General features: G+C 28.1%; 5 protein-coding genes across 7 annotated transcripts; 1 reads left to right on the top strand and 4 right to left on the bottom strand.

Annotated features, from left to right (window-relative positions):
• Nucleotides 1-501: 501 nt before the first annotated feature.
• On the bottom strand, nucleotides 502-3773 carry LOC132928182 (odorant receptor 43b-like). Its single transcript, XM_060992659.1, has 5 exons — nucleotides 3106-3773; nucleotides 2619-2727; nucleotides 1971-2075; nucleotides 1451-1609; nucleotides 502-579 (listed from the first exon to the last, which is right to left on the bottom strand). The coding sequence occupies exons 1-5, from the start codon at nucleotides 3771-3773 to the stop codon at nucleotides 502-504; spliced, it is 1119 nt and encodes a 372-aa protein (XP_060848642.1).
• Nucleotides 3774-5580: 1807 nt separating this feature from the next.
• LOC132930994 (odorant receptor 43b-like) lies at nucleotides 5581-9885 on the bottom strand. The gene is made up of 5 exons (XM_060997152.1): nucleotides 9218-9885; nucleotides 8800-8908; nucleotides 7719-7823; nucleotides 7194-7352; nucleotides 5581-5658 (listed from the first exon to the last, which is right to left on the bottom strand). The coding sequence occupies exons 1-5, from the start codon at nucleotides 9883-9885 to the stop codon at nucleotides 5581-5583; spliced, it is 1119 nt and encodes a 372-aa protein (XP_060853135.1).
• Nucleotides 9886-11895: 2010 nt separating this feature from the next.
• LOC132930932 (odorant receptor 43b-like) lies at nucleotides 11896-15490 on the bottom strand. The gene is made up of 5 exons (XM_060997051.1): nucleotides 14823-15490; nucleotides 14396-14504; nucleotides 13304-13408; nucleotides 12961-13119; nucleotides 11896-11973 (listed from the first exon to the last, which is right to left on the bottom strand). Exons 1-5 carry the CDS (start codon nucleotides 15488-15490, stop codon nucleotides 11896-11898), a joined length of 1119 nt encoding a protein of 372 aa, XP_060853034.1.
• A 30511-nt stretch (nucleotides 15491-46001) lies between these two features.
• Nucleotides 46002-94694, top strand: LOC132928470 (mucin-2). 2 transcript variants are annotated; one of them, XM_060993161.1, is made up of 7 exons: nucleotides 46002-46439; nucleotides 66486-66557; nucleotides 78427-78476; nucleotides 88033-88222; nucleotides 88357-88475; nucleotides 88970-91941; nucleotides 92846-94694. In XM_060993161.1, the coding sequence occupies exons 2-7, from the start codon at nucleotides 66509-66511 to the stop codon at nucleotides 93249-93251; spliced, it is 3786 nt and encodes a 1261-aa protein (XP_060849144.1). In that variant the 5' UTR covers nucleotides 46002-46439; nucleotides 66486-66508; the 3' UTR covers nucleotides 93252-94694. The 2 variants fall into 2 exon arrangements, with proteins under 2 accessions (XP_060849144.1, XP_060849145.1); XM_060993162.1 differs by lacking the exon at nucleotides 46002-46439 and adding an exon at nucleotides 66232-66250.
• A 4704-nt stretch (nucleotides 94695-99398) lies between these two features.
• On the bottom strand, nucleotides 99399-109308 carry LOC132928671 (spidroin-2-like). Of its 2 annotated transcripts, none has more exons than XM_060993495.1 (5): nucleotides 108987-109308; nucleotides 104882-104929; nucleotides 102629-102660; nucleotides 101673-102558; nucleotides 99399-101610 (listed from the first exon to the last, which is right to left on the bottom strand). In XM_060993495.1, exons 2-5 carry the CDS (start codon nucleotides 104907-104909, stop codon nucleotides 99671-99673), a joined length of 2886 nt encoding a protein of 961 aa, XP_060849478.1. In that variant the 5' UTR covers nucleotides 104910-104929; nucleotides 108987-109308; the 3' UTR covers nucleotides 99399-99670. The 2 variants fall into 2 exon arrangements, with proteins under 2 accessions (XP_060849478.1, XP_060849479.1); XM_060993496.1 differs by having other exon boundaries at nucleotides 101685-102558.
• Nucleotides 109309-144179: the final 34871 nt, after the last annotated feature.

Below are 144179 nucleotides of genomic sequence, written 5' to 3'. Positions count from 1 at the left end.
AATGGCATGAACTTTCTTTCTTGTAGAACGAAAAAAAAACCCGTTGCACAAACTATATATTTGATTAGTACAAAATGATGAGGGATTATAGTTATTCAAAATCTTTGGTAACCACTGACCACATATATAATTTAACTTATAAAAAAAATATTTATACCTACAGCATTTGCAATACTGTGACGTTTTATTAAAGGATGATGGTAGTACCACACAAAATGTGATACGTTTTAAAAATTTAAAAATTTAATTATTATTTATAAAAATATTAATTTTATAGACGAATATAAAAAATTAAGCTAGACGAATAAAAACTTTGAAAAAAATTGATTAAAAAAACATTTTAGAATTATAAAATTTTTTTTTTAATAATCACTTATCACTATTTTTTAAATTTATTTAATAAAGTTCTTTACAAGTTACAAATACATAATGCAAATATATATAGAGATAAAGAATATATCTACTCCTTTAGGCCTCAACTTTATATTATTTAATTTGTTTTTATACTGTAGTTTTTATAAGTTGGTGATTGATTGAAGTTAGTAAAACATTTAACACCGTGTATGCAAATCTTAGGATCTGAAATAAATACATAAGTAAGCTTATTATAATACATAATAATTTCTGTTTTCAGCAAAAAACAACAAGCAAACATTTTTCAGTATTATAAGTTTATAAACCATCTTTGGAACAATACCTATACATTTATTTAATTAACATTAATTATAATATTTATAAAATGCATACTAGATGTTTAATAGCTAATAGTGTTGGTTTTGATTTAGAAATTCGAAAATGCAAGGTAATGTCATTCAATAAAACTAACAAAACACTTATAGACGTTTATCATATTGGAACTGATATCTAATAAGAATGCATTAATCAGGTTATAGACTTGGGATTCATATAATATTATACATCTAACACTATGCATTAGGTCTCACATGAAATTTGTATCAGACAAGGATTGGTTATGTCTGGTAAAAGTCTTTTTAACTTTATACAACCTCGTTAGTTTGGTTTGTAAGGAATATGGATCAATAGTGTGGACCTCAGAAAGAGCTCAGAATAAATTACAAATCGAACGAGTACAGAATCGATTTTTTAGTATAATTGCTGAATATATGAATTTAAAAGATGCAGCTTATATTAAGTTTTTAAATAATATAATCTCTGGATCAATTGATGCACCAATACAATTCTCTAGAGTTGGATTTCGAATAAAAATAGGTAGTGGGTAAAAAAACTCGGGAAAGATACTATAAACCTGTAAACTTTCTATGGGCTAATCCTCTATGAAATCCATGTCTCAGGCAAAACACCATACATTTTGTAAAATCGTATTTTAATATTAATGCAATATATTTGTGTATGAATGTTCTAATAGTGACTAAAAAAAAAAAAAAAAATTTGGCATTTATTAATTTAAATAAATAAAATATACACTTACTCTGATAAGTAGATTTAAGTTTACGGTGAAAATGGAACCGGCTTTAATTACTAATGGAATCGATGCTCTGTTCATTATTATTAATATAAGATGGTTAAATGATTTGTTTCGAGAATAAAGTAATCGATGTTCAAAAAGTCCATTCAAGATACTATCATGCTAAATAGTTTAAATAAATATAAATAAGCATGTTAAGTACTTATTGTGATTCAGTAATTAGTTACTGTATCAAAAAAGTATGGATGTTTTATGCATATATTATAAACATTCATGGAAATAATCGTTTTACAATTTGAAGTCATAACAATTAAATATTTATACTTTTTCTTATTGTTTTTAATAAAAACTTTTTATATTGGTAAAAAATAGTAACGAAATATTGAATAAAATATTTATCAAAATGTATGTTTTGTTCGTTGACTTTTTCTAAAAAAAATGTTTTCAGAAACGTGTGTAGAATGAAAAATACTATGGTATAAATAATACAATAATTATACACATATAAACAGTAAACACTTACTAAATTGTACAAATCACTCGCATAAACGCAATAAATTATAATTGTTAGAAGACCTTCCAAACTACTGAGTACGCATAATCCCAATATTATTCGATGAATAAAGCCCTAAAAATAATATTGATATAATTAATAACTTATAACTGCGTATAATAAATAGTAATAATTACAAGCGATTAACAATGTTCATACAAAATTATTGTAGAAAGATTAAAAAGTAAAAAATAAATTGAGTGTTAATCCATAAAAAATGTTCATTGCTATTAGAAGTTATAACATTTTGCCAAGTTTATGATATATTCAATGTTTTTGCATTAAATTATGTTAATAATAAAATAAAAATTAGTTTAATAGCAATTAGCAATACTCAAAAACAGACATTATTTTTATTATTGTATTTGATAATATTGTATAATATACTGATATACTGTGTCCGTTCACAGCTGGCCAGTACTAATTTGCCTACCTTTTTTTTTATTATAGTATTATATACATTTTTTCGTTACAAAAACCGAGTAAAAATATATTTAAACTATATATAAAGTTATTGAAAATGTTTAATTATTAAATATATTGCTATATATAAGATAACTATTATAAAAATAAAAAACTATAGGATTAATCAAATAAATTAAATTACGGAGTACACACCTGTATGACTTGAATTATTAAACAACTAGTCAAACCAATAAATAAACCACAAGATACAATAAAAAGAAATATTGGTTTCTCAAATACTGTCTTCATCGCTTTGAAAAATCTATAAATCACATTTATAAACTGTATAATAATGCATTAATTGTAGCTGTTAAGAGGTTTTTTTAAAATTAATCTGGTACTATTTTATGTTTTAGTGTAAGTATCATGCGTGCAATGTTATTTAGATGCTATACTATAAAACTTAAGTTAATAATTATGTACAGATTAATTCATAACTCATTGGTAAATAATGAATACTAATATATGCTGATACGTTGAGTTATTTGGAGGTCAAATTGGGATGGATGAATATAAGTATAAACCAATTTTGAATATATTTTTTGTATATCATTTTTAAACTAAATATCATCAATGTATAAAGTATTAAGTATAATTTATTTGATGGCATAAACTATACAGGGCGTTGAACACAACTTACTTCAACATCTCTTGATGGTGTTTGATCGCGGTCTTTAATTTATGTTCATCCATATTTATCATTGATTCTTTGACCTGTTCGTGGAGAATCTGAAAATGAGTCTGCAAAATGCCCGTAGAATACATGTACGTCACATTTAAGAAATTGACTTCGAAGTATGCAAAGTATACGGGCAAAGCGTATAAAATATATTTGCATACGTAAATAGCCACATTTGTCGTTTTTATCGGCAACACGTCCACTAAGAGGAACGTGTACTGATCACCAATCTGTACCGCATCCGACGAAATCGTGTACAACACGGAAAGTACCGCGAACAAGTTCGGCATGATTAAGTGGTGTTTGATCAAAATTGCGATTTTGTGTCTTAAGTTTTCTGGTATTCCCACTCCATGCGAACGCTGATAAATATCACGGAATTGCGACTGACTGTAGTACCTAATGATCATGAAAGAAAAAACATAGAATTCAATTGTAAAGCATAGGACACCGTAGGTGCGAACGGATAGGTCTTCTGTCGAGTCGGCAATCAATAGGCACGTCGACACTATGAGGAACAGTGTGACGACGAACTCACAACAGGTGAAATACACCATACACATTGTGTCATAACCATGGTCGTCGTTGCATCCAGTTTTTTTAAAATAGATGTCGACTATGTGTGCCATGTTCCGTCACTATTGGCGAACTGAGTGTGATTACTTTTCAGGTATTAGTTCAACACCAACGTGGTGTTGTCATGTGTATGAACTATTGTTTATGTGATAAAATATGTACAACAATATTATATAATTATACGATATGGCCATTTTAAATGGTCGCTTCTTATAAAAAATTTAAAATCAAATTAATATATTATATTATTATGCACCAATAAAATCCGTAATAATATGCATTAACCACTAACCTATATATTATTTACTTTACAGGCGTTACAGCTGCTGTTTTTTTTTTAATATTAGAATATTATATATAATGACGTCCTATAAGTAAAGTAGTGTTGATGATGTTATGGTTTTTTTTTTTTAATTTATTAATTTTTATTGACATGCTAAAGTTTTAAACATAATCAACATAGAATAAACTTTCCCTTTGTGACTGTGTTTGTGTTCTGTCCTATACATGACGTAAACCTTTGAATTAATAATAATTTTTAGAATAAAACATAGACAGTGTATAATGTATATAATAATGTCGTAGGTACCCGAATTCACGTCATTATAACATAAATATATACCTGTATGTGACTATGACCGTGTGAATCATTAACACTACACGTGTATACAAATATAATATCATACAATTAAATAATAATATTAATGAAATTAATTTTAATTTATAAAATAATATTAGTAAATTTGGATACATCAAGTAAATCGATACATTTATAAAAACTAAAGCCTAATTCCAAATTTTAAGAGATTAAAATCTTAAATATTTTGAAATGTTCAGCAAATATTTAATAATAATAATAATGTCAATTATTTTTAATAAAAATTAAATTAATTTTGCAATAGAAAATAATACATCATATGTGTATATATATTATATTATATTTGTAATAATTAATATAAGGCTAGGTAACAGGTTGAGACGGGTTTATTACCCATCAATATTATAACTATAACCAAAGAAATCAAAAGAAAACACTTTTAAAACCCTTAAATTAGGTATAATTAGAATTTAAATTAGTAAATTATATGAATTCCAGTTATGGAATAATTTTCAAAATATTATTTACTTATATAAGTTTTTTTATTATTATAGTATATTCAGTGTTTAAAGTAAAAAATTTTAAATTTTACTAATTACAAGCTTACTTATTAATCGCTTATACAGCATTGAAAAATAATAAATATAAAAATATATTATTAAATAATAGTATGTATAATAATACTATTATATAGTAGGTATATTATGCTATTTGTTATTTACACAAATTTATTCAATCTACCATATTTCAAATAGAAAAATAAATTACTAATAGCTATAAAATCATATAAATATATAATAAATTAATAACTATAGACTGATGACTGATGGTCAGTTCAGGATAATTTTTTCTATACAATTATTTATCATTGAATTTATGTTTAAAGTATCAATAATAGACACTTAGTTATCAAAGACTAGGTAGGTATGTAGAGTTGTGAGGGCTTACAGTCATCCTGCAGAATAATTGGAAACAGCTAACCACACGTTAATACACATAGAATTTATACTATGACGTTTTATTAAAGGATGATGGTAGTATGGCACAAAATGAGGATCATTTTAACGATCTTGAATATATAAAATTACTAATAAAAATATTTATTTAATAATCAAACCTGAAAAATAATACTAGACAAATAAAAGTCTTTGAAAAAAATTTGACTAAAAAAGAACATTTAAAAAAAAATTAAAAATAAAAGATATTTCTAAATAATCATAAATTATTCATCACTTGCAAATATAATATAATATAATTTGTTTTTAAACTGCAGTTTTTATAACTTGGATATTGATTGAAGTTAGTAAAACATTTAACACCGTATATGCAAATTTTAGGATCTGAAATAAATACAAAAGTATGTCAATTATAATTCATAATTAATTCAGTTTCCAGAGAAAAAAACAACAAACAAACATTTTTCATTATTATAAATTGATAATCTAACTTTAAAAAAAAATATACATTTATTTATTAAACGTGGATAATAATATTTATAACATCCATAATAGATGTTTAATAGTCATAGATGTAATGCTATTTATCTTGATTTAGCTATTAAAAGCAACGTATATACAGTTTGATTACGATTTAAGGTACCACTAAATATCTCAGCTAAATTACCTTATATCGAAGTAAATATCTTAGAGGGCCTATGGGGAACTTAAATACGCATTTATTTATGATTTTCAATTTTTCTACATTTTTTGTGTGAGCATGTGCAGTACAACTCACATTTTTTTAATGGAAACACGATTTTTTTTTATATATTTGGATAGATTATTTTTTTTAAACGTTTTTTGTATAAAAAGTTTTTTCTATTTACAAAATTTGCCATGTTAGAGAAGTCACTATTATGATTGTTTTATAGTAGTCAGCTAAACAAAAATTAACACATACTAAAGATATCCATGCATATGACGTACGATATTATTAAATAATTACTTGTACACAGAAAAGTTAAATTAAACATTTATTTGGCATTTATTTTATTATTTTCGGTGGTTATAATTGAAAATTTCGATAAACATGAACTAAGAATTAACTCGAATAGTGACTTCTCTAATTTGGTCAATTTTGTAAATAGAAAAAATAATCAATCCAAATATGCGAAAAACAATAGTGTTTCCATTTAAAAAAATATGAGTTGTATTGCGCATGTGCATATAAAGTGTAAAAATTTGAAAATCATAAATCAATTTGAATTTAAGCATCCCCTAGGACCTCTAAAATATTCACTTCAATACAGAATCATTCAGCTGTGATATTTAGTGGTACCATAAATCGTGATCACACTGTTTATATATTATGGTTTAACGGCGGATATCTAAGAATGCATTAATCGAATTATAGACTAAGGATTTATATAATATTATACCTTTAACACTATTCATTAGGGCCCAAATTAAATTTATATCAGGTCAATTCCTGTGAATACTTGATTTTGCGAAGCAGTATGCATGATCGGTTATGTCTGGTAAAGTCTTCTAACCTTATATAACTTGTTAGTTCGATTTGTAAGTTATATCGATTAATACCTATTTATTTGCAATCAGTATCCCCTTACTGATGTTAGGTTTTTAAATAATATGATTCCTGGATCCAATGATGAACCAATTATAGATTCTAGAGTTGGATTTTGAATAACATTATATAGTGGGTAAAATAACTCGGGAAAGATATAATAAACCCATACATTTTCTAGAGGTTAATCCTCAAAGTAAAGCTATGTCTTGAAAAAATTGTAATGTAATTATTTTGTAAAATCGTATTTTAATATTGAAAATGTATTTTGTATATGTATAAATGTCCTAATATTAACAAACAAAAAAGTTCATGGCATTTATTAATTTAAATAAATAAAATATACACTTACTCCGACAAGAAGATTTATGTTTACGGTGAATATGGAACCAGCTTTAAATTCTAATGGAATCGATGCTCTAGTTATCATTATTAATAAAAGATGATTAAATGATTTATTTCGAGAATAAAATAAACGATGTTCAAAAAGTCCGTTCAATATACCATCATGCTAAAACGTTAAACAAATATTAAGTAGTTTTTGTGATTCAGTACAGTTATTGTATCAAAAAGTATGAATGTATAATATATATTATAAATAAATATATAAACGTTCATGAAAATAATTGTTTTGTTGAAGTCATCAAAATACAATATTTTTACTATTTCCTATTGTTTTTAATAAAAACTTTTTATATTGGTAAAAAATTGTTATGTTGAAATATTGAATAAAACATTTATCAAAATGTCTGTTTTGTTTATTGACATTTTTAAAAAAATAATATATTCAAAAACGTTAGTAGTTTTTAATAAAATTAGTGTATAATGTAAAATACCATAGTAAAAATAATACAATTTTATACAAATAACTACTTACTAAATTTTCCAAGTTACTTGTATAAACACAATAAATGATAATTGTTAGGATACCTTCCAAACTACTAACTATGCATAGTCCCAATATTATTTGATGAATAAAGCCCTAAAAATAATATTGATAATATAAATAAGTTGAACTACGTAAAATAAATAGTAATAATCACGAGGTATTAATAAAGTTCATAGCAAACAGTTATTGAAAGATAGAAGTAAAATAAAAGTAGAGTGTAAATCTTCAAAAGATTGTTTATAAGCGTTTGAAGTTTTAGAATTTTGATAAATTTTGTCAAAATTGTGAAAATTAGCAAAGCATTTTTAATATATTTTATACTCAAGGTTTAAAAATATAATATAACATTTGTTTATGAGTCTTTCAATTTATATCAAAAATATTAAATTAAAGATACAGTAGAACCTCGATTATCTAGATTAGATTAATCATGGTTTTCATTTACTCGTGTGACCCCTTACACCATTATCCTGGATAATCGAAAATCTAATATATACCTATTACACTATTTTATAATATTGTAGTATAAAATATGATAATATTTATTATTATAATTATTAATATACTGCGATAAATGCAATGTTTTTGCATAAATTATACTTATAATAAAATAAAGACTACTTTAATACTAATTAGAAATATTCAACATAATATCATGAAATATATATGATAATATTATATATGAAGATACACTGTTTCCGCTCATAGTTGCTTTTGGTATGCTTATGATGAAACAGTATTATTAAATTTAATTTTAATACATCCGTTGTAGTATCTCACTATTATAGACACCTACTGTACAGCCGGGTGGTACTGTCTTGCTTACTTTTTTGTTTTAATCAAATTATAGGTAGTATTTATATTATTGATTTTTGTTATAATTATTGAAAAGGAAGTAAAATATATTTACACTACATATTCTACAATACAGGGATATTAATAATATTTATCTATAAAAATATAAAATAATTTAAAATATTTAATTGTTAACTATCCGTCTATATTGATATAAAAATTTTTGTAAACAAAATAAGCTGTACGATTGATAAAACATATTACTACCACACACCTGTATGACTTGAATTATTAAAAAACTAGTCAAACCAATATATAATCCATAAGATACTATTGTCAAAAACATTGGTTTCTCAAATACTGTCTTCATTTCTTTGAAAAACCTATAAATGATATTTATAAAATGTAATAATATGTATTCATTGTAGGTGTTTATATAGATTTTTGTGGATTGCTCTTTCACTATTTCATACTTTACCATAAGTGGTACATGGATAATATATTACTATACAATTCGTTAGGTTTAGTTATTAAGTGGCTAAATTAGGATGAATGGGTAAGTATGAACTAATTTTGAATATATTCATTGTATAGAAGTTTTTAAATTAAATGTCATAAATATAAATGCATTAAAGTATTAAGTATAATATACTTGATGACATAAACAATACAATGCGGTTAACACAACTCACTTCAACATCTCTTGATGGTGTTCGATCGCGATCTTTAATTTGTGTTCATCCGTGTTTACCATTGATTCTTTGACCTGTTCGTCGAGAATCTGAAAATGACTCTGCAGAATGCCCGTGGAATACATGTACATGACGTGCAAGAAACTGACTTCAATGTGTGCAATGTATACGGGCAAAGCGTATAAAATATATTTGAATACGTAAACAGCCTCAGTTGTCGTTTTTATCGGCAACACGTCAACAAAAGGGAACGTGAACGGATCACCAATCTTCACTGACTCTGACGAAATCGTGTACAACACAGAAACTACTGCGAACAAGTTCGGCATGATTAAGTGATGTTTGATCATAGTTGCAATTTGGTTTCTAAAGTTTTCTGGTATTCCCACTTCACGCGAACGCTGATACATATGACGGAAATATGACTGATAGTAGAGCCTAATAATTATGAAAGAAAAAATGAAGAATTCAATTAAAAAGCATAGGACACCGTAGGCTCGAACGGATAGGTCTTCTGTCGGGTCGGCAATCAATAGGCACGTCGACACCATGAGGAACAGTGTGACGACGAACTCACAACAGGTGAAATACACCATACACATTGTGTCATAACCATGGTCGTCGTTGCATCCAGTTTTTTTAAAATAGATGTCGACTATGTGTGCCATGTTCCGTCTCTATTGGCGAACTGAGTGTGATTACTTTTCAGGTATTAGTTCAACACCAACGCGGTGTTGTCATGTGTATGAACTATTGTTTATGTGATAAAATATGTACAACAATATTATATAATTATACGATATGGCCATTTCAAATGGTCGCTTCTTATAAAAAATTTAAAATCAAATTAATATATTATATTATTATGCACCAATAAAATCCGTAATAATATGCATTAACCACTAAGCTATATATTATTTACATTACAGGCGTTACAGCTGCTGTTTTTTTTTTAATGTTAGAATTATATTGACTCCCTAGGAATGATGTATATAGTCATGATAATATTATTGTTTTATTATATGTTTTAATTTTTATTGACATGCTAAAGTTTGAAACACGATCAACATGGTATGAAATAATAAATATCTCTTTGTGTGTGAGGTGTTAGTGTGGCGTTATCCTATATATTTACACCTTTGAAATAATAATAATTTTTAGAAAAAAATATAGACGCGCGATGTATATAATAATAATGTAGGTAGTAGGTACACAAAGTCACATCCTGTATTCCTGTATGTGGCTTTGACCGTGGAAATCATCAATACAATTTCACAATATCTATACAAATATAACACCATAATATTAAATAATAATATTAATAAAATTAATTTTAATTTATAAAATAATATTAGTAAATTTGAATTTACCAAGTAAATTGATACATTTATAAAAACTAAAGCCTAATTACAAATTTGTTGAGATTAAAATCTTCAACATTTTGAATTGTTCATAAAATATTTAATAATAATAATAATGTCTTAATCTTTAAATAAAAAATAATACATTATATATATACTATATTTATAACATAAGCTTAGGAAACCGGTTAGGATGAGTTCAATATTCAGCAATATTATAACAATAACCAAAGCAATCAAAAGAAAACTTTTTTAAAGCCCTTAAATTAGTTAATTAGTATTTAAATTCAAAAATTATATAAATTCTAGTTACTGTATAATTTTCAAAATATTATTTGAAGTTTTTTAAGTTCTTTTATTAATTATGTATGATGTTGATGTATAGTGTTTGTAAGTAAAACAATTTTAAAGTTTACTACAACGTTACTTATTCACTACGAATATATCATTTAAAAATATCAAAAATATATTAAATAATAGTATGTACCTATAATAACTAATATATAGTAAAATATGCTATTTTTTTTTCACAAAATGTATTCATTCTATCATATTTAAAATAGAAAAATAAATTACTAATAACTATAGAATTATGTACATATATAATAATATATAGACCAATGTTCGACTATCCTTTTTATACTCTATCCCAAATAAAAAGAGCGAAGACTCGGTCTGGCACATTCAGTATGATTAAGTAAATCGTGAACCAACGTAGGGACCATCAGTAGTGTCTAATCATTCTGTGATTAGTCACTGTAGATTGACTGCAGACGTTGCAGTCGGTGTACTCTGAGGGCTCTGACTACAGACTAATAGTCGTAGACTATTTTGTAGTGCGGAGATATGCACGAGTTTCGACCGGGCCTGGTGTCTTATTATTTGCGACAGTCTACTATACAGTGAAGTGGTTGAGTGAAATTTTTTTCATGTAAAACAAGAACAATTTTGTTGTACAACTTACATAATGTATTTGTATAGAGTCGTAGGGGCTTACAAGCATTCAAAATAATTGGTGACCACTGACCATACCAATTAACCTTATAAAAACATTTTAATGCCTATAGCATTTGTACTGTGACGTTTTATTAAAGGGTGATGGCAGTGCTACATAAAATGTAGAACATCTTAAAGATTTTGAATAAATAAAAAATCTTGTACAAATATTTATTTAATATTACAATTTAAAAAACAAAACTATACGAATAAAGGCTTTTGAAAAAACATTGACATTTCAAAATAATGAAAAAAAAAAGAATTTTCTAAGTAATCACTAATCTCTAATGAATTGCATAGATAATATTATATAAATTGTTTTTATACTTCAGTTTTTATAAGTTGGTGATTGATTGAAGTTAATAGAACATTAAACACCGTGTATGCAAATTTTAAGATCTGAAATAAATATAACAGTATGTCTATTATAATTCATAATTAATTATGTTTTTAGAAAAGAAAAGAAAAAAATCATTTTTTAAGTATTATAAGTTTATAAACCAACATTAGAACTACATACATTTATTTATTAAACGTTGATTATACTATTTATAATATTCATATAATAGATGTTTAATAGCAATAGCTGTTGGCTTAGTTAAGCTATTCGAAAATGCATGTTAATGTCATTCAATAAAACTAACACAAAACTTATATATATATCTAAATTATATTGGAACGGATATCTAAGAAAACATTAATCAGGTTATAGACTTGGGATTCATATACTATACCTTTAACACATCACTCCCCTTTGGAGTTTAGGGCCCACATGAAATTTATATCAGTCAAATTCCTGCAAATACTTGGTTTTGCGAAGCAGCATGCAGAATAAATTATGTCTGGTAAATGTTTTCTAACCTTATACCATTCTATAGTTTGATTTGTTAGGAATATGGATTAATAGTGTAGTTCTAGGAAACTGATCAAGACAAATTACAAATCGAACGAGAACAGAATCGTTTTTTCGTATAATTGCTTGATATTATATGAATATAAAATACGATTTAACTAACCGATCAATTCGCGCTTAGAACATCAACATAAGTGAGTGGCAGAAATGACGATGGTGTTAGGTTTTTAAATAAAATAATTTCTGGATATATTTATACACCAACGCTAATATAGTTTATAGTTAGATTACGAATACTGATAGTGAGTACAAGGACTCGGGAGAGGTGCCATTACCTATAAACTATATAGAGACTAGATCCTTTAAGCCTTAAGGAATGCTTTGTCTCAGGCAAATTGTGATGAAAAATGGTTTGTTAAATCGCAATTTAATATTAAAAATGTATTAGTTTTATGTATAAATCTCCTAATATTTACAAAAAAACAAAAAGTGTATGACATTTATTAATTTAAATAAATAAAATATACACTTACTCTGACAAGTAGGTTTATGTTTACGGTGAAAATGGAACCAGCTTTAAATTCTAATGGAATCGTTGCTCTAGTCATCATTATTAATATAAGATGATTAAATGATTTGTTTTGAGAATAAAATAAACGATGTTTAAAAAGTCCGTTAAATATACCATCATGCTAAAAAGTGAAAAAAATATATAAATAAGCATATTAAGTAGTTATTTTGATTCCATAATCATTGACTTTTTTGAAAGAAAAATATTTTCAAATACGATAGTAGTTCTTAATAAAATGAGTGTAGCATGAGAAATGCTCTGGTATAAATAATACAAATAATAATTATACACATATAAATACTTACTAAATTGTACAAATTACTTGCATAATTGCAATAAATTATAATTGTTATGATACATTGCAAACTACTAACTATACATAGTCCCAATATTATTTGATGAATATAGCCCTACAAATAATATAGATATAATTAATCACTTAAACTGTGTATAATAAATAGTAATTGTCATTATGATATTATGTATAGTTGCCTATAAATTTATAATAATATAGTACTAAATTGTGATAAAACTTTAAAAGAATCTTTAGATTCTGAGTGGAGGCATAAATATGTTGATTTTACAATGACGTGTGTGTTTTGATGTTATTTTTTTTATGTGTAATAATCTTATATTATAGTAAAAATTAAAAATGCTTTGATTTTAAACGTCGAGGGTGCTACTACTTAGGGTGTTAAAAAGTTATAAAAGTATTTCATGAATTTATCCTCATAATTGGGAAAAAAAAAAAATTAATTGAAGAAAAACAAGTCAAAGTTTTTAAAATTTACAAGCTTCATATTTAATAGTTATAAAAAGAAAAAAAAGTTAAGGGTAACCTCATAAAAAATGTTTATAAACATTTGAAAGTATAACATTTTAATAAATTTCGTCATTATTGAAAAATTAGCATTTAAATAGCATTTCTATTAAAATCAAATTATTAATAATATATGATAATTGTAAAGTTTTTGCATTGATTTATACTTATAAAAAAAATAAAAATGTCTTTAATAACAATATAAAAAAAATATAATCATGAAATATATTGAGTAATAATCATAATATAAGTAATAATATATTGAGAGATTAGCTGTCTTCACTCATAGCTGTTTTTTGTATGCCAACAATGATTATGTATTATTGAATTCATTGAATTCAATTATAATGATAACACCTCCATTGCAGTAACCCTCTAGATGCCTACCGTTCAGCTCAATTAAATATTCTACAAGATAGCAATGTTAAAAATAATTATAAATTTATTTTTATTTTTATATCTATTAAATATAAAATTATTTAAAATGTTTAATTGTTAACAATATGTGTATATTGTTATAAAAAATTGTTGAAAAAAAAATAAACTACGATTAATCAAATATATAACTACCACACACCTGTATGACTTGAATTACTAAACAACCAGTCAAACCAATATACAATCCACAACATACTATTATCAAAAATATTGGTTTCTCAAATATTGTCTTCATTTCTTTGAAAAACCTATAAATGATATTTATAAAATGTAATAATGTATTAATTGTAGGTGTTTATATAGATTTTTTTGGATTGCTCTTTTACTATTTTATACTTTACCGTAACCGGGACATAATACTATATTATGATGTATGTATTATACATTTCATTAGATTGAGTTATTATGTGGCTAAATAGGGATGAATAGTATGGGTATAAACCAATTTTGAATGTATTCATTGTATAGAATTTTTAAATTAAATGTCATCAAGGCATTAAGGTTATAGGGATAATATACAATATACTTGATGACAGAAACTAAACGGTGCGTTAAACACAACTCACTTCAACATCTCTTGATGGTGTTCGATCGCGATCTTTAATTTGTGTTCATCCGTGTTTACCATTGATTCTTTGACCTGTTCGTCGAGAATCTGAAAATGAGTCTGCAGAACGCCCGTGGAATACATGTACATCACGTGCAAGAAACTGACTTCAATGTGTGCAATGTATACGGGCAAAGCGTATAAAATATATTTGAATACGTAAACAGCCTCAGTTGTCGTTTTTATCGACAATACGTCCACGAAGGGGAACGTGAACGGATCACCAATCTTCACTGATTCCGACGAAATCGTGTACAACACGGAAACTACTGCGAACAAGTTCGGCATGATTAAGTGATGTTTGATCACAATTGCGATTTTCTGTCTAAGGTTTTCTGATATTCCTACTCTCCGCGAACGCTGATACATATCACGGTATTGTGACTGATTGTAGAACCTAATAGCTATGAATGCAGAAATGAGGATTTCAATTATGAAGCATAGGGCGCCGTAGGCGCGAACGGATAGGTCTTCTGTGGGGTCGGCAATCAATAGGTAGGTTGACGCCACGAAGAACAGTGTGACGACAATCTCACAATAAGTGAAATACACCAGACATGTAGTGTCATAACTGTGGCCGTCGCCGCATCCAGCTTTTTTAAAATAAGTGTCGACTATGTGTGCCATGTTCCGTCTCTGTCGGCATACTGAGTGTGATTATTTTACAGCTATTATTTCAGTACCGACGTAGGGTTGTCATGTTTATAAACTATTGTTTAGATTATAATATGTATAAATATATACAATATTATATAATTATAGGGTATGGCTATCCCAAATATTGGTGTCTAATAAAAAATGTAAAATCAAATTAATATATTATATTATTATGCATCAATAAGTTCTCCAATGATATGGATTAACCACCAACCTATTAATTATTTTCTTTACTGGTGTTTTCTTTTTTAAGCATTTTAGTTTTATTGACCTCTGAGGGGTGAAGTAGTCATGAGGATTTTGTTTGTTTATTTATTTTTTAATTGTTTATTAATATTTGACATTCTAAAGTTAGAAAAAAAATAAACATAAAATTAACTTTCCATGTTAACCTTTGAAAAAATAATTGTTTTTAGAATAAAATATATACAGTGTACATAATAATAATAACATACGTACACGTAGTCGCGTCATCATAACAACAACTCTTATATACCTATACATATACATAAACATGTATCTACGAGTCTGTAATCTGTATATGTATATGACCGTGCAGTGAAATCATCAACACTGTACATCTGTACAAATATAACACGATCACAATATTAAAAACATGATATAAAATTATACTTGCTATACCGTGGACGACCACGACTTCAGCATTCCCCCATGACACTGTTCGCTCACAGGATTTAGTATAATATATTATACATATATGTTTCATTACTATATTTATATATGTTTATTATTATATTATATACTCGAGCACGACGATGGGCGAACAACGTTCATATCGCCATGTGTAATTTGACTGTTTGGCTCATTGCGTGCAGTGAAAACGACCCGTTTATAATGCGATTTGAAAACAACGACAACAAATTTAGCCTCCATTTCCAAATCGTCGTTAGACAAACAGCCTTGTAATTAATTCGTGGTGTTATAATATTATAGGCATAAAGGTACACTATTATTCGTTTGTACAGAGAAACCATCTGCAGCCAATGATGTATCTATATAATATTTATTAGTTATGAGGGAGTTAGTATATTTTCTTTGTTGCTGTTACCATAATGTAGAATTACGGTAATTCTAACAAAAGGTAATTCAATTAACTACAGAATATTATAATACACACAATAATTCTTTAAATCACAACGAATATTTTAAAATGTATGTATTAAAACTTGGAAGTTGCATCTTAATATAATTATGTCAAATCAATGATTTGCCTACTTCAACATATAATACAATTTTCCAACCGGATCTGAATTAATACACTTCCAGAAGAATTTTCAAAAATCATAAGTTCATTAAAAAAAAAAAAAAACAATAAACAATTTTTTATTTTTATTTAAACAATTTAATTCTTTACTATCAGACTATTTCTACAATTATTGTTTAATAGTTTAACTTCTGTGTTTGAGAAGGTATCACCTAAAATAAGCCACCGAGTTTCATGCTACGCTATACTGAATATAACTTTTAGATATTAACTACAATATTATATTATGTTAATAAATAAGATATACCATATACACCTATACGAATTTTATTTCCACTTAAAGTAATAGTTAAAACTAAATTTTAATCTTAAATTAAAAAAGGTAGGAAAGTGGGTACCGTTTTTTTTTACATTAGGTGTCAAGTGCGTCACTGTTATAGGTAAATTCAATGATATACCAAAAAAAAAATCTGAGCAAATACGGTCTGTTAGCTTACATCACTAAATATATTTGTTTTTCATGATACATTACACTAAAGTAATTTATTTTACTTTTGTATTACGTTAGGTTGACATAATTCATTTATTATGTTATTAGTATTTAATTATTATAATAAAATACGAGTAGTATAAATATCATATCAACATATTTATATAATATAACATTTACAACAGTAAAATAGATAGTATCTTAATTTATACATTAAAAAAACATATTTTAGGCTTAATATCAGCACTGAACATACGTACTTCTTTTTCTTTATAAATGGTACATTATAATAATATTGTGAGAGTTAAACACATCCTCGGACGGTCGATTCCACAATATTATTCGTCATGGGTAGGAAAACCCGTGATAAAAGAAACGACAGTCGACTAGACGAGTTCCTGAATAATTTCGACAGAGAAGTGAGAACATCGTTTTAGTGATGCGTGATGAATACAAGGAAAAATAAAAATCAGTCGGAGACTGCAATGCCCAGGCCCCAGAGTTAAATAATATGTACGAGTTCAAATAGGTAACTATGCATTTGTATTTTTATGGACTTATCACAATTTAATTTTTTAAATTTTTTTTATTTTGAATTTTCAAATATGTTAGGGATGTACATTTAATTATAAGTAATACTTCAACATTTGTGTTTAATATTCAAACTATTATATTGTAATATATCAGTTTAACGATACACTATTGCGGTTCTCAGATCCTCGGATAAATCTCAGATACAAAATAATGCGCACGCCACTTTTCGTTTTTAACAATTTCTTTTATTTGATGACCCATTTAACATATTTATTATTATGAACAAAAAAAGGAAACAATTTATTATTATTTATTTAATTAATAACTTTTATGAATTACGCATCGATAATTATGTTTCTAATAAGCCTTAAAAAATTTGGAAGTTTAACGACCCAATAGTTTACTTACTAATTATCCATAGATCAGGGGTCACAAATTAGTATTTTTTAAGGGCCACATTAGAAATCTGAACATTTTTCGCGGACCATCAAAATTTTAAGTACATATAATTACAAATATAATGTTGTTGCAGTATTTATTGTTATTTATTCTCTGCGGGTTGGATAAAATTTGTTCACGGGCCGTATGCGGGCCGCGGGCCGCCATTTGGTGACCCTACCCGGCCTACCATAGATTATGCTTGGTATCGATATGACAAGTGACGACTTATCATATCGTAAATTATTATTTAATATGCTAGGCATAAACAAATTTAAGAATTCGAAAGTTAAAGTCAAGTTGCATTGACTTTAAAATTTTTGTTATAAACTAAATAAATTACCGGTTACTCTCGATTAGATTTAAGTTAAATTAATAATTAACAAATAATAAATAAAATAATAAAATTATTATAAATAAAAGGGAATTCAAAATTGTCTTAAATTTTATTTATTGAAAAATCAAATAATAAAATATTTTCGTTATAATGATTTAAAATAATATTCGTTTTTAAATCAGAGAAATTAAAAATATGCTCATTTCTATTTTCAGTTTATATAATTAGAAATAGCCAAGTGCTTATATCACAGCTGGACTCACGCATTTTTTTTTATTAAGTATAATAAATATCTTAGTCAATTTGTTTGATTATATAATAGAATTTTTTTATATTGCTAAGTTTATTGTTTTTCTATATGGACATTCAAATGTTAAAAAAAGTTTCGTTATTTGTAGTTTAGGTATCTATTTCGAGAAATGTTTTCCATTATCCATACTATTTAATTAGGTACGTTAAGTATGAAGAAACCGTGGTTCCATTTTGTGAAGTGGCTGTAGACATTGTCCATTTCACGAATCGAGTAATAACGTGATGTAGGTACTTATGGATAACCTATGGATACCACATGTATTACCACATTACTTCATCTTCTTCTAATTACCCGTAGTATGTTAAACAATCGTTAACATGTTTATTGTAGAATATAATATGATCAAAAACAATATGTTTACTTTCAAAGCATGACTTTTACATTTTTTTATGATATTATGTCAAATAAACATAAAGTCATAAAGCTTACAACGTATTCCAAATACCAATTATCGTATATATAGTTTCATAATATGGCAAATAATAAGTATATAAGTATTTACCCGCGGCCGTGAAATACTGAAATGCAGCTCCCTAATATAATAAAAAATATCACGCCAAATATTTATTATTTTAATTTAAACAAAACATAATATTAAAATAATAGAGATGTCTTTTTTATTTAATCATAAAATAGATGTTGAAATGTGTATACAACTACACAATAATATGAACTCTCAATAATGTTTAAAATGTATTCCAAGGTATTATATAAACTCCCTAAGTCCTAAGAATTGAGTAAACCACACACTTGTCATTAGATAATTTCACATAATTTCTCTGCAGCAGACCAAGTGTCAAACTCGGTCAACGTTTACGAATTATCCGGATTCGTGATCATCCAACACGTAGTTTTAGTATGGAATTGAAGACAGATGAATCACATAACTGAATAATGCTCTCAAATTACGGTTATACATATATTCGTTGAAAAAAAAAGAAAAAAGAATTCGCAGATGACCCGACTAAAGGGCATTTTACACAAACGTGACATGTCGTCACCATTGTAACTATAGATATCTCGCTAAGTGCAACCGTCCAATTATCGAATACTAAATAAAAAGTTATGTAAGCAATGACCAATCGAGACATTCTGCAACACAATGAATCGTAAATCGTAATAGCTACATAAACTTCAGCTATAAAATAATTAATTATCGTGGAAAAGTGTTTAAATCGATTTGAACTTCAACAATCTTCATAAAAATAACTGATATTTTTTTAGTTTTGTACGTTATTTTACTTGTGAAAGAGAAAACTGCAGTTTGATTTACTATAGCAACAATAACGGACCGTGGTCCGTGGACACGATGTTAACATAAAAATATAGTTTAAGATTGAGGTATTTAGTATGTTGTTTTAGATTTTGAGTGAAGCGATGAGTTAATTGATTTCAAACTTTCAAATATGTGCAAATTAGAAATATTACAGTATTTTTCAAAATAATTAGAAAAAACCAATAAAAAGTTAAGCTAAAATGGAAATTTTGCGCAAAATCAGTTTTTCACAAAATCGATTTTATTCTATGGGTTTGACTTAAAAACGAATAATGATTTTTGTTTGTATGTTAAGCTTTAGAACTATATGCTGTATTTGGACGAAATGCCCGTAAATATTTAAATAAATAAATAAATATTTAACACATTTATATAAATCGTATAAGTCACTTTATAAGTATCCTCAGAGGTACAATCGATACAATCGACCGTCAACGCTTACTAATAATTCCTATAATAGATACAGGAGGACGATTTTGTCGGGATTTTTTTTTTTTAAACTATTTTTTGTTCTAAATAACAAACATCGGATTTATACATATTTTCAGAGCATCTTTTAAGTGCGTTATTACGTACATAATTTGTTGTGCCTCTGACGAGCATTGAGCTTAACCGTTAGAGGGAAAGACGGCGCGTCGTGGGTCGCACACCGATTGGTCAGCGCCTCGAAGCCGGCCGCGGCCGTTCCATTACGCACGTCTGCTGCAGCGTCGGACGCAACCGTACTACAGCGAGGTCGGCATGCGCGCACTGTCCGCCACGCAGGTACTCGGTGGCCGGCAATCGAGCCAGCAGCGTTTTGAGTTTCGGCGGCTGCGGCCCGTCGTCCGACCGACAACCGGACGTCCGCGGACCGTCATCGCCACGCCGTGCATTTGTCACAATGCCGATCGATTGCATGTAACCGAACAGCGTTGGCGTTTCCTGCCCTACACGGCCACGCGTGGCCGATAGCCGACCGCCACCGGCCGCATGAACGGTGGCCAAGTGCAAGTAATAACGGCCGTACGCGTGGTACACGGACCGCTGGCCATTGATCCCGTTGTGGTACTCGGTGTCCGGAGACAAGCCGTACAGGTGTCTCACGTTCTTTGCGATATACTGAAACAAAAAAAAAAAAAATAATCGAATATACGTAAACATACATTTAGTACTGAGTGTTTTTAGTTTTTTAATATTTGTTTATCGGCGTCTAACGTGATGATATTGACCTATAAATATGTTATATGTCACTTGTCTTGTCACTATACGGGAAAGCTTACTTAAAATAGCATTTTGCATATTTTTTCACTATTGTTTATGCTAAATGTAAAATACACATTTGGGTATATTAGAAGGACGAAGAACACAACTTGCAGCAATTTTTTTGATAGTTTTTGATATATCGAAGTTAATATATAAATAAACGAGCTTAGGCAACTAGAAAAAATATTTATTTCGCCGTAATTGAGAGATCGTAACAGTTAACGGTTCGTAGTATATATACTAACCTAACCTAACCTAAACTGACCTTGTCGATTCCGGGCCGACAAAAACAATTCCACGATATTACAGCGCCGCATATTATAATACTGTATTTGATGTGCGTGTGTAGCAGGCCTGCACGCAAAGGAGGAAGGGTTCAACCCTTTAGCTTTATTAATTGTATCTAGGTCATTTAAAGCTATTGGTGTTTTCGGATTAAAAGGAAGTTAACAGACTGTTGAAGTATAATGTATAATTGAAAAACTATATTTAACTAACACTTTTCATTTACTTAAACAGTTAATATAAATATAATACATTTTTTATAATACTACTTTTTTTTTCATAACTCTTTCTATGAAAAAATGTCTACGCACGGGCTTGGTGTAAAATTAATAAACAGTGTAAGTGTCTATCATAATTATTTGTCAAAATATAATCGTATATATCCTTTAAATATTTTTTTGACATGCGTACCCATTATCAATGGCGCATAATATGTGGGCTATGGACCATTATATATTTATTTGTGTGCGTTACCTACGGTGTAAATAACAAAGAAACAAATTAATTTTTAACTTTTTCAAAAATATCATTTTTTATTTCATACACTACCTACTTATGAAACAAAATCACTTATTATATTTTTATTTCAAATAATGAAGATTGAATAAATGTTCTAAGAGCACATTTTAAGTTCATATTTCTTATTTTTCAAGTGTGTAGTCATAAGTACATAATATTTTAAATAGGTAGGTACTTGCTAAAAGTTTTTAGTTCTAATTATCAAATTATAGGTAGTGATTGTATTTTAAAACTTAAGTAGTTAAATCACGTGTTATTCGTTACACGGAAATCAATAAAATATTCTAATTTAATATTATTTAATGCGTAATTCATTATTAATTTAAAAATCAAAATTAAAAAGTACTTATAGATAGGTAGTGCGTTAAATTGTATGAGTTATAATTTAATTAAAAAAATGATTAATTTAATAGGTAGCTTGTATTTTGTTAGTTTATATAAGTTATTAGGTACATGACAGTGTATTAAATCTTAATTAGATTTTTTAATATCATATAATACCCTTTTAAATTGTTTAAATTATTAGTTAACAAGAAAAATTAAAGTAATGATCATGATATTAAATTATAATTTATAAACATAAAATACGCATTAATCAATAAATATAATTTATAATATTAGATATTAATATGCCTGTAATATAATATTAATATTTAATAATATTATACTTAGAAATCTATACATATAACACAATACCTAACAGGTCCATGATAAGGGCTGATATTGTAGGTAATTAATTTTTTTTTAGGTAAATTTGCCAAATTGAAAAAAAAAATACATTTTTAATATTTATATCACAGTCACAATTCATGATTTCACATTATGCTAATAAGTAATAAATGTAATGCCCATAAAACAAATTTTACGTAATTTTATTTAATTGTAAGATTTTATAGTCTTATTTTTTATTCCATTAAATATTACTATATATAATATTAACCTAGAAATTTGGAGGTTCTTTGTTGGTGTATATAGACGTCTGTACTCAATTTTAACATCATTAAAAATAAATTGAAGTTACGCTATGTTCATTACGTTAATATTTAATAAAACAAATTAGCTGACTAACACATCAAAATACAATAGTATCTCACATCCCCAAAACTAGCTAAAATAGTCACAATACAATAATAGACATAAAAAAATATATAAAATTATCCACTTAAAATATTTAACAAAATCTCTGGTCAAACTAAAACAAAAATTAAGATATACCTATAAAACAAAATATACCTTGGCAATAATTTGAAACATCAAAAATAATAGAAATAATAACAAACCGAGTGAGAATCGGTCACATCCTACTAACATACAGATGCCTTATGCCAAATCAACCACCAACAGAATACATTTCGTGTGGGGTAGTACTACTGGTGTCTGGTACTGACGGTAAAACACATAACAGAATGCAGATTCAATGAAAATGATAGAGTAGTACAACCTATAAAGAAATCTCTATGAAATAATCGGCCTCAATTTGCACGGAGTTTGTGCATCATTAATCCACAAGGTAAATATGACGTCCTACGATCAATATCCAACCAGAGAAAACGTTCTTGGGAACCGAATTAGAAAAATATATTTAATACAAATATAATAGGTATGTTATTGGTTTTTTTTAGCTATAAAGTTTGTTTAAAATCTATTTAATAATTATTGTTCCACGAATATTTATATAAAATAGTATAAGAAAATCTAATGATCAAAGCTTAAGATAAATTAATAATAATAAAAATACTATTATAGGCACCCAACTTATACAAACATTAACTTGGACAGACCAACATATATTTTGATGTTTTCTCAATATCAGACGTTGAAAATGTTGAAATTAGTCTGGTTAGTTTAGTAATTTTCATAGTACTAATAGTAATTTATGAACAGTTGCAGTGCAAAAAAATTCTAGCAATAATGATTGGAGTAAGATATTATTTAAAAAAACAGCACTTATCAGTTTTAAAAGTAGTGTAGCAAATATTCGATTTGACCAATACCAAAGCCCAAAGAGTAACACTATACCATTGGTGTAATGGTATTTAAGTATCTGAATAGCAACCTGCAGTAGTTGTTACCTATACTTTATAGAATCACTGTTGCTGTTATTTCATACTATAGCTAATCGATAGACTATAGGTGATAAACTGTTATTATATGTAGATAAATGTAATTAAACGTTCATACAAAACACATTTATATATTCATATTTTACAAAAATTACTTTTAAAAAGTAATTTTGTTACCACAATTTATAATAATTGGTATTATGTAATTATTCAACACGGTAGATTCATAATAATTGGCGAAATAAAATAATATTTTAAATACCTGCACCAAAGCATTACGCGGTTAAACTTTATCTGTATTGGATAAATGAAGGGATATAATAATATTGGAAGGAATACATTTGGTTGCATTCCCCCAACACATGACACTTTCGTTCGTAACATACAACATTTGAGCGTAATATTTTCTTATATATTAGCACGTTGGACACATATGTATATTTTTCTACATAATATAGTGGTTCATTGTAAAAGAATTACCTGGCATAATTCAGTATATTTCCTTAATTTTTTGTTATATTTTTTTACAAAGCTGTTTATTTTTAAATTTTTAAATTTTTGTGTCCAAATGTGTCTTTTATTATTCATCCTAATGCATTTTCATACATTTAGGTACTCAAACGTGTTCACAATTTATTTACAGGTACATGTTTATAAATGTTTCCAAAAGTGTTATACGCCCAATAATATTATATAAGTACCACTTAAAATTGTATTTACAATGTATTTCGTATCTATGTAAATTTAATTGTCACAACGCCATCAACCCCATTCACGTCATGAAGCTGTTACTTGTTTACGAACAGAGTATTATATATTTTACAATGCGAATGAAAATACGTATTGTTATTAAAGCATTGTAATAGTGTTATACAATGGCGATGAAAATGAAAATTAAACGTTAAAAGACATATATTTAGTCAATAGTCACCTTGTATTATTTTTACTTAGAATATTATTTATCTTATATTTTAATCTTCACATAAATAATCAAAGTGTGTTACGTGTATAAATCATATAATATGAATCATAGTGAGCGTATTATTGGTCAATTAATCTTACATTCTTATTATGCATTATCAACCATGACGCATTTATTATAAGTAATTCGATTGTTTATACGAAACGGATGAATCTTATACATTTAAAGGATTGATTTATATATTATTGCATATTCAACATTCTGTTCATTTTTATTCAATTATAAATAATACTACAGCCTAGAGAATTTCACAATATAAACTTACAATATTTTATAACATGTCTTTAATAGGTATTGAATTAGAACATTAGAGAATATCAATATAGTTAAATTTTCTACTAATGCGTTTTTGGTGTTAATAAAAACCATAAGTTTTTTTAGTGAATTTTATCACGAATATACTCTATAATTAGATTTATTAGCAATATAAATAGCAAATACACATAATACATATAACATAAGTCAATCTAAAATTGTAAGCTAATAACCATGTTGTTGATGCTGTAACAATAATAATAATAAAAAATTAGCAAATATTTACTTACTCTTGAGTCATGACTATTCAATACAAGAAATCAATACTACGCACACTTAAAAATGCAATAATATGTGGTCAATTTTAACCATGGAATTTTGCAATTTGTGATTTTTAGTATAATTCTATAGAGAAGGTAAGATAATTATAAATAGTAATTACGGTTTACGAGTAAGAGTATATAGAAAGGTATCGGTCGTATATACATATATAATAGTACCTACCTATATAATTATTTACTAGTATCTAATTCTCTGCTATCGATATTTAACGTGGCTTAAATTAAGTTAAATCGATAATTGCTATGTTTTAGACCATCCATCGTAATAATACACTAGTACAGTAGTATCTAAGTATATTATTATATAGATTAGTAGCTACGTATGGCTATACAATTTTAAAAATGTATGCAAAATTTGATGATCTTCCCAAGAAGAAATTAATGAAATATATTATAGAATATTTATGAGCACTGATAAAGCAAAACGTTTCATTCTGAGTTATAAAATAAACGTAGTATAGTTGCATAATTGACTATGTGTACTGTATAGGAACTGAAAGTAATATCTTCTGTGGGATTAAAATAAATTTTACAAATAATATTTGACCTGTATTTTTATTATAATTTACGTCTACCTATATAAATGTTTATGAAATACGTTTTTTTTTAAAAATTATAATAACCTTACCTTGATATGATCAAAGTCTGTAATATGCATAGAAGGTAGCGTTTGACAGTTAATAAAAATTAATTTTTTACCATCAATTTTGTTCTTCTTAAAAATTATCTGTAATTCAATATATTATCAATGATTAAAAACTAATCCTGAACGATTTTAAAATTAGGTAAGTATCATGAATGTTCATCTAATAATATATGAATGTATGTAATAACAATAATAATAAAGATAAAGACAATAGCCAAAGGCCAAAAGTAGATGCATATTAGCGACTAATAATTAATATGGATGTCTTTGCAAATAAGACTTCAATAGTAGACAGTGTCCTCCTACAGAATAATATGTACACATGAAAAAAAATCATTTAATTCTTAAATCAATAATGATAAATTGGTAAGTGATAACTATTAATTAGATGAGTTGTTGCATTACCTATTTACCTATAATTTAAAAATTATAAGATTAATGTCGCAACTATAATATTTTGACAATTTGAACATGTTAGTGGTTATTATAGTTATACACTCATACAATTTCTTTACCTAACAGCGTAAAATTTGGTCAAGGCCGTTGGGATTTTTTTTATTTGATCATTTTTTAAAGTAATTTTTCGAAACAAATAAGTTGTTGGAAAACAATCGATTAGATTTCTTTCTATATGAAAAATCTCAGAAAAGTTAATTAATAAGTTAAATTACCTGGGAATTTCAAAAACCCGACGTTGCACCTCGAATGTTTAAAATCTAAATGCATTTAATGCTATATGTTGATAAGACATATGTTATATTAATATATAATTTTTTTTAAATTTAAGTTTAGAATTTTAATTTATTTAATACGTTATCGCAGTTACTCACTACGTATTGAGGCAATTTTAACCCATACTGTACCCAATCCGTGACATTTGATACCGACCACGACCAACTAATCGGTTCTTTTAGTTTGTTAACGGCGTTTCCTGCTATTTCAAATAATGAATCAGGAAAATAAATATTCCTGTAATACATACCATGATATATAAGATTTGCTCAATTATAGTTTTTAATCGATTTTTATTTTCAGATGCTTATAATTATTATTATTATTATTTAGTAGATATTATGTATTCCTAATTATTCTTTATGGGATGTAATTAAGATACACATCACATAACAATACAATTATAAATTAAAATACAAATCTAGTGGTTTGCTAAAATTAAAAATGTAATTGTTCATAATGTTATATAAGTATAATAATATAACTTATATAGTATATTACCTATGATCACAAATAATTGCCATGATATCCAATTACATTCTCTAGTTAAGCATTTTCATTTATTATGAATAGACAATTAATAATAATATATTATTTTGAAGTAAACGTGTGTTGAACTGTTGATATCTCTAATTTCTAAAAATTTAAATTGTTAAAAGTATTAGCTGACGTTTTAAAACTAATATATTTTCTATAGCTACTAAATAAAAAAAATAATAATGATATTATCGTTTAATTAAAAGTTACCTTTAGTATGTATATTAGATATAACGTAGGTCGTAGGGCATTCATTTGAATGCATATACAAATATAAAATGGTATTTTTTCTATTTATTTTAATTGACAAATGATAAATTTAAATTTTAGAAAAAAATAAGGGAATAATCATATATATGAATAATCAATAAACATCCTAAAGTGATATATTATGGATTATAAAATTACTTTATAAGACGGGTAAAACTAATTTCAACGATTTAAAATCAAAAATTAATCATTCACAAAAAAAAAAATATTTAGTATTACGACTTGGAATAAATTAATTTAAAACACTTACATTATATTATTGTAATTTCAAAAATTATAATAAGATTTAATTGTTGTCTTTAAATTAACTATATATATATATAATATACTAAGTGTAAATATAAATATTAATTATTAAATAAATAATTATTTAAAAATGATATTGATTTAATTATATTATTTTTACCATGGTAATTTATAGTGCTAGTAAAAATTATATCTCACAGTTAACATTTGTTTAAGTTGTTTAACTAAGTTGCACTTGTAAAATTATTAAACTCATAGGAAATATTCAACATTAAATTAAACAAATACTAAACACTAGAACATTAAATATGTAGGCTTATACGAGAAAACATTCAAAAACAACAATTTGAAGGTAGTATATATTGTTTAAAGTGTTATGGGCTAAAATTTAGTAGATGTGTGTAATTGTGTGTGACTATAAACCTTATCAGGATATTGATTTAAATTGATTTGGTATTTAAAAATTAACGTAAATGTTTCATAAAAAATATCAAAATCATGTAACATGAGATACTTTTGGAACATACAAAAAGTTGACATTATTGTAAAATATAGGCTATATATTATACTTCCCGATATTGTTGAATAATAAACCAGTGAATGTTAAATAGTCCAAAAGTATAAAGATCGCTATTACACACTATCTACCCACCACTCCGGAGGTAATAGAAAATATAGTCTAATACACGATCTACTGGATTGAGTAGTTACAACTAGTGACATTTTCAAAAAGGACTTTATTTTAATTGTTTACAATAAGAACAAAAAACTGTGTTGAAACTTGAAAATAATGTATTTTTCTATTAAATCGAACCGTTGAAACAATGCTCAACATGAACACAGACGACAGTATATTAAATATTATGAATAATTGTTATTATATATAATTATATATAATGTATATATGTATATGTATAAAGATCGATTTTTAAAATGGTATAAACACGTTGGTGAGGAAAATCCTTAGATATTTATTGTTTATGCTGAACATATCTCAAAATATCTGAAACATTATTTATATATATTCTAAAATTGTATTTTATGTTAAACAGGATTTATCGTGTAGAAAACATCTCAGTTTTGTAATTTAAAAAATATGCGTGTCACGTGCTCGCGTCACATTTAACCTGTGAAGAGATTTTATGAGTGACGAGTGATGATATTTTAAGTCAATGTCAGCTCATTCGAAACAGTTGTACATAGGCTATAAACTTACAACTTAATTGTTTGACCAATAGTAATAATTGGAAGTCCATAATGCAATAAAAATTTATCAAATTTAAAATAATGGTTTGGAAAGTTTTGAAATTGGAAGTTTGTTGGTGTGTGATTCAACTTAGAAAACTATTTATCTATAAAATAAAATGGATACATGGTTTGTAAGTCAAACATAATTTTGAAGGAATAGTTTAAAGTAATTCAATGACTTATTCGTGTCAAGCAACATTTTTGTTTTTCTGACGATTAATAATAATACATATAATATTATATAATATGTTAATATTTATAATTTGCGGTCATTAGTATACCATAAATTATATTTTTTGTGCCCAACACCGAAATGGAGAGAAATTCAAATGTTAACAGTTCAATAGGTATTCTCAATTTCGCAATTATAATTTCATAAACCTTAAATCACAGTACACATACACCGATATATCAACCATTACAGGTTATACGTACGCATGCGATATACCTCATCCTAAAGGGATCGTGGGTGTATTATAGCATGATTTGTGTTGACAATTTTAAATTAAAATCATACAACATAAATATAATTTTTTTGTTCTAAAGGATTATTGGACTTTCACTGAGAATAAAATATCTCAACAACTCGGGGAAAATAGTAAAAGTGTTAAAATCCTAAACGCGACTGATTATCAGCTTGCGCGTGATCAATGGGCTTGGAAAATAAGAAACAATATAATACCTTTATATATTTGTATATATATATAAACATACCTACAACATAACACCACAAACACGAACATCAATAAACAATTGCTTTCGAAACTTGCAAAAACGCATTATTGCACCTTGCCCAATAATCAACACAGTATAATAACGATGAGATCGGTTGGTCTCAGAGTAATTTTTATTTTATTTATTCGTTTACTTATTTTTTTTTTTTTTTTACGAATAATTGACCGGCAACATCCCGACCGTTGTTTTAGTAGCTGCAGATATATAATATGTTCACAAACAAACAAACAATCCGGTTGATATGCGCCAGAGTTGCCCAACCACAGAGATCTGAAATCGTTTTACACCACACTGTTTGCGCAGGTACCATCACCAGACCGTGAATATTCGCGCAATATCCCATCGGCTTGCTTGCTGCTTCGCACTTATATTATTTTTTTCCCACCACCGCCTCCTACAGTGGTATATTGTATGCCTACTGCGATAATAATACAATAATAACATATCGGTTGTATTTAGACGAAATCGCAATTTTCGTAACACTGAACGAGAAACAATACAAGACTGTAATTCATATCATTGCTGTTGCTGCGTAATGTATAGGTGATCATAATAAGAAGTGTTAACACGTGTTAATATATTATAGGTAGTGAGTAAAATACAATCACCGTGTCTGTAAACCAGTATAAGGATTATGTACTTAATGTTAATAATATATGTACAGACGACATTGCACAGACTATTATAATAATGTAATATGATTATACCAAGACTGATTGAGTTGCCTATCTTTATAAATTTGCTAGGTCAATGTATAAAAATGTAAGTTAAACTTGAAGTTAAAAACTAATTTTCTTTTTAATCATTGTAAAAGTTAGATGCAAATTAAATAAAAAAAAAGTAACTCATGTTAGAAAAATTACTAAATTAGTTACAGTTTTTTAAACTAAATATTTAAAATGTATATGCTAAATCAAAATAGTAAATTTGTTGTGTATATAAGCATGTACACAAAATCAAAATGTGTATTAAAAAATAATTTATTCAAGAGAAATAAAAATAAAAAAGGGGAGCCATTCAATGATAAACTCTATTAAAATATAAATTATAAATGATTTAAGTTAATTTTTTAAAGGATCACAGATCCATATTGTATCTTTAAACGTTAAACCGAGTTGTCTGAGATATGCCGCAGGTACTCATGTTATTATTGAGAGATTTTAAGTCGATGTGATTATTTGTCGAGGCTGTAATTTCGCATTTTTAGATGTCTGTGTCTTATCCTCACTTCTTACACATCAATTTTGATCAGATAACGATTATTAACGACCGAAATCAATACAGTTCGCGTCATATTATTTATAGTCCAGTTGTATTTAAATGTTTTTTTTACACTTTTGATTAGATCTGATTAAATCTCTATTCCTCTTTCTGTCATATATCCATAATGTCGCTTAACAGAAAGCTGAATGATGGGTAAAATTAAAAAAAAAGAAATTGTTGTGTACACATCGCTATTTGAACTCACCGCCATCGTATTGACAGAAAATAATATAATTTAATATATTTTTTTTTTTTTAGATAACCCATTTATGTGTTGCGAATTACGGTTGACAAGCAAGTCGTGAGTGACTGATATGTTTTATTTGACTTTTATATGTTTGGTTTTTTTTGTATATCTATCTTTATCGTTTATTTTATTTATATTTAATAAATTGAATCAAAACAATCTACCCATTTTTTAAACCAGTTCCGAAATCATTACGGACAATAGCAACGATAGCATAGTAGATAAACAACAACCAAAAATATTAAACCTAAATGTTGAGAATTCAATTTCTAATGATACTTTTACTTCCTTTTATAATCCAAAAGTGGTTGTTATTATTAGTTTAAATTGTGATATATAATAAATTTGGCTTAGAATTAATTTTCTACCTCATGAGACTTAAATAAATAAAATAGTTTACTATAAGTTAATGATTAAATACGATCCTTGGTTTTCGTATTTTATATTTATGTGATAATTTTACTAATTTAAAAAATAACCGTTGCATAATATAATATAATATATATTTTTACAAAAAAATCGGCATAAATAAATACTGTCGTCGTTAGAAATATTGTTTCACAACAAAATTAATGAAAAAGCGTAGAATTTTTACTTTTTAATACATTTAATTACGTTTAATACTTTACATTTCGATAGAAAAAGTAATGCATATGCCTTTACATAAGGTTTGTAAATATAATTACATATTAATATAATTTGTATTCAATAGGTTACTGACTAGTGCACTATAGGTAATGGACTCGAGTGCTAGGCTAATAGTTTCCAAGTTATTAAAATGTATATATTAATAGGATATTAAAATTATTTTACAAAAATAAAAAATATATTATGTAATAGTTAATCTAGTACTTATTAGATTCAGTTTGTTTTAGTGTTTGCCAATTATAAATATTTACATATAAATTACTATAATATTTAAAGATTCTTCCTTGAGATTTATCTTCCGATTGGAGATGAGCAAGCTTGGTGAATAGAATAACACTGTATACTAAATATTATAGTATCTAGTGTCTATGAATAAAGTATAAAAATTAACGAATTTGTGGCGAGACGCAAAGATTTTACTTCTCAACCCGACTGTGTGATTGTTTTATGCTTTAATCGAACGTAGACAGCGATTTTTACAATACTCTCTGGCAGATCACAGTTTTACTGGCTGAGGAAAGTAAAAAAATAACCCACTGAATAATACTTAACTATAGATTACTATGTTATGTATAGTTTTTGAATAGTGTTCTTGGCTGCACTACGGGGTGGTTTAAGTTAGGTCGTTGACAGTGTTTAAAATTTATCAAGTTCCGTACTGCAAATTAATACAATTAAAATAAAATTATATTTTCGTTACATACATAATATAATTTTAAATAATGCTCTTATGAAACGCAGTATACACATTATATATATATATATATATATTTCATAGTGTCATACTTATTTATTGCATACAAATTTTAGTCCAATTGGTTGCAGCTATGACGTTTCGTTTTTCACCTATTCGTCGCCGGGCGACAGATTATGTCACCATCGACCCCGCGGCCGCCCTCACGTGTTTGAACGTCGTTTTCGGGTCACTCAGGTCGAACACGAGTACATATTATGACGATGCTGTATTGACGAGCTATTATTGCCGTTAAAATAATTATTCATCATTTGCTTGTTAAGATATTGATGGTGATTGACATAGTTTGTACACATTATACGTATATATACGTATGTATACCTATACCTAAAACCAAACTGATATTGTAAAATTACTTATACAAACGAGCAACTAGCGGTGTTTTCTTAATATCATGTATCTAGCACACGTGCGTTTTATTTTGATTTGTTTCATTATAATTATATGCCATTCAATTTTTGAAAATTAAAATTTTAAAATTTTTAGAATCAGTTATGTTAAGTGGATGTGGCTGCTGTGGAGCTGTTATCGTATTTAAAGTTACAAACTTCATCAAGACCCATCGGGCGTTCTTCGATCGGTTATGTATGTTTGAAGACAATATATAAAGTTACATATATGATATTAAATACACCTCCTTTTATGATAATTTTTGTTGTGGTAGATAGTGTTATTTCAATACTTCAAGTATTCGTTGGCCTTATCCATAACCTATCCACAAGTACAGACTTACAGTTTAAATCACCAAAATGTTTTAGGAAGTAAAAGTATTTTATTAATTGTTCGAAATAAGTTAGCTAATATTTTGTAGTTACTTATATATCATATATATATGTAATTATTACTTTGTATACGAAAACAAATGATCATTACATACTTATATAAATGTGAGAAAGATAGAAACTGAATAATTTGTTTTTGATTTCATTATGTGAAACTGTTCATAAGAATAGTATACGTATAATAAGTAATCTAGTAAATAATTTTCTCAGATCTATAAATATTAACGCCTACTTCTCATAGTTTAGGTATTTAATTCGCTAATTATTATGATAGTTTTTATGCCAAAATAATGTGCTCTTTATTTATTAATAAAACTAGTAAAATCATATTAATAATGCATTAGGTATACAATGTTTTTATATATTTTTCTTTAACAAAAATTTGAATTTATTTATAAGTAAAAACAGCAATGCATTATGTGATATATTACGTGTATATTAAAATGTGTGATTGTTTTATTGTTAAATTGATGTATGCATTATACCTTATGTCTTAGAACGCGAAGTAGTTGCGTTTACTGGTTTACTATAACCAGAATGCTCTTGTAATAATAATAAAATGTATAGAATCAAAAAAATTCAGCACTGTTAAACATTTAAAAGTACATTATTTTCAATTAACGATTAAACGAAAAATGTAGTAATTTTATTTGAGTTTATTCTTAGAAGTAAATTTTAAATAATTTAATATTCTCTACTAACGTCTGTCAAAATGATCCATCCAAAAATGGTTGCCAAATTGCAATGACTTATCGTATTATCTCTATGTTTTTATTTTTCGTTCAAATAATACTGAACTATAATATGTATTATACTTATACAATATACTCATATTATTATGATAAATTATATTATATGCTTTTGCTTTAATATTAAATATACACATATATAATATATAATATGTATTATTTTATTCAATAAGGAACAATTATATAATTTTGATTGTATCACTCCAGTTACAGATAGCTTTCGCTTATGTATATGCTATTAATATTCGAATAATAGACCGAATTTCTTACCGCAACTTATTTTTGTAAAGCTACATACATTTTTTTATGTACCGATTGAAGTTTAAATTTTGATGACCTTTAATATTAAAACATATATTAATGACTTTCGTAATTATTTACAAATATTAATTATACAAAAAATCATCTTAAATTATAATTAATGAATTTTATTTTTATTATACATAATGAAATTCTCAGGTTATGTTTACTTATTTTGTAATCATTTAAACATATTCATTTTTTTTTTTTAAAATGTTCACTATACATTATGATAAAAAAATTTTATTTTCCGTAAAAGGGGCTTGACAATTTAAAAATATAAATTAAATATGAAATATAGGTACTATAATATTATATATATGTAAGTAGTAGATTCCTACACAACAGTATACATATATATTTTTTGTTTTTTAGTAAATGATTTTTGTGAAGACCATACTAGCTATAATATTATGCACATTATTATTTAAATTTGTCTGGTCATTCTTTCAGCAAAACCGGTGTGTAAAACTATTGCGGAGATGGACCGAAGAAAGAGTTCCGTATCCGAGAATACACACTATGGAACATAACACCGGCCTTTCACTTAAATGTCTCATTCCTTACATAATTATTATCGTTGCGGATAATCTTAACCTTTTCCCCATGACATCAAACAATGAATCGTAAAATAGCATTCCGACGTTATTCACTTGTGTGTACAGGGTAATAATAATTATTTCTAATCACCAGTACTGCGCGAGCAGTGGATGAAACACCATAATTTTTCTTCCGACCATCAATCAGCTGCCAGATTTTAAACTACTTCAAACACTTAAGCACCGGCTAGCTGTACACAACATAATATCTTAGGGTGTCGGGAAATACCGTTCTTGGTGATTTGTCGAATATAATTCCACACGTCTAAATGATATAACTATATTAATACGTTGAGTGGTTGACGAAAATTAATGATGAAATATTTCTTGTTAATTATATATGTAAATATTACATGCTCCAAAAAAAACCTCAACTAAAACGATAGATAATTGTTTTTCCATTAGGTCAATTCAATGTATAGTTCAATGTATTTGAGTGTATTTTGAATTCAAACTTTTTAGAATAGTATAATATTGTAAATTTGATACATTTTGTGTATAGTGATGTATGATCTCCTTGAGAAATTTTCTGAAATAGTCCCGATATCGAGAATTTATAAATAAAATTACAACTTGTATATTATTTACTGTTCAAAGTTCAAATATAACAATAATTAACTTAAATTATAAGAGAATTGAAAACTTGTTGATAATTCTAATATAATATACAAGTCTAATTCAAGTTATACACCTAATATCAGTCGTCAGTGTAATGATTAGATTTTAAATTTATGTGAAATAAAATAAACTGTCATGTTTGTATATTATATTATATTAAATTTTTTTGAAAAAATATTCTTTAGATGTATTTCCGAAATATGTATATTTTTTTTAATTTTCGAGAATGTTCCTTGAGAAATGTTATCAGTGACACATCTTTCAACATTTGGTAAGAGAACACTTAGGTATTAGATATTGCATTTAAACATGACCATTTCGATAATATAATATGTAAAAAGTATTTACATTTTTTATGTTAAAATTATACAAAATAAATATATTTAAATCGCGAGTTTTTTTTTTATCATACGAAATACTTTAAATAATGTATAATGAGTAATATTACAAGTGATTTGATTATTTTTGCGTAATAAATAATTGCTTTTCAAACAAACCGAGTACAATATAGAAAAGATTTGTTTTTCATTTTAAAATTTTTTTATTAATAATGTAGGAAGTTTTAGTTTTACATTTTGTTTAAAATTATAACATTTTGCTAAAATGCATGTAGCATACATTGTTGCATCACATAAATAATAACGTGTTCCTTGGCTAAAAAAAAATTAAAACGATCTACCTACTTGCTATTATACAAATTATTATTTAATTCTGTATTATGTTTATTCAATAATAATGTTAATATTTTTGATTTATATAAAATACATTTAATCGATTAATTGTATGTATAATGTAGGTTTTACATTAGTGCTAAGACTTGGTAATAATGTGGTTTAAGGTCCCAGTAAAATATATACACCTATTCTGTAAAAAAATTATAAGAGTAGGTACTATACCTTAAAAAAAAAATACTTATATATATGTTGTTTATTATTCTTATTTGCAATCCATAAAATATTATACAATCACTAATCAGTAATATGATGACATATTGTATTTGTTAACAACAAATAAAACGCACATATACTCTCGTTAATGGAAAAGCACTCAACAGCACCGCCCGAATTATTATTTAATATTCATTATTCGAATTTAACTCGAATTATTTTGAGTTTTCTACAGAGTATTTTACTATTCTTTATGGAGTGAAAAGAGGTATACCTACGAGTATCTACCTACGATATTTTGCTTAAAACTAATTTGCTTAAACGGGATTTATTTGGAGGCCACGGCCTTAGATTATTATTATTAATTTTTTTTTATTTAAACAACATATTCAATTGAAACGTTTTCAAAGTCAATTTTTAAGCCCATAATTAGTATAATATTTATCTTTTAACCTTATAGAAATATACCAAAACTAAAAGTCGTGTCACTTGAAATAACCAAATAATTACATTTTTATTTGATCACGATATTTATTTATTTCACTAATTTTATCCAATGTTAGTTGGCATTGGAGTTAAATATTTATTTAGATAATAAGATGTGTAATATAATTGATAAACTTATTCAGAATATATTTTCTAACCATTGGAAAATTTAAAATGTATTTAAAGAAAAATGATACATAAACAATATATTTTTTATTACTTTTTTTTTTCAAGTTTAAATCGACGACGTCGTGGGGACCGCTTACGCATTACGTCCACGACGCAATATACGAGTATCTATACATAAAATGTGTAACTTAAGTTATTCTAATATATTGTTTATTTTTGTGGTCATAAAAAAAATGCATTTACGTAAAAGCAAGGGTCCACCCATTACTATAGATTCAAAAAACGATGGAAGGGGTGGCTAACATATATTGATATAACTAATGCATAATAATATAATACAATCAATTATTTTCAGATCAGTATTGGCTACCTATTGAGTATTATATTACGTTTACAATTAGAGGGTCCGCTGATCACTACCCACTCGCCTATTAAAGAAAAATCTCAGAGGCAATTGCCTCTGAAATTATCATTTGCCACGCCACTGCATCCGCCGCTCACCAAGAAACATAATAGTGGAGTATTGTCATTATAAATAAATAATAATAAATCATCGTACTTGAAAAACAGTTTCTTCAAATTTTCTCAACGGTTATATTAATAGATATTGTTTTAGCGTCTTAGAAAATTCCCAAAAAAAAAAAAAAAAAATTAATACATTGGTATTAACTATTGATATTACCTAATCGTTAACGAACTTAGTGCACACGAACCTTTTGGATCACCTTTTTTAAATAAAAATAGTATAATTGTATATAAATGTATATAATTATATTTTTCACATCACTTCACTGTTAGAATCTAAAATTATATACTTATACACCGAGTTACATTTAGTTATTAGTGTTATTACTTATATTTTATGTTATGGCCAAAAAATACTTCCGGAGTCCATCGTTACGCGCATTCCATCGTGACCGGAAAAAATAAATTATAAATTCATTATGAGCGGCCAATTGCGAGAATAAAGTTCGTGGTATAATTTCTATGATCTATGATTTTGATCTGTCTATTCTAATTTATAAATTATTTCTAACTATTATTATTATATCTATTATATTTGTATATATATGTATATGTATAGGTATGTTTTTTTTATTAGGTTTATAGGTATGATGAAGGTATTTAGAATATTGGTGCATATAAAATGACTGTCACATTATTATAAAACGTGTGCTTATTGCATATTATAGTACCTACGCTGAATGATAAATTGTACACATTTGGTGCCAAAAAATGAGTGAGTTTAGTGAAAATATCTTTACATACAATAAATAAATGTGGATAGGTCATGCATGTTATCAACAACATAAAATATGTGGAATTTTTGTACTGAAAGAAACGTTAAGATGGGGATTATAAGTAAAAATACAATAATTTACAATGCGTATTTTAAGTTGCACATTTTATTGCAATTTGAGATATAATAATAATATTATGACTATATCTATGCCCAATATATATTAAATTATATGCATAAAAATAAATAAAAGATATGTTAGTCGAATATGTGCAATGTATGTGAATATGCTGTATCGTCTACCTATTCTCAATTATAAATATTTCAGCGTCAGCCGTGAGATTAAAATATACCAACTACTGTCGTAGTGTATGCGTATTATCTCAGAATTATATATATTTTTTCTCATTGTTTACAAGTAAAACAACTCCCAAGTAATTACTCGCTGATGTTTGGCTAAGATTTTAATTAAGCAGGTATATCATGGTCGTAATCTGGAGGGTCCAGTTGCCCCCGACATTTTATAGCGTTTTGCCCCCCACTTTTGAATGTTACAACACATTTATTTTTATAATGTAAAACATTATGTATTAGTATTACAATTGCATATTATTTTTCTGTATTTTATGTAAATAGTAATATTATCGATTTGTCATTCATATATTAGTATATCGTAATAATAATAGGCAGATTTACTTGATATATTTTCACTAATGTTACGATTCTATAAAAACTTCAAAGACTGCTATACAATAGCACTATACCGGAATATATTTTTGGGTACAAAAAAAAAAGAAATAATCATCATATTTTGTACCGGTAAAAAATTATTTCTAATAAGTTACGTTACTGAGTTAGATGAATTCGAAAAAATAAATACGTACATGACGTTTCCAAAGTATATAAGTTTTCGACATTCGTTTACATGATGGTCAACCATCCAGACATCGAGTGCCGACCGTTCGTCCGCGGTAAAGGACGCGTAAACACTTCTCTGTAGACGGACATTGCGTAGGTATATTCTCAGTCGTATATATAGTCGTCGTTTTTACTCTACAAACCATATTATATTATTATCTAGTGCCTACTCGTAAATCATAATACGCGTATCCATTCGATAAGATCACAGATATTGCCACATTCCGCATTCCTACGACTGATGTACTTGGGCAATACATTTTGGTACCGATAATTACAATTATTGCCATGCCGTCGGAACGGTTTACTTATACAATTATTGGTCACTGCATCGCCACGGTGCTCTTCCAGATAGTTGTCGGCAAATAATGTGAAACGAGGCGAAGAAACGGCTGCGAGTAACAGCGAAATTATGAATATATAGGTACTTGACAAATAATACACTTGCAGTCGTCGGAACACTGCGCATAAATTACGAGTACTTGCCCATTTGATTATTGGTGAACTTTGCAAGTGCACCAGCCGTGGGAAACCTGGCTATAAACACACGGAGTTATAATATATTACCTAAAACGTTCGAAACAGATATTTCGATTAATATATTATACATTTGACACGCCGCAGGCGCGCAGCAAATACGAATAATAATTTGCGTTTTGACTTTTGAGGTGGACGCGTCGAAAATGATTTTTTCTTTTCGTACCCGCTATATACCTAACCACGCTTCGTCCGTGTTTAGAAAACTATTTACACGCTCTCCCGTGTAATCGGTCAGGTAAAAATAATCGTTTGACGCCCGAGGACAGACTATATTATTATAGGCAGTGCACGCGTAATGGCACTACAGCAGTATAATACTGTATAGCTTACACCGTGCCGATCTGAGATAAAAGACGATGATTTACAATTATCATTCATCACATACAAAAACGCGACACAACGATTTAACTCGGATCGCGTGATAACATTTGATCTTATGCTAATAATCTCCGATACGATATTGATGTTTAAGTGTGGTATTATATTCAGCTATGCGTAGAATGTATAGATAGATAGATAGATAGATAGATGGGTATACGTCACACGATTGTCGAAATACCGGATTATCGTTTAGCATCTAAGTACCTACCGAAAGATTTTTTAAAAACGATTATTTCTTTAATTAAAAAAAAATCATTAAGCGGTTGGTTGGAGATGCACTCAGCTACTCTCTTGCTTATCAATATATTTTAGTTTAAACAATTAATTGTAATGAAAATAAATAATAAACAAGATGTTTTTGATTTTATGTAGTCAATAACTAATATTTGATAATATTTAAATTAAATCTACGCTGTTATACCGTATAAGAGGCATTATTTATTAAAATATGTGTTAGTTGTTTTAAAGAAAATAGCTGCAATTAAAATATTTGAAAAAATAATAAATATTTATCAAAAAAATGCATTAAACATTGTAAATACTATCTTCGAATATTAATATTCATTAGTATTGTTTCATTATAATTTATTCTTTTTCTCTAGTTCTAAATATTTAACTAAAATAATTAGGTAATCAACTCTCCAACTTATATCCATAAAATCAGAAGAAATATATTTTTGAACATTTTATACCTAACTTTCCAATTGTAGGTACACAATATAAGTATATAATATATATAATAGGAAGTGAATTATTGTATATCTTGTAAACTATTATAATATAATATATTTATATAACTATTTTAGACATTAAAATACTTTTTTTTATTCGTCAAAAACTGTTTTATTAATAGTTAAACTGGTGTTATTCATTTTAATAATGTCTTTATTAAGATTTTTATAGCAATTAAAAGTATTTATTTTATTTTTAATAATTTCAGTTGAAACGTTTTTGTGTGTTGTAAAATTTGTAGTTGATGACTAATGAGTATGTTTACCGGTAAACATCAGGATGAGAACATATAACATTATAAAATTCCCAATATTAGAGAAAGTCGTAAATGTAAAGTTCATATAATTTTGACAAAATATGTATCTTCCTTCTATATGAAACATCGGAAATCATACTTGCGTAATGACTTTTAACCTTTTATATTATAAACTAGTTGAACGTTGTTTTTTATGTATTTATACTAAATTGTATTATAATATATTATATTATGTTACACGAATGCTTGAGATTTTGATTTAAAACCTGTTTTAGAAGACGATGCATTTATGTTGATGGTATTATCGAATGTGAATTACTAATAAAAACCTACGAGTATTTACTAAACATTTTTAAATATATCCTGTGTCTTTATTAATTAAAATGAATCATTTTTCGCCTAAAAAACATGGGTAACAACTAACAATTATTTACATAACCATCAAGTTTACATACACGTTGTTTTCTTTAAATTTCAATACCAGTGTGTTTACCTATTAGTTCATCATTTTAGTAATTCATATAGGCTTATTATTTCTGGTAGTATCATTAATATTATATAGTAAATAATAAAACAAAATATGTCCACGAATCAAAAGCTTACAATATTAAAGTTAATTAAATTATTAAATTATATATGTTATTTAATTAGCGCCTCTAAATGTCTATTATGCATTATTTATTGTAATATATAGTCATATAAACAATGGCAAATACACACAGACTCATATATATAAATATATATATATATATACAGTGTTGTATGTTTTTTTTTTGTTGCAATTTAATTACTTTTGGCGTAATTAAAAACCTCAAAATTGTTGTAATATCGACTCATATTGCGTGGTCGGTTTACACATTAAAATATATCGTTGTATATAAAACTGTATACAACAGTCACAATATATTATTACAGTATATATTTGTGTACATCATATTATTATTATAATAATATGTAGTCCGGTCAAGGTTTTTCGATATACGCACAGGTGCGTTCGAAAAGGGTTTCCCACATGATTAAGACACCATCCCGTTCGTCCGTTCGACTAACGTCCCGTCGCCAGCAGGCGTGTTCCTTCACACGCGCGTCCGCTGTGTCGTCCTTCGGAACGCACAATCGCGAAGTCGGTTTCCGTTTGACATAATAATAATAATATGCACATAATCTCACGAAATTCCGATGGGGCGGGTAAAATAATAGAATTATGAAATTAATATTATTATTATACCACCCCGTCGGAATTTCGTAATATTGTGCGACAATGTGTATCGAAAGTTTATGCTAAACGCAGTGTTGGGAAGCACTACTAGGGTAGCGTTTATGATACTAAAATTACCTGAAATAAACATAAAAACTGTTGAACTTGGTTATAAAATCATTTTTATCGAGGAAAACATTTCTGAGCGTGAGGAGGGCGCGGGTTATGATCATTTAACACCCCCCTCAATATACGCAATACTGATTTGACGCATATTATTATTTATCTCAATCATTCTAAAAATGTATAATATGCACGAAATGTTTTTTTTTTAAACCGACAATTTTCATTATCAAAACCGACTTTGAGGATTTAAAAAACTACATATTATCTTTAGTTTTTATACAGAACTATTCAAATACTTATATAACAGTTGGTCAGTTGGGAAGAATAACTGTTGGCTCACGTATACCTTTTATAATTTATAAAACAATTAAATAATACATCATTTCAGGCAAAAAATTGTAACTTTTAGAAATGTTTATAATTATTGTGATATAACTTTTTTAATTGGCGATGACTGACGATTGATGTAGCGAGGGTCGTATTACTATTACGCATATTTCCATTACACACTTCATTATTTTAATTTATTTCCCATTAATAATTATTATCTGCGGTAATATACCTACAGTTATAATACTATAATATTATCAATTAATTACTTCTCTAAATTATTAATTACAACGAATTGTAAAAAGCATGATTGTGTTCTAAAAATGTTACGTTATTATTCAATATTAAAAGTTTTTAGTAACTACTCGTAAGTTTTTAATTTTAAATGCATATTTATCGATATGAAGATTCTTAGTGCACTTTCGATAATTGTGGTTTTTAGCGTATATTTGACGATTAATACAATTCTTGTAGTATAGGTATAGTAATATATAGATATAATTATTAAAAATACGTAAGATTTTGATCTCGTTACAATTACATAATTATACCGTTCAACAATAGGTATTTATATTCATCAGACTTTCAGAACCTATAGAATTATATAGAGTAGAACTCCGATTATCCGGACTAATTAATGTTGAGGGTGGTCCGGATAAGCTGGAAATATCGAATGATTGACATATGATATATCAAAAATTATATAATTATATGAATATATTGTATATATGTATTTATTATTAATATGTATCTAATATAATTTGAAGTTTGTAACAATAAACAAATAATTTTATTACAATATTTAACTAAAACAGACTAAGCTATAAATACAATAACATAATTTAAAAGAAAAAAAGAAATTTTTAAGCCGTTAATCTTGTTTATCGCCCGGTGATAGGCGTTCGGATAATCGGAGTTCTACTGTACATGTATCTATTATGAATAAATTGTCGTTATTAGTTCGTACCATAATGTTTTATTTTTATAAATATAGTAAATTAAAAAAACTTGTGGTTACTGATGCCAATTGTCAAAATCATAGAAATAAATCATATGGAAAAAGAAAAAAAACCTTAATTTAAAATGAAATTATAATAATATTATAATTATAATTTTTAGTGTTGAGCAAATTCACCAATAAAGAAAAAAACAGGTATATTTAATTATTATTTATTATTTTATTTTAAAGTGCATAATTTTGTTTTTTCAGTGCGCAAAAGCACAGGCGTGGATCCAAGGGGGGGGGGGGAGCAAGCGCGATAGCACCACCCTCGTAGACTCTGACACACGGGTAAATTCTAGGATGTCTGTTTTTGGCAGACCATAAAATACGATACGCACATGGTATTGCCTCCCCCCCTCCGTAAATATATTCTGGATCCGCACCTGCAACAACATGCATTATCTTGGTGATTTTTCTAATAGTATTAAAGTTCGAGCCTATAAGTCATTATTTTAATAATATTTATGTAAGGGTCTGAGTAGTTCGGTAAAAAACGCCAAAGTAATCGAAAAAGATTAACACGTGGTAACGAAAGCGGTTCGAGTCAAACCCCCCAAAAGGGGGAATTGTTTACTCCTGCAAAATAATAATATTAATAAAAATTATGGCTTTTTTTGTCAGAAAGCAAAGCAAAAATTAATGGTATTTAATATTGATTTTTAAAATTTACGAATAGTAAATAATTGCGGAAAATATTTTGTACACTAATTAAATGTACCGTTTAATAATATATTTTCCTTAGAACAGAAAAATGATGTATTAATATAGGTACAAGAAAATACTATAATATAGGTATGATGATAATTTGATAAAACAAATTGTTGAAACGGTTTGTTTTAATATCCATTAAATTTATCGTTTCATGAACTTCGTCAATACTTTTAGACAAAGGTAGCAACATATTATATATTAATATAATATACATGTACGTATATTATATACATTTCGTCTAATATATATAATTAAGATCGGTTGTATTTAGTTACGATCCTTTTTAGCTTTTTGAGATTTTAAGATTTTCAATTCCACAATCGTATACTCAAGTAAAAATGTTGAACTGTAGAATATTACCCTAATTTTTTTCAGGTATAAAGGTTATTCGTGTAGAAGTTTACATTTGGCCGAAAGAGCACCACGATGTATTATATACCAGATACCAGGTTAGGTACCCAATTTAACCTAACCTATAACCTAATCTGTATATAAATCATAATGCGGCGTGTAAGCATCGCAGGTTGGATGCGATGTGTACCTTCTATACATGCGATATTATTTTCCGTCGCAATTTTTCTATTTTTTTCTTTCTTTCTTAGCGGACGATCGCCTTGACCCGGTTTTTTTTCGCTCCGCGCGAGAACGGCTGCACCAGTGATGTACATCGTTTAACGTACATAATAGCATTATGTATTGTATTTCTTCCCCCGAAGTTCGGCCGATTACAATAATATTAATATGATCACGGAGTCCGGCTCGCGCGCGCGTCTATGTGTGGGTGGGTGGGTGGGGGGCGCCGACGAGAGAAAGGAAGACGACACCCTCGACGTGTGTGCGTCTGGAAACATCATCATCGTAGTCGTTGTCGTCTGTACCGTCGTCCATTCACGTCCGTAATCGCGAGTTGGAAACACTACCGGTGCCCGAGCAGCGACGACGGACCCTCTCTTGCCGATATAATATCATATACTTAGCGCCGCGGCCGACGCGATTCCGCGCATACGACGACGACCATATAATATATATACACACGCTGTATTTTGTACATTATATCATTATACCTACGGCTATAATATAGTCGACGACGTGTCTTGTGCCGAATATAATCGACTCGACGGAGTCCTCAACACACGCCATACGCCGATACATACCGTGTTGTTACCTATATAAGTATATCGTGTATATATATATACATTATATATAGAGACGTACTGACCCAAGGCAATACATATATATATATACGTATATATTACATACGCCCACACACTTATCGAACCGATCCGCCGAATATTTACTAAACCGGTAAGTGCCAATTCTATAGATAATACGATTATAATATTTTAACTGTATAATATAATATGCACGTATATGTATCATATTATGCATACTCTATATATATATTAATACTCGTTACATAAACATATACTTGTTATTATAATATTAGGTAATATGTATATATTTATAAACGATATCGAACCACCAAACAATATCGTTATATGTATGTTTCTATAATATTGTATTATTGTGTACGAATAAGTTATTTTATAGGTTTTAAACCAACGTACGCTTTTCACTATTTATTTTCTTTAACATAGAAGCTTTGTTATAATTCACACTAAAAAAATAGTAAATAATTTCAATTTTACCGATTACTGTTCATGGTTATTTTACATTTTATGAAAATATTTCTGATACCCTAAAAATTTACCAATACATATATAAATTCGTTTTAATCTAAATAACAAAAACCAATGTTATTATTTCTAGATTAGACCATTTCTGTATATTATATAATTTTCATTTATTTTTAAATGTAACGACTACGTGTTAGCTATTTGGTAATTTTGTCCTATATATGAATTCTTCTTTTGGTTGAAATAAATCACTCAAATTACGGTAATTTCCAGTATGGTTGTATAGTATACCATTACGATCCGTATTTTAAATAAAAAAAAAAGTTAATAATATACCCTAAATAATTTGATATTATATAGTTCTTCAATTTTGTGATGAAACGAATGCTCAGAATATTACGATGAACTAATTATTATTGTATTTGGCCACGATTTGTAATGTGAATCACTGCACGATTATGACCACGGAATAAGGACATTACAGAACCCTGTAGTTTGGAAGCGTCATGACTGAAGTGATTCACGATAAATGTACTTTCAGTTTTTTTCTTCAACCGATATACAAAAAAACCATATCTATTATTAGATATCAAATATAATCTGTAGTAAACATAGTATAGTAAACGTGTATACCTATAGTTACTTGATATTTCGAAAACAATACTGGAGGGCTCTGTTTATAGTTGTCAATTCGTTTTGTACTATTTGCATTATGTTTTATTTTAATTTCGTAATCCTTTAATATTTGTAGTCTGCGAAAATCGTCGTTTACGTATTGTGTGTTACATAAGTTTGTTTTTGTAATCAAAAGATAATATCCTTTAAATAGATAAACATTAAAATGATTATAACAATATTGTATTTTTTTTAAAGTTTAAAATAGGTTCTTGACTACTTTAAGCATAAGTATTATGATTTAGAAAGATGCAAATCAGTGGATTTAAATACTCATTTGTACATAGTAGAATCGGAAGTTAGTGATAGACGGATAGTTTAGCGGCCTGAAAATCTAAAATGCACCTTAATAAAAAAAATATTTTTGATAACAAATTAAGATAAAACATATTTTTATTTGAATCAAATTAAAAATCCTTAACTAAAAAATGTCATTCAGGTATAGCTTTTTATAATTCGAATATATAGTCATATGTATACATGGTCATTAAACACGTTATATTCTTTGCATATAATTATTAGAGTATTAACTTTATAACAATTTTTTATTGAAAATTACAATAAATAATAAAAATGTAAATTTTTTTCGAGTATAGTGTAGTCGAGTTTCAAATAGACATTTTAATATTGTACAATAAATAAATACTTTACCCTAGTTGGATTAAATCCAAACGTATTAAATTGCCGAAACAGGAAAGAAAGATGCATAGTGTTTGTTGTTGGCATAGATGTTTATTAAAATATACTCTACGTAAACACAATAGGCGGACAATTGAGAATGAGACTACTTTTCACGCTCACCTAATGAAATATGTTTAACAATTTATTTCTCTCTGATCCGGAGGCGTATTAAGTTTAAACGAAATAATTGCTTCAATAACTTATATAATATTGTATATAGTACATGTACCTCTTTACCCATACTACTAATAACAATGGTCAATATATCAAAAACAATTTATTGGTATACATTTTAAAAAAAACGACCATACGAAGAATAATATCGCACACGTACAGAATATTATTTCCGAACGGTATTAAAAAACAAACAATAATGAAAAAAATTTCACTTAACTTAAAACGTCTCCGTAAGAAACGGATTATTTTAAATATATTTATTTGAAACTTGATTGTTTGAACTAGTTGTTTCAAAATTGTACTAAGACGTAATATTTGAACGCGATTAATCGACTAGATTATTCAGTCTAGGGTTTTATTGAAGCGTTAATACAATAGAATTATTATGAATAGGTATAATATGTTTTAATAAACTGTGAATGCTGAATTGTTAATTAGGGCATCAAAATATTACTTAATCCAAAATCGTTTTCCTATCACGGTATATGCATTATGTATTTATGATATTATAATATGTATTATGTGATTTAAAATGTACCTAAAAAAAGATAGATATCAACATGTTATTTCCATGGTATACGCTCATAATGAAATTGCGCTTCTAATATTTCATACTTAATTTAATTTACTTTGATTAGAATAAAGAATGAGGACCAAGATTTCCTGTTCAATAAGTTAAGTAACATCTAATAATTTAAATGTATTATAAAATTTTAAAACTTAAAATGTTTTTAATAATTAGTGGTCATGTAAGTTGAAGGGTTAAAATGTATATCGCGTTGTTGATGGTAGTCATAAAAAGTCATCTCATCTCAAGCACCATTTAGAAATATTAAAAGTATTAATATCATTTGGACCAACGTTAATAAAAATGCAAAGTATACATAAAAATGAAATTGTTTTTAATATTTTACTAATTTTAGCAAAAAAATGTATAATTTCATTTTAAAAATTAAAGATTCTAAGACAGTTATTATTTTTTTAGATAATTTTATCTTTTCTGTTAAATATTGCATATAATTTTTTAATACAGTATTTTTTATTTAACAGCAGGAATATTGAATATATTATGTTAAACGTTTTTAATTTTTTAGACAATCTAAAATCGATAGGTTTATATGATATTATGGGCTACTTGGTTATAAATTATTGTATATTACTAGGTAACCTAATTGCGGTATAAAGTATTATATTATGTTTATTGGAAATATCGAATAAAAGCTTTATTTAAATTGAATTTTATGATTAATTTTATCTCGATTAGATAAAAATATACTTTTAGAATTGGTATCCATCATAAAATTAAGACGATAAGAAGTTGGTAAAAAGAAAAATTAAATAGGTACCTACTTATCTAAGTTATAATTCGAATACCTACGTATTTGGGGTTTGGAAGTAACATATCATATTATTTTAGAATCATCTAAAATGGATCCTACTTAGGATTAAACTTAATATCAGGTGCTCACATTATGACCGTTTAAAGTTATTACAGTTCTACTGGCACGCGTTCGAAAATAGTAGTGAACCGGTTGTAATCGTTCGGCACTAATACAATGGCTTCAAGCGTTTCCACGGGGCGTACACTAGGGAACTAATGTGAATTTCATTTATCATTATTTTCAGTGTACTTGCGGCTTCCCCGGGGTTATACATGAAATATCCGTGACGTATACTTACGTGTTGATAAAGACCATCGTGATCATTAACCAGCTGTGGTGACCTATGCTCGAGTTTAGTTAGCCAAACACATGTGCTTAATACTAATCGATTGTTACATTGTACACCTATCAAAATTCGTATTTATTCGGTTATTTTTAAAGTTTGAATCCATTCTAAAATAAAAATTATATAACTACAATAACGACAAGATTTGATTAGATAATATGCCTACTTATGTTATAATATACACATCGAAGATTTAGCACATATACATTTAATATAATATCCTCCCCAATAAAATGTTATTCTACAATTTTCATTTTTTATTATAAATTATTGGTATATAATATTATATTTTGAAAGTATATAAGCAATACAATTTTTATATTCATCAAGTAATATTTAGACTGTTGTTAAAAGTAGGAAATTATTTGGGCGGGTAGGAAATAGGCTAAACCTAAAGAGTAACTGACCACTACATGATTGTTGGGCACTGTACTATTTTGATTGAAAGGAAAGTATACAAAAATAGTTGTGTCATGTTTTGTGAATCAAAGTAGTTGACTATAGGAAATAATTCGTAACAACAAACAGTATAATATTTATCCAAGTTGATTATGATGAGAATACAAAATATTGTAGGTATATCAAACAGTGACATAACCTTATGGCATACATATTTTAATAGCTTACACTGTGATAAAATCATAAATCGTGGTTAATATATTATTTACATAGGTATAATATGTATATTATATGATATATATACGACTAAGACAAATATTATTATAATATTATATATTATCTCGGTTTAATATTTTAATTTCCTATAATTTAATATAATATTGTATTGTCGTTTATTTGAAATGTAATATTTAGTCCATTCTTATGTTCTTTTCTCGATATAAAATATTTTTTAATTTAGAATTTATATGATTATTACTTATATTTATGTTAATTATTATGTAACTGCCATAGTTTTAACTATAATCATTGGAATTTTACATGTATAAATAGATTGATGGCATAAATATTTTTTTAATATAATTAATTAATTTCAGTTTATGTGTAGTATAGGTATAATGTCTTGTAAATAATTATTTTAAATTAAATTAGTCCTCAACACAATAATACATAATATTACCAATGTTCGGATCTTGGTTTTATTTTAGGTAGTTATTATAAAATTATATTATGACCTTAAAAATAAAAGTACTCTAATGTTGTTTTTTTTATATTATATGATACCTACCGTATATCTAGGTCCACGGTCCTTTATAATTATTGTTTAAGACCGCATTTTTTCCCTATCGGACTCCGTCATTTTGTCGTGACAAAATATAAATCCAAATTACGCTCGTTCAACTCATCAGTCTCGGAAGGATTTTGATTTGTAGCCCAACACGTCTCCAACATATAATTAGTGCAAGGATTTGCATTAGAATTATTTTATACTTTGAACTTATTGTTTGTTGTTTTATTTAATTTAATTTGTGGGGTCGAATGGTCGGCCTCCAACTGTCATGGATGGAATGCTGAAGATTCTCTCACTCCGCTCTAATGACGTTTCACAACTTCTTTCTTATCGCGATAATGTTTGCTTTTGTTTAAAAAAAAAACTGTGACACCAAATCCCCAACAACTACCTTTATATTTCATAACACAGCGAAATTCACGGATTACATTTTGATATTTAAATTATAAAAACAAGATTATTACATGACTGATGTAGTACAATCGGTAAGAAACAAAGTAAAATTATCCGTTAAAAGTTTCTCACGTTATTTTTATTCTCACCTATAAAATATACTTACTATACCGAAGAAAGACCGGATTGCGTGATCTAAACTTAACAAGTTATATTACATTAAATACAATTATACAAATAAGATAGTACACATACTAAAATTTAAAGAATAATTTAATTATTGGGCTTATTTTTTAAGTATGTTTTGTATACATTATACACATATTTTGAAAATTGTTAACAATAATATTTAAAACATTAATATATTAAGACTGGTGGTTTACGTATAATTTGGGCAATATTGAAATGTTGATATTTAAGTAGCGGTTTTTTATTCAGCAACACACGTATTGAGCATATAGATTATAGACAAACAAACTCTTCTTAGCTAATAGTTATCGGATAAAATATTATAATTAATTTAATAATATCATAAACCATTTTGATTATTTTATCTATAATTTAAAACGAATTCGCAGAAAGTGTTTAAATATTTTTAAAGCCTTGGAAACGTACCTATTTGATTAACTTTTCAATTATTCATGTCCAAAAATCATCAATACAAAATAATATAATGTTTAATCATAATCATTCAGTTAATAAAATGACCTTCATTTTCATTGATTGAAAAGATATTGCTTGAAATTGCTTTTATTATAGAAATATAGTACTTATATTGCTATAATATATCATGAATATTTTAGGACAATTATCTTATATAATAATATTCAAAATTCTATACTTTAATAGCTACTAAGGTAAAAAAAAAATAAATATATATAGTTCCATTATTATATAGTTATCTTATTATAAATAGAAATTTTCTTATAGTACTCTCTTTAGTCGTGATTGCATATTATATTATTAGATATAAATTATAAACAAAAAAAAAAAAATTTAATTTTCTATTTGTTATTAATCAAAAAATGCATTTTTCATTATTTATGTTGTTACCTATCTCATAAGCTAAATTCTGCTTTGGTTTTATAATATTTTTCTAATAATTAAATGAAATGAACGCATGTTGTTGGGTAATTACTAATTATATGGTTGGTTAAAACTAGTTGATGAGTCGATCCGTTTTAGGGTTATTTACGTACTCACTTAATGAATTTGGCAAATTAATTACACAAATTCATTATGCGCATATAACACACACGTACACGACCATAACTCACTTGTAACAGCGGCCTATTATAATTTATTTTAATAAAACAGTAATCATATTTATAACATAGGTACATGTAGCCGCCTATCGTCAGGTCACGCTTCATCGTAATTTTTCAAATCGTTAAAACGGCGCTCTGAACAGCTACCACTTCTATTAACCGTGCGTTTAGGTCACCACACGTCTCTAAATATTGAATGTTATTACTATATATATATATTATTACTGTATTATAATAATAATATGTATGACGGATTAAGTAACATACGTGCCAATCGTGATTAAAATTCGTCGTTCATGACCCATTTGATCCATTAAATAATAAAACATTCAAGTTGCCTAAGTGCGTATACCCATTAAGGTACTAACAAAAAGAATTGCTCGTGTTATGTTCTTGTGTACCGCGTGTGTGATAAGAAACATAATATCGGGTATAGTTTTCATCGGTTTTCATTTTTCAGCAAACTCGCAAGCGAACGAAAATACTGAAATCATTGACTGCAATTAATACTATATAACACATTGATTACACGATAATCATTATGGTAGAGTACTTATAGATGTGCTCACTTATTTGTGTAGATGTATTTATTATTTAGAATTATTGTGTTGTACCATACGTCCCATACCGGCCATACCTATATGGGTTATTATGGTTCAAGTTTTTAAACTTGACATTGTTTTTTTTTTAATATTTTCGAACAACAATCTTTACAGTCTCGTGAGCGTTTACAATTTTAATCATGATTACGCAATTGCAGTTAATATTTTAAATTTTAATAACAACTAAATATATGCAATCGAATATAAGTATAGTATATGGATGCAAATTAAATTAAATGTACATAAACACTTATACACACAATAGCAATTATATGTAGAATACGTTTCAGATAAATAAAATGCATAAGATCAAACGTGTATAATATATATTTAATATGTGCTTTGAAGGTCTGAAAAATTTGAGAAAAAAATTATTAAAAATTAAAAACAGGTACCTATTTGAACCAAACTTAATTATTTCCGTGTGTAGGTGTGTATGTATAGATGACGTGTAAATGTTAAAATGTATGTTTTACGCGGAAAAAAGGTACTACCTGATGTCTTCCTAACTATAATATTACTATAATATATATTTTAGTTTTATATGTATTTTAAGAAAAGACATATCAGATAAAGACTTTTATATTTTTAACATTTTTTTAAGTCTTTCTCATAAAGTCATAATCCAACTTATCTTATCATTTAATATGAATCTTATTAAGAAATTTCACTACCGCATGCTATACATTTCAATTTACTTAAATAAATAAAAAAAAATACAGTTATATTAATAAACACCCACAAGGAGACTATTTAACTGCTGGAATGACAACAAAATATTACATCAACGCGTTAGTTGACGTAAAGCGTGTGTGGTTTTATGGTAAAGAGAGCTTTCAACATTTAATCTATAGTGACATGTACAGAATAGTATAGCGGTTGTACTAAAATCCACCAATTTCTCAAATCCGGTTATAAATCGTACTGATTTTATCAAAAATAAAATAATTTACTACTGGCCAATAAAATACACGACCACAGTGAAACCATAATGCTGCAATAGGTATATATCGTCGTTGCGTCACGCCAAACTGGAAACGTAATAAAACGTAATAATTTTAGATAACCCATCAAAAGGGATACGTTGTACGGACATTGATTAGGCACCTATATTATTATTATTATCATTTTAGGATATAATACAATTAAGTATACCTTTAACCATACCTCGCTACCTACTTGGTACTGCGGTGAGTCGATTATTAACAATTGTGTCTGCTTGTTGCATAACTGACTCCGAGGTATAATCTCATCGGAAGCACGGAAAAATGTCACGGGTATAAGAAACACTGTAAGAACAAACAAAACAAAAACCTGTTATTTTATCAACACGTCTTTTTCCCCGTTCGACGTGACTACACGTTTGCCGGTTTTTTAAAAATATTTTTACTTTTCATCATAATCACAATAAAAAAAAGTTACATAAAAAAATATTATATCATAACATAATTTTTGATAATTAATTTAATGTATATATAAGTATAATAATATGCATGACATATTAAATGATATTATGGTCACCACGGCTTGTTATAATCATAGGAAATGTTATCAACTATTTATTGTTATTGAAAAATATAAGTACGAATTGAATGCTGTACACCGGTGTTATAATACAATTCTAAATTGTAATCAATGGTTATAATGTGTAATAACATATCAACAAGTACTTGAGTGTTTAGTAACACCCTATCGAAGTTACCGTCTAATTCTAATAGATATAATCATTTTAATACTTGGACAAACTTGTACGTGTTGGTCGTATTGAAATACACTTTGCTCGTGTACTATAGTGGTACTGGGAGTTGAGACATTTATTTTTGAACTATATTTCATAGACATTTGAATTTTTTTTTCGCAACACTCTAAAATGTAGTATAAAGTTTTCATGAAATTACTGGAATTAAAATCAAGTGTAGCGTAAATCAATGGTTTTTTTTTTATAAGCGTTTGATATATTCATATTTTAACAAAATCACAAATGATTTTATAATTAAAAATGTTAACATTTAACGAAATGTTAAATTTTTATAGGTAAAGCTTGAAAATGTAATGCAAGGTTCCTCTTAGTAATAATATTAAAATCCAATAATCAAATAAATTTACCAACATAATTTTTTTTAGATATTTTTTAATTTAAAAATATCCGTAGGCGTTTGAACATTATACATTTTACTTAACGAAATGATATTTTCAAAGTATTTACAATAATGATTAATAGCAATTCACAAATTTAATCACAATATAAATAAATGATAATATAGTGACATTGATTTATTATTGAATTCGAGTTTAACATATCTATTGCAATGACTTACTCAATAACGAGGTACATTATCGACTCCTACTGTACAGCAAAGCAGGTACCTACTTAACCCCTTTTTTTAATTTGACATAATATGTTTTGTTTTTTTTTTTCAATTTTCGTTTAGCGTAATCGGTCGATTTATATTATCAGTTTGATCAGTACTAAAGCGATTACCAACATTAAGCGGCGACCACTGTATTTTTATATGTATACTTTGTATTTTAATATTATAACATCTTAAACGATTACAGAATAAACCTTCGAGTTCCTGTCATCGCCATGCAATGAATTACTATGATATATATTACTATATGATTAGAGTCTAATCATTAGACCGCGCCAAATGTATACTTTATTATTATGTCATTAATCATTGTTATTTATCACTACAGCGCGAGAAGCTCTGTTTATGTACACGTTATTGCGGCAAAATATTTATGACAATATCCTATCATTATTATATACACTATTATTGTCGAGTGTGAACAGAATCGTGTATAAAGGAAAAACGCAATTTCTTCGTAGCTAACCCATTACCCATCTATATCATTTATAAAGTAATCGACAACTGTCACAGTATGGATAATGTATATGACACGATTTTGAATAATTTACTAGAATCTATAGATTTTGAATTTTTATTTAGTGTCGAAAGTTTATTATTATCAACCTATTGTAAACCCATAATTTATTTAAAATAGTTTCGATAGTTGATTTACGTATTTTTCGAATTTGTTCTATTTCAAATTATCATTGAATGACTAAAAAAAAATATTTAATATAATGCTGACACTGCTACATTTTAAAAGCATATACTAATTTGATTCGTTTTTATATTGGGAGTTATTTTTCCTGGGGATGTTTTTTTCACAATTAATTTACCTAAACATTTTCTCGTGTACAATTAAATTAAATAACTATTGATTTTATCCTTCTTTGCCCCTCGAGAAATATTGTCTAGACTTTAGACAGTATTTAGACTAACATTAGACGCGCCAAATTCCTGCAATGGATTGTTTTATAATCGTATTGTCAATCTGGGTGAATCTATCTATACATAATGTGTCTATACTGTCTATAATAATAATATGTGATGTTATCTATAGCGAATAATAATATAATTTAATAAGTACTATTAGATATATAATATCTACAATATACCATAGGTACCTTGTTATTATGCACTCATTATTCATAATATTAATATGACATTAAAATGTCCATATAATGAAAATCCTTGAGAAATGAGAACTATTTATAAAAAAAATCAAGTTTACTGTAATATAAGTTTTGCATATATTTTGTTTAAAAAATACAAAGAAACTACCTAATGAGCTTATGTTAAAAAGTTATGTTTATTAAATTTATTATATTTTTTAATATTATTATATTTCTATCTGTTCGTAAGCTACTTTCCAAAACGAATAACTTCTTTGAATTTATGTTTCAAGTTTTTCTAATATAATTAATTCCTATATGTATATGTTTTTCATCTCAAGTTCATTATTATAAATAATTTAAAACACTGCATAAAAAGCTTAACGCAATGAAAATCTTCGAGTATCCTTGAAAAATCAAGTTTATTATACACTATAAAAAATTTTACATTCACCGAAAAAAATTCATTTTAACGAACTAAAACTTAAAATAGACTTTTACGTTTATTTATTAACACTCTACATGTAAATATCATTGTTTTTAATAGAATCATATTAATTTAATTCACTTATAAATAATATAATTTTGAAATCATGGTCAAAAAACATACTTAGTTAAATAATGAATACAATGTTAAATAGTACCTATATTATAATATTATACATTATCAATAATATATTATTAATGTCTTTCTTACATGTCATTATCATGGTGTTCCTATCATTATCGATTCAACACACAGTCTTAATAAACCTATAGACTATTAGTTCATAAATTAGTATTCCTATTCCTGTAATACATATACTAAGCCGGCTATTAGCTCTTAGAAAAAAAATACCGTTTAATTATTGAAAATTTTACCCAAAAAATTGATGAATACATTACGTGTTCTTTTTAAAATATTTTTGAAAAAAATCGTGAAATTATTCAACAGTTTTGCTGGAAAAATGATAAACAACCGAAATACAATTCGTGCACTCCCTCATCACTGAAAAGGGTATAATATATGATATTATCACGTACAGTGTTTAAAATAAATTAACAAAAATAAAAAATCGTAAAATAATTCAATATTGTTATTGGAAACTTGATAGGCTCATAAACAGGCCGTTGTTATTTGAGATAAATATTTATATATAAGGATAACGATAAAAAGATTATCGGTTAACCATACCTGCGTTTCTCGTAACGTAAGAATATTATTACGAATCCACGGTATATGCGTGAAGATATCTGTCATGACTATTTTAGGTACTTCCTATTTAAGTTTACCCGATATACAACACTACTATTACGTTAGACTGAATATTTTATTATATATTACTGTGGGTAAAATAATACCCACAGTATAACATTGATGTGAGACGGTCTCCCTGTACTATATATAGGTACTAATAACTCGTATATGATTCACGTGTACTCGTACTGGAATATGACCGTAAAGTTTTGCAACCATATGTTTATTGTTTTCGCCCATAGCCCAAAATGTTAATAATATTATACAAACCACAATGGACATTGAATTCACCGTCCGGCGCCGATCACGGTCTTCTCTCCTACGACTTACGCGAGTTTACTTCGCTCGGCTCGTCCCACGAGCGCATCTCTCGCTTCCTACGAACGATTGTTATTACTTATTACTCATATTATTATATGCGTTTGTAACGCATTCCAATTCATTGGCCGTTTCGTCATAATAAATATACACACACATACATATAAATATGTACTCGTGAATCATCGTCGGATCATGGTCCATAAAATCCATATATTGATTCACATCATCGTATATTTGTATATAATATTATTATGTATAAGTATTATATATTATAATCATACCGCACTGTATGGCTTTCACTTGGTACAGACGTGCACTTCGAAACGGGTTGAAATCGAATCTATCCGAAACATGCACGCGAAAATGTATTAACACTTATATCATCATATTATCATCTCTCATATAATGAAATGTGGTTCGTTAAAATAACATATAATATGCGTGTATATTATTATTTGGGTATATATTATACGAGTAGATACACTCGTGATTTTGTAAAATGTAGTCGGCGAGTTACGAGACGATATTATTTAACTGAAAATATGCTCGAAATTTTCGTTTAAGTACGACGAAGGTTAACTTGCGTTTACATACTTATTAGTCTAAAAAGATAAACATCGAAATATGCCTCATTATAGTATCAGCCGAAAACATCAAACTCACAGAAATATAGACTAAAATAAATGTATGAATATTAAACAGTTAGACATCTCACAATATAAGTAGATATACTTAGTTAACAAAATACGTCTAATATGAATTTCCCATGTAGCTGTATAATAGACATTACCTACCTACATTATCTAATAAAAAACGTAAGACCTATTTAATTTAATATTAACTTTCGTTAGTTAAACATTTACATAATAAGTTACTACCTACTTATTATAATAGTAAATTATAAAATTGTTAAAATTCGAGTTTTATTTGTATTTCCATATAGACATGTTTGTTAACTTAGTCTTTATAAATTTAATGATGATATTTTATACATACTACGTAGGTACATGATATTCTGCTTGTATTCATATAAGTTTTTATCGCATTAACAAGATTATGGTTTAATGGTAATTAATACCTTTCTATATTATTATACTGCTCTTCGTTAAATGTATTGATTGAATATATTACTATACAGACGGTTTAGTGAATATCGTAAATTATATTTAAAAAAAACTTAATCGTAGATTATAAGTAGTCTTAAAACTATTTCAATTGCGTCAATAATAATTTAAAAAAAAATTTATTAAAAGTTATAGTTTAACATTTTTGATGATTTCCGTCCGCACAATATTATTTTGATTAACGGATAGTAGACAAAAAGAAAAAAAATATCGTGCACTATTGCATTACACTATGATGCTGTAATGGATGGGTACGTATGTATCATACAGAAGTCATAAACGTCCGCGTGTTACACACGTTCTACTGAAAATATTTTTAAAGGGTAAAATAATAATTATCAAATTGTAATAATGATAACTACATATACGGCACGCGATGTATTTAACACTTCAAGCGATCAATTAGTATGATATAATTTTGTATAATCACATAATATATAATAAAAAACATACCTATATATATATATATATATATATATATATAGCATAACGCAGTCGGGGGACCTGGCCGATACGTTGCATACATTATTATTATATAGCGGATGTTGTATTGCAAAGGTGAAGGTCGATTACACTGTTCACACACGCTAACACTTTTTTTCTTCTTTATTGGTGGCGTCTTCCATTATAATATGCGTATAGCTCACCGTGGTACCCATCATCATCGCACTATGCACACTGCGGCACAGTCTCACAACTTTCCCCGATATTTTTTTCCCGACATTTTTACGCATAACTCCTCACTTGTGATGTCGTCGTTGCGCAACTAAAAATTATATTATAATATTACTCGCGTATATCCGACTCCCATACCGGCTTTATACGTACCCGACTTCCTATACATATACGTTTGGTATAATATAATATTATTATTATATCCGCAGAGAAGATGCGATAACCAACGAGTCCGGTTGTTACGACGCGTGCACTGCGAGTGTGTTCCGACACTCGATGATGATAATAATAGGTATATAATGTTATTATTTATTATTATAATATATAATAATGATAATCAATCATCGGGCGACGATTCGCCGCCGTATAGATAACCTACACCAATACGATTCGATTAAATAATAATAATGATTACGTTTATTATTTTTTTATCTTCTCTGATATTTTTTCCTCGTAAGATATGCGATATCGATGTAGGTATGTTATTATTATGGCATCGGCACGGAATAAACTCGCTATTTTAAAATAAACGAGATACAAGAAGTTTTTATGCATAAATAATAAAACGATAATAATATATTTGTAAGTAGAATAATTTATTGGTGATGTGTAGGTATACACATAGTTTTTGAATTCCGAATTATTGAAATCATTGGTCTTGAACTTTCACACGTAAACCAAATTGAAAAATGATGTAAGTTTTTGCCTTGTAGCGGAATCACGAATTTCAGTAAAATATGGCGTAATACTTATAAACCATAAACTAATAATAACGATTTGTTTGTATCAACTGTCATAAATACCATCAGACAGTAAAAAATTATATTTTATAATACTTTCGATATTACAAAAATATAGTCATCTTCGCATTATTGTAGATACCTATAGATACCAACAATTCGAATATCACCATATTGAATAGCTAATTTTCAATCCCGAGAATGATACGATCATTATTTATTATATAGTCTTGATAATCACTAATCAACTTAATTATTATTATATTATTTTATTTATCTATAGTTTGAAATGGAATTTAAATATAAAATAATATGAAAGATATTGTTCAAATATATCGAAACTTAAAAATAAATAAGTGTTTTGAAAATGTATAACTAGAATAAATATTAGTAAATTTTACATGAAATATGACTATATATGCTATAACTTGTTACCATAGTTTACCATGTGTCCGTGTCATATGACATATATAGTTATAGATCATATTATCATGTTAACTAAACTTATAAAATAATCATAAATCATTGTGTACGAATTAAAAATAAAAATCGATTTGATCCATATTCAGTCACGTTTAACGCCCGTGCCTACATAATATAATTTGCATAATGCGGCCGATATTATTTTCAAACGACTATCAATTCATATAGAAATGAAATACGATATATGTAGAACGATTAACTATGCTAAAATGTTTCATAATACTTCCCAACTTGTTTTGTTGCTTAAATAATACATATTAATGTATTAATATATAGCCATTTAATAAGTAGATATATTGTATATCAAATTATTCGATTTAATTTAATATTATTTGGACAACAAATATAAACGTAATAAACATGTTTATAACAAAACATGTAAAGCCATGCATTATTCAAATTTGAAATAATTATAATTTTATCCCAAAGTTGAAAGAATTTTAAAATTTGTATAGATGTTGAATGCTCGTTTTAATATTATTTAAATGTAAGTATATACACGTGTATATCTATAAAATATTTTTGTCCCATAAGTAGAGTAGTATAACGTATTATTGGTTGGTACAAATATTTAACTATATAGATACGATTATATATGGTTTTGTATTTACATTTGTGTGTCATCCATAATGTATAAATCTAAGTAGAATAAATAAAATTGCATATAAACGGTTAATAAATTTCTAGATTATAGATTTAATCTATTTTTTTATAATGGACCAAACATTTTCATGATAGTAGAATTTTTTTTCAATTTTTCAATCGGAAAAATGTTTGTTACAAAAAAAATAATAATAAATAATACAGAATTTAGAGTGAAATATTCACCTAAAGAATATCCCGAATCTTGTTATACATAAAAAAAAATGGGAATTCAATAGTTTTTATGAAGTCACGAATAAAAATCGTAAACGTTGTACTATCTGATAAATACTTCGATTTCCTTTCTCTTAACAAATCTATAAAGTTCAAGAATTCATGTAATTCAATATATATTCGTGTATAAAATGTGTAAAATGTTACATTATACCCACTAAATCAATACATAAGACGGTATGTATGTATAACTATATAATACATCTTAAACTGAATCTAGATAGGTACCAAGTTTAATTGATGTTATCTACAGTATTATCTATTCAAATATAAAACATTTCCTATTGTATTCATATTCACAATGACGAGTTCATACTTACCAAAGCATAACCTCATTATGCTCTGATGAGTTTTAATAACAAATTACTCTTTTTTGATTGAGAAATCACTTTTGCCATATATAATTTAATCAAAGTGTGTTTAATGCGTGTATCGTATAAATGATACAGTGCAAATTTCGATAATATACAAAATACATTCGTAAGTTTCTCAACACATCAAAACTCGTTTTATTTTGTAAATTATAAAAAACTATTGAAATAATATTACACCTAACCGATGTTCATGTTTTGACATTTAGTTCGTATATGCGTTGTTAAAAGTAATTTGCTGTAAACTGAAATCGAATTCGTGTTTGCCATTTGTATAGTCATATATAAAGTAAAAATAAGAAGTATAGCAACAATAATATAATGTATATATATATATATATATATAATTATATTATATTTCATAAAAAAACTATCCCATCATATTATATAGTTTTCCTTTAACCATATATGTTTTTAACGAAAAAACTGATGATTTTTTACCTTTAAATTCTGATACTATGATTTGTGTTTTCAATTAAATTTTTTTTCACTTTCCAGACATTTTTTTTTTTTAAATATCTCCCATCCACTCATGTCTGTTTATGTGATATCAAAGTAAACATTCCACCAAATTTTTTTTTTTTACGTTCTCGGCCAATTAGATAATAATAATAATAAAAAAAAATACTGTTCTGCGATTACGATGACGTTTACTCGACGCGTGTTAGTTGAAAATACAATGATTCCACTAAGTCAACCGACCCGGAACGTGATATATTTTCTTCTTTTTGATGGCGGCGGCGGTGCGCGCGCGCGTGTGTATATTATGCTCTCCACTACGTTCGCGGTGATGAATACAATTCTTACCAATTATCGTTTTACCCGTCTCGCTATTGTTTGACGGATGGACCGAGAGACTGGTAAATGTGACATCACTGAAATATGCATATGTACGTCGTTTTCTGTTGAAAATGCGTTGTTTATACTGTTATTATTATTTTTTTATTTATTTAATTTTAACACTTTTCGTTACAATAATAAGCATATAACTGAATATATGGTACTATATCGGTTTAATATACGACATAGATACAGGGAAAATATGATATCATGACACACCGATGTTTTGACTAAAAATATTGTTATTTAATAACCATAGATATTATACTAAATATCTATGGTATACTCGTATACGTGATATATCGTATCATAGAAATTATAAATGAAAATTGCTGTTATTCCTTTTGTCAATTTTGTTTTTAATCGTTTTAGGTACTAAACTAATTTTATAATCGAATAATAATTAAAAATTAACTTTTTTTCATATTTTTTTCGGAAAATAATCTAATGTTTCAATTGTGATTACTGATTAATGTATTTTTGTTATTTTTTAAATTTACTTTATGGTTCACGCGTCTTAAATTAGTCCAGTTTGTGTTTTTTGTTGACAAACTATTAAAATGACGTGTCCCTTAATCACACATTCCTATATCATGCTTAATTATTGGTTGCATGTTAGTAAACTATTATTTTCGAATTTGTTAATTATTAATTGATCAACCGTGAATTCTAAAATATCGTTTTCGCTTAACGCCCAGCAATTCTCAGTTCCATGTATATATATATTTTATTTCTTTTGCACATTTTCTTCAAACATGTACACGATTATCGAACAAAAGACACGCGCCTGTGTATTTGGTGTTTAATATGATATATATAGCTGGAAATCAATCCATGAAAACGGGAACTCACAATGAGGTAATCATAAAAAATGATGGACACATTCGATTTACTTCGACAGTCAATAGTATACTATTATGGTGTATTTATTATATATATAATAATATGTTATCCGCAGCTAGTGTTCACTGTACAAATCGAATCGGAAGTCGCTTATACGTATACGGACTGAGTCTACTATTGTGGATTAAAGCGGTTTCACCATTTCGAGAATAAATGTTATACTATATTATAATAATGGTCTTATCATCCCTTTTCCGGTATTATGTTTTCCGATTGTCATTGACGTCGTGGTGAACAGATATGTTATATTCAAACAGTACTTACCGGAGTACAGAATGGCTGAAAAAATAGTAGGTAATATGATATAAACATTAAGAATTAAATAATAAAATATGTCCAATGTCCATCATAAGTTAAAACAATAACTATTATTGTAACTCACTGATATTTAACAATTTTTCCATTTTAAAATAAGTATTATTTGTCTATAAAACTACATATAATCTGTACTACCCTAATATACTATAAAAGGTATAATACTTAGTACATTATAAATAAAAGTAGGTACATCTAAAAAAATTGTTGATTTATTATATTTAGCGTAAATTTAAGCGCCACTTAATTTTTTATCTATTTGAATATTAACATACTAGTTTAGAATTTTTAATTTTTATAACATAGTGCTTGTAGTGCGCGTATAAATACTTATATATTCTACATCATAATCGAATAAATAATAATGAAATACGAAATAATGCTGATTTTATTTTTTATATGAAAGTCAATTTTGAGTAATTTTTTTTCTGCGCTATGTGCACGAGGAAGTTACATCAATTATTATATTACCTATTTACATTAGTATAGAGTATAGACATCAGTTTGAAAAAGAATACATAGACAATTATTCTACAAACTTCGATACACCTTAATACTTTTCAATATATTTACTCATTATATCCTCCGTATAACTTCACAACTGTCTGTTCATGTGTAAAAACACTAAAAAATATAAAATATCCGATATTTTCTAGTAAAATTATAAACTCGCTCGTTGTAATTTAGTAAATGATGCGTAGTGCGCATAAATGCATAATAATTTCAAATATTTTCCAAAATCAAATGCGCAGATTTAGATAGACGAAAACGAAACGAAACATCACTCACAAGTACGGTTATATCCATTAGTACGAAATTAACCGATGTTCGACCATAACTATTATTGTATAGGTACCGTGTAAATAATATAAAATATTATGTACCGACTAGTTATTATTAATTAATATTATTAAAAACGAACAAACGAGAACACCATATTAATGAACATATATAAACTATAATGTAATATACTCGTACATATAATATTATATACCTATACATATGTATACGACGTTAAGAGTTCATACACTCTATGGTTGTAATTAACTGCGATTTAAAAAATATAAAACATACAGGTAGGTATATTATTATTGTTATCTAACACAACGAGCACTTTTGAAGTGTGCAGCATTGTCCGTGGGAAAACAAAAACTCCGGGGAAAACAAGCACACACACACACACACACACACATAATATATATATATACATTTATTACGCGTCGGATTCATCTGAGGCGTTTTTCCCCCCCGGTACCTCCGGCGGAGTTGTTTCCCCCTACCTGCAGTGGCGACGACGGGGAACGCCACTGCGGCGTGTTAACCGAGCGACAGTCCCGAATAGTGTCGTCGATGTACCTACGCACACGCAGGACGTGCCGTCACCGCGTTTTGCGACCATCGATAATAATATTATAGTATGATAATACAACAAATATAGACTTTTGAATTTCGTTTGCCGCCGCGTTATATTCATATTATATATTTATCAATTTATCGTAATCGTAATCATAATATTATTATTATTATTATTATTATTATTATTATTATTACTACTATCGTAATTTTTTTATGTGTTGCGTTTACACGCAAATATATAGTAGTGTCATGGATAACCGTCATGTCTAAAAGAACCGTGTTTGTGTTTTACAGCGGATTTTCACACAAATGACAAGATGAAACGCAATTGGATTAGAACAGATCGATTGTGGTGCCTATTCTTGAGTGAGTACCAAACAATATTACTTTACCTACACACCATATTTGTCATTATTATAATTATTAGATAACAGTTTTCATTACTTATACGTTAATTCGTTAAATACCATATAAATATATAACGTAGTATGATTTTCTCACATGAGCTAAAATGATGAGTTCTTACGTTTACATAATTTTTTACATTCACATAATCGTTATAAACAGTAAAATTATAACATCATGTATAACTGTATATTACATAAAACTTACTGTAGTTTATAATACTCATATTTCTGTATGAGCTATGCGTTATATTTAGCTATACTTATTTATTTTTGAGCCGTAGAAATAAATGACTTGAAAGATTATCGACTAACCACATAATGCATAAGTTATAAAAAGTTTTTTAATCTCAAGTTAAAATGATATTATATATTATTAAAACCTATATAATATTAACATATTTAATTATGTGCTTTAAGCAATATTTATCAAAATAACATTTAAATCAATTTAAAACAATATCATTCCAATAATCAAATTTAACGTATTATAATAATATAATAAATAATTTCATGCAGTATGTAAAAATCAATGATTATAGTTTTAGATGTTAAATTTAATAAATAATAATAATAATATATGTTAATGTCACGAATACATTTAATAGGAATACGTTTCAAAAGCAAAAGCTGTTAACAAATAATATCAGCATAATGAATGATGATAAATTATAATAATTTAATTAAGATTTGAACAATGTATAAAAATATGCAATAATATGTATTTTATACAAATAATACCAAAATAAATGTGACAATTCACATGCATATAATTAGCGCCAAAGCCCATTGGCCATTGTCGGAGAGCTAGTGGTTATAAGCATTTAAGTGACGTGATAGATATTTAAGATATTTTAATATTTAAAATATATTACTGGAGTAATTTTATCATCTTCGTAATGTATCTATGCTATTGATTTTACTTATTCAGCTTATTCATTTGGTGTATAGAACATACTATATAGATATATATATACATATATTATAGATAGTAATTAGTAGTTAATAGACATTGGTACCTACTTAGTTGATAACTTCTGAAATATTATAAATATTATCAATACAATAAATAAAACACAATTTAAAATAAACAAACACTTAGTTTTTAATGCTTAAGTATAGTTACATGTAAATACTATTGCAATTCCTGAATACCCTTCTACGGAGGTGTATGTTTTAATTAAACTAAAATATTGTTTAACCTTATACAGCTACCAAAATTTGCTTTGTCAGCCTAAATTTTTACCGCTAGTGATCAATCTATTATGACGTTTACTGTGGGCTGTTTCAACTTTCCAAACAGATTAGGATATTGTTATTTGTTTTTTTCTATAAATACCATTTCATTGTACACATCAAAAATAATTCAAAATTATTAATATTATTAAAGTACTATTTATTTATAATTTTGTATTTTTTAAATTTTAATGGTGTCATAGAATAAATTGAAGACCTAATAAAAAATGTTAACTATTTCTGTAAATTTACTTAGCCTTATAATTAATTAAATAAAGTGTAACTGTGTAACCAAATATAATTTTTTTGTTTTAAGAAAAAGCATTGATACATAATAATTTTTAATTTAGTTTTGTCATACTCACGGTATAAAATATGTTGTAAAAATGTAGTAATATCTAATTAGGATTGTAATTTTTTTTAAATATTTCATATATTATCTATGTAATTGAAGGTTTAACAAAATAAAATACAATTGTATTATATACAACGTACTTTTAAAATGTAATGATTGATTTATTTATTTAACTAGCTAATTACATCCATTATAAATAAGGTTAACTCCCTCAATTCTAAAAAAATTAGATTTCATAATTTATTCATGAATTTCGACAATTAATCGATTTCATGCCCGCATATTTTACTATATGTATTTAAAGTGCTTCATTGCCATTATTTTCTTTCCATATAACTATAATTTTAAATATATCCACAGTCATTATTCATTATTTATTTAGGTAGTTATCTACTACTATAATTATTAATGTTCGATTTAATGATAGATCTCTTGTTTTTATGTCATTATTACAAATTGTTTTTACTTGTCGTTGTAACGATGGTTCGTCTACCGTCGTAACTATAGATCATAAAGTATTAGCCTTTCTAAATATTTATTTTGATGGATTTTGTTGAGAAATATCATTATCAGACATCCTCGATGTTCCCTCGATAGACATACGTATAATATATTAAATATATGGGTACATATCTATCTACCAGCTGTGGTAATTCAAAGTGACACGATTATTACCGTAATGATTATACAGTTTAGATGTGTTATGTGTATATAATACAAGAAAAGTAGAAATAGAAGAAAAAAGAAAACATTGAAATCAGTTAACGAAATAGTTGTGCTTGATTCGATTAGAGGGTTAGGTTAGGCTTGACACTGTAATATAATGGTATAATATAAAAGCGTATTTCTGTCTTTTTTTCACTTGCGATATTGGCCCGAATGATCTTAATAATATGGTAATTCTGCAAATTTGGACAACGTCCGGTGTCTGCTGGACAAACAATTTACGAAAAAAAAATAATAATAATAAGTAATAATGATAGGAATAGAATATTATAAATAATAAGGAAAAAAAAAAACAAGAAAATAAAAGTAAACGGGTATAATGATAAAAAAAAAAGGTAGACACGAACAGAACGCGTCGGAAATTCATCCAATTATCGGACACAATAGGAGAATTTTTAATTTCATTTGTAAAAAGTTGCACAGCGGACGCCACCGCCGACATCAATGTCAAGTCGTCCCGTCTGTCCGTTTAGTCTACCCGAATAAACTTTCGAAAAACACAACAAAACACCTATTGAACGACATCGACCATTGAAAATAATTACCGTCTTCGCAGTTCAGACCGTATTTCTCTTTTTCTCTTCATTGTCCACGCGACAGCTTAAAAAAGTTCTTTAATCGTATTATAATATTATATCACCCGATATTTTACAAATAGAGTTCTAATTTGAATGCGTTAAAAATTGTAAAAATTAACTCAGGATAAATGCAAAAATGCTATTAAAATCATGAAATATACAGTACATAAAAATGCGTTCAAAAATGTATTTCTTACTGTTTAAAAACGATATGACGGAATCGCGTGTTGCACAGTGATGAATATATAATATTGTATGTATTATGTACCTATATATAATTTTGTTGATGTATTATGTACCTATATATAATTTTGTTGATGTATTGATTTAACGTCGTACCAATAATACTCCTACATGTAGTTTTAATGTAAATCTCGTATTTTATATTATACAATGTATATATATATTTCTGCGAAGCTACAATAAAGTAAATAAACATTTTTTAATTGCACAAAATTAGTACAACCTGTTGGTTATTAATTAAAACATTTTCGTCATACAAAATACGGCAGTAGGTCATTGCATGAGTATTATATTTTTTAAACGACAATATAATCATAAAATGACCAGTGTTTTTTCTACGTCTTTAGATCATATTATTTTCGTTTTAACGGGAGTTAAATAAATATCGTTCACTATAACTTTCGCGCAGACAGTATTAATGAATCATTTGTGTATTCGTCGTGAATATTTTTATTGTGATCAAATTATCCAAACTACTATTATAAATTTAGGTATAAGACATAATTTCTTTATTTTATGCGGTTTATATTTTCTAAAATTGAAAAAAAAAACAACGACGTACCTATAGTTATAACCCATAATCGACTCTAAAAATCACACAATCGATTTAAACGCTACGGAGTAGACCGAGTACGAAAATATCACAAATCAAATGATGACGAGTACTTGGAGTATAGCTCGTATGATACGTCTATTATTGAGTTATGCGTCGTAGGACGATCGTATGTCTGTGTCTGCAATGCGGACTCGAGTGATCGCGACCTTGGCACGGTTGGTTTGTATGTATACAAATCCGATCGCATCCTTTCGATACATTATCTCCTCGCGAAATAACATTTACACACACACACACACACACACACAAACACACACATATACATACGTGAACGCAGTTGACCGAGTGACATGCATCGTTGCCTGGATTTATATGTAGAATAACATATAATAATATAATATATTCTCGTGTAAAAATCTGCAGTCAATTACAGTAATTATATTAAAATTTACATTGCGGAATCGGTCGGTCGTGTGTTAAAAATAACGTCTATCGTGTTCACCGACCGTCTAGCCATCGGGCTTTATCTGGTCCGTAGCATCTCCTTTCTGCCAAGGTCGTCGCCGCTTAATAGCCGTTCGTCACAAAAACGCACGCACCATCGACTATACCTGTAGAGGTATAATTATTATAATATAGTCGTCGGGCCAATCCGATCCACGCACTATTATGTTATATTCAGTATTCGCCTTACTATATTATTTGTATAATGTACATTATATAGTAGGTAGATTAGTTGCATCTGTGCCGTACCTATATTATGATAATAATAATATTATTAACGACCGTAAACGACGCCTGCTCGATATAATAATATTATGAATTATAATATACCTGGGCAATCCGCAGCGCAGTAGGTGGCGATTTTGACAGTTTCGTGATGGGGGCCCATAAAAAGACCCCCCCCTCCCCTCGCGTAACAAGCGTACGATTATTTTCATCCTTTTGCCGACCAGTGTCCAAGCGCGCTTACGTTTCGTTATTATTTTTATTTATTAGCATAGGTACACAGGCTCTTCAATGACAGGTCATAAGCCTATAGTAAAAATATTATACTTTAACGTATAAGTTTAAATTAGATTTTTTTTCATCAAGGTCTGTGTATGTTTAAAATACGTAATTATATTCTCAGTGTTTTGTCGGTTGAGCGCTTCTTCTGTTTATATTGGATTATTGAGGAGGTGGCGTCTTGTTGTATACTTTGATCAGTGGAATAGGTGCACGGCGTGTGTCACACGAGTGTCTTGCTGAACATGTATACGAGTGAGAAAGATTTATTTTTTAGGTTTTATTTATGTTATGTTTTAAGACTTTTATAATATTTATTATGTACAGGCTTAATAATATCCATAAATCATTATTTTTTAATATTTAAATCATATCAGATAGAATTAATTATATGACGAGGGAGGAGGACGTTTGCTCCTAATCCCTTCTCAAAACCAACACTGATCTATAGCGTCCGAACATGTTATCTCAATATATATTATTTTGTCCGATACTGTGCATATAGACAATATTATTGTATATAATATATGTACATAGACTGTAATAACTAATAATATATGAATCGTCTTAAAGTGTGTTGTAGTTGTGTTTACATACATATTAAATGATAAATGATAATATTATTGTGATATATGTTGTCGCCGGCGCATCGTCGATTTCACCTAGTCGCCGGTTAATAACGACACGTATCTACTATCTATATATTATTATAATATATATATATATATATATATATCATTGACCGTACCGGCCATCTCGTCACGAGTCATTAACTGCATTCAATTAAACGCGGTCCAAATTAGATTACCGTGGACTGAGCTATTGGTTACTCAGCCAGGGGTAGAGTCATTATTTTCTTGTCACCTGTAGAGATCCGTGACAATGAAAACAGAAATGATTTCACCGGTTTTCGTTTTTTTTTTAAATTTATTTTTTTATTTATTTATATAGGTACACCACACTGCCAATAACGGGCGACGTATATTTTAACTGCAATAATTCGTCTTGTCTATTATTGCTAAGACGGTTTCGGCCGTTCCCCGCAAACGCATTTTCTTTGATCACTCAAAACATATCCGATACGTGTAGGTATATATAGTATATACAATACTACATGATCATTGTGTATAATAATAACAATATTATAATAATATAATATTATGTTTGGTCGAACATTTTCCACGTTGGTTCATCCAATGGCTCAGGCAATGGTCGTTAATCATATAATATACATAGCGTATAGTTACATTGATCGAATATACGCGTATTAAGACTACAGTAATCGCGTGTACTTATATTGTTACTGTTCTTTACGTATATATACCAATGAATCGACTTCATTATCGAAAGCTTCAATTTACTTTACATTGTACCCATTTTTATACAATCTCTGTTAGCGTATAATTTATTCGAGTTGAACCTTTAAAAAACATTTCTCGTTCTCACAATGGTTCCTATATACGATACATTGTACATCGATTTAACGTCTACTAAATATTCGATCAACTATTATACTTGATAATACAGTTGATTTTTAGCAAGTGTAACTGTAACTGTAATACTTGACTATATATAGTTAGAATACATACAAACATATACTTATAGATAATACATGTTGTATACGTATCTTACCCCAATGTGAATTTCTACAGAAATACAAAACACTAAAACCTATTGCAGTCAGCGAAGTCCGTTGAAACAGTTGAATTAAAAAATACGACTTGTTGACCTGGATCTTAATAATAAAAAAAACATTTTACAAACAACATGACAACAAATTAGTAAGCGAGTATTTTTTCAACATAAATATCATATTATATAGCCATTTATAAAGGGTCGATCAAGAGGTATACTTTGTATTTTGTAATAATATTATGAGCTACGGTATTTAATGTTTAATGACATTTATTGATCCGATACGTTTTCTTTGTGTTTCAGTCAACCTATAATATAATGTCTAAAATGTAAATATTATTTAATCAATGATAACAATGGGTATAATATATTACTATAACTTTTTACGGTACAACTTGACGAACCTGATGAAATCTTTTATTCCTCAAGAACATATATTTTAATTTTGTTTTCCTAGGTATTCATTGATTTTATGAAACTTTAAAAACTTAACCTAATCCAACCTAAACTTACCTACGGAAACGGTGATATAATACAAAGGATGTGTATAGCGGGCGTCGACTTAGGTTTTTATTAGGGTAAATATGTAATATATGTATATGGGTTTTAAAAAGCCAATTTTTTTCTATCGATCCATTTTTTTTGTTGACAAAAATAAACTCTTAAATTATTAAGAATATATCACTGACTTAAATAAAATTAACGATGCGATAATATGTTAATAATTTACACTCTTCCATACTTAAACGGTGTCCCTGAGTTTGTGTGATATTTATTACCAATATTAGACATCACGTAATTTTGTTTTGAATGGATATTATATTATAAGGTGTAACAAGACTATTTAACAGACTTCCATTACAAAAGTTACTATATTAAATTTGTTAAATAGCCCTACATTCACTCTGTATAGTAGATTGGGTATCGCTAAATTAATAATTTTAGTGGATCACCTTGAGAATTCGGGAAAACCAAAAAGTAAACGCTAAATTAAAAATAAAACTAAAAGTAAAGACAACCTTATTTCTTTCACCATAAAAAAAAAAACAAAATTCTTGACTGTGGACTGCGGGCCAGATAAAATTCGTCTTCAGGGCAGTCATTGATGATCTCTGTAGTAAATGATAAAAAACAAATATTATAAATTTGGAAATATTTATTTTTTGGAATCATTTTTATATTGGTACCATATAATACCATTTATGCGTACGGTTTGAAAATTACCATAAACCGTATAAATATAATAGTATATACTCATAAAGTCATAACACTGTGCGGTGAAAAATGTCTGTATGTGCGTAATATTTTCTATTTTGTGTGAATACTGCGCCAGTGTAATATACATGATTTATATGCTTACATTATATATTCGTTAGCATAATATTACACGTCATATACTATTTTATACGTATTATTATAAAATTATAATAAAAATATGTACCTACATAAAATATAATAATATAATGTTTATATACAGAACAAGACGTATTGGTTTTCTATCGATTTATTATACGTCCCATCGTTTAGACAATGATTTATCGCGTCGATGGTTCGATTAGGTATTTACTATTTTTACTCGTGGCCGCCCGCCGATATCCAATATAATATACCTATGTTATAATATATTATACATTATTATAATATTTCCCAGCATTGGCGTTCTCGATGTTTTCTATACATAATGTAATATTTCACTGTGCGAAGGTACGGTTACCCACCTATATATATATATATAAATAAATGATTTTCGGTCGCGCTCCTTACGTCGTCGAGTCATTGCCCGACGACTGTTGCAGCGGTATAATATTAATAATAATAATAATAATAATACGAAGAAAAGTGCATTCAGCGGATTGTCGGAATAATAATACGGCAATATATTGTATAGCTATTTTTATTATTATTATTATCGTATATAGGAGGTACGCGCGTATAATCGCGATACTCGAGGTGTGGAAAATATACATATAGATCTCGATTTACGTGATATACACAGCGGCCTAAGTATAAACGCAGGATGGGTCCATCTATTATTATGCACATCGTTTATATTATTATCGTGTTACAGCATACCTGCACATATTATGAGATTATTGTTGTTATTGTACGACATCGACGGCGGCGCAGGAACGTCATCTGGGCCTGCCGCCCGCGCCAAGTGGGAGATTGAATATCATATTTTTTGTTTTGCGCCGTGTATTTATTTGTTTTTATTTTTACCAAGTGAAAGCTGCGGCGGCTGCGGCGGCGGCGGTATATTAATTGTGACCGCCTTCTTGGAGTTATCGCACAATGCGGCGGCGGTGGCTCGGTATAATATGAAACACGTCGTGTCGTCTGCGGCATTCGCGCAGCACACCGGAATGCAAACCGGAATTATTGTTGTTTTCGGCGCAAAAAAAAAAAAAAAACGATAATAATAATAATAAAATAAAATGCACAATATTAATATAATATATTATTATTAGAATGTTACACAATTATTGCGCAATGCAACCCACCTATCCACGGGCTATTTGTTTCCCGCAATTAATATTTCACGTTTGTACTGCGTTTGCCGACTCACCCACGCGTTCGTTGTAGGAACTCGGTGGCTGGTACAATATAACACTCAATATGTGGCCTGGAGACACATTTTCGTTAGGTGTGATTATTATCTATACTTCGGTCCATAGTACGGTGGACATCTGTACGGTGTAGTATAAGAGGAAATTCGGGTTCATTGTAAAATAAACAGTCATCAAATTTGAACTGTAATAGTACACTGGGGTTGGAAATCTAATGATATCTAAGATTTTACTGGTTTCCCTGAATAATTGTAAACACTGATACTATGTAGATGATAAATCAGATACGACGATTATCAAAAAGTTTCATTTATTATAAATTAGATTAATATTGTTATTATTAGATAAGGTTTATGTAGTCTCTGGCACTCGGTATGCTAAAATTTCTAAGACGTTACGTTTTAGAAATTATATGTTTGTGATATTGTAATTGTACGCTATAAATTCATCACAAATTTCGTATAAATGTCAGCATTTATTATTTGTTTTCTGCCAAACAGCTAAACATAAAATGCAATAATATAATACTTACTTGGTCTCCGAATTCACGGGCCAAACGAGTCATAAAGTGCAGTTATAACTACATGTGCACAGTATATATAGTTTAACTATGTACAATAATATTGGTACATCATGTGAGACCGTGGTTTTAACATAATATAATATAGGTGCTATAGGTATATATACTAGCCGGTAGGTGCCCGATTCCGCAGTCGTACATAAACGCCTCTATATATATATATTCAAAAGGTATACCGGAACGTGTTTCATAAAAACTGAGTATTTTGCCATTTGTGGGTTTAAAAAAAAATCAAATATTTTATATATAGGTATGTACACATGTGTATAATATCACAATATATGTCCCACTTTATAATAATGTTATGTATAATATGAAACGCAAGGAAAGGAACACGCCTCGTCTATTTAATTGTGCATTAATAGAATATTTGTACTGACGTACCCGCAATGTCTCCAAATACAAACGAAATAATATGTATTACAATATACAAGACGTTGTACCGGCTTGGCTTATTTGTATATATATATATATCAACATATGCGTTATATTAATTCGAGAATACGCGTGGTGGTGCATAATAGAATATACCAAAATATGAACCACGACATTTTAGTAATATCTATTTCGAATCTATATAATGATATTCTCGAAAAGAATGTTGTATTGTTGTGCAACAATATTACAAACTGATTTTTTTTTATTTAAATTTAAAAATCACACATATGCGCGCACAACGGTGAACACTGAACGACTGGACAGTGATTCAAAAATTAAAACCTTGTCCATTGTTATTTTATTTAAAAACAAATATTTGAGATGTAAATCACATAATATCATATACATAGGTGATAGGTATTAGATAATAGTGAGATAAGTCTACTAACTTAATTACTATATAAAGGAAGATGTAAGACTTGAAAACAAAATAATTGTTTACAATAAACCAACAGGAAACGCTATTTAAATGTACAACCTTGATAAGAATTCAATATTTGCTATTTATTACGATTCGTAAATGCCCCCCCCCCCCCCCAAAAAAAAAAAAAAATCATATCTTGTATAATATTATACTTTAATGTATTATATCGGTCAAAATAATTAATTACTCTAGCTGAAACTTATCATTATTACTAAACCTACAATCGTATATAATTATGATTTTTTTCATCGTACGGTTTAGTGATTTTGTTTATTTTGTCAGACGTCTTTTATTATCAGGAACAAATGAACAATAGTAATTTGTAAGTCAATTATTATATTGTATTATTCGAAGGATGTATAATATACTAAATAAATGGCTAAATACAACCTTAAGGGGTCGTTTTTAAAAAATAGTACTGTACAGCTTACGTAGGCACGTTAGTACGATTGTGGACCAAGCAAATACAAACGATAACATTTTGAATACGAATGTATTTTGCAATTTATTCTTGCTACTGCTGTACACTGTGGCATTGCATGTCTCTATCTATATATGCACAGGATAAAATGTTATATTATCGATCAATAGGTTTGTTTTTGTTTTCACAGACCCGTATATAGATTGAGATGTAATAATGGAAAAATGGTTAGGAAAATGGGTTTTAATTCATAGACATATAAAAAAGTATAAAACAGTATACTGAGTAGCAATATCGACGTTCCAACTTTCTTGGAAAAATGTTTGTTTTTCCGTATTAAGGTTTATATATTAATTTTCACATATTTTTTAAATCAAGTTTATTTTGGAATCAAATTCTACAAATATTTTAAACATGAGAAATTTATTCTCAAGAATATATAATTATAAAATAGTATAATAATATTATTCCTCGAAGTTCACTATATATGTAAATACGCGTTAACTATATTTGTTAAATATAATGTATAAAATAAGAAAAATTGAAAATCAAAATACTTATACTTTTATATATTTTAGTATTCATATTTTATTCTATTAATTCAATTTCACTTATTGGTTTTCGAAATGCTCTTACAAATAAAAAATCAAATTCATACAACACATATAATATCATTACCAACAGCCTATAGGTATGTCTATTGTTTGTTTTTATTATACATCACGTCATTCTTACCATATTGTGCTTATATTTCACTCAGAAGTTGAAGACCATTGTATAAACCAATATTGAAAAATATTATATTTGCAATAAAGTAATAACTCATGTGTACAATAATATGAGATATTATTTAATTTGTTTCTGAATATTAGGTGTCTTTAGGAAATCTTTATTGTAGAATCGATTGATAGTAAAAAAAAAAACACGTTATATTTATTATTTGTAGAGTATTTCTTATTTTATTAAAACAAACTATTACGAAAAAACATAATAGTTAAATATTTCGTTAAAAATAAGTTTGAAAATGAAGTGTAACCTTATATATTGTTTTGTTTTTGTTTCAGTTCTTGCAGTCTCCCGAATAACGGGATCTAGTTCAAAGACCGTCAACCAGGTAATTATATTGTTTATATTCGTTACATGCATTATTATTAAATACATATACCTACATATATCGACGTTTGAAGACATAAGTTTCAAATTGTTCATATGCATATGACCATATGCGTAAATATAATTATATAAACGTTATACCATTGGTTATCTATAGTATTATACATTATATATAAATATATAATCAATAGTTATACGCAGTTCAACATAAAATTATTTTGATTATATCATGCTGTTTTTTAAAATTTGATCAAGTACATCATAAGTTTGGCCATCACCAAAAATTATTTTACGGTTTCTTATTCTAGTACAATATAATATTATTTTATGATATTAACGAATATGATAATATCAACGATTATTTAATATTTTTATTTTTTCCGGAATCGCTGACATTCATCAGTTATCTGGACTCATCCAGGAATTCAATTTTAACATATAATTGTTTTGAATTTTTTGGGTTTGGTCCAAGGCTTTCTCCTGCTGGTTTCTGTATTAGGTATATTGTATGTTGAGCGTCAGAACGTACAATATGCATTCCGTTTCAGTTAAGTGTTCGATTGTACGTCTCGTATTATAGCATCATATATGATGCTCAAAGTTTTTCATATCGACCATTGTTGTTTTTTCTGTTAATACTCGAATTAATTTCATAGATTTCCAGTCACAAGATATTCTATAACAAAAGTTGAAATTATTGCCTTTTTTATTTTTGACGAATTCTATAAATTACCGTATACAAATTTAATAAGAATATTTTAGTAAAAAATCTATTTATGTATATAAAATTTATATATATATGTATCACGTACATAATCATGTCTTCTATAGTAAAAGATTATAAAAAAAATAAAATTAAAAATGACATGTATTATTTAAAGTGTCAACTGTCAAGCCAAAAAAAATTTGACAAAAAAAAATAGAATGTACCTTATATAGCAAACGATAAAAGTCTTATTAAGTATTTATTGTTGTATATATATACATTGTTAAAATATAATATATTAGGTATATACAGACATTTTTTCAGTTTTTTTTTTTATTAATTGGAATTAACTGGAATATATTTCGTACAGAAATTAAGTAAAAAAACAAAATAAATAAAAAGATTAATTGATTATTATAGTATAATAAATAATATAATATTGATCGTTCATAATTTTAATTGTACATTTATAGATAGAAATTTTGACCGCGAGTTCAATTTAAGATTGCCTATCATTGTTCTAAATTAATAATAATAGTAATAAAAACTTTCTAATAATAAAGTGTAAAATGTGGCCCAATCTAGTTTTAGCTTTAATCAATAGTACACCTTTGTTTAAATAATTCCATATTATTCTATATGTCAAAACAATTTTTTAGTGAATTGTTTGGCAAACATTCGAAGTTGCAATACGTTTGCGATATTATATAACATGTATATTACTTAAAAAATAAATAAATCATTATTCCATGATTCAAAAATTGCCAAATATTCTAAAATTTAACTTAAAAAACTGTTATTTTTCAGATTTATTCAAGCGACTATTTCCATAGAAATTGTTAACCATAGGCTGACTTAATTTATTATTTTAATAAATAAATAAATTAAAAATTTGAAATAGGCATAATGACCCAAACTAAATAATATCATGTGTCAAGTTGTATGAAATATAACATATGTATAGGTAGGTATATGCCACTATACCGGATACTTTATTTAGAAATAAATTTGCAGAAAACACATCTCTTTATTCTTTAATCTTTTAGTTAGGTACATTTTTAAACTGCAGTAACCTACTTATCTTAGACTACGATTATAAAGTTTACAATGTACCTACATCGCATTAACCTGCAGCAATACAACCACAACTCACATTCTCCAATTAGAATCTTGTATTATTTGATTACTCTTCATAAAATCGTATATTATTTAATGTTTCGATTAAGTATCATCTGAAAATGTACATTATAATAATACAATGGAAAAGTTACGTAAATTGTATTTATTTTATTCTGTTAAACATTAAAGGATTAAACATCATCATTATTTTTGTCTTATCGAGAAATAATATGTCGTATATGCGAATTACTAGGTACACTATAGAGTATAGATAGTTTAGCACCTTTTTTGAGATATTTTTTAGATAATTTTTTTTCTTAAACTATCGGTATTAATATCAGGGCCACGTTTAGAAATATGAAGGTCCTGGATCTTCAATGGAAAGCGAGAGCCTGTGTCTTCTAAAAGTAATTTCTCAGCGATTATTACCTATGATATAAAATTACCGTTGATAATTTTGTAGAAATAAATTTAAATGGTTTTTTTTTTAAGTAATTAATTAGAAAATTATAATTTAATGGCAATAAGTTTCAAATTTTTTTCAAAAATAAATTTTATGTGGTTTAGTTTAGGTATTAAATTTTTAAGATAGCCATTTTGTTGATCATATTTTTCAAGTACATGATACAATCAATCAATTGTAAGATTAAAGAAATCTAAAAAAACACTAGAACATACAGTTTCTATAATCATTATATGAGTATACAATGCATTATAATAATAATAGTTAAATTAGTGTATATGGAAGGTCATAAATAAATATTTAGTTTATAATATTATTAGGAAGGTTCATTATAATAATAAATACATAAATCTAAATTAAATAATATTATAACAAAGGAATAGTTTTTCAACGAGAAATGGGACCGATCAAATGAATACGAACGATTAATAATTTAATCATAATACACCTAATTAATTATTAAAATTATTCAGTATAGTATAGTTTTGATAAACAAAAGATTTTTATTATCTATTGTTTTGAAATAATTAAACATTTTTATGTTAAAAACAATAATAGTATTAATAAAGTAATAACAATTGAAATATACTGTTATTGTTGTAAATATGTAAAGCTTTCTCATAGACCATAGTTAAAACAATTTCTTCGTTGGATAAAAATGTAAAATATTACATTTATATTATATACCTTGTATAGTTGTGAATGTTGTGATATATTGATATAATTGTCAGCATTTTACTAAAGAGTTGAAAAAGTTTAAAATACTTCTAATTATAATAAAACAGCGAAAATGAATTTTGTAAACTATACATTTCGCTAAGGGACTTGCAGCCGCTGGAGGGCATGTGATCATTAAATGAAAAATAAACCTTATATTTTTATTCATTGAAATAACGGGTAAGAACTCGCGACCATATGCGTGCATAACGTTCGCCAGGTTATATATACATATATAGAATTTAGTAATAAAGGCTCACGTTTAGAACCGTTTTTACTTGTATCAATGATGAGTTAGACTTGACACCCATATGATGTACAGTAGAATAGCCAGTTACGTATTTCCCACCCCTTTTTTTATTCAATTTTCTCGACGAATCACCCTATATTATATTATTATGGTAACGGACGGACCAGCGAACTCTTTGACGTTACCTATAATTCTACAGTTATGTCACGCTACAATAATAAATAATAATGATAAAACAAAACGTGTACGACTATGTCTGCATGGCGCAGCACAACTAAACAATTATTGTTAACGACCGCGAAACGATATCGAAATCGTTGATTGTGCAGCAGCAGCAGGTTGGGCCTTCGCGTTAACTATATACACACACACACACATATATATATATGATATAGTATACATAAATATATTTTACAAGACACAAGTCTAAAGTATATTATTATTGTACAATTATCGTATATTTTGCCGGACGTCAAACGGGTGGGCATATAATAACGATGTTCACGCATTTCCGTTTAGAAACGGCGTAACCGAATACCGTTCCGTACCGAAAGTGTTGTGTGCACGTAGAGATACATACCCATATATCCGATGATTGCATTGCGTTCTATTGGCACCCGTAAACTATACAGGCAGGCCGCCCCGATGGACGCCGACACGTCCGGGTCCGCCGTGTTAACTACTCGGTCGGGGATTTTTTCCGTCGGCGCAGACGTGCGAACCGCCAGCGCTAGACAATATAATAATACCATTATCATTATCATTATTGTTATTATTATTATTATTATTATTACACAAGTCGGACGGGAATGGGTATATAAGATTATTACATATAGTCGCACGGCCGACGATCGCGGAACAATTTGCCGTTATGGGTGTCTATTATCGTCGTCTTGGACTCGACCTAACGCGCGAATATATTATACAAGTTTATGCGTTATTATAATACGCGTTATTGTGGCCCAAGTCGTAATATTGCCCAGTCGCGGTTGTTGTCGTTGCGCAATAACCCGCAGAAGGGTTTAGTGATTAAATATACTCGGTGCAGCAGGTACATTATGTAGGTACTACACGTTTATGGACCTAATCGAGTTTACCAAATATTATTGTTTATACCACATATCATTATACACTATACCACGTTTCTTCGGACACGGTAGAATTTTTTTTTATTATCTGGTTTTCAACAGGTAAATACTTAATAAGTTAATAGTATGACGATTAAACACACGCCGCTGTCTCGTATATGTATAATATGTCCATCACTGTTCGTGCACCCGACTTACGTGTACTTAACCCGTTGCATACGTGTCCAGGAACGACCGGCGCGGCTGCACATGACCATATAACTACACCGATAAAATTCCCGTAGTCATTATTTTTTACATAACTTAATATACAGTAGTGAACACTTGTTTTGATTTAGACGTACACTAATATATTGCGTGGAAGTGAAGTCAATATACACATAAAAAATTATTTTATCGCTCGTGTTTTGTATTTTCTGAGCGGTGAAATGACTATAGGTGCACAAATGCATTTTTAATCGGGTTGTTTCTCAAACAGTTTTATCACAAAACTTTAATATTTAAATAATAAGATTATTTATTAAGTAAAAAAAAAAAATGTTTTCATTAATTATTCGCTTACTGATAAAGTGATAAGAATTCGGCTGTATACGTATTAAAATATCATACGAGATTACTTTATACACGGATAATTACTATTAATTTTTATTTTATAACACAAATATTTTAGAGGAAATTCCCGATGGTATCAATCTTCTTCAAAGGTTACGTTAATTGGATCTTAAAACCGATTTGTGATTACCTACGTTGTGTACGAGTACCTATACTTGTAACCACAGTTTTGTGTGTATAAATATCAATTTATTTTTCTATAGCCTTTAAGAGAATATAAGGAGTATGGGAGTATGGCGCGGCTGCAGTCACTGGCTGAAGATATCGCCGCTCGTTGTTGCACGACTGCAGCATAGGTTGTGCTCTGTGTTTCTTTTTATTTTCGCCAAGTGTACCTATACAACGGGTGAAAACGCCGCCGCAACGTAGGTCGACGTATTGCACATTGCGTACAACGTACATGTAATACGGCCTATCATATTATACTACATTTATACGCCGTTGAGGATTTTACTTCCTGTTGACCTACCGCGCGAACCGTCGAGTTGATTTTCGGTCCCGATACGGCACGACACCGCGACGACGACGACCCGATGAGCCCTCGCACTCTACTCTCCCCCCCCCCACTCTTCACTCAACAATCGTCTCGTGTCGAAGTCTCGTCGTCGCGGCACATTATAATAATATTATGTAGGTACGGCACATCACATAATATGCGTATGCACACCTATATATACATCCGCAGATAGTTTTTTTTATCGTGGGGATCGTCCGTGTCCGGCGGGCAGCGTGCTGACGGAGAAAAAACGGCGTGTGTATTATTGTTGTACGGAAAATAATATCATAATATTATACATAAATATATACTGTTATAAAGATATTAGCTATTATATTATACGATACGCGCGCGTGTGTGTTTTCATTATTATTAATTTTTTACACAAAACCGCCGGCCGTGTCGCCATTAAGTACCCACAGCGCGAGCAAAGCGTTTTTCTGTACAATACTATTACATTATTATATGGTCATAATAATAACGGAGACACGCAGCTTTCTATGTACGCGATAGATTTGTTATTAATTTTATAATATATTGCTTCGTAAACAATACGTGTCGATGTGATGTGTATAGTCTGGTCCCCGACAGTGCTTGCTACGTAATAAACGCACATATTCAGCTAGGCCTTAAGCCAGAAGTTGAGAACACATAAACTGTAAGAGTAAAACAAGCAATTACTTATTGGTTATTTATACTTATAGATTAGCCTAAGGTATGCACCACACAGTGTGTAATATTATATTTTTGGCCCCAAAGGTGCCCCCTCCTCGGGTCCCGAGATTTTCTCTCCGTGTAATTTACATATCGCGAAGATTTGAACGGTTAACTGTCGAGTTTTCATTCTACCCTCGAATAAAATAGCAATACCTCCTCACCCGGGTGATGGGAAGTATCCCTCACATATTTTATCTACTATTATTAAATGACGACAAACCATTTCTGCTGAAACGATATCATAGGGTATTTGGATATCGTGATGATTTTTGGCGAAACGAAAAAAACGGTCTTATATATGTTGTTAATGTAATAATAACCGAATATCGGTACCGCATAAAATGTATTAATTTTTACTAAATAAATGTATTTACATCAGTACATCACTATAGATACTGGTAGGTATATACTGCATAATATATGATAATATGGATCTTTTTTTTTTTAAGTATGGCCAACATTCGTACTCACAAAAATAACTTCTCATCAAACTGTTACGACAGTATTATACAACATTATATAAATACTTGTTAAATTTCAACTACAATTTTCTAAAATATTTCATACGTCTAGGAGACATATAATAATGGAACACATTTCTTATTGTTTTAATATTAATCTGGGGTGGAATTAGTGTAAATAAAAAAGAAACGGCGGGTAGATACAATGGTGAATGAAAATAATTTTAGTTTGATTTCACAACTCGTTAACTAATTTTCTTGCATGGAACTTTATTTAATTTAATTTCTATAGTAACTATAGTAAGGCAGACAAATATACGTATCATTTTATATAAAAAAAAATACGAAATAATTCTATCTAGAACTGTCTTAAATTTTATTTATTAAAATGGCCTTATCTAAGCCCGCGATTAATATTGGATAAGAAACATTGCGCGGTTTACTACGCATATAATGAACACGATAATACAAACTCATAATATGTATTTAGTTTATACCTCGTGACTTAACTTATTACGATTAATCGATCAATCTTTAAAATAAACTTTTTTAAATTTTTTATAATACATAAAAAACCATTACATAATATATTTACATAGGTATCTTTAATAACACATAATTTCCTGGGAAGTAGGTACATACAAATTACAATGTTATATAGTGTGAAATAAAAAACAATGAATAATGTTTCTTCTTGTGAATATATAAATAAATATATTTTTTCGGGCTTATTAGATATATACTTAATAAATATATTTTTTATGAATATAATTTATATAAATGATTTAAGAAATCTTTTTTTGATTTAAAAAAATGATTAAAAAAATCAGTTTGGTGAAATCTGGGTGAGTTTTCTATAGCATTGGCTATTAAATAATAATATAAAACTACGTAAGTACCTAATTGCGTCGTTTTAAATAAAAAGTGAGATACAATGGCTTGCGGCCTGACTATTAAAATTAGCCTTACAAGTAGAGCTATATTTTAATGTAAAAAAAAAATTAGAATATAAACTTATTTATGCACGCAAAATTTAAAAAATAGGCATAAAAATAACATGCATAAAAAATGTTGAATATAATAACTAATAAAACTTGTAAATTGGTATAACAATTTTAATGAAGTAAAAATTGTAACTGTAAGGTACATTTAATTTTCTTTTTACTAATTTATTACAAAATAATTAAGATTGGGTTAATAGCAGATTATAAATTTAGTATCATATAAAATATATTCAGAAATGTAATATAATATTAAGTCTTAAGTATTCGCGTTTCATCTGTAATTTGAAATTGTATGTTTATTTATTAAATTGTGATTATCTATTACCAATATATATAAAGACTGATGAAGAATAATTGCTTTGATATAAAAAGATTAAATTGGTGTGGAGTGTGAAATACTGATATATATATATAAGTAGAATTTGTATTGTGGACCTGTATTATTAGTTTACCATCCTTAGTAATAGGCAATATTGTAATAATAGATATTACATTTTAACATTCTCAAAATATTCATGATATTTTTTTCTGTAGTAGCTACCTAGTACTTATATATTTTCATCTTTACAAATATTAATATAATAAGATAATTTTATATTTTATTAGGTAGCATAATAAAATAAGTATTTATTGGAATTTCTCTTTAAAAGTATATTATAGCGGAGTCTCAAAGAACATTATTGAAAACATTAATAAAATGAATTTTGAATCAACAAAATAATAAAACACTTTGTAGTAAAACCAATATCTCCACTATTGGAATCTATTGAATGTTGTAGCATATTATAATGTGTTCAGTGTTCACTCTATCAAAAAAATTTAAATCATCATTTGAATAAACAGAGAAAATTATATTACGTCGCATAAGAACTTTAATAAAATATAAGTAAAATTATTAATATAGGTACATTATCATAATTTTTAATTAGTGGAATAGGGATTGTGTATAACGATGACGAGTCGGCCTTAGCTTATTTATATTTTATACCACGTGTATCATCGAATACGTCAAATAATATAATATAGCACGTCAAAAAGTTTTTAATTACCCATTAAAGGAGGTATTTAATTTATGAACAATAATAAAAACTATTATGATAACACTTTGATATAGTATTTACAATTTGATTAATTGATTATTAATGTAAAATGTTCCTGTTTTCACGTCCCACGCTACTTATAAGTCATATATTATTATGATATAATAATATATACTAGACGAAATCGGAATGCATCAATGTCCGAAAGTTTTACTAGATGTATTACATAAGATTATTCCGGTCAACTATGTGACCTGAGTAAATACTTATGAAAGAAATAACTTACTTACTCGTGAAGTAAACATTTAAAGAATACAATAAGACACAAGAAATACATTTTAATTTATATTTATAAAATTATACGGTTGTACAGTTTAACAAGTATGTCTACAGTGTTAAACTGCGTGCTCCTTCACATAATAATATTGTGTTAGTTGTTATTATTGACTCCGAGGACAACCCCGAGTGACTCACTCTCACACCAATAACGTATATTCCACAGTATAGTCGGAGCTAAGTAAAAGTCTACACCGGATAATAAATATAGCACTACGAGTAGCATCGACATTCGTGCGAGGTCTCTTCATGCTATTTTTTTTTTTATTATTATTATTATTATTTAACAAACTCGGTTCCCATCGAAGTTTTTACCTTCTCCCGGACGATCTGAAGAAATATCGGTTTGTCGTGACCGAGTAACCACCTCGCGGCACGAAACCATCCCAAAACAGTGCAATGTCGGTTTAAGTTCGATGGCTCCCCTCCCACGCCCCCGCCCGCTATACCAACCAATTATATCGGTTTTTTATCATTATGTGTACATATATCGTAATAAATGACATGTTTCAATCGAAATATATAACGTGAACGATAAATTGTTATAGGTCAAATTACCGATACCAACCAAAGAGAGTCTACCGCAGGTGGCCGAAGCGTTAAATGCAGCTACATACTTGGTAGACAGCGATGGACTGGAGAAGAACTTTGAAGGACAGCGAGATAATTACAAGAGATCACCCAGGAAATTGGGAACTGATGATTTGGACAAGAACTCGGAACAACAAGAGTATCAAGGTGTTTTATTATTATTATTATTTCTGTCCATATCGTGAGTGTCGAAAAGAACTTCTCGTAATTACTAATAACGTTCAAGTGTTCCACATTGGTACTTAGTAGTTTTAAATAATAATGTCCTGTATTTTTTGTAGGAGTAATGGGACGACCTGGTATTGACTTTCCGATATTGCCATCTATACCTCAAACCGATTTCAGCTGTAGGAAGGTGAAGAAACCTGGTTACTACGCTGATCCTGAAACTGACTGTCAAGTAAATATCATTTTTATACACATAAGATATATTTTTTTAAATTCAAATACTGAAATATTTTATTTTTGAATATATTTAGTTGACGTAAACCTGACAATTAATAATAAGTAAATAATTATAGTTAATTATAGAAATTAATACAATTATGTAATATAGTATCGATAAAAATAGTAATGAGATATTTACAAACTAAAATTAGTTATTTTGTCAGGTTTAATATAAATAATTAGTATTAACTAATTTATTTATGAATCAAATGCATTTTATTGAAAATTACTGGGTTTTAATTTTGGTAAAAATGTCTTTAATACATTTTAATTTTTCGAAAATAATATCTATACGTTAAAATATAAATACTTATTACTTAGTATTATCATACTATAAATAAAAATTAATAGGAATTATCATTATAAATTATACGATTAAGTACATATTGTGACCATGGTTTGTCTTTAATTAAATTCTAAATTAAATAATGAAAACAATTTTTACAGGTGTTCCACATTTGTGATAATGGAAGGAAAGTATCATTTTTGTGTCCAAACGGTACAGTTTTTCGTCAATCACATTTAATTTGTGACTGGTGGTTCCGAGTGGACTGTGAAAGGTCAATCGAATTGTACGAAGAAAGTGCAGAACAGCTTGCAATTGACCAGCGGGTTGTTAAAGAGCGTGCTGAAACATTGGCCAAAGCTATGTTAAAAGTACAAACAACACCGAAAAAAAGTGATACTGATCGCTTTGTAACAGAACGTTCGTTTGGTCCGAGTACAACTATTTTCAATTCCGAAAGCCGACTACCTGACCGTGCCAGGTACTTTAGTGGCTATTCAGGAGACGAAAATCAAGTTCCCGCTGAAACGGCTTCATTCGTTGGAAAACAGATACAAAATAATTTCAATAATTACTATCCACAGTCAAAAACACCTGTACAAAGCTGGAACCAAGGTAATTATCAAATACAATCTTCGACAACAGCACAGCCAACTTGGAATGGTAACTATCAAAGTGGTTCTTATCAAGCGCAGTCTACAATAACTCCACAGTCCACCTGGAATCAAGCTGCTAATAACAACTATCAAGGTGGTTCTTATCAAGCACAGTCTACAATAACTCCACAGCCCACCTGGAATCAGGCTGCTAACAACAACTACCAAGGTGGTTCTTATCAAGCACAGTCTACAATAACTCCACAGCCCACCTGGAATCAGGCTGCTAACAACAACTACCAAGGTGGTTCTTATCAAGCACAGTCTACAATAACTCCACAACCCACCTGGAATCAGGCTGATAATAATAATTATCAAAGTAATTCTTATCAGTCGCCACCTGTAACGACTGCACAACCACCTATTGTTCAAGGAAACAATGACTTCCAATCTAGTTACCAACCACAGTTCACCACAAGTGCTCAATCGATTCAAGGTTCTACTAGTTCACAAGTAGTTTACCAACCACAACCAACTACTGTTGTGTCTCAGACTAACTGGAACCAAAAGAACAACAATTATCAAACAGGAAATTATCAAACACTGCCCACTACAGCAGCACCACAAATAAACTGGAATAATCATGGTAATAATGGTCTTAAAACTGATAATCATCAGTCTTTTACACCCTCAACAACACAACCAAATTGGAGCCAAAGTAGTAATAGTAATTATCAAACACCATTCACAACAGTAGCTGCTCAAACTAATTGGAATAATCAAGGTTCCAATAATTTCCAAACTGAAAATTATCAAACAACACCATCAACGACACCGACACCAGTGAACTGGAATAATCACGGTTCCGATCACCAAGGAACTGTAAATTCTCAAAAGCAAGTAACGACTACTGTATCACAAATAAATTGGAATGGTGCTATTAATAATCTTCAATCAAATAATTACAATGCACAACCAACAACAACGATGCAACCAGATTTGAACCAAGAATTTGATACTATCCAGCCCAATCTATTCGAATCTCAAGAACCTACTACTATTTTCCCAGCCGATAACGAACAAACTATCCCAGCCAAAGAAAGTCAAGTACCCGCGGAATCCGCTTCATTTGTAGATCACCAAAACTCGCCTCGTTTTAATTTTCAACCAGAAAATTATTACACACAAGCTCCTCAGACAAATTTACCGCCTACAACGTATCCGGTAACAAATTCTTATACAAACGATTATTCACCAAGCGGAGCTTTCTCATTTGTTGAATATCAAAGATCACCCGAAACTTCTGTTGTTAGAGATAGCTCAACTCAATCATCTCCAGCAATGACTACAGTATTGGACTATAATTCTGTTGATAATTCCACATTACCACCGTCTGGAGAAACATTAATACCGAATATGATTAACTCATTACAAACACTGACAGATAATAATCTACTTTTTGACTTGGATGGACAAAACAATTATCCTTCGCAAACAAACACCGACGATGATCTGAATTCCATCGCATTGTATTTTACTAACGCAAAAAATCCACAAATGACCACTGTTGCTAGTGACTTGCAATTTGGCCGTTTCGACCAATCGTCTAAAACATTCACCGATGGGTTAAGTTCAACTGGTATTAATTCTGTGGATACTACTACACAGGTTGATAGTTTACATATACCTGCGGTTTTGACACAAAATACAAAGGAGGCGTATAATAAGCTTTTCAGAAATGATACCGCTAAAGAATCAATGATCGCTGCAAAGTTCGCAGATACTAGTAAGACTGTAACAAATCCTACAAATTCAGTAAACCTAGGATTTGCTCAGGGATTAAATGTAAACCGCTCGTCCGCAGAATTGAGAGAACTGGCTGCAGTATTTACGCGTGCTTTGACCGCATATTTGGATGACCCAGAAAATTTCCGTAAAATACTAGCCGAGGTAAGACCGACAGAACCATCCAGTGTCAAGACTAGTGCTACCGAAGAACAAGAAGTATTAGATTTTTCTGACGATTCAAAGCGAAACAAAGGGAAACCCACAGAACCGAGTACGTCAAACCCAAATCTAGCAGCTGAAATAAACGGTATGACACAAAGTATCAATGCAGACTTGTCCACCACTGTTCCACAATATACCTTATCACCACTAATAGAAATCACATCGAAGTATACTGAAACACCAAAAGCTGGACTACAAGAATATGCACCACCTGAAGATAGCGAACAACTACAGTTGGCCGGAAGCCATTCATTTTATTCAAGTAGAGATAATAGCATTCCAACTGCAAAACCTTTAAAACCAGCTACCTCCACGTTAGCATGGACAGTTTCTCCTTTAATAGACACCGAACAGGACATAAAAGCTACTACTCTATCGCCAGTTTACTTCACTACCACCTCAGAAGACTTAGAAACTACTGAAATCGTACAGAGGGCAAAAGAAATGTTCAGTCACTTGAACGCATCCGAAGCCGGAGTGTTGATGAATGTTATGAAAACTGCTCAAGTCAATGATACAGTTAAAAGGTATTACTAACTCTTAAAATTACTGTATTAATAATAACACTGGTTGTCTACGTTTCATTCAATAAAACTATAATTCTCAAATTTAAATATAAAGTTTGAAATTATGCATTTTGTATATAGTTATAATACGTTTTGAACTAATTATAATTAAAAATAAACTTAATAATTTAATTAAAAATAATATATTTAACACAATAAGCATACGTAAGATGTCACTTTAACGAAATGCTCGCAGAATAATATTTTTAAGTTAAAAATAAAATCAAGCATATATATATATATTTATATAAAATGTAGATCTCATTTAGTTTTAATATATTAAAATAAAAGTTTATAAAACATATTTTATGATAATTCTGTGATAATTATTTTATATAATAACATAACTTATTAATGATAGCAATTGTTTGGAAACAATGGGAAAATAATGATTATCTGAATAAAATATTCAAGTGGGTACTAGGCACCTATAGTATTGTATAATAGAATATAGAATTAGAATTCCTATGTGTGTATATTGTATAATATTATACAGTATAGTACATAATATATAATTCATTTTTAGTAAATCGATAAATAATTATTATAACCAAAATGTAATAACTTCAACTTGTAGGATACCTCACTTATAATATATACATAAATTTAAACAACTATTTTGTAAATATAACATTTTTTATAATATATTGTTTTATATTATTATATTTCTAAACCAAATAATAATTGTATATATATATTTTAAAATATATTATACAAAATAATAATTTTGAAATTATTTTATTGTGTCTTTTATATGTGGCCATTTTCACATTCATTTTATAAATTAATTTTTGTATAAAGTTAGTAGACTATAAAAAAAAACTATTATTATATATATTATTTAAACGATTATTTTTCTTTATAGGTTGATTTTACTGTTGGTCAATGACTCGAACAAAGAAAATAGCCCAGAACAGACTAGACACAATTTAATCGAAGCATTACTGGACAATAGGAGTACTGAACAAGCGTACGACGTATCGTCGACTTCACCGATACCGACTTTCTTACCGTCGTCCCCGTCTGAAATTCCATTCGGCCAGAGAATACAGGAAGACGGTTCGCCGGTACAGGACGGACAATATAAGAGAAAAGGAACAAGGAGAAGAGTCGTGCACAGGAGTAGGTCGGTCCCTATTTCCACTACTCCAATGACCTCGAATGCTTGGCAGGGAGCTAACGACGTGGGTCCGGGACTGAGTGATGATTCCGACGCCCGAGCAGTTGAACTCCTCAAGTCCCTGTACTCGATCGCATCCAAATGGTCGTAGTTGGACGTTTATCCGTCGACGGTATTTCCATTCTGCCTGTGTCATAACCGTGTGCAAATCAAATTATTTACGAATTGTCTTTATAATTTTAATATAAGTGTATTATTATAATTCGCAATCGGTTCGGGAAAAAATAACGATCAAAGTCGATAAATCGTAAATATCGGACAAAACAATTACATTATACAATAATTCATACACAAATAATGCATCACGATTCTATTCCAAAATCAGATTATCCTTTATAATATATTATGCGAAATGCTCAATTTAAATCATTGCCGACTAGCTATAAATTATTTAATAATTCAAAAATTAAAACTAAATTTTGACCAAAAAATTAGTCGAAGATAGATAAACACTTTGATTTCCATCTCTGAAGATATTGTTTAGACAGATCACGACCCCGAGGAGGTTAATCGACTATATATTTTTGTCATGATAATTATTGTCATCGTAATTTAGTTCAATGATACAATTCTAATAATATATTTCTAAAATTTCAGTATAATTTTATCCAATATATAGATATTGCACAACCAAAATCAGAACGCATAATTATTAATATATATCTTATACCGCCCCGATGTAAAATAATATATTTTTGTATTTTTCAATATTTAACATTTTTGATTGACAATATAGTCATCTATCTTTCGTAACGGTCGCTGTACTTAGGTATAATATCATGTATATTTAGCGTTTAGAATTAAGTTGCCATCGCCTAGTACAGAATATTATTAATTGTAAATGTCTCGACAATATACGCATAATGTAAATTGACTCTAGTCCTCGGTGAATTGGCGTATTACTGTTTTAGGCTTTCCTAAGACTTGTATTCGTGTTGTATACATAAATATTATTGTATAATTTGCTCATATATCAAAAGTAGATTTCTGTTAAGATTCAATTGTAATTTTAATTGTCTATTGCATATAAATATACAATGTACGTATAGATGTATGTCGTGTATTTTTGGTATTTAAACTTAAAAGTTAAAATGTATTTCTCTATTTATCTTTTGCACGTTATTTCGTTTTACATTAAGTTTAAATCTTATTTTGTATAATTATTATAAGTACTTACTTCTTATCTTCTTTCACGTTTTAACACGAATCGATTGTCAATCTATAATTTTCACCGTCTATTGATGGAATGAATATTATAGGTAATTATTTTAATCTATGTGTTAAAAACTGCTTACATTTTTCATTTATTCATAAGCTATGTAAATGCGTGTGTACGTGTGAAATATACGTTACACGCATATTATAATTAACTATTGTAGTTCGTATGAATTGAATAATGATAATTTTATAATATTTTTAATTTACTCACACTACGAGTCAAGTTACATTACATGCCATGTAATAATGTTATCACATTATATGTATTATGTAAATTGCATAATATTGTAAATAAAATATAAAAATCTTGTGTATATTTAGAAAAAAATGATTGTCATACAGCATAAATTGGTAACCTATCCTCAAATGCACATTTAATGAATAAAATAATCTTCATGGTGAAAAATTACATTTAAAAAGTCGGGCAAGTATAAACCGCTCTACTGTACAGTTGTAGGTATAAATATAGTCATTGTGATATATAAGTTTTTATTATTTTTTTGCATTACTATCAATACTTGCTAGCATAAAACAAAAATAGTAATTTTTATACTAAAAATACAATAAAATATTTCAACGAATAACCATAGCAACTTGAAATGATGCTAATTATTTATATTATCATTTTCTATACACAAGTAGTATTATTTTCAAAATATTATCTATTTTTGAATTCATTAAAGACAATTGACATTTTTGTTTTTTTTTTAATGTGTAAAAATTATAAAAAATTTAATCCGAGATTTCCAAAGTTGTTTATTTATCAATTAAATATTTATAATTCAGATTTGGATAAAATCGCTTATTTTAACGATGAATAAAAATGCTAATTATTATTCAAATAACATTAATCGTTATAGTGACTTAAAACTTTTACATATTTCATACATTTTAAAATATGCAATGATATTTTCAAAATATATTGATTCATTTTAAGCTATTGCCTATTTATACCATGAATCTATTCTCATCTTTTTGACTCAAAAATAAAATATAACAATAATATAATTATTATATAATATAAATATATACGTAATATTATAGCAATATAATAAATGCAATATAGTTGATGAAATAAAAAAAAAATATAAATAAATAAATATAAATCAACCTAACTACCATTAATAATAAGATAAATTACTTTAATAGAAATATCGAGAAATATATATACCTAACGATATAGGCTAATAGAATCGTTTTTCGTATACAATAATAATATGCAATGATTTCAAATTCAACACATCCATCACAGCAACCATCTTGACACCTATTGTACAACAGAGCGATACCCACTTGTCTACTTTTTAAATATTTTATTTATAATACTATTATTAACTAATATAAGTCATATTACTAACGTACTGATTGTATCATAAAATGCGAATGAATAGATTCTTGTTGTAAACATAGCTTAAAATCAATCTAAATATGTAGAAAAATATTCAATTTGATTCCAAAGAAAATATAGTTTAGGTTAAAGCAGGTATATTCGAAGTTTCTGCGATTAATATTTATAAAATATCAAAAAAAAACAAATGTTTAAAGATAAATCGTTATACGTTTACAATGTCGTCAAAATTTGAACTTCAATTGCATGCAAACAAAAACGACTTCATAGTAAACACTGAACTTTTGTTTTTTAAATTCCAGTTGAAAAATCAACTTTTATTTTGTACATTATATGTATTGTTAATTAAAATCATATGATCATATAATATAGTCAGAGACAAGAGTTATCTTTTTAATTATATTCCAAACTTCTTGTTGTTCCGTCAACATTGTAATGTATTTAAATAGAGAAAAAATGTATGCATGTATGTACATTGTATGTGATAGATGCAGTTATGTTTTGGTAAATTATTTTTGTAAAGGATTGAATATAATATATTGTCAAACAATTAACAAATAAATTATTTTAGAGCCTGTTTAAACTGTTTTTAAACCATTGGCGAGACATTTCGTCTATAAATTTCAAAATGTTGACTGTAATTTGTATTACCAGTGTTCAAATTGTTAACTCAAAGTTCGTGTTTTTTCATGATATAGCAGAGTGGACACTTTAGAAGTTATCTGGTTTTGTTGTTACGCTGTTTTTCTAGTTGTTTGTTCTGGAATGTGTGATCACCCAAGAATAAAATTGGTACGGCACATTAGTTTTGTATGCATCTTACTATTCCTAAAACTGATTATTTAATAGTATTTCATCATTTTGTTTGTCATTATTTTTTTCTTCTAATATGACATAAACTATAATTATTTTAATTGTTTAATTTTTAAAACGCATCTCTGTTTTTCTTACCAAAATTTTTGTAATTGATCTTAAATAAATACATCAATAACTTTGCCAATAATACATATTTTTAAAATAAATAACATGATTAAATTATATAATCAAGATTTTTTGACAAATAAATTTAAATTTGTAATATTTTAGTGTTTGAGACCTAAAGCTTGACTAATTTATTCAGAAATGAATAATTTATTGTGGTAAATTTCGAAGTTTTGACTTTCTGTGAATATGTATTTTTATCAAAAGGTTCACCATACATGCACATGTGCCAAACACATGTTTGAGGTTCTGTAGTCATAAATTTTAATTTTTAATTTAGTTTTTATACATTTTATATTGAGACTTTATTTTATCTGAGTATGTATTTAGTTTTTAAACTTAATTGTTATTAATTTATAGAATTTTTACCATTTTGAATAGACTACAGTCTACGTTTCCAATAAAACATAATTGTATAGTTACGTAATTAAATTTTTTTTCCAAACATAACCTGCGGTTGCCCAACTGATCCTTTATCATATTTTTCTCTTATAGTTACTATTTATGTTATTTAATTTTGTGTGCATTTATACATTGTTTATACTTTTTCAAACGATCGCTAACTACTAAATGATATTTGGAGAGTCATTAATTAATTAATTTAATAATTATTCATCTACTATATTTAATAAACAAAATAGATTGCAGTTTCTGACTTCTACTACAAGATAACTTTAAATTTATTTCAATTTTTAAAATACATTTATTTTTTGGTGCAATGTACATAGTATTAATATAGTAATAACGGATTGTTTAATTGAATTATTTACACAATACACATTAATAAAATGTTTATGAAATACAAAATATATACACATATGCATTAGTGTAAATTTTACAAACTATAGAATGTATAAAGCATTGTGATTTAAGGTGTTGCATATATTTCTCAAAACACAAATAAGAATAAATATATGAATGATAAATTCGCATCATATATTACACTGCAGATTAAAGTAACAATAACTGATGCAACTATACGGCGCAATTATTTAGTTTTAAAATTATTTTCTGTGGAACGTTATTAAACTAATAAAATATGCGGATTTGGTCTGTTTATTATAGACTTTTTATATACTTATAAAATACTACTACTTGAAAAAAGAATTTATAGCCCTCGTGGATCTAAAAATGAGTCTTGATAACCATCAACTGAACCTACTTCGATGTCGATATTTTTATTGATAAAATGACCTGTTAGTAAATTAATAGTTATTTTATTATCTACATGCTAATCAAAACTATAGTTATAGTTTATTATTGTACGCATTTAATACAGAATGGGAAAATATACCCAATACTTTCACAGCACCTACCCATATAGGTACCTAAGATTCACTCTCTACCACATTACAGCCGAGACAATAATCGTCTTACAATAACCTTTGTTCTCGCCACTCCAAGTATGTTTAACGTGTAAAATATGCCATGCTGCATTTTTCCATTTAATAGTTCTTTATAGCTTATATTAATGCATGTGTTTTCCGGACACAGTCGGTCAGCATCTTAGCATGCTGATCGTCGCGAATGAACGCTGCACTGGCACGTAGTTTGTCGTTGCGAGGTTTTTTAATTTTTCTGTATTTACACAATTTTAGTTATCAAATTAGATCAAAGAAAGTCTTTTGGTTTTCCCAAAGCGTCGGACACAAGAATGTTGATCCACAAATATAGTGATGCAGTGGGTAAGGGAGTACCCACTCAAAATTTGACGAGGGAGGCGTAGCAGCATTGCATTTTTTCAAGCACTGCCTAACGCTACCGCATTACCAACATGATTGGCGAGATAATGTCTATAAATATTGGACACAAAGCCAGTCAGTACACGTTCAGTTCTACACGGACCAAAAACTACTATCAACGGAAAATTAATGAACGTGACAGAACAAAATTACAGTTCACGCGGAATCAAAAGCTCGCCGGCACGACCATCTCACGTTTTCTCTGTAATCATATAAGGTATAAATATAGTTCTTGACATATAATATAAGAAACTGTGAGCACTGTAGTGTATAGATATAATGTGTTCAAAGTTGGTTTTAAAAATTATTTAAAATTGAATTATACTATGTTTGGTTAAATTAACTTGAATTGTATGTAGTTTTTTTTTTTTTTGTAGTTGGTTAAATATTGTATTGTAATTAATTGTAGATCCGATCTCAGTAGCTGTCCTATCTATTGCTAACTATGTAATATTTGGTTCATATCACATAGGTTCAAGTACTTATATTCTGAAAACTATAATATAAATGTGTTATTATTAGTATATAAAATTATTTTAAGTAACTCGAATCTTTATATACATAAGACTCGTTTACGCTATTTCTAAATAGAATTTTATATTCAATTATTGAAACATTGAAATATTTTGTTATTCGAGTTGTTTTGTGTCATCAATACATTAGGTAGTATTATAACGGGTTTGTAAGATCCGTCGCATAATTAAAACATTTGTTTGCAAACTAAAAATCAATTCTATTTCATAATGTTGTTCACATCGCTTATAGTAATGGTAACACAGTTTTCGATACATGATTAATAGATTACTTATAATATATGTAGTATAAAAGTATAAAAAAAAGCAAAAAAGTATTAAAATGTTTGATGAATATAAAGCAATATTGAAAAATAAATCCTTATAAGTAATTATTCGTGAGTATGTTATTGATGCATAATTTAATAACATTTGCAAAAAGGTTATATAGTTTATTATTACAAATAATTCATTTTATATACATAATTTAATACGTAGATACGATTAGGTGAATTTTCAAATTATACTCTTCCATGTAGCATTTAGATTATATTATTTATAATATAATTGACTTAATGACTTTAAATAAGCGAAATAAACTATTGTGATATTAATAATGTTCAATAATAAAAATAATATAAAAAAAATCTAACACTAGGTAATAAATTTGATAGTAAAACTAAATTATGGCAATTTTGAGCTTAGGTCATCATTTTCTATATGGTGGCAAGTATTCCCTGTCTGGTACTGGTGGTGTATTGTATGAGTTTACAAACTGTGCATCAGATAAGGAAGTTGATCCCGGGTATGATGCAGGAGTCGGCGAAACACCTGATGTAGTTGAGCTTGGACCATATGATCCCACAGTACTTCCTTGACTGGGGTAAGGTGTTGTGCCTGAACTTCCATACGGACCTTGAGAACTTGGTCGACCGTTATTGATCACACCTGTTGATGGGTATGATGGTGTAGCTTGTGCACCTGGGTAGCTACTTGGACGTTGACTTGGGAATACTGCACCTGTCTGTGATGGATAGTTCGCCGTTGGGCCTTGTGATCCTATTTGTCCTGGATAGTTGGCAGTTGGACCTTGAGGACCAGACTGTCCTGGGTAGTTGGCAGATGGACCCTGAGGACCTGATTGACCTGGGTAGTTGGCAGATGGACCCTGGGGACCCGATTGACCTGGGTAGTTGGCAGTTGGGCCCTGAGGACCTGATTGACCTGGGTAGTTAGCTAATGGACCCTGGGGACCATATTGTCCTGGGTAGTTGGATGATGGGCCTTGAGAACCAGACTGTCCTGGGTAGTTGGCAGTTGGACCTTGAGGACCAGACTGTCCTGGGTAGTTGGCAGTTGGGCCCTGAGGACCTGATTGACCTGGGTAGTTGGCAGTTGGACCTTGGGGACCAGACTGTCCTGGGTAGTTGGCAGTTGGACCCTGAGGACCCGATTGACCTGGGTAGTTAGCTGATGGACCCTGGGGACCATATTGTCCTGGGTAGTTGGCAGTTGGACCTTGGGGACCAGACTGTCCTGGGTAGTTAGCAGTTGGACCCTGGGGACCAGTTTGGCCTGGATAATTGGCGGTTGGTCCTTGTGGTCCGGATTGTCCTGGGTAGTTAGCAGTTGGTCCTTGTGGTCCGGATTGTCCTGGGTAGTTAGCAGTTGGTCCTTGTGGTCCTGACTGTCCTGGGTAGTTGGCAATTGGTCCTTGAGGGCCCGATTGTCCTGGATAGTTGGCAATTGGTCCTTGAGGGCCCGATTGTCCTGGATAGTTGGCGATCGGTCCTTGAGGGCCGGATTGTCCTGGATAGTTGGCGGTGGGTCCTTGTGGTCCGGACTGTCCTGGGTAATTTGCAACTGGACCTTGTGGACCAGAAATTATTGGGAAGTTACCGATTGGTCCATTTGGACCGACTTGTCCAGGGAAGTTGGCGATTGGTCCTTGTGGGCCTGATTGTCCCGGAGAGCCTACTTTAGAGTAGTCATAAATATTAGCGTTCAAGCCATATAGACTTTCAGCAGTTGAACAATCAAACTGATTCCACCAGACACATACAAAGTGCTGTTGGTGGAATATTGTTCCATTAGGACATAAGAAATCGTATTTGATATCATTAGAACATATATGGAATACTTGACATCTGGTTTCTGTGTCAGCGTAGTATCCTGGTAATCTTTGGTTACAAGTGAATGAAGTATTTGGTATTTCGGATAGTATTGGGTAGTCTTTACCTGGTTCTCCAGGTATAGCAGATAAGTCTCCACCTTCATAAGAACCATCGTCGTTATTTCCAGTTGGCGAGTTACCAGATCCAAAACCATTTCCAAAACTAGTAGGTCCTTGACTACCACCGTTTCCACCAAAGAAACTGCTTGGTCCTTGTAAACCAGCATTTCCACCTCCTACACTGGTAGGTCCTTGACTACCAGCGTTTCCACCAAAGAAACTGCTAGGTCCTTGATTACCACCGTTTCCACCGAAGAAACTGCTTGGTCCTTGTACACCAGAATTTCCACCACCTACACTGCTAGGTCCACCAATGCCAGTACCTCCATAGCTTGGCTTGGATCCACTGTTACCACTTCCAAAACTATTTGGTCCTTGTGTACCAACACTGCCGACATTGTTACTTCCATAATTGCCTAAAAATAAATTACACAATGTAAAAATAAAAATAATTTTTTTTTTTCATCATGATATTTACCAGGTGAACTACCTATGCCAAAACCGCTTGATCCCGGGTTGCTTCCAAAACCTGTAGAACCGCTACTACCACCATAACCCGGAGCATTACCACTTCCAAATCCAGTGGTTCCTACACTGTTACCAGTTCCATAACTACCAGGAGCATTTCCACTTCCAAATCCAGTGGTTCCTACACTGTTGCCACTTCCATAACTGCCGGGGGCATTTCCACTTCCAAATCCAGTGGTTCCTACACTATTGCCACTTCCATAACTGCCGGGGGCATTTCCACTTCCAAATCCAGTGGTTCCTACACTGTTACCAGTTCCATAACTACCAGGGGCATTTCCACTTCCAAATCCAGTGGTTCCTACACTGTTGCCACTTCCATAACTACCAGGTGCATTTCCACTTCCAAAACCAGTTGAACTTGGTGTTCCTGAACTTCCACCAAATCCACTTGGTCTTGAGTTTCCAGAGCCAAAACCAGATCCTGATCCAACACCATATCCATTACCACTTTGAGGAGCTCCTAAGCTTTCTTGTCCACTTGGGCCATAGCTTGGTCTCGTGTTTGGTCCAGATGAACCATCGCCAGAAGAGCCATAACCAGGCGATGAACCAGAACCAGTAGGGAAACTTCCAGGTCGTTGTGCGGTTGAACTAGGGAAATTAGCAGTAGTGAAATCTTGGGGTGCAGATGTAGGATAGGCTGTTTGGCCACCATATCCACCAGTAAAACTGGGTGTACCAGTAGGTCCAGTAGAACCAAATTGGTCAGCCTGAGTTGGGTATGATGAAACTGTTGTAGGGAATGAAGTAGGAAAACTAGTTCCTGATGGTCTTAGCGTAGTTGGACCGTTTAAGGGATTTGATGGTTTGTTGTAATTATAACCACTTTGTGCCTAAAATCGATTTATGAAATGTATTAAACAATGATGATTATATATTATGTCAGACATAAGAAACACTTACCAATGCATAATGGGATAGTGCAAAGAGAGTGCCTGAAACATGGTAAACAAATAATTATTACACAAATAATATATTACGTATATTTAATCATAAAAATATATACAAATAATTATTTGCGCAATTTTATGAACTACTAAGAAATAAAAGAAAATAGAGTATATAATGTAATTAGATATCTGATTAAAGAGTTTAACCTTGCTTAGGCTTAAGGTTTTTTTAAATATTATGTCACTTAAATTGTAGAATCTATTGTTAACATCAACGACTGATTTCACCAATTTTAATTTATAAAAATCGAGCATTACCTGTTTAACAAGTGACCTCATTCCCTACATATGTTTAAAAATTTTCCCACGAAAATAGCAACAATTATGCAATGAACTTTATTAGCATGTTGTAAATATATATAAAAACCTACGAGCACCATTTACCCACTTGTAATTAAGTCACCGGCATTCTCTTTATATTTGAAATACATTTTTGGAATCTTTAAAAGAAGTACATACACTGAAATACTAATATTTCCTAACATTTAAAAATTTAAATTAAATTTAATGTGTGTAATATGTATTATTTGTACTCAATAACTTTCACGTATTAATAAGAACTTTAAAAAAAAATTAATTATTCTTTAATTTGTTTTAATTTTAAATTATTTTTCATGTCTAAAATTGAAATGAATAGTTATTGGTTTAATCAAAACAAGTATTGAATTTGATTTTGCTTCATTGAATCGATAATTCAAAATTAGTAATAATATTATTAATGGTTAATTTAATATAATATTAAAATGTTTATAAATCGTAACCAAGTAACTTATAAAAACACCAAGCAAAAATAATCATTGAAAAAATAGATATAATATAATAATATTATATATATTATATATATAATAATTTTATCGTGGACTTTAAAGTTATCCATTTTTCAAAATAAAAACATAGCCTATTCTTGTATATTAATTGTTAAACAATTTAGTTTTATAACTCTCACACTAATAAACATTACACAATAGCTGTTTACTATTATTAAAATATTCTATGTACAGCTGTCACGCCTAGTTTGGTTGTAAAATGAATTTTATGACGATATATAAACTATTTAAACGGAATATTACGCGCTCATGTACATTTTTTCAATACAATTATAATACGACGTTCGCGATACAATCTTCTTTACCGGAGCTTACACCTTGTTGACCACCAGGCTGTGACTTCCTTATAGTTTGACGGTGTGACCCGTCATGTGGAACAATTAATCTACTCGGACGATACAATATTATTTTATTGTTGTGAGGTTTTAACAATAAGGCGAAAGAAATGAACAAATATTGTAATTGCACAGAAAACGCGTCTGTTTAAGACCGTTTTGCAAGCCTCGGCCGTTTTGGTTTGCCGGATTCGGAAAAATTGAGCAACGGAGCCGCCAGCCGAGAAGACGAAGCGGTCGTCTCGTTCGTCATCTCGCACGGTCACGACTTCATGCACGAGTTCTGTTCGCACACTACAGTCGCCGTCGTGTTTTCTTTTGAAAACCTGGATGAAATATAACAGTCGATATGTGTACCGTCTCTGCCGGAGAGGAGAGATGTAATATATTTACATTTTATTATTATTATTATTATTATTTTTTAAGATTCCCATTGTGAGTTGTGAAATGATTTTTGAAAGTTCACAAATCGCCAGAGTAGCGGGAAAAAAAATAAAATTCATTCCCAAATGACATTTATCCCACGAAGTCGGTACGACACGTATTTGGGATGGGAATCTACGATAACCCCTCTAGGTCGTTTAATGCCAATTACGGCATTTCATTGCGAAAATCGTCTGCAAACAAATTGGCACACTCGTCTATTATTATTGCCACGGGATCTTATCGTAAAATGTTATTATAAACATAACTTGTGTTCGACGTGCATTCGACAGCTAATCTAATATCACGAACGCAATTACGATTTGTACTGTCGAAATTGTACGAAAAATAAAATAACATTGAGCAGCAATTTATATTATGCTTCGATAGCGTATAGGTATTAGGTATACGGTATATAGGTATATATAATTGGTATAGAAACCAATAGAATTCGTGATGCTATCGATTTAATACACACAAATCCCGCACGCATATTATCTGCAGTTACATTATATACAATATATACAATTATAGTTGTGGCTGTATAGAAAGAAGAGCTTCGATCACATGGTCAATTAATCATAATAATTGATCGCGCGTGTTACGATTGGATTTACTTACACAGCAACCGCAAGAAAGACGTATTCATGATGATTGGTACACCACCACCTGAAAACATAAAAAACCAAAACAATTGTTTTAAAATAATATTATGTATTGTGATATAAGTGGGTGCAATATAAAATATTATGTTATGACAGCTGGGCAACCCGTTTTACGACTTCAGGTATATTATATTAAATTATTGTTTGAAACTGATTTCGTGCAGATTTAACGTGTCCACGATGGCATACGTTTTAATGATACAACTGCATAATGGTGCAACAACAATAGGTACATGCGCCCCATTAGTGATCGCGCCCGTCTGCATCGAAATCGCCCAGTGAACGAAATGTCCGGTGCAGAACTAAGTTTATAAATTTTTAACGCCCGTCGACACGTCCTTCGGGTCATCAATTCCGACCGGTCTGTGTCAAATCGAAATGCGCGCGCGCGCAATTACTGTATAGGTACATATATATTAGCGATAGGTGCGTACGCGGTGTATAGCCATATATAAACCTATTTAACAATCGTCACCCTCCGCGGTCTGGTCAATGTCCCTATAATGCGATAATTACAGTGTTCCATTTAGTCACCGCGCGAGCATAGAACGGAGGCGATGCCGCGGCGGTCATTCCGGTGTAGAATGCGCGTACAAAGTTCAAGAGTCGACGCGCGCGTGTGACCGTGTAAGGTCTACTGAGATCGTTGTCGAACTAGGAAAATCCGGCGGCGACCATTCCCGTTTTGAATTTTTCGCTCACCTCCGGTCAAACGAAACGGTAGTAATAAGCCGAATTGAACACTACGCCACCGTCGCGTATCGAATTCATTGTTTTTTTTTTTTTTTTTTAATTTGTGCGGTCGGCGACTCGTCTTTGCGCGGCTAATGTGTTTTTTACGACCCGCGAGGTACAACTTTATAACGATATAATAGCACGTCGTCTACACCGATCCGATCGGGTCGAGAAGTTCATAAAATATATTATTATAAGGTCGCAACATAATAATATTATAAAACTGTGTTCGATCGTTTATTGTTCGTGTCACGTACTGTGGTTGTGGTGGTCCACCGATGGATCGGCACGGTGAAATAAACGAGCGTAAATCGATAGCGTCGTCTCGACGATCTATTATTATATTGTGTTATGTAAACGGTGCAGTGATCTTGAACGCCTAATGATGATAGTAATAGCGGGTGTATTATGTTTAACCGTTGGTATTTGCTTTTGGTGTACGCTCTGTGCTCTCGATATTTTATAAAAAAAATTAGTAAGAACAAAAAATATTAAATAGGTAGGTATTCTTCATCAATTTGTAAATAAAAAGAAAACCCGTTAGCCCGAAGCAGAGGATCGGTCGGTCTTTTTACTGAACTAATGAATGTTAAATTTGAATCTAGTTTGAGTGGAACTATTGTTGGCTTCTTCGACCTGTATTATACTTTGTCAGCAAATGTTATTATTATTTTTTTAAAGATTTTAAGAAAATAAAAATATTTTAATTTTAGTTATTTATGAGATTTTATTGGAGTCTTTTCAGTCTCCCCCTCCCTCTTGTTCCTATAATATGCAAAAATATATCAACTATATTATCCACGGTAATATACATTCGACCAAAAATATGTTGGCACGTTCAAAAAATTTGATATGGGTACATCTCTACGTATAACTTTAATATTATTTTAGGACTGGATGTTCATTCGAATCTTGATGACAAACCGGATCGGTCGATTCGGACGTTCGTCGTCATTTCGTAACCACCCTACATAACCTTTATACTGCAATATAATACATAGGTACGCGTTATTGTTACTGTGAAATATGTACCTATATGTAAATATAAGTTCGAGTAAAGCGTTTTGCGCGCAAATCACGTAACACACGTTTCCGAACGATTGTTCACCGCCGTTATTATTATAACACGCCGCTGTGTTTTTTCTCACACTCGAAAAAACTGTTCCAATTTCGGATGTGACCCAGCAAACGGTTTAAAAACGCGGCGATGATGATATTTTGCAACCGATTAATGCCAGTTAATTATACGATTTGCGGGTAAGCGCCGGTGACCGCACAATAGTATTATATATACCCGTGTATATCGTGTATCTATAAGACTATACATAGGTACAACGATATAACGTCTAATATTATTATTATTTACAATGTTTTATAATGGGAACGAACATGGCACATGTGCATAATAGCATATTACTATTGCATACCATAATATATTTGCGTACCGAGTCACAATAATTAAAAACGAATTTTGATCGACAAATGTAGGTATATAATAATATGATATTATAAGTCGCCTGTCGTGCGTAGGTCCTAGGCATTATATACCTATACAACAGTTGTGGGTCCGTCGAACCTCTCAATTTCGCTCTCTCGAGATTGTTTCCTCGGACAGCATATATTGATGGTAATGATTGATGCTAACGAAATAGGATTGAAAATTCGATATCACACCGTGACATTAATCGATAATTACTTGTCTTACAATTGGTTATCGTCCTATTTAATAACGGTAGGTAATTCATTTAAATTGATAAATTACCTATCAAAATTGTTTTAAAAGTATTTTACTAAAAAAGAATGCTGCAAATCAAATTATAATTTTATTTTCTCCCTATTTTATTTACAAAAATAACTCATTGATGTTATTCGAATGATTGAAGCATAATTATACGAATTGTTTCCTATATTATATACCGAATCATGGAAATTGCATTTCAACCATCTCAAATCACGACTATTGCCTTTGGAAACCATTTTTAAAACTAAGGCTAATACTTATATTGCGATTTTTATTTTTTTTTATATTATAAGAAAACTTTTATCTCATTACATTGATGATTTGAAACAAAAATGTTTTAATGTGGTTAGTGTAATTAAGATATAATTAAGATTAAGTTGCTGCGTCCTTCACTACATATATTATGTACATAACTTGAACCAGACATGAAATGTCTGCGTATTAATGTCTGAATTAAGTACATATGTCGGGCATTGGTTAATTGTTTTTAAATTATTTAGATTTTTATCAAACACAATACTTTTTTTTTAGAATTTATCATACTAAACAATAACTGACATTTTAATTAGAACGATAATTTAATGTTAACTTTTAAAACATTATGCGCATTAATAGAAATTATTTTGATAAACATAATAGAGTTTAAATTTTATAGATATTTAATTTTTAGTTCTATTGGTTTAATACTAAGCTATGTCAGAAATTTATTTGATTCAAATTACATTAGAATAAAATGCTCTAAATTGTATTTTGCTTTTTTTTAAATGTTTTTTCTTATACGCGTTTTAGGAAGCATATTAATTTTTAAGTGAAAATTTTTACTATTCATTGTTTTAATATTTTACAGAATGTAATCAACGCTTAATCCAATGAGTTATTTAAAAGTCAATATTTAATTTTATTTCGCACCTAAACGTGTGATTTATACGTAATATATTACCTATTATTTAATTTAATGTTTTAAATCCACAAACAAAAATGTTTATTTATTAAATCAAACTGTTACAGCTGCTTGTAATAAACGAAGAGATATTTCATAATTTTATAATATTTAAAACGGATATAATAATAGTTTAAAAACAAAAAATGTAAAAATAAAACCAAACAGCGTTCGAGTGTTGCAAGTAAAATCATACGTTAGCATAAATTATGCTTTACCGAATAGCCATATAAGACGTATATAATAATATACCTGTATGGCTGTATACAATATTTCTGAACGTTCGTTGGTAACAAAAAGGCTACTATACTATTAAACGTCTACACAAGTGTATAATAAATAATAGAATATTATAATATGGGTACATAATTGTCTAAAGTGCACTCGGACACCGTATAATATTACCAGTGTACCGTATACAAGTGCATGTTGGTACATAGAAAATATGTTACGATATTGATTCAACTGCGTTTGCATAGCAGACGAATAAAAAAATGCTCGAGCGAATCGCATAGTGAAAAACGGTGTGATATACGGGATACGGACAATAACAGATGCGCGAGTATCTGTACAACGATATCCGTTTTTTCGGTGCTAACAATAATAAAATAACATAATAATATACGAGTGTATCAGACTCCTTACCTTTTGGCCGACGTTCGGATGGAGTTATCGGTGTATCTGCGGGTGGACACTGCGGACGACGCGAGTGCCGAGTATGTATATGAAATAATAAGTACACACCAAAGAAAAAAAAAATGAACGATCACACTATAATATTATTATAAAATACTATGATGCGAATGACGCCCGGAGACTTAGACGCACGACGGCGCGTCGTACGAATATTATTTTTAAATGGAATATAAAAATAATAAACGGTATTACACGCGGCGATGAACGAGCGCTGCAACTGTATGCGTCCCTGTTGGTGCGGCGAACGGGTCGACTGTGAATGTTCGTTTCGGGAGCACGCGATTATTTATAGGCCCGCGAACAGAGCTTGCAGGCCGCCGGCCGTGGGGGCGAAACACGTCATCGGCCGGTCGCCCGCACGCCGCAGTGGGGTCTCGGGTCCCCCCATGCCGCACGGATGAGTACTTTCACGAAGAGGACGTCCCCGCGGAGACGGCGGCGGCGTCTCGTCACGAGGTCGCCGTCCGTCTCGTGCGTGCGTATACCGCGGTAATCCGCCGCCGCCGCCGACGTCACCGCGTCGTCGCGTTATTGCCCGGGCTGAGTGTACCCCGTGCGACCAGCACTTACGCCCACGACCTGCACCGTGGACGCGGCGCGGTAACAGCGCGTGCAGTATGATATCGCCATCGTTATACTATATACGTATAATATTAATATGTCATATATAGTATAATATAGGGTACACGGGTAATATTTGTATTATCATATTATATTATTTCGTATTCGTTACTCCGCGCGTATACGATATTTTCGTGTATGCGCATCATCACTCGCTTGCCGTCTCCGGGATCGGTCGGTCGCCGCGCACAGACGATCAGTACACGCGCACGACCGATACGTTTAACGTACCTACCGCTCGTCATTTCAGCTAGCGTTTTTCTATATTATATTTCTTTTACTTGATTTTAAACCGTTAAATTTTGAAAAAATATTATTATTTTTCACTATTTTTATTTTTTTTTATTTTTTTTAATGACAAAATACATTTTTAAGCAGAATATTATTTTCGGGATAGTTTTTATTTTTATAAATCAAATTTCAAACAAGCAGTTATTATAGTTACAACTTAAAATTAGATATTTAAAATTTGTATGAGCATAGTAGTGGACCAAGGTTTTGCGAGGTACAGTGTCCCATCATTGCATTCATCTAAAATACTTATAAATTATAAATTACTATTCCGAAATTCGATTTTCGTGAATTGATAAGTAGGTGCTCCGAAAATGCTTTTTAATAATGAATTTAAAATGTATGTTATCGTTAAAAATAGTAAAAATACATAATTTAGAATTTTTTTTGTTTTACTACTACATAAAATTAAATTTAAAAAAAAAACGTGAATAGTATTTGAAATAATGAATGTTTTACGTTCAATGGATCACCCGGTATACCGCATAATATAATATTATATTGTAAATTATCATTTTTAAACTCGTACATTCCATTCTGATTTGTTAATGTAGATTATAATTTTGTACATTCTTAAGCAATTCGCCAATTATAATATTATCGTACAATGTGCGATTTTTAACATTTAACTTGTCGGCAAAATTTGTATATTAACTGATATGGCACATAAATAATAAATAATATCACGAACAATTTTGATTCCATTGTTACATACAAACGCGTTCTAAAAATATTTGTTTTATAAATTTTATAAAACTATAATATGATATAATATAACTATGCTAGTGTGCTACTATTATATAGAGTGCAGTGACATTTCGGATTCCGTTTAAGCGCATTGCAGTAATTTAATAATTAAATATTATATTTACGTTATTGTATTGAAATCGTGTTTAGTCGTTATTTATAATTTACACTCCGAAAGTCTCAACGATTCGATTATTTTATAGACTTTTTTCTTTATTGAATTACTTTACTCATCTGTACTTTAATTAACTATAAGTTATAATGAGCTATTATTGTTTGAAATACGATTTATATGTAACGATTTAAATTCTTAAAGAAGTATACTTCTTCTGAATATGAAATTAAAAATGTACGATGTTATTTACTTATAACGATAATAGAATAAATATTTTTCAAAAATTGTGATAGTATAAAAACATAAGCCATTGTTATCTTTATATAAAAAAAATAAGATGTATGTATATTTATAGTTATCATATTTTCTTGCATTCCAAATTAATTACATAGTTTTTATTTTATTTAGAAATTATTGAAATATATTTTTATTTTTTAGAAAAAGTTATGATACTAAAATAATGTTGAAACTTACGCAAATTTAAATTTAAACTACATTCATTATTGTTATATCAGTAAATTATCTATAAACATGTTCAATCTTCATTAAATCATTTGAAAATATATGTCTCAATATAGTTAATACTTGTTTAGTATTTAAATAATAATCAGTATTTATCATTGTAAATATTAAAAAAATTCAAATAGCTAAAACTAGGTAAGTACATAAGATGTAACATAAATATATATTGTTTTAATATATACTATTGATTTGATATTATTGATTGATTGATTTGACCTATAAATTAATCATTCAAATACCCATTGTTTAATGGAAATAATCAGCAACTTTAACGTTTAGAACGTTTATGAATTATGACTACACAATATGTGGAATATATTATTAAATATTTGGGCTCATTATTTCTGCAGGTTTATGTATTTTTATTTTTTGATCATTGATATTTTTATCAATAGAATGTACCTATAGTATAGATAAAATTACATCTATAAATATATATATTCTGTAATATATAATATTTAGGGAAATATATTTCATTTTTATGCTTTAACAAAAATTAATCTGATAATATTATATAAACATTAAGATTCAATTAGTTAAAAACAAAAAAAGGTCTTTGGGAAAATATTTTATAATCACATGAGACATCTCTAGACCTTGAATCAGACTACTTGAGAAATGTTTCTTGTAAAATCGTATTACACATCAAGAAGTGTTACAATGATATAACATATAGTAGACATATGACAATGTATAATAGGTAACAAAATTGAGAAATATTTTAATACTAGCACGAAATATTAAATCATTCAAAAATATATCGATTTATTACAAATCATCTATTATTTATAGAAATGATATTATTATAGCTTCAGTTGATATACATTTCAGGAATATTTAATGCATATATTAATTATTTAATTATGTTTAGATTAATGTATAATATGGTTTTAGTACCTAATTATAGTATTATTTTCGAGTTGCATAAAATATCGATTCTTTTAATGTTTCACAAAAACCTAATGAACCAATCATAGGCCATTAAATCATGTCTAATATGGACCATTAGCTTACTATTGATTCATTAAATAATAAGTGATTATTTATAACTTACCTAACCTGACATTAATCTGTCAAGTATTTAATAATTATAGTTTAAATTAAAGCTGAAAGATAATATGTTTTTAATTCTATAATATCCGTATATCATACGTCCATACAGGATACAGATATGAGCATAAATCAGTTCGTTTACGTATCATCTCCTATTATTAAAATGCATTTTAAAATAATATACAATTGAATTATGCTAAAATAAATATTATTGAAATATAATAGGTATGTCTAAAATAAATTTATGTCTTGTTTAGACGGGTATAATATATATAGTTTGAAAATTGTACATATTATATTTACTAATTTTATCATAGTTTAAACCCAACATTTTAGATAAATTAGGTGAGTATTATGTTATAATGTTGTTTCATTTGAAGTATATATTATGTATATTATACATTTCATATACTCTCATTAAATCAATTCGATTATTAAAGATTTAATGTATACTTATTAAATAATAAAATATCGTTCAAAATTGTACTCAAATACATTTTATTGTACCTTACATATATTTATACAAAATAAAAATCTTCTCATCGGTGAAATAAGCAAAGTTTAGATTAGGTAGCAGTATTGCGATGCAATGTGTAAATACAATTTTTAAACAATAATAAATCTAACTTGTGTAATATTATTATCATAATGCTATTCGGAACCGTATATACAAGACCTTGGTTAACGAACTCGTTAACTCATGTTATTTAATCTAACAAATAGTTGATGTCTAATTAAAAAAAAAATAAAACCATTTAAGAGTCAAGGGAATAACAATAAAAGAAGATTTCATTTCATTTCCACATTTTAACTGTACAATTATATACTAACTGCGAATATTTTTATAACAAGCATTTTATTACTTATTCTAGAAGTAGAAAATTGGTAAAACGCTTTGCATAAAAATACATTGCGACCTCAATAATATTAAACTTATTATATTATACAGTATATATTATAGATTTTATAACAAAACAAAAAAATTCTTCGATACCGCCCTTCGGAAGACTGTATTTTACCACTGATAGCTACAAATACATAATGAGTAATATGATTTACATTACTAATGACATATGAAACTTCTCATATAATAAAATAAAATTATAAACCGTTGACGTCCAATTAAAATGGACAATACAAATAACTTTTCTCAAATTTTACAGGAGTGCTCGAATAAAAAGTTTGATAAAAAATTCAATCGTTTCAATAGAATGTATATTTTAAATAATTATTTGTATCCATAGTAAAATTTAAATTTAAATTTAAAGATTTTACTTCGCTTTTTAATCAAACAGTATATCTTATGCAAAACAAACTGACAATGCACTACGTTGTGTTTTTAATTAAAGGTGTCACACAGTTAAGATTTGGTAAAATACTATACATCTAGTCGCAATTTAAGCATATAATTAGTTATTACTATTACTTATAACTTTATAGGTTATACGCTACAATGCTCCTTATTTTATATGAAATATTTATCAATTTCATCAAAGATAGACCAAAATCGCAAGTAAAAAGAAATATGGAATTTAAAAAAGTTTTTCCTGCTAATCCTAATACCTAATTAATCTACATAAATTACCTACACTAAACTATATAATGGTATGTGTTGGGAAAAATGGCAAGTGGCGTAGATATATGTATCGTTTGTACCAGCACTGCATAATTACGTTTGCTATATACATGTCATAAAATTATAGATTTATTAAAATGAAATATCCACCAACAAAAATCAAAATATAAGATAATTAATAATAATATTACTCTTAGATTAAATTAAGTTACTCAAATTATTTTACTTTTTCCCAAGGGGAAAATTATCATTATCGTTATTTTGGCGCAATTTATTGATCTATTTACCTATTGATATCTATTCAATTCCTTATAAATTCACCGGCGGAAAAGATATATACTTGCTTAATTTGTGATAAATTATTCGGCATAATATTAAGTATGTAATTCAAGTAGTCTACAAAAATCGACATAGGTAATTGACGAAAACTGTTTTATTCGCCATATATTATAAATGTCAAGCTACTAACTATATTATTTTACGTAATACATCTACTGTATAATAATAAGATTAATACTTAATTAACTTACAAACATATATAGTTACATATTATGTACTAACATATTAACATATCAAATTATCAAATTCAATCTACTTGTAAGAAATTAATGCTGTTGGATAATTAATAACAACGTAGATAGGTAATGAATATTTTAAACGCGTGGCAGTTATCGTGTACAAATCAGCTGCTGAAAACATTATCATTTAATTAATTATATATTATATACCTGCTACCTATTAAGTTTTAAAGTAATACTAAAATATTACAAATTCATTATCACCGATGAAAAATTAACATATCATAATGATTTATGTATAATGATGAACAGTGGCGTAGCCAGGATGTTTTTTAGGGGGGTTATTTTTAGTAATAAAATAAAATAAATCTACAACCGTGTTAAAATAATAAAATAACTGAATGATAATGATTATTATCACCAGTGCAGTCGATAACATGAATACGGCATAACAGAATACATTTTACCACGAATAAATGATTGTATTTCTATATTATAAACATTATATTTTTGATAAAAATACGACGGAATGGGGGGGGGGTCAACACCCAAAACTCCCCCTGGTTACGCCACTGATGATAAATTTATTTTTTAATTATATCTTGTCATAATGACACTATTATACTGTATGTACATTGTACATGTACTTAATATATAAATAATTGTTAAATCTAAATATTCAATTTACTCGAACAAATACGGTGTTTTGCTATTCAACTGATAGATATCGTAATCGATTGATATGATTCATAACAAATATACACAGATAATGAAGTATGAAATACATATACAATATATATTATACATACATATGTATTATACATGTATATATATATATATATATATTTTGTCAAAAACTTAAACTATAAATATGAACTTACCTACCTAATATTTAATGACTTCCTAACCTAACTGAATACATTAAACATTATTTCGAGTGGTTTATCAACATAGAAATACAATTTTATAATAAACTTAAACGTAAATTAATAGTATATATTATATATTTAATAAAATATTAAGAAATTAAGTAGAATCAATTAATTTTAATAGCCATCTTATTTGAATTTTCCATTATTTCTATTTATAATATGTAACAGTCATACAAAAAAATATATAATTTGAGTGACAACTTAATTAAAATATTTAATAGATAAAGTGACAAGTGTTCAAGTTTAGATGGATAGCTCTATGTTTATAATATTATAAAATATATTAATTTTAAGTTGTTTTTTATAATCAAAATATTCAAAACTTTAATGATTCATAATATTTCCTTACGCAATGAACCATTATATTGTAATTTATATTATAATACTTATAAATCATAAATTCTTATCTAATATTAAAAAATAATAGTATAACTACTATCTAAAACAGCAGTATTATAATAATTATAATCTATAAATGTATAATACTATGTTACGTTTAAGTTGTGACAGATGTTCTAAGAATACCTTCATATAAATAATATGAAATCTAATGCTACGGATTATGTACTCGACCATGTACGGCTGATCCCGGATAAGAGCAACATCACAATAATATGATACCAATATATATATATATATATTTCATATTCATAAATACCCGCAATTTAGGTAAATGCATATATCACTATAACAATAAAATTATGTAGGAATCTATACATTTTTCCTTATTGACTATAGCCATATTATTTTCAATTAAACACATACTAAAATTTATGTAGCATGTCTGCAATTATGTATATATATTATATATATATATATATATATATATCATATATGTATAAAGAAAACTATACTTATACCACGGAAGTAGTTAAATTCGAGTATTGTATATTTCTATGTTATATTAATCAGTTATTATTTAGTTCTATAATATTATTACAATATAATAATATACATAACTAAATTAATTAATGTCCTGTTTATTATATAATAAAAGTAATATAAATTTGTAAATAAAATGTATTTTGAAAATTTGATATACTCAATTCAATAAGTCATTTCTGCTATTCAATAACTATATAGGGATGCATAGCATACATTTATTTATTGTATATAGTTTTCGTACGTTTAAATTGTAATACTGTGAACATGCATTAATATATTACATTATATTGTCACTTCACATCATGTTTATTTATAGTATAATTACGGATTAAACATATAATATGAAAAGAAAAAAGGATTATAGATATGATATTTTATTATCTAAAAAATACATCTCATGAGGGACCGTACAGAAACATATTATTATATGCATATAATATAAGTCATGTTATATTTGTGAATCCATTATTACGTTTTTTTTATTAAGTAAAAATGTGAAAGTCAGATTAGCCGAATATCTACGCCACAATTTCAACTTTGTAGTACTCCGGTAAAAGAACTAAAACAAAAATTGATCGTGTCATCAACTGCAATAGCATAATAAATCACAAACATAGAAAACACATATCGCTGCAGCGCCGACTAGTCGACAACTATAATAATATAACACGACATAATGCGTATAGTATGTTGTGTAACTTATTAAGTAGATACGACTTATGTTATTATTGGCGAGCTTCTAAATAAAAAGATATTCTTTTTTTCTTAAACTGCTCGGCCGCTTGACCGTATAATGTCAAAATTTAAATTACATCATACGCGTATTGTATTATTTTACCCGGACATCACTTACTGCATATTGTAATAAATTATTATATTATTAGCTTATTTTTTTTCAATACAAACACGTGGACGTAATATTATTATTTTTATTGATATTCAAATACAAGGCATGTGTAATACATGGTAATCGAAAATAATTTCGAGATGTTCCAATATATTACTAATTTAGTTCATCGCTGTGGGTTTTTAAGTGCTATAGAAGTGTTTCCTAAAAAAAAAAAATCGTGACCGGTTCACTGTTGCAGTAGCACCGCCGCGCGCCGATCGTATGTACCTATACTACAGGTACCTATATTACCTATTATACCTATATGTTTTCTAATATAATAGTGAGGTAATAACAATTGAAGTCGCATTGAAATTGTTAAATTTCATCTATATTTACACACATACATAACGAATCTGTAACTATTTTTTTTACTGTAGTTTGTTTATTTTACTCTTTTATTCACATTCATATTCAAAATCCTTGAGGAATGGGCGGGTGGAGACGAGTAATTTAAAAATTATGTCATCTACCAGTGGGAGGAGTCGAACGGAATTTGTTTATTCGTAATGACGAGTCTTAAGGGCAAATCTCTTTCGAATGGTACACACAACGCGTTATTAAACAAATAATACCGTATTCAAATCGCATATGCCACCTGTACGAGGATAAACTAACAACAAAAAGTACTCAGTGTATATTGTGCGGGGTGGTTGTGTAACAAGTAGGTAGGTATCTAATCCAAATAGATTCCTTTATAAGGTTTGGTTCATTTGGATATTATTTTAAATTTTTACAGTATCAAGAAAATATATCACATTCATAAATCGAGTCATCGTGTGATATTATATAATTTATTATTTATATATTAATATATTATACATAAAATAACTTCAGCGCAGTATTTAATATTACAATAAAATATACGTTTCCATTTCTTTTTCAAATGTACATATTATTATTATAGATAGGTATAAATTTTGAGACACCATATTATAACACAGTTATTTTTATGATTAAAATATTATTTTCAATATTTCTAAGTATTATTACCATATCAGCTACTTTTGGCTTTATAAACACATATTTTGTTATTATTAATCAAAACAAACTATTGAAGCCACTATAAAGCAAATAACAATCGTGTACATTAAATTTAATAAAAGTAAAAATAGATTAATAAATAATAATATGTAAAATCAATATTTTAAAACTTTATATTTTTGTATACACAAAAATATTATAGTAAAAAATATTGCATTGTTATATCTCAAAAAAACCTCAAAGACAGTGAATTTTTTTCAAAAAATGCCATAAACACATCAACTATATAGGTACAAGAAAATGCTTATTATAATAAGTGCAATATTATATTATATGTGCGATACCGCGGTGGTGACGTTATAATCGAGGCGGTCTCTAATTATCGATGGGCGTATAATCACACACAACATACGGTTATTTATACATTCCCACCAATAGTGATAGTCAAATTAGAGAGTAAAATGTGTTACCAACACTAAGCAGTGAACACCTATAATATAATATTTAATGATATTCTACAACAAGTAAATTAATGGTTTTACACAACTTACCACATATTATATTATATTATACAAATGTTGTAAAGACGTAAAGTACATATTATACTAATATTATATAATAGTACCTATTTCTTATATTTTAATGTGTTTTAAAACCTTTTTTTAAGTAGGTACATTATTACAGTGGCGTAGCAAGATTTTTTCGGGGGGGGGGGCTCATCAAATTTTGAAATACAATTTAAGATTTTTGTTGCGATTTTCATAAACCATTAAAAATTAAAATAGTTTTAAAACTATAATAGTAAATTTACAACTATAATATCCTAAGTATAATTTAACTGATAACAATTTTAATTTCTTTGATTAGATGATTAATATTTAGTAAAGATATCTTAAAGGAATTATATAAAAAATATTCTGCGTTAGAATTTGAAACTATAGTTTCAATGTATATATATAATGTATATATACATTAAAAATAATAAATCAATAAATTCTAAATAAATAATATTCAGTGGAACTTCGATTATCCATCCGGGACCGGATTACAGCCCTGACAAATAATGAAATATTTTTATAAAAATAAAATAAAATAAAATAGATGGTTAATCGTATGTATGAAAAATGATAAATGTTGAATTTTTTTTTTTTTTTGAAAACAAAACGAAAAAACTTAATTTTTAATTTTCGTATATTGTCGTACATATTTTATATATATTTTCCTATTAAATACTGTAATGTACAATTTAAAAAAATTAATGTAATTGTTTACCCGTGATTTCTAAATGTTTTTCCAACGTAAGAACATTAAGAACGTTTCTTTTTTTTGGTTTTGTCTGCGTAATATGTAGATTGTAGAATTATATATGGTTAAAAATAAGTGATGATAAGATGATGATAAAATTTGTGTAAATTTTCCAACAATGATACATAAACTACTTAACTCGGCGATCAAAATCAAACTGATATGCAACCGAATGAATTTGTCACACGTTATCGAATAAGTATGGGGAAATATCGAATTCTATTTTTAGCATCAAGAAAATTTTCAATAACAATAAATATTTTTCATTTATTTAATAATATTTGTTTTTGAGTATGACGGTTAAACAATAAGGTTTCACTATAATATAAAATAAATATTTTAAATACCTATTGTTATAATGAAAAATTGAAAAATAAAATATTTTTTATTTTATAAGAAATAGTTTTTTAAATAGTTTTATTACATTCACATTAACGATAAAGTGAATTAATTAATTAATTATACTATGTCATATATATTTGGTTATAAAATGTTTCCTAACCTATCCTAAAATTCTTCATTTTTTTTTTGTTTTATTCCGTATGGCTTATACTTTATAATGTACCTATATATGCTGCTAAAGCATCATTAAAAATGAATGACTAATTTGTAAAAGTTTACTATGCACAATATAGATATGCACGACCTTTAAGACAGGATGTATCTACATAATATTATATGAATAATTTAAATGTAAACATGATACGAATAAAATTTAAATCTCAAAGTAACGGGTTAGTTTATAACTCGTCAACAAATTGTAGGTGTGTCTACCTAACCAATTACACTAAAGCCCTAATATTCTATTACTAAAAACTATACTATTTTTATACATTTATATACACATATATACATAGGTAGTAGAATAATACACATTTCTACTTGAATTATGTTAAAATAATATTTAACTATTAATATAGTATAAATCATATATTGTCCCATTCAAAAGGTAAATTATAATTGATATAATCCTTATATTTTTAATTTATTTGCATAATAAAAATGAAAGTTATTTTTTCTTTCTATAAAATAAAACCACTCTCATTGTAATATATTAAAAATAAAATGCTGAGACTTCAACCGCACGCACTAGACATTAAATATATAGAAGACCGTCCTATATAGCTTGTGCATAGTAATAATTATTATCGTGGTCAATTAAAATGTTTAAACATCCGTGCGAGACGCTACTTGAATCCAGACGAGACCAAGAATTTTCAACAGCAACGCGCCAACGTTGCTTTATCGTGACTGTTTACTAGGCAATAACAGTTTGAACTAATAATAAAGGAGTTCGCGGTGGTATATTAAAGAAGATAATAACTTAATTTCTCATAAAATGCAAACATCTTGATTGCATAAAATAGGTATATGAAAATTATAGGTATATATACCTAACCTATATTATTATTGAATTCGTATGTATGTATATAAGTCTGATATAACCGTTTAATAATCATTATAACCTTCTTGCGAGGAAAACTGTTTTCGCGTAAAATTCAAAACAGCGCGCAAGAATCAAATGTGTTTGCAGACATGTCACATGTCGCACTGAATCAATTTTAAGTTTACCATATTATTATAATTTCATAAATCGATTTAATTCCGATTCCGCGACAGACCTAGAACATTGTTCTCTTATCACGTCACTCTATTGATTTGTTTTTCATTCCTTGACCCAATTTACAAGAGCTCGATACGAAAACAAACGTAAAACACAAACACGTAATCGTATTCACATATAATACATATTATACATAGATATATAGGTACGCATATTATAGGTATTAGGTACTGCGAGGATGTTACAGATTGATGCATCATATAATAATATCGCCTTACGGCCAATCTATTGTACTGTACGTATAATACGATCGTTTGTGTTTAGGAGAAATGGCCAAAATGAATAAACATGACTGTATTATATTATTATATTGCATCTTCGAGACCCGCCGCTGAGGTCGAAACACTCGCATTGTCCTTCGAACGGTTATGCGGACATTTGCACATATTGAAACGCTCCAGTTTCACGGTCCGAATAGCCTAGCAAAACATCCTATGTGCTTGCGAATAATAACGATTAAAATCCGGTAGTGCAACATAATATACAAATATTAGACATAGCTACGCAGTTGTATGCAATGAGTTCCGAACAAGGATGGATTTTTTATTTTTTATTTCCGATAACGTTTTGAGTTTTTGACCTCCAATGTATTTTAAGGTCTAAACTAGCTATGATTGTATTGTCTTTCGCATTCGATTTAATTTCAGTACCAATTAGAATCTTAAAATAAAGAAACAATATTATATATTAATATATTATTTCACCTTCGTAACATAATTTTTTAACTTTTGACATGATAATATGTAGTATAATAGTATAATATATTGTGTGATACATCTATGTACGAATAACTTATATCGAAATCTCTTCGGTCTATGTCTAACTGTCCAACATGTTATGTATTTATATTGATTATATATTATAGACACCGATTATTATTTATATGTGCATGGAAAACATTTATTTTGAAAACCATACATTTTTAATTCAAATTAATATTCAGAGCTTTCAATTCTGTAATACCTATTTTCTATAATTTATTGTTCAACTTAGTTTCCACAAACGTGTAATTTACTACAGTCTACAGCTGTCTTGTGTGTAAGACGAAGAAATAATATAAATTCTTTATAAAAATATTGAAAGTTTTAAGTTACACAATCTCTATATGTATGACCCAAGTGGTAAAATAAAAAAGAATCGATTTATTTTTTTTAACCTGAATTAAGTTAATATTTTGTCCACTTTATCTTTAAACTTATCGAGTTAAATGTATTTTTTGTGAACTATTATCTTATCACGTATAATTTAACGTTTTTGACGTTGACTTAATTTGACTAAATCAAGTTAATTTTTTCATTTACTTGGCCAGCCCCATTAGAATTGACTTAAACACGCGTTTTATCTGCAGTTAGCATATATATTACCTATATGAATTCCATTATAACAGTTTAAAATCGTATCGAATTTACAAGTACACTGTAACCGTTAGATATATATTACAATCACACTAATAATAAACCGTCCCTATTGCTCGTAATACAAAAATATGTCGTAATAACATATATTATATTTATATATACACCTATAGGCCATTGTGTGCAAAGATGTGTAGTAATCAGCTGAGCTGCAGCAATGCGCCTCGTGGGATTTCCGTGGCTATAATATAAATTATAATATACCTACACCTGCAGCTGCCGTCACTTTGTTTGTTGAAGTCGTTTAAAAAATTCAATTTCACATGGCACACAGTTGTTCAAGCATATACGAATATATACGATACGCAATTATATGCGACTCTTCACATTTTTCGGTCACGTCCACTCCTCCACACAACCGTCTGCGGCAGTCGAACTGCCACCGAACGATTAGGCTACAGCGATAATGGTCATTCCTAGTCATTTAAACAGTACAATTAACGAATTTTCTCTCGTTTTGTTGACTTATTTCTTAATGTCCAGTTAGAAAAAATTACCGCGTGTTGTACATCAGGGGTAATTTTCTTAAAATTTAAAAAAATAACAGTACCTACATATCTTTGTATATTATTCAAAATTATTATACTTGCAAATTTGCAATGCTCGTGAGACCTCGAATCAACACAGTAAAATTACCAAAACCGTCCAAAAGGTAAAACCTCTATTATTTTTGTGTGTGTTTTTTTTAACCGAATCAAATGACTTAATTATTGACAAGCAAGCAAGGCTACTTCGAAGTAGCCAAATTATAATTATTATTTCATTACTGTATAAAAAATAATATTAATATTGCTGTCGTATAAAAAAAACATTATTATTATAAGGACAAATAAACAAATATTTAGTCTATTCTAAATTTTAAATTTAAATACCACACATTATCATGATATCATATGACTCGAACATACCATGTTAGGTACAAATTTCACTACGTATTGAGCAATTTAATTTTTTTTTTTTAGAATGTTTGCTAATATAACACATGTAAATATATAGGCCTATAATCAAAATAGTTGAATGTTCAAAAACTATTTACATCACGTTAATATGTAAATTAGTAATAGCATATTATCAAATACCTACATAATACAGTTGATCCTTGTGAATTGTGATTACCAATATATATTTAGTAATAATCTTAACAGTATAGGTACAACTTTTTTCTCAGAATAATACGTAATTCAACAAAATAATCTGTTTTGATTTTTAAGCATCATACCTATTACCTATAACACCTATACCTAATAATTTAATATAAAATCAATATTGTAGAATGTTTAACTTCACGAAACCATCTTTTACGCAGTTAGTACATATATACTTGTAGCCTGTAGGCTAAAAACAGTATTTATTTTTTTTTTATAAAAATATAAATATTTCATATCTATATAGACGAGTATAATTTATTATACATATATTATAAACTCACGTTGAGTAGAGGTATTAAAAAAATAACACGCGGTTCATGGGACCATCATGGCACTCTTATACATACCGTCCTGTAAATACTTTACAGAGTTCAAGTCATTATATCGCGTGTCAAAAAAACTATTGGGATGCCACTACTTTGCTTAAATGTAATTTTCAGTAAGAACTAATGGCCTTTAATTATGTAGCGGGTTCATTTTGAACCTTGACTGGATGAAAAACTATGCACTTGTAAGGTGACAAATTAGAAATAAAAAATATGCTTAATGGCGCGATATTCAAAAATAGAAATAATAATACAGTTTTACCTACGTAATTGTATCACCTCATAAAAATAAATGTTGTGAAATTATTACTATAATTTTATTTTTTTTTTAAGATAAAACTATAAAAGACACTGATATTTATATACCTTGAGTTAAATAGTACCTACATATATATATACTATTTGTACATTGAAAAAACGGACTAACAAAATGTGATAAATGTCTAGGCCATCTTTGGTATAGAGAAAAGAGTAAAATATATTATCACAAAAACAGACAGTCTAATAAAACCAATTAAAAAAAAATCTTCCGATAACAAAATAACATAGTTTTCTCATTTTTAAGAAAATATTGGAAGCGAACAGCGACAAATAGAAGTGGGGTGTATTCACCACTATGAAGTTATTTTTTACATGTCCGTCCCTATTATTTTCATGTTGAGTACACAATTATTTGTTTGCTTTAATTAATATTCTCTTATCCTACGCTAGCATACATTTTTACAATGGGTGTGCAGTTCAAAAAACACATTTGTACAATACCTAAATGTGTGAATGTTTTAAAAATGAAAAATCGTCAAGTATAATATAAAATGTTTTGTATTGTCTAATTCTGCGGTTATTTTATTTTTGAATTACATCTGCAAGATATGGATCTTTATTATATAATATTATTTAATAATTTACCTATATACGTGGAAAGATAAAAAAAACATAGGTTTTGCAGCTCATACATTCTAATGTCCTTATGGCACAAACTCCAAATTCATTCATATACTGTATTATAATTGATTGTAAATAATATTTATTATCAATGGTATTATACTATTATATACGTATTATCGTCCAATTATAATTGTTGCAATATCGGGTGGTCACGATAGGTATATTATATAATACGCTGTTATGGTATATGGGATATAACACACCGTTTTATATACAAGATGCGTGTCCTGGTCCTCAAATTATTATTAATCAATTTTTATTTTTTGGCACGATAAAATCTAACTATCTGCAGTCCATCGCGTGAATTCCGATATTTTTATATCCAATAATAAAAAAAAATATCCACTGCCTAGCAGTATATTATATGTATATAATATAATATGTATAATAATATGTATAGGTATATAATGTAATATTTGATGTATTTTTATGGACGCGACTACGCCCACAGTAACATTAGGTCTATACTCTATTCCAATGTATGATTACAGAACACGATAACTATTGCTACGTTTAGATCCATTTACGACATCATATTATAGCAGTTGTATCATATACATATTTCACCTTTAAAAATATATTTGTTTGGTCAAATCACTAAAATATCATTAGAGTATTTACTGAATTTTATAATTAAGTTATAAATAGTATTTTGAGGCATCTAAAAGTCATTCAAAATATTTTTTACACTTACATTAATGTGTTTACATAAATTATATTTAACGTATAACAGAAAATATTTAAATATAAAAATATATTAGTTTACGCGATTACATTCATGAAAACTATTTGACAATGCTTATAATTCAACAAGAGTCCGCAAAAACGTGATGACCTAAATTCGTGAACCTTTTGACTATATATTTCTGCAGATTTTTAAAAGTTTATAATAGTGAGACTGCCAAAACATATTTAAACACAAATTATTTCGATTTTTGACATAATTGTCAAGATAACGAACATTTACAAATTATATTTTCTAGTTAAAAATGTATTACATTTTTAATTTTTATAACTTAATAAGTTTGAGAATGTGATAAGTACAACTTTTTCTTGCGAACATTTTTAAAAAATTTGTTAGTGTAAAACCCCATTAATTTCTTATGAAAACTTGAATTCGAATTTCAAATATTGACGAATTTTGTCAAAATCACGAATTATTGTGTATAGGCAATAGCCCAATAATAGGCATATTCACGAATAGGCTGAAGACCATCCCCACTCAGAATCGCTTTTTATAGTGTACAATGATTTATTATTTAATTCAAATTTAGCATAATATCCATTACTGCAGTGACCTACTCAATGACGAGATGCGCTCGTTATACAGCTACAGAACTTCTGCGGTTTCTGTTCTGAACATGTTGATAAAAAATTCCATACTTGTTTATAAGTTGTACAAATAACAATTTAAAAACATCGAAAATACTTAGAAGCGTTTTAAGCATAAATTTAAAAAAAAAATTCAACATTTTTGCTGTATTTTTAATGAATCGCCATGGTTTTTCACTATTATCAAACTATATTCGATGAAGATAATATATTATGTAAAAACATAAAAACAATGATTATAACTCATAATATAGTTATAAATGCTATTATTGAACTAAAATAAATAATAAAAACTACTCATGTTAAAGATTTTAATCCAAATCTCTTCCACCACGATAATGCTAATCAACAATATTACACGATCAATACAATATGTGCAATTACTGCAGTACCTACATTATTATATTGATATTATTACAACGGACTGTACAAAATTTAAAATTATGATGAATTTTAATAAATTGCTGTGAATTGTTCAGCCGATGTGATTAGTCGTTTTCAATATCGTAATAATGATTATATTATGGTTAGCATAACAATTTTATTATAATGCATTCTCGCTGGGACGAACCGATGCGGCGTCGGCGGCGCTATTATAATGAATGAGCATGAGCCGCCGACGACGCCGACGCGAGTAGCTGTAAAGTACGCTCTACGCCCCCACCCTCCACCGTCACAACCAATCTTCTCGCCTGTACTCTGCCAACGGTCAGACGACATGATAGTATAATTATTTATGTATATATTATTATTATTGTTGTTGGAAAAAACAATTTGAATTTACGAGTCTCAAGTTTGCTACTTAACTATAATTCACTGCGCGCTTACGGGATATAATATTATGAATCGATAGAGTTATAATATATTATAAACGTATACTTGAGTGCTCGTCATCCGTCATAAATACCAGCGAACCAACTGGCTTTGTTTTTAGTCTAAAAAATGTCCATTGGACAGCTACATTATATTATGTATGTTCAGAAAAATATTCCCAATAGAGGATCTTGTGGAAACTATACATCTATAACCTATATGATATAGTGAAAGTTGTATGATCTAGAAGGAAACATTTTTTCCACATAATTGAAGTCATTGCATTAAGTAACAACACAATATTTTTAGAAAAAAAATGTTTATGAATCGAAATTTTTAAAAATGGATTTTGTTTAGGCTGTTTAGTAATAAAAAAATCACTCCATAAACATTCAAAGTATATCATGTTTATTAATATTATTCTCGAATCGTTTAAATCATATTGAACAGTAGCTATAGATAAGTATTTGGTATAATCACCTCCAGATATATTATATCTTAATCCGTAGTAATCACGTAGCCACATAGGTATATAATATACATGCAATATCAATAATATCATGATGTATGTTTATTTCGGTAGTTTCAATTCACTGTTGTAGGTTTTGTTCTATTTTAACTCAATCTTTAAAATACAACGCACCTATGTATAAATGTTTAAGAACATCATACAGCTATTACAATTTGCATTCACAATATTTTGTTATTTTCATTTGGAAAAATTATTATTTATACAATTTTATCCTTATTGCTTAATAATTATTTTCAAAAAGCCATATTCTCTTTCGGATTAAGTAGGCACCTATATAATATACAAATCAATATATATATCATATATGTATAACAATACATTTCCAGTGAAAACAACAAACTTTAATAAATAGTACGCAGAGTTAATCAAAAATATTTTACATTACAATTTAAAATCTAGGTATATTTATTTGAACAATTTTATTCTCATTTATTTATTTTAATATCTATTTATTGTTTACACATTATTATTTGTTTTAAATTTACATAAGACGTAAATATTAGAGAAAAGACCAGATTATTTTTGACGAACAAAAAAAAATTACAATAGCATTAAAAAAACATAACCACTGTGTCTGAATGTCCCGTGACTCATATAGTCATCATAATATAGTAATATATATTTAAACCCTATTTATCCTTAAGACAGTAATAATTATAGCTAAAAACGTCGAAACCGAAATGAAACGACAGACTGTTTAATCTAATGTCTGGTGCTGATTCTGATTTGAGACAAAGAATAAAGACGATTACATTAAATTCGGTACGTCTTAACAGACTAATTATTTTATTAATTAATCGTATTAAAGTCCAAAGATATAACAGAGTCATATATAAACAGAAGATTTGGTTAAACAATTTAGCATTTTATAAATCATATATATATATATAACTATACAGTCGCTTGACCAAAAAAACCAGTATAGTGAAATAAGAATAAAAAATATTTTAGAACTACTCCTAAATTATTATTAAAAGTATGTACTTATAATACATTGTTATTGTTTTAAATGATTAAAATCAAATATTAACGATTTAACTTATATAGACAACAGTTGCGTCGTTCATTAAGCATTTATAGCTCTACAATATTGCGTCCGTTTTTCTTCCATTGCTCCATTGGCAAGATCACATAATATTATTTTAACCATCGTTTTCATTGAAGACTTAATTTTATATAATTTAACTGGCATAAATAGCAGGTACCTATACCCTATAACTACCTAATACCTCCGTGATAATGCACGCGTGTAATATGTGATTATTGCACAACTGCCGTAATATTGTAGTACTTTGGACGTAAGCCTTTTCTATAATATTTAAATTAATTTCACAGTTTTACGTTCGAGAAATTACTCAATTAGATTACTTTACGTATTAATCATTTTAATAATAGTATTAAATTATTTAAATTGCACATCGCGAACGAGCGACGGCTGTCTACCGGTCACTATGTCTGCTTGACGCTTGTCTATATATATTATAGCTGCTGTTTTATACTGATGCATAATATTTAGCAATTGAAGATTATTACCTATTATTTCTAGCGATCTGCACAATAGACGATATACTTTTCGTAATAGTAACGTGTTTTTATCATTATTATTAGTATTACCTATTCACTTCGATTACTTAATACGAATAAAAGTCATAAGTTGAATGGACGGATGGAAATAAATCAATGTCATTAAAAGTCTAACCGCTCTCCGAGATAAGCTGCTCGCCACTTACACTGCAGTAAAATATGTATTAGCCATAGCCATATTTTAGATAGGAACAGTATATTATAAGAGTGCAGGTGGTTTATAAAATACTATTTTCTACGTGAGACATATTTATGACTCAATAAGTCGGATTTCCTAATACATTGAGAGGTGTACAATAATATCCAGTTACAATTATATACGCTTGACACTTTCCCTGGAGACAAAAGCGATTTATTCGTAAGCTTGCATGTGTAGGTGCTAAAATTATTACACTTCTTTAATTTTTAAAACAATAGAAACCGTGTTAATTAAGTCGGGAATAACGTGTATTTGTTAATACTAGTGTTTAGGTTGGGTTAAATTAAATATATAACGTAATACAATATAATACGTTATATATTATATAACTCTGTATAAATAAATTATATTTTAATGTCGTGGACTTGAATGGTGGAAAAACGATTGCAACGATTGACTTTTTATGCGATGGAAAATAATTCGTATCCACGGACTGCAGCCGGAAAACATCTGTAAGAACCAGAACGACGACGGTATAGATCACTGCGCGCGGGTATAAAGGTATTAGGTACATAATATAATATGCGGACAACAAATAGGTACGTGATGTAGGATTTCAATTCCGCCGTTGTAATTATAAGTTCGACGCCAATTTACATACAATGAACCTATAAATTTAAAACAATAAATTACACTAACGCCTCTATCTGCAGATACATCGCGCACGCTCGTCGGCAGTAAAATACTAAAATATAGTGGAGTCAAGGGCAATCTAATTCCGCTTGAAATTCCATTCATTGAAGCATATATTTCAGATCCTAAATAAATAATATGGTGGTTATGATTGTTCCGGGTAACCGTTGTTAATTTTTACTTTATTATTTTTTATCCAGGAAACAGCAGATTTTTGAGATAAAACCATACATAAGATGTGTATAAATTATATACTATATATATTATGTATTATATAGTATGTATACGGTTGTCGATTAATGACTGCCTTTTATTCACACCACACCAATACCGCCCACAGTGATAGAGTGTAATAAAAGTAAACAAATATTAATTTATTGTTAGTAATTCTCCATTTTACCCATCAGCAAAATCTCTGAAATAATATTAAGTCTACTGACTGCTATGCATTTGGTTTGTCAACAAACATTTTCGTTTTCTTGCAAAATAATTAAATAGTATATAAAATCACTTTTGTAGTTTGTGTGGACATCATTATAAATATTATTATTAAGCATTTAAGCAAGTTTACAAATATTTTAAATGTAATATACCTATATCAACACCACAACACATATTTATATATCAAGTAATTTAAGACATTACTACATTAGACAAGATGTTATAGACTATTGTGTGCGATTCGATTGTATGTTTGTGAAATACTAACGCGAATAAATAGCTGATTTCAAATGCAATAACATCACAATAATTGCTTTAAACGAGATAATTTCATGATGTGTAATATTGTAAATACCTAATTGCTTCTGTAGTAAATAGCCGGTCAGGTTATCTAATAGAGTACGCTGTCTCGATGGCCTTAATTTTAAAACTATTTTTGTAATTTAGTAAGAAAAACCAGCTTACAAGTTAAAATACGTGGGTGGCTATCGGATTAACACAAAATGAAATATTTCGACATTTTTTTTTTAAACTTATATGACTGATGCCAATCAAAAAACCGGAATAATAATGATAATAACAACAAAGCGGTCAATTTGTTTTGACCCATACTGCTAAATTATCTTTAGTATTAAGAATTTTTTTTTATTGAAAGTGAATATACGTATCATCTAACGCGTTTTATCTGTAGTAGACAGAAATAATTAATGGATACCTATACTATAGGCATACTCTCGCGTTATAAAATCGTTAAATTTATCATTTTATGTTGACAATAATTAACCCGAGACAACTGCCAGACGGACCATTTATATATAAGGAGGGCACCTGTGAGTAGACGATTATATGTATTTTATCGGACATTCCTGATGTATATTTGAAGCAAACACCAATTTCATTAGTCATAGGCCTAGAGTAGGGGACTTGTAAGTTTAACTCTAAAAAAATAACAAATATACAATATATGCATTTTAAAATGAATATTTCCGAATCGAAAATAAGAATTGTTTTTGTACCTATTATTTAAAATGAAGCATGTCCAATAACCGAATATAAACTATAACGCACATCTATTTGAGTTATCCTCGTATAAAGGTATCTGAACACAATTTTTTATGTTTTTGTTACCTATCTTGACTATTTAAAATAAAGATGGACGATAGAATACTACGATACCAAGTTTTGGCGACTCGTTTAGATTCATTCATCAATCATCTCAAAGCAGTATAAATGGTGTCATCATGTGATATAATACTAAAATTTAAACCATGTTCAACGCATTCGAGAAACGGTACTTAATATAATATTTATACAATTGTGTACATATATTATATAGGTACCTATTATATTACACACTGTCGCGCGTGAACAAAGTTTTATCTTATCATTAAAGTCACGATTCCGCGTATAACTCACCGGATTTTAATCTTTTGCACAACAATGATTACTGATTGGCGTACATAAAAAAACATAAAACTACAAAAACTACCCACATCGAAATGCATGTCATCAAAATTGTGAAGCCGATCAAGTTAATGTTTTTTTTTTTTTATGAATAGAACATGATATACGATTAGGCGCCGTTTTTACTGATTGGGTAATGATATGTATATACAAGTGCAGTTGAAAGAGGACGCAATAAGCCAATAAAATACGTATCTGATTTACCAAACAACATTTTCAAAAGGTTTATCTGTCAATTATTAATTAATAATTAGGTATTATAAGCCCAAAATTCAAATATCTCAAATTTTAATTTACCATTAAATATCGAACCATAGTAATGTGCCTTACTTAAAATTATTCAGAGTAAATATAATATTACGTGAAATACCATAATTTCAATGTTACTGACGTACTGTTATACTGTTTAACTATATACGAAATTTTGTGACAGACATTGGATTCTATTAAGTTTTTTTTACTGGTTGCTACTTCCTATACTAATTAATCAAAAAAAATTTTTCTAAAACTTCAACATTTAAAATATTTTATATAGGCATACATTATTCGTAAAATATAGTATTAACTTACAATTTATCAACTTTACAATGCAATAACACAAATTTTGACGTAGTTGACTTGAATTTGTATGTAAATATATTATCTAGGGTAGATATTATGTATATAATATAAATAGATTATAGGATACCTATACAGAACATAACAAACCTTTATGAAATAACATTAAATATAAAATAAATTTAGTAATTTATACATTAACTACAACTGATTAGGTAAAGTATTTTGATAAAATAATACGAATGTATATAATTATTTTTTATGAAATCTACCCAGTAATATATATTTTAACTACAAAAAATATTTGAATACCTATTACTCTGAAATTCTACAGTCATCCAAACTCAAAATATTTTAATAAATAATTGTATTCGGTTTTTAAATTTAAATTAAACATTGATGAATAATTCAATAGTTATCTATTAAATAATTTTTGTTTCAGATTAGTATATGATTTGGTTTTTTTACTAGAATATTATACTATATATTATATTCTAATAATTGAAGCATTTGAAGTGTTTGATGCGTTGATCGTTTTTTACTGATGTTATCAATCTACGATTACGAATACACAGCGTATGGCTAATATATACATTACACCAGTGGTCGACAACCCGCGGCCTGTGCGGCTATTGTACAAGTCCCGCTTTAAATTCTAAAACGACGAAATTATTTTTTTTATTATTTTATAGTTTTAGACAGTAATTTTTTTATAGTGAATAATTTAAGATAAATTTTTATTCTTGTCTGTCCCGTGAACTTTTTAATTTGTGGATGTGGCTCGAGAGTCCAAAAAAGTTGACGACTTCTGCAATACACTGTTCATATACGGATAAGGTATATACTCGTATTGCCCGGTTACTATGTACACAATCCGTTTTTGGAACTTACCCATAACATAAACATCATTAATCCTTTTCAAACCTGTACCATGTATATTAGTGTATCGCCATCATACACCACCCACTATTCAAATATAATATTATATCATGTTTTATACCTAGTACAATAATATACGTATTTATTTTTCATTGTTTTTTTAGTTCACGAACGTTTACATTTTTAATAAAAGTTGTTGTTCTCTTTCGAATCCCTTATTTACGATATAATGATAAATATTACACGATTAAAAGTATTAGAAGAATTATTTACGATATTATTATTTATAATAATTATGTGCCAATCGTGTAAATTAATGCGGACAAACAATAATTGTATATTCGCCGTTCCGCTAGCGATTATCCACCTGTATAATTAAAAAAATAAAATTGTATAGGTATGCTTAAAATTCATCGGAATCATATAATTAACTATAAAAAAAAACAATTAACGACAATTAAGTTAAATTCGATTTTAAGCATACAAAACTGTTTAATTTAAAACAGGTTAAACAAGTTGCAATATCGATTAAGAATATAACAACATTATTAGATGTGGATCTAATAGATACGCTTTATTTTTCTTCAATTTGTTATACAATTAAAGCTGATAGGTATAGTGTAAAAGTATACCTACCTATGTCCAAGTATATATTCTATATTATATAAAGAGAGAGAAAAACTAATTTACACGAAGAAATACGATGAAGCTTATGGTAATTATTATAGCGAGGTTCATCACATGATCGTGATTTTAATCGAAAAAGGTCACGTTTCTTTTAAATATTTAAATAATGATAAAAAAAATGTTTTTATAATAAATAGCATATTTCTTGGCGTTCGGTTACATCATAAACGTATAATATATACTGTATATAATATTATAGTTATCTAGTCGGCAGCATAACGACGATGGTGGCGACGTAATATAAGTCTACAGTGCAGTGTACCAATAGATATACACGTGTGGGTGCGCAGAAATAAAATTTCTTGTATACTACGTATTAAGTTTAAATAGTTATAAAATGTATACATACACATAAATATAATATAGATAGTCAGATATGTATGATTGTATGATACATGAGAAGACTTTACACCTTGTCACACCCACATAATATGTTGTTTCTAACTTAAAAATGATGAAATTAATAATATGGCAAATTTTCATTGAGTTGTTCCGATTTTAAGTTGCATGTTAGCTTTAATATTCAAGTATTTCAAGTGAAATAGTGAATTTACCTATTATTGAAATTAAAGGCAAGAACATTATCTGTGTTCCTTTGTTGGATTTTTACAGTATTTTAATTTTTAAATTCTAATATTTTAGGTATTCGAAACTGTAATTAAAATATCGTAAAATCCCAACGTGAGAACACAGAAAATGTATTTTCCTATAGATAAGTTTGATAATACGTATGATAATGTACTCTAATATTTAATCTAACAATACAAAATTAGAACTGTAGTAAATTATACGTTAATAAGACGAAAAAACTCATGCTAATACGACAACCTCCTAACTACGTATCGGAGGCATATACGAGGAAAAGGATCAGATCAGTCAAGTTCCATATATATTACCATAAATATTTAAAAATTGTTATAAGTAACTACATAACCTATACCTAAATGCATTTATTTGGCAATATAATCAAAATATACTATGAAGGTTTTTATTTAATTTTTTTATTATCGATATATAGTTTACATAAAACCCGTATTAATTGGCATTATATTTTCAATATTAATTTCATACGAGAAGCTAATGGAAACATAAGGTTTATTTAAACTTTTTCATTATTTGATTTATTAGAACCAAAAATAAACAGTAAGAACCAAAACCCTCTATTATTAAAATTCTAGTTTGAATTTAAGTTAATTTCTTTAAACAATTAAATAGGCAAGGGTTTAGCGACAACTGGCCGACAAGGTAATAGGTATTGATGCTAAATAAGTGTCCTGTGGTGATACAAACTTTTTTTCAAATAAGAACCAACCTCTTTTACTTTAAGTTGTAATAGATTATTTTTGAAAAATGTTGAGATGGTATCTAAACCAAAATCTGAAAGAGTAGTTTCCGAGGTTATTAAAAAGTAAATACTAAGGATAAATGAAAATATAGTCCTTATAAAGAGGTTTTACAATAAAATATAAATTATAATTTGTAATATTATTAGATTCGGTATTTATTTTACCCAATAATTTTTTTTACAAATTATAAAATATTGATGTATTACTATTAATTAATAATTATTATGATATTTTCAAATCATCATAGCCCCTGTTTAATAAACCTATCATGAACCTATTATCTTTAAGTATCCTTAGTAAACAAAATTAAAAAAGACTCGTTCTAATTTGATTTTAATATACAAATATTTTCAAAAAGGCTAACAATTTCTTGGGAAAAGAATGATTATTTTTTTAAAAACAATTTTGAAAAAATTCGGTAACCTTTTTATTTTGGTATTGGTACCTATTTTTTAATATTAACTAGTATGAATATTTCTTAATAATAGCTAATATGAATTTATTTTAATACAAATATTGACATGAATGGTATATTATAAAATCTAAGTATTTGAAAATATGGTTTTTTTATAAAAGTATATAATATACTTATAACATTTTATTGTGTGTACTTAAAAATTCCAAAAAATCTGAATTCATTTTTTAAAGAAAATATTGGGTTGAACTTTTATACTTGATGTGCCACTCTGGTACATCTTATGGATTAAGTAAGTACCCTACGAGGTCACAGACGTGAACTATTAACTTGTAGCGGTGTACAGTGTTTATATACTATACACTTAATATATATAATATACTATATGTACGTAATGTACCTAATATACTATATGTTTAGATACATTCATATATAAACATATATCATATACACCCGCGATGCCGACCGATAACTGCGGCGGCCCCGTTAGTCGTGCGCGTATAAACGTATTCAAGTATTAAATAGGAAGGTACCTACTGGTTACTACGTGTACATCAAAACAATTAGCGGAGAAAATATAGATAGTTATAATGTATTTTTTAATTCAAAGCCCAAGAAGAAATAATAAACCAGCAAACGAACACGTTATAAATTGCATATAATATAATATGACATCATAATAATATTTTATCATAATTATAAATTATAATGTTTGTCTAGCGATGTAATACTGCGTTTAATTTTTCTCCCCATTTTTTTGTTCCCAAATCATATGGTATATACATCTGTTACTGGGTACATGATAGGTAAACAAACAGGTGTCTATACATATTATAATTCATTAAAATACGATATTATTTATGTTATCTTTTGCGCATAATTGCCTCGTTAGATGCAAAACGGTACTTCGATCCATGATGTGCTGCAGCGCGGCGGTGTGTTTGCCGATGTTTATATAGCGTACGCTATACGTTCATAGACCTTAGGTTAAGAATATTAAAAATATAATTTAACGTGTTGAGGGGAAAAATAACTAGCTTGTATATCTATTTACTAAAGAAAAACTGGCTTGCGCTCAGGATATATAATATGGTACCTATATACCTAACTAGAAAAAAATAATATAATATATACGTTTATATTATCATTACAATAAGAGACTTTAAGTTAATAAGTGCTAAGAAAGAAGAGGAGAAAATACCTTTCTACCCAAAAGGTGAAAAAAGAAGGATTATATAAATGTATTCGATCAGCTAAAGAGGATAAATTAAAACGTTGGAGTCTGGGAGTATAGTCGTGAGGTAATAATTTATATTAAAAGCATAGGATACGAATTTAAAAATGTTTCACCAAACTTGTTCAACCTATTGACTTGAATTAGCTGTTTGAGTGTACATACAATCTAGCTGCCGTGTTCAATTGATGGTCTAACAAAAGTACAGTAAATGGATTTCTAAAGAGTTTAGATTCACCTCTTCGGATGAAACTCGATACATTTAATACTTCGCTAGTATTAGCAATATGAGCACGGTAATGGAGATTGGAAATAGAGAATGAAAGTAAAGTACTATATTACTATATAGGTATACATACAAAATATCGAAACACGCTCTTACCGAAAATCGTATATCATTCTAGTAACCTTTGAAACACGGGTGTTTTGTGATTTTTTTGATCTGTCACAGAAACAGATTCCGGTATTTTTTTTTTATTCCTGACATAAAATCCTAAATTTTTAACATTTATGAACAATTTTATAGATCTACCAACTATCAAAGCTATAAATGGGTTGACTTACCAAGCGTACTTTCTACCAGTTTTCCTTAAATAATAAATTTATTCTGATTTTTGGAATTTTAAATTATACTTAAAAGAATAATATTTTTAATTATTTAGGTTTTTTCATAATTTAAGTAGTGCTCTATAAAAATAAAAGTTTATATTGCTACAGGCCACTCTTTAAATGTTTTTTTATTCAAAATAATTGTGTTGCATTTACCTATGTGTCCTACAAGTGTTTTGAAAATTTCAAATTTCACTAAATAATACGTACTATTTTTTTTTTTTTTAATATTTTATTTTTTAGTATCTAATTATTTTAAATATATCTAGAGATCAAAGATTTTAAGTGTACCTATAAGTATAAAGTCTATGATCTAAACATAATAATATATATTAATGCATAAAATAACTGAGAAATATAAATAAAAATATAAAAAACCAGTAACAACCAATATTACTATAATATATGGTATATACCTATAATTATCCAATTACATCATTAATATCTTTAAATTCTATAATAGGTTAAAATAATTTAATTTTAATAACAACTTGCAAATCGTTTACATGAAATTAAAAATAAAATATTGGTATATAAAGTAACAGTTATAACATGTACTATTATATTGTATATTATGCATACTTACTATATTATATAGTATTTAATTTACTTTCGTCCATCTTACAGTTTACCATTTTGTTAAGTAGGTACCTATTTTATGTATGTTCGTAACTCGTAAGAAGCACATAGAGCTCACGATGTTGACATTGTTACGTATGTGGTTAACTTATGCATATACATATATAGCACTAATAGCTGTAATTATTAGGACTCGTCCTAAATGCTTATGACTTAAAATTTACGTAAATATCAAGTCTAAAATAGTATACTGTTGTAAATATAATATATAATGTTACTGTTTAAATACGAGTACATCTCGTTTGAATGTAACTTAACTATAATATATTAAATGTTTCGTGTAATTTACAAGAGAAAATTAAAAGCTTTCAACAAGGACCAATAATATTCATAAAGAAAGTGAATATAGAAATGGTATAATTATAAGAGGTTAATACAATGTATAGTTGTAATATTAATAATATATACCCTATATAAAAAATAAAAAACATTAATTAAATTAATTTGAATCATTTGGCAGTTTAATATATTATATTACCTTCTAAAGTAGATTATAGAATGATATTTATTATTAGTAAAATTATATACATTTTTTTCAAAGATTGTTGTTTAAATAATATAATATACCTACTTTTAATTTTGTATGCATCTAAATTTATAGATATAATTAAGTATAATATTATAACATAATTTTTTATATGTTTTTCTCTGATCGCACATTTTGTTTAATACTATTAAACACGATTAATGTGTCATTTTAATTACTATTCATACGCATACTTTAATAATAATTAACTCATTAAAACTATTATACGGTTAAATCGTATTAGTGTTAAACTGTAATTACAATTTTAATTCATTCAATGCTAGTATACACCAGCATAATCATCAATACAATATAATGTTAAATGAAACAATGGATAATTAGTTAAAGGTTTTTTATAGTGTAGGTACACTCTTCGTACTATAGTGTTCAGTTAATTATAGTTGTTTCGAGTTTCCTTAACATGAGAGTTGAGTAATATTGAACTTTATGTTTGTAAAATACTAAAATTCCCCATATTTTATCAAATTGTGTTATGTCTGATCCTAAGTTATTTTCAACAATAAATGTCAATAATAATAATAATATTGTCTACCATACCCCAGTGCTAATAAGTTACCATCACAAAATATTAAAATAATAATAATAGAAAATTGTTTGAACATCAGAAATATTTGATACCTAATAACTAATTTAAACTCTTTTATGATAAAATGTAAATAGAAATTGGTCATTTTTTTTATATAATTTTAATTATATAGAATAAATTATTAAATTAATAAGTTATTTTCCATTTTTATAATATTATGGAAGACTGAAATTAATTTATTTTAATTTAAATTTATATAATAAAATCCTTAATTATTTTTAATAATTTAATATAGTATAATTTTGTTATGTTATTTAATTAGTATTGTCTTCTCATTGTCCTTAATTTACTATACCAAGTAACTAACTTGTATTTATAGTACATGAAATAATGTACAAATATTTTATGAGTTTTGAGATAGGTATTTTGGTATTTAACACTTTTAACATATAAATATTTTTTTTATTATTAACATTTCCCCCTCCCTTTCTTTGTAAAATTTTTCTACAACATTTTTTTGACTTGAGGGCCCCCGAAAAAATTGTGCACTTTGCCTTAATTTTATTAAATCAGGCCTTGCTTAGGACATACCCTTAATTCATAGGTATACAAATATATATAATATTTTTGCGTTATAATTATCTCTATTAACAATAAACATCGTCTAAAATTGCGGCTTATCGATAAACAAGCAACATTAATTTACAATTACATTGCTTTAATGCTTTATCTATAAATCTATAATGCTTAAAATATTTAAAATGTAATACCTAAATATTACATTTTACAAATTTGTACTACACTTGTATGGTCTCTAGGCTAGTAGGCTTTTAAATGCTCTGAAACTATTTATTAAGTTACATTTACGAAATATATTTAACCATTTATGTAAACATAATAGACAAGTTTACAATAATAGTATATTACATTAAATATAATATTATCTAAATTAAAATATGTCTATGTTTTATAGTAGTTCATCAAACTTTCATCGTCATATTACACGTAATATCTGTATTCTAAATACAATAAATAAAAAATGAAATTATTATAATGTTCCCGATTATAAATAAATATTTTTTTTACTGAAACGGAAGTGTAAATAATAATTAATACAGTTATATAAATTAGAACTAATAATTGAAAAGTAACAAGTTGTGCCAAACAAATAGACGCTAATTTTTATTGTGATGGTAATGTATGTATTATTGTGATGTCTCATTATAAAATAGGTAGGTGGGCACTCGTATAGTTAACATTTACGTTTTCTATTTACATATCATATATGCATAAAGAAATCATGAATGTTTCTCTATATAGGTGCTATAAATACGAATGCTTACTTTATCACGCGCTTAATAATATCGAAAGATGAACCGTCTGCAGTTGCAACAATGATCTTTTGATGTAATTTTAAATAAACATAAAATATATATTATTTCTTTACATCATAATATTATATTATGTAATCAAAATCAATATGTAGGTACACACAGCATATAATATATGAAAATATAAGTTGTTACGTATGTGTGCTCATAAATGTATAGCGACGTACACGATAGTAAAAATAAATTGCTTTACCAATTATTGGATCAAATTTGTATTACAGGTATAAGACGTATATAAACATGATTCATTCAACCCATTTAGTCCAGGACTTTGTGTCCTAATTAACCTGACACTCGAAAAAGAAACCGGAAATCAAAATATTGTAAAAAACCAGTATTCGTAAAAAATTGAAATTAAAGGTCCAATACAAAAATATGAATTACAATTTTGAACATAACTTTCATCTATTCAGTTTCAAGATCATGTAATCCATAGAACAAATTATCAAACTATGTTTATAGACTTTTAGTTACTTCTATAATATTTTATTGTTGCCGTTACAGCACAAAATTATATAAACTGTATTATTAATTGTTATTATAATCGAATTATGAACAATATGTAACATTATAATATATGTTAATAAATAATAATTCTGATAACTTTTGATAAATTATATTAAATACATTAATTATTAATCATAATATGTATTTTTTAGGTTTTGTATAAAATTTAACATAGAAATAAGAAAAAAAAAAATTTTAAATTTCAACTATCCAAAAACCAAATGTCAAAATAATGGATGTTCATCATTGTTTAGATAGTCACCGTGTATATGGCGTATAAGTATACTGTATATGTATTTATGTGATGGTGGTTGATGACGTACCCATAAATATTATGCTCTCTGATCCCGGGTGGACACGAATTCGCAATTGCTGGCAAGTGCAATACGCGTATAATAAGGGGAACTATGAGCATCGACTTGTAAAATGAAAATAATTTAATCGTATACATAAAATTGTAATAACTTTAAAAATGTCTCTCCCGCAAACTACTATATTATATATACACATAATATGAAGATTTGCACATGTGTGCATATACAGGGTGATTTATCGAGAAAGGAAATAAGTCAGAAAAAAAACTACACGTTCGAATTTTTATTTAATACTTCAACATTTCCAAAAAAGGCATCAGTTATCTAAAAATGTACAGTACCTAATAATAAATAAGATTGGTTCTCATTAAAAAAAAAAATTTGTATTACCGCAACCCACAAGCCAGCTGCTTAAAATATAATGATATAAAAATCTTAATAATTGAAAATATAATTTTAAAGTAGTAGGTATACTTAAAAATTTTAAAGAACAGAATTTGAATAAGTTCATTGCTAAAAAAAACGGGTATAACTGTGTTTGGTTAATCACCCTGTATATATCTGCAATCGAGACGATATTCTATGGGTATATGCAGGTGCCGGCTCTGTAATTTACGTAACACAACTGACACATCACGTATACGTATATATACGACCTGAGAGATCTGTACTGTTGGTTGGGCACGACCGACTAGCGATACAACGATACATATATATGTATATATATATACCCATAAGAATCGGAAAAGTACGCGTATATTGAACGCATATTTACAGTTATGCAAAATGTGTCGTATATGAACCCGGAAAAAAGAGAACGCGTCTGCCGCACAATATACATACTTAGGTATGTACATCGTATATTCGTATATCGTAAATATACGTAGGTACATACGCGAACGTGATGCCCACTAAGTGGATTTATTTATGTCACCACATAGATACAATAGGCGTTAGTCGTATAGTTCGTGTGGAGTTTTTGTGAAAAATTTGAATTATCGAAATCTGCGTGTTGCAATAATATTTAGACACATATTCTTGTGGCAATACTATCGACTGGTTTTGGAACATTGTAGGTATTAGTATTGATTATAGTACTACATATTATAATCAATAGAATTAGGTACCTGAAGTGGTTGATTTGATACATTATATTATGATCACAGAACAATATGTTATAACCATAGTCATTTTTCCCAATTCTGAACAACACAAAACCTTATTTCTTAAAATAGTTATATAACATCGGTTTTTTCTTTATTAGATTATTTAAACACGTCATAATATTATAAATATAATTAATTTTTATATAAGTATTTTGTGTACCATCTGATCAAATTGTTTATGTTAAATCTTTAAAAATATTAATAAAATCATGTTTTACTATCAATTATTCAAATCAATACTTATTAGTAGCAGTTGTTAAGTGTAAAGTTGTTATAAAATACAAATATTAATACCAATCTTATATTTTTACCGTAACTATTATTTCGTGATTTTTTAATATGCATTATAGGTACACTAAAATCAAGTAGGTACATAGCATATACATTACTAAATACAGTAAAATGTTTATACTTATGTAATATTTGCTCTGTTTGTCTGCACATTTAACTCGTAATATTATGTAAAAGTAATTTTATTTTTCAGTACATACACATTATGGTTGGATCATTAAATTAATTTATTATTCTTAAATTCTTATTCTGATTTTCACTGTTATTTTTACGTATATTTTTTACATAAAATATTTAATCCTAATTAAAATCGTGTTGAAATGTAGGAGACTTAAATCAAAGTAGCGCATCGTGTGCAATTTAACGCTATTAGCCTCATTTCATACAAAATGAGAATATATTGATATAACCCTATACATATTAAAATTATTTAAGTTACCTGTAATTAATTCAGAATCATATTGAAAAAATAATAATTACAATCCAGACATCAATGTGATTTATGATTTTCATTATTTTCTGCCTCTCAATTGGCATAGTTTTTTCAATACCTTAACTGTGTATTTTGAATTTTCATGATTAATATAAACTTACAAAAGTATCTATTGAAACATACACAACATATTTATATTTGATGTCTTCTTTAAATTCTAGGTACTTACTTGAATCGTTTTTACCAAGAAGCATAATCAACAATAATCAGTATACAAATGACAATAGAAAGAACAATATTTTAGATTTACTACTCAGTATATTTTATGGCATTACCTGAGTATTTTCATCACAAATACACAAGTCAACTGTATGTAATATATAGATAATAAGACATAGATGGATGAGACCTACCGTGTTTTCAAGTGTGATCAAAGAGCATACTAATTACCAAAGAGATTATATAAAATTAAGGTGTGCCATCATCACCAATTTGATAAATGATAATTGATAACGCAAACGTAATTCAAAATTCTATTACCGAAAACGAAAATTTTGAAAATAATATTTTTATTCGCATATAACATTTGTTATATAAGCAACTCATTAAGATAAAATAAAAGTAAACACATATTTCTTCTATAAAAATAATAATAGTTTTAAACAATACATTTAATAAAAACGGTTAAGTTATTTATGCTTAGATA

The sequence above is a fragment of the Rhopalosiphum padi genome, chromosome 4 (assembly GCF_020882245.1).
Source record: "Rhopalosiphum padi isolate XX-2018 chromosome 4, ASM2088224v1, whole genome shotgun sequence".
Taxonomy (NCBI): domain Eukaryota; kingdom Metazoa; phylum Arthropoda; class Insecta; order Hemiptera; family Aphididae; genus Rhopalosiphum; species Rhopalosiphum padi.
This window is presented reverse-complemented; position numbering and strand designations above follow the sequence as displayed.

Coding starts and splice junctions, on each gene's coding strand:
- LOC132930994 (XM_060997152.1), bottom strand. CDS start 9,885: ATGGCACACATAGTCGACATCTATTTTAAAAAAACTGGATGCAACGAC. Junction 7,824..8,799: donor TAATAATTCAAGTCATACAG/GTGTGTGGTAGT, acceptor TATTATTTTTAG/GGCTTTATTCATCAAATAAT. Junction 5,659..7,193: donor ACATAAATCTTCTTGTCGGA/GTAAGTGTATAT, acceptor TATTTATTTCAG/ATCCTAAAATTTGCATATAC.
- LOC132930932 (XM_060997051.1), bottom strand. CDS start 15,490: ATGGCACACATAGTCGACACTTATTTTAAAAAAGCTGGATGCGGCGAC. Junction 14,505..14,822: donor CACCATCAAGAGATGTTGAA/GTGAGTTGTGTT, acceptor TATCATTTATAG/GTTTTTCAAAGAAATGAAGA. Junction 13,120..13,303: donor CAAGTAATTTGTACAATTTA/GTAAGTATTTAT, acceptor TTCACTTTTTAG/CATGATGGTATATTTAACGG.
- LOC132928182 (XM_060992659.1), bottom strand. CDS start 3,773: ATGGCACACATAGTCGACATCTATTTTAAAAAAACTGGATGCAACGAC. Junction 1,610..1,970: donor CGAGTGATTTGTACAATTTA/GTAAGTGTTTAC, acceptor TAAACTATTTAG/CATGATAGTATCTTGAATGG. Junction 580..1,450: donor ACTTAAATCTACTTATCAGA/GTAAGTGTATAT, acceptor TATTTATTTCAG/ATCCTAAGATTTGCATACAC.
- LOC132928470 (XM_060993161.1), top strand. CDS start 66,509: ATGAAACGCAATTGGATTAGAACAGATCGATTGTGGTGCCTATTCTTG. Junction 66,558..78,426: donor ATTGTGGTGCCTATTCTTGA/GTGAGTACCAAA, acceptor TTTTTGTTTCAG/TTCTTGCAGTCTCCCGAATA. Junction 91,942..92,845: donor GTCAATGATACAGTTAAAAG/GTATTACTAACT, acceptor TTTTCTTTATAG/GTTGATTTTACTGTTGGTCA.
- LOC132928671 (XM_060993495.1), bottom strand. CDS start 104,909: ATGAATACGTCTTTCTTGCGGTTGCTGT. Junction 102,559..102,628: donor CACTATCCCATTATGCATTG/GTAAGTGTTTCT, acceptor AATCGATTTTAG/GCACAAAGTGGTTATAATTA. Junction 101,611..101,672: donor TGGCATAGGTAGTTCACCTG/GTAAATATCATG, acceptor ATTTATTTTTAG/GCAATTATGGAAGTAACAAT.